The sequence below is a fragment of the Oncorhynchus kisutch genome, linkage group LG5 (genome assembly GCF_002021735.2).
Source record: "Oncorhynchus kisutch isolate 150728-3 linkage group LG5, Okis_V2, whole genome shotgun sequence".
Taxonomy (NCBI): domain Eukaryota; kingdom Metazoa; phylum Chordata; class Actinopteri; order Salmoniformes; family Salmonidae; genus Oncorhynchus; species Oncorhynchus kisutch.
In genome coordinates this window covers 62,983,449-63,107,083 of record NC_034178.2, presented here as the reverse complement: position 1 = coordinate 63,107,083, position 123,635 = coordinate 62,983,449, and the positions used below count along the sequence as shown (strand labels likewise).

General features: G+C 43.6%; 1 protein-coding gene across 4 annotated transcripts; it reads right to left on the bottom strand.

Annotated features, from left to right (window-relative positions):
- Positions 1 to 11,893: 11,893 nt before the first annotated feature.
- LOC116374233 (vitamin D3 receptor B-like) lies at positions 11,894 to 112,214 on the bottom strand. Of its 4 annotated transcripts, none has more exons than XM_031825633.1 (11): positions 111,628 to 112,214; positions 111,303 to 111,382; positions 58,953 to 59,100; positions 52,548 to 52,678; positions 49,980 to 50,176; positions 48,215 to 48,314; positions 34,447 to 34,630; positions 27,589 to 27,740; positions 24,540 to 24,656; positions 23,132 to 23,376; positions 11,894 to 13,779 (listed from the first exon to the last, which is right to left on the bottom strand). In XM_031825633.1, the coding sequence occupies exons 2-11, from the start codon at positions 111,364 to 111,366 to the stop codon at positions 13,756 to 13,758; spliced, it is 1,362 nt and encodes a 453-aa protein (XP_031681493.1). In that variant the 5' UTR covers positions 111,367 to 111,382; positions 111,628 to 112,214; the 3' UTR covers positions 11,894 to 13,755. The 4 variants fall into 4 exon arrangements, with proteins under 4 accessions (XP_031681493.1, XP_031681494.1, XP_031681496.1 ...); XM_031825634.1 differs by having other exon boundaries at positions 111,970 to 112,214; XM_031825636.1 differs by lacking the exons at positions 111,303 to 111,382; positions 111,628 to 112,214 and adding an exon at positions 80,796 to 80,836.
- Positions 112,215 to 123,635: the final 11,421 nt, after the last annotated feature.

Sequence of the window (123,635 nt, the reverse complement as noted above, 5' to 3'; positions counted from 1 at the left end):
GGACCACCCCTCATCACTGTCAAACGCTCCCTAAAACACTTCTGTGAGCAGGCCTTTCTAATCGACCTGGCCCGGGTATCCTGGAAGGACATCGACCTCATCCCGTCAGTTGAGGATGCCTGGTCATTCTTTAAAAGTAACTTCCTCACCATTTTAGATAAGCATGCTCCGTTCAAAAAATGCAGAACTAAGAACAGATACAGCCCTTGGTTCACCCCAGACCTGACTGCCCTCGACCAGCACAAAAACATCCTGTGGCGGACTGCAATAGCATCGAATAGTCCCCGTGATATGCAACTGTTCAGGGAAGTCCGGAACCAATACACGCAGTCAGTCAGGAAAGCTAAGGCCAGCTTCTTCAGGCAGAAGTTTGCATCCTGTAGCTCCAACTCCAAAAAGTTCTGGGACACCGTGAAGTCCATGGAGAACAAGAGCACCTCCTCCCAGCTGCCCACTGCACTGAGGCTAGGTAACACGGTCACCACTGATAAATCCATGATTATCGAAAACTTCAATAAGCATTTCTCAACGGCTGGCCATGCCTTCCGCCTGGCTACTTCAACCTCGGCCAACAGCTCCGCCCCCCCCGCAGCTCCTCGCCCAAGCCTCTCCAGGTTCTCCTTTAACCAAATCCAGATAGCAGATGTTCTGAAAGAGCTGCAAAACCTGGACCCGTACAAATCAGCTGGGCTTGACAATCTGGACCCTCTATTTCTGAAACTATCTGCCACCATTGTCGCAACCCCTATTACCAGCCTGTTCAACCTCTCTTTCATATCGTCTGAGATCCCCAAGGATTGGAAAGCTGCCGCAGTCATCCCCCTCTTCAAAGGGGGAGACACCCTGGACCCAAACTGTTACAGACCTATATCCATCCTGCCCTGCCTATCTAAGGTCTTCGAAAGCCAAGTCAACAAACAGGTCACTGACCATCTCGAATCCCACCGCACCTTCTCCGCTGTGCAATCTGGTTTCCGAGCCGGTCATGGGTGCACCTCAGCCACACTCAAGGTACTCAACGATATCATAACCGCCATCGATAAAAGACAGTACTGTGCAGCCGTCTTCATCGACCTTGCCAAGGCTTTCGACTCTGTCAATCACCATATTCTTATCGGCAGACTCAGGAGCCTCGGTTTTTCGGATGACTGCCTTGCCTGGTTCACCAATTACTTTGCAGACAGAGTTCAGTGCGTCAAATCGGAGGGCATGCTGTCTGGTCCTCTGGCAGTCTCTATGGGGGTGCCACAGGGTTCAATTCTCGGGCCGACTCTTTTCTCTGTGTATATCAATGATGTTGCTCTTGCTGCGGGCGATTCCCTGATCCACCTCTACGCAGACGACACCATTCTATATACCTTCGGCCCGTCTTTGGACACTGTGCTATCTAACCTCCAAACAAGCTTCAATGCCATACAACACTCCTTCCGTGGCCTCCAACTGCTCTTAAACGCTAGTAAAACCAAATGCATGCTTTTCAACCGGTCGCTGCCTGCACCCGCATGCCCGACTAGCATCACCACCCTGGATGGTTCCGACCTAGAATATGTGGACGTCTATAAGTACCTAGGTGTCTGGCTAGACTGCAAACTCTCCTTCCAGACTCATATCAAACATCTCCAATCGAAAATCAAATCAAGAGTCGGCTTTCTATTCCGCAACAAAGCCTCCTTCACTCACGCCGCCAAGCTTACCCTAGTAAAACTGACTATCCTACCGATCCTCGACTTCGGCGATGTCATCTACAAAATGGCTTCCAACACTCTACTCAGCAAACTGGATGCAGTCTATCACAGTGCCATCCGTTTCGTCACTAAAGCACCTTATACCACCCACCACTGCGACTTGTATGCTCTAGTCGGCTGGCCCTCGCTACATATTCGTCGCCAGACCCACTGGCTCCAGGTCATCTACAAGTCCATGCTAGGTAAAGCTCCGCCTTATCTCAGCTCACTGGTCACGATGGCAACACCCATCCGTAGCACGCGCTCCAGCAGGTGTATCTCACTGATCATCCCTAAAGCCAACACCTCATTTGGCCGCCTTTCGTTCCAGTACTCTGCTGCCTGTGACTGGAACGAATTGCAAAAATCGCTGAAGTTGGAGACTTTTATCTCCCTCACCAACTTCAAACATCAGCTATCTGAGCAGCTAACCGATCGCTGCAGCTGTACATAGTCTATTGGTATATAGCCCACCCTTTCTCACCTACCTCATCCCCATACTGTTTTTATTTATTTACTTTTCTGCTCTTTTGCACACCAATATCTCTATCTGTACATGACCATCTGATCATTCATCACTCCAGTGTTATTCTGCAAAATTGTAATTATTTGCCTACCTCCTCATGCCTTTTGCACACATTGTATATAGACTCCCCCTTTGGTTTCTACTGTGTTATTGACTTGTTAATTGTTTACTCCATGTGTAACTCTTTGTTGTCTGCTCACACTGCTATGCTTTATCTTGGCCAGGTCGCAGTTGCAAATAAGAACTTGTTCTCAACTAGCCTACCTGGTTAAATAAAGGTGTTCTCAACTGGCCTACCTGGTTAAATAAAGGTGTTCTCAACTGGCCTACCTGGTTAAATAAAGGTGTTCTCAACTGGCCTACCTGGTTAAATAAAGGTGTTCTCAACTAGCCTACCTGGTTAAATAAAGGTGTTCTCAACTAGCCTACCTGGTTAAATAAAGGTGTTCTCAACTAGCCTACCTGGTTAAATAAAGGTGTTCTCAACTGGCCTACCTGGTTAAATAAAGGTGAAATAAATAAAAAATAAATAAAAATACCTCTCACAAAGACAAGTAGTGATGAGGTCAATCTCTCCTCTACTTTGAGCCAGGAGAGATTGACATGCATGTTATTGATAGTTAGCCCCCCGTGGACATTTAAGGGCCAGTCTTGCTGCTCTGTTCTAGGCCAATGCCATTCTTTGTGGCACTTGACCATATAACTGGGCAATAGTCCATGTGTGATAAAGCTAAAGCCTGTAGGGCTTGTTTAGTTGATTGTGACGTCAAGATAGCAGAGCAGCACTTTATCACGGATAGACCTCTCCTCATTTTAGCTACCATTGCATCAATATCTCTTACTTTGTGCATAGACTGCGTACAGGGTAAGGAAACCAATATTAATATTCTTTATGTGGGTGAACTATCCCTTTACGGCGGTGGTCACCAAACTTTTCGCAGTCAAAAAGCAAGCCAAAATCTAAAACTCAGATTTGTTTTAAACATGACTTAAATGTTTTTTACATGAAACTAATAAAAGCAGTTGTGTAGGAATGAGGTTTGTGCTGTATGCCTAACACATTATCACAGCACATTGGCTATATGCCTGGCCTGACAATATTGTTCTTCTCTATTTCAAAATTCAAGCTTTGATAACAAAATAGATGTTGGTGTAGCACTTGCGAGGCAAAGTTGAGCATTAAATGAAATAATTTGCAAATATTTAACTTTGCCCCATGTTGCTTTCATGTTGCTTTCAAGACAACTGAGAACTCAGAGAAAACGAGGTTAAATCATCCACAGGGTGAGACATTGATGCAGCTTAAGCCCCACACTCTTCAACATATATATAAATGAATTGGCAGGGCACTAGAACAGTCTGCAGCACCCGGACTCACCCGACTAGAATCTGAAGTCAAATGTCTACTGTTTGCTGATGATCTGGTTCTTCTGTCCCCAACCAAGGAGGGCCTACAGCAGCACCTAGATATTCTGCACATATTCTGTCAAACCTGGGCCCTGACAGTTAATCTCAGTAAGACAAAAATGATGGTGTTCCAAAAAAGTCCAGGTGCCAGGAGAACGAATACAAATTGCATCTAGACACCGTTGCCCTGGAGCACACAGGCAGCTTGGCCCCAGTGATGTACTGGGCCGTTAGCACTACAGGAGGCCAAGCAGTATGTCAGTGGTGTATTGGAGGCAAAGTCAGGTGCAGGAGAGCAGACTATAATGAACAGACGCATTTTTATTAAAGTTCCAAAAACGAGAGCACTACATAAATCAAACGCGCTTAAAAAACGGAACATAAAAGTAAAGCGCGTAAACTAACACCACATAACATGAAACAATTACACACAAAATATGATGGGAAACAGAGGGTTAAATACAAGTAGATTGATTGGGGAAATGAAAACCAGGTGTGTATGGAAACAAGACAAGACAAATGGATATATGAAAAATGGAGCGGTAATGGCTAGAAAGCCGGTGACGTCGATCGCTGAACGCCGCCCGAACAAGGAGAGGAGCCCACTTCGGCGAAAGTCGTGACACAGTTGCCAGGCAGAGATGGAAGCAGAGGATGCTCTCGATGGTGCAGCTGTAGAACCTTTTGAGGATCTGAGGACCCACGCCAAATCTTTTCTGTCTTCTGAGGGGGAATACATTTTGTCGGGGAATACATTTTGTCCTCTTCACCCCTGTCTTGGTTGTTGTCTGTGTCACACTTCTTTTCTTTATCTTGGCCAGGCCGCAGTTGCAAATGAGAACTTGTTCTTAACTAGCCTACCTGGTTAAATAAAGGTGAAATTAAAAAAATAAGTGTTACAGTAATTTCAGTCTCTGCAGTAGCTGACATACATAGACAAGCCATGTCATTCGTAAAGATTTGACATAAGGGGCCTAGACAGCTGCCCTGGAGAATTCCTGATTCTACCTGGATTGTGTTGGAGAGGCTTCCATTAAAGAACACCCTCTGTGTTCTATTAGACAGGTAACTCTTTATCCACAATATAACAAGGGGTGTAAAGCCATAACACATATGTTTTTACAGCATCAGGCCATGATTGATAAAAAAAAAGGCAACACTGAAGTCTAACAAGACAGCCCCCACAATCTTTTTATCATCAATTTCTCTCAGCCAATCATAACTCATTTGTGTAAGTGCTGTGCTTGTTGAATGTCCTTCACTCTAAACATGCTGAAAGATTGTTGTTACTTTGTTTACTGTAAAATAGCATTGTATCTTGTCAAACACAATTTTTTTCCAAATGTTTACTAAGGTTTGGTAACAGGCTGATTGGTCGGCTATTTGAGCCAGTAAAGGAGGCTTTACTATTATTAGGTAGCGGACTGACACTTGCGTCCCCCCAAGCCTGGTGGCACACACTTTATAGGAGGCAGTAATTTTCCATCCAAGTTGTCAGACCCCGGTGGCTTGTCGTTGTTGATTTTTTCACTTCTTCCACACTCACTTCACGGAATCCAAACTTACAATGCTTGTCTTTCATAATTTGGTCAGATATACTTGGATGTGTAGGGTCAGCGTTTGTTGCTGGCATGTCATACCTAAGTTTGCTATTCTTGCCATTGAATTTTTTTTATTAAAGTTGTTGGCAATATCACTTGGTTTTGTGATGAATGAGCCAACTGATACAATAAATGATGTAGCGGAGTTTGCATTTTCGCCAAAATGTCATTTAAGGTGCTCCTTCTTTATGTAATTTATCTTTGTTTCATGGTGTTGTTTCTCCTTTTTTAAATTCAGTTTAGTCACATAATTTCTCAATTTCCAATATGTTTGCCAATCGGTTGTGCAGCCAGAGTCTATTTTCCCATTCCTTTTGCCTCATCCCTCTCAACCATACAATTTTTCAATTCCTCATCAATCCACAGGGATTTAACCGTTTTTACAGTAATTTTCTTAATGGGAATAAGACCGTTCATAAATGTGTCAAGTGCAGCATCTGGTTGTTCCTCATTACACACCACAGACCAGCAGCGTCTGATTGTTCCTCATTACACACCACAGACCAGCAGCGTCTGGTTGTTCCTCATTACACACCACAGACCAGCAGCGTCTGGTTGTTCCTCATTACACACCACAGACCAGCAGCGTCTGGTTGTTCCTCATTACACACCACAGACCAGCAGCGTCTGGTTGTTCCTCATTACACACCACAGACCAGCAAATATTATATACATCATCAACATATGAATCACTACAAAACTTCTTGTATGACCTCTTAAACACTATATGAGACCCAGCCTTTGGAACGTTGGTTTTCCTAGATATGGCTATTATATTGTGATCACTACATCCTATGGATTTAGATACTGCTTTAAAGCAAATATCTGCAGTGTTAGTAAAGATGTGATCAATACATGTTGATGATTTAATTCCTGTGCTGTAACTACCCTGGTAGGTTGACTGACAACCTGATCCAGGTTGCAGGCACTGGTTACAGTTTGACGTTTTTTACTGAGTGGGCAGCTTGATGAAAGACTGTCAATATTTGAATCACCCAGAAAATATACCTCTCTGTTGATATCACATACAATATCAAGTACTTCACATGTTATCCAGCTACTGACTGTTAACACTTGGTGGCGGTCTACAGCAACTTCCCACATGAATAGGCTTTAGGTGAAGCAGGTGAACCTGTAGCCATATTACTTCAACAGTATTTAACATGAGATCCTGTCTAATCTTTACAGAAATGTGGTTCTGAATATAAACAGCAAAACCTCCACAGCTGGCATTTCTATATTTTCTGTGAATGTTATAACCTTGTATTGCTACCACTGTATCATCAAATGTATTATCTAAGTGAGTTTCAGAGAGAGTCAGAATATGAATGTCATCTACATCTACAGGCTTCTACACCTGCATTGCTTGCTGTTTGGGGTTTTAGGCTGGGTTTCTGTACAGCACTTTGAGATATCAGCTGATGTACGAAGGGCTATATAAGCTTGTATTGCTACCACTGTATCATCAAATGTATTATCTAAGTGAGTTTCAGAGAGAGTCAGAATATGAATGTCATCTACATCTACAGGCTTCTACACCTGCATTGCTTGCTGTTTGGGGTTTTAGGCTGGGTTTCTGTACAGCACTTTGAGATATCAGCTGATGTACGAAGGGCTATATAAATAAATTTGATTTGATTTGATCTGTTACTACCAAATTATTGATTTTATGAACCTTGTGCTACAAGTGATAACGTGGGATATTTGGAGCACCTTTCCTCTGGGATGCTGACTTGTTTTCATTGCTTTATTTATTTCTGTTAGTGCAGGGCGAGCTGCACACAGTGGACTTCCTCCTAGGGCGGACCACCTCAGTGCTAACAGTATACAACTTTGTTTAAGCTGTAGGATCCAACAGCCGCAACTAATCTGTCCATGGTGCTGTAGCTATAGTCTTCTTTATTCATTTTCTCTTATGCTTCCAATTTGTTTTTTCCATGTTACCTTTTTGTAATCTGCAGAGATTGAATGTGTAATGCTAGTGAAGGTAACCAGCCAATGCTGTCTGGCTATGTGTGTCTTTGCTATAAAGGATCTCAGTTGCAATGTGTAAGGGACTCTCAGAGAATTCATTTATAGACACTGAATTGATCTGAGAGTCACAGGGTTGTGATGGAGCTCATATAATTAAAGATAGACTTTATGATAACTCTGACTTGTGTGTGGTTTGCTCTCATGATTTGGTAAATACAGGAAATTTCCACGACATTTGGCGACGAGGAGGGGATGTGAATCTTCACTCGGTGACAGTTCCTGGCGATCTAGGTAAAGGGATCCCCTAAACTTGTGATCTTAGGGAAACCACACTTCGGGAATGAAGCAGATGGACCAACCTTTGATCTGAGAGGAAGCGAGCCGAGTGGATACCACATCTCGAACTGAGTTTTTTTGAAAGAAAAATGTGAGCGAACCACACACAGATTTGAAGTCGAGTTTTTTTAATTATGCCTGTTACGTATACTCTGAGCGTGAATTCCTTTGTAAGGAAGGCACCTTGGCGGCTTAAGCAGGGCCTAGTCAGGGGAGAGTAATCTGAGGGTTTGTGGTCTCAAAAGATACTCTGCCACTGTCCGGTTGCGAGTGACCAAGAGCCGTCCTGACACTGAATTGATCACTGTGGGGATTTAAAGATGAGGTTTTAAGCACTATTAAAATAGTCTACAAAATCTGGGAAATTGAGCTCTAGAAACTGATTAGAGTTAGAGTGTGTCCACTTTTGGTTATCTTACCCTAACGATGTAACTATAAAACGCATATTGGATTATCTCCGTCTGGGTGAAACATTTGAAATTAAACTGCCCTTAAGGTCTGATCATATTATATTTTTTCTTCCCAGTATGAGAGAAGTTGTGGGATTTATTGAATAAACTGAATAAAGTTAGAGAGAATTAAGAGGGAATCTCGATGTAATTTATAATGTCGTACAAAGCCTAAGGTTTTCCATCAAACTAATTAATGTGATGTAGTAAAGTAATTGAAATACGTTGCATAAGTAAACATAATCTACTTTTATTAAAAGGCGCAATATCTGTTTCCTAGTCATTAACTGTCGATTTTATTCTTTGATTGCTAATCTATTAGCGTAGTGTAGGCCTAGATAGCTCATACTGTCTGTAGGCCTAGATAGCTTATACTGTCTGTAGGCCTATAGGTGTAGGCCTAGATAGCTCATACTCTCTGTAGGCCTATGCTCAGAAACACACTGTACAAAAGCACAGTGGGTATGAATGCTTCACTAGGAAAATACTGTTTTAAGATAATGCCTCACCTAGAAGATGGTCGCCTCATCCAACCCTTATAGAGGTATAACGGTTCACCCTCCACCAAACCGCACAAACAAGTGCCACCCCTTGATTAAAACACTGACAATTAACCTTATAGAGGTATAACGGTTCACCCTCCACCAAACCGCACAAACAAGTGCCACCCCTTGATTAAAACACTGACAATTAACCTTATAGAGGTATAACGGTTCACCCTCCACCAAACCGCACAAACAAGTGCCACCCCTTGATTAAAACACTGACAATTAACCGACACAACGCTGACTGGATGCTCAGACAAACTTGTATTTTTTCTCCTGCTGTACATGCAACCGCTCTCTCCATTCCTAGAGAAAGGTGGATGTTGTGTGTATGAAGGGAGGGCCAGTGACCTGAAATCTCTTCTCAACGTACTTGGAATATACTCGCTGAAATCACACAGCAGTGTGCAAGGCCTAACTGAAAACCCACAAGGGGCCTTATGTAGACTGAATGGAAGCACCTTAGAATCAGAACAAGTTTAACAGTAGGACTGCCCTCTGCTGGACAATAGATGAAATGATTCAGAGTGCAGACGGTGATAGATTCAGTGAAAACACCTCAGCAATGGAGGTAGTTTTGAACACAGAAATGTTTGCAAGTGACATTAACTCTCACCAAAGCTTTAAAGGGCCAATCTGCAGTTGAAAGAATAACAAAGTGTCACCCCACCTATTGTTTGGTAAAAAGCTGAGGGATGGGCCTGGATAAATGTAACCACTCTCAAATTCATTGGCAGAGCTGTGGATGTCAGGACTGACCATCCATGATATACAAATGATAGTTGAACCATGTTTTGAGGCTATACAGTGTTGGTTTGCATTTACTTGGTTTTCAAAGATTGGAGTAAGCTTATATTTTGTGTTTTGATTGGGCACAAGAGTTGAACTAAGCGTATGAAGAATTTACAGTGCCTTGCGAAAGTATTCGGCCCCCTTGAACTTTGCGACCTTTTGCCACATTTCAGGCTTCAAACATAAAGATATAAAACTGTATTTTTTTGTGAAGAATCAACAACAAGTGGGACACAATCATGAAGTGAAACAACATTTATTGGATATTTCAAACTTTTTTAACAAATCAAAAACTAAAAAATTGGGCGTGCAAAATTATTCAGCCCCCTTTACTTTCAGTGCAGCAAACTCTCTCCAGAAGTTCAGTGAGGATCTCTGAATGATCCAATGTTGACCTAAATGACTAATGATGATAAATACAATCCACCTGTGTGTAATCAAGTCTCCGTATAAATGCACCTGCACTGTGATAGTCTCAGAGGTCCGTTAAAAGCGCAGAGAGCATCATGAAGAACAAGGAACACACCAGGCAGGTCCGAGATACTGTTGTGAAGAAGTTTAAAGCCAGATTTGGATACAAAAAGATTTCCCAAGCTTTAAACATCCCAAGGAGCACTGTGCAAGAGATAATATTGAAATGGAAGGAGTATCAGACCACTGCAAATCTACCAAGACCTGGCCGTCCCTCTAAAGTTTCAGCTCATACAAGGAGAAGACTGATCAGAGATGCAGCCAAGAGGCCCATGATCACTCTGGATGAACTGCAGAGATCTACAGCTGAGGTGGGAGACTGTCCATAGGACAACAATCAGTCGTATATTGCACAAATCTGGCATTTATGGAAGAGTGGCAAGAAGAAAGCCATTTCTTAAAGATATCCATAAAAAGTGTTGTTTAAAGTTTGCCACAAGCCACCTGGGAGACACACCAAACATGTGGAAGAAGGTGCTCTGGTCAGATGAAACCAAAATTGAACTTTTTGGCAACAATGCAAAACGTTATGTTTGGCGTAAAAGCAACACAGCTCATCACCCTGAACACACCATCCTGTACATAGGAGTTTTTGTAATTATTTGCCTACCTCCTCATGCCTTTTGCACACATTGTATATAGACCCCCCCCTTTGTTTTCTACTGTGTTATTGACTTGTTAATTGTTTACTCCATGTGTAACTCTTTGTTGTATGCTCACACTGCTATGCTTTATCTTGGCCAGGTCGCAGTTGCAAATGAGAACTTGTTCTCAACTAACCTACCTGGTTAAATAAAGGTGAAGAAAAAAAAAAAAAAAAAAAAAAAAATCTCCACTGTCAAACATGGTGGTGGCAGCATCATGGTTTGGGCCTGCTTTTCTTCAGCAGGGACAGGGAAGATGGTTAAAATTGATGGGAAGATGGATGGAGCCAAATACAGGACCATTCTGGAAGAAAACCTGATGGAGTCTGCAAAAGACCTGAGACTTAGATTTGTCTTCCAACAAGACAATGATCCAAAACATAAAGCAAAATCTACAATGGTATGGTTCAAAAATAAACATATCCAGGTGTTAGAATGGCCAAGTCAAAGTCCAGACCTGAATCCAATCGAGAATCTGTGGAAAGAACTGAAAACTGCTCTCCATCCAACCTCACTGAGCTCGAGCTGTTTTGCAAGGAGGAATGGGAAAAAATGTCAGTCTCTCGATGTGCAAAACTGATAGAGACATACCCCAAGCGACTTACAGCTGTAATCGCAGAAAAAGGTGGCGCTACAAAGTATTAACTTAAGGGGGCTGAATAATTTTGCACGCCCAATTTTTCAGTTTTTGATTTGTTAAAAAAGTTTGAAATATCCAATAAATGTCGTTCCACTTCATGATTGTGTCCCACTTGTTGTTGATTCTTCACACAAAAAATACAGTTTTATATCTTTATGTTTGAAGCCTGAAATGTGGCAAAAGGTCGCAAAGTTCAAGGGGGCCGAATACTTTCGCAAGGCACTGTATAAGTAATATTCTTCAATAATCAATAACTAATTTAGAAGTCCAAAAATGGATGTAGCAATTAAAAAAATGTCAGTTGTCTTTTTTAAGTATTCAGATAAGTAGTCTGTACAGTAATTCTGCCACCTTGCAGTCTTCCCCATGAATCTTCGCTAAATCAAACACACATAGATGAACTATTCCAATAATACTTTACACTATGGTTCTCAACTGAAATGTGTATGAAGACTATTAAATAGGAGTTCCCCACATTGGTGTGATTTCACTAAAACACTGGATAAAGTTGCCACCACAATAGTTTGGTACACTGCTTGTATACTATTTCACCACATGAGATCTGTTTTTTCATACTATTTTATAGAACTTTTTAGTGTTTGATAAATCATGTTTCGATACCACCCATTCAGTTGATAGTCATCTCTGTGTTTCTACTGTAATTGTATTTTAGTTGTACTGACCAGACTATTCACTCATGTAGCACTGTGTGTTGAAACAATTGAACATGGGTGTTTAATTTATATTAAATCCATCCATGCATACAGTAAACATCAAACAGACACACAACACTACACAGTTGTTTATTATTTGATTTGCAAAACATCTGACAAAAAAAACATTACATAAACACCAACTTATAATATCTGTTGTAATAGAAAGAAAAACATATCTTAAATGAAATAAAAACTCAAATATACATTGCAAGAAATTAGATGAATTACTTTGATAATTGCAGCCATATAAATGCTGAAATGGACAGGCATTCATGTAGAGCATATTCATCCAAATGTATGCATTGTGTTACAAACAATGCTTCTGTTGTTTCTGGCTTTCCATGTGAAGTGGTGCAGTGTGTTAAAAACAGGAATTTTTCATTTAACAATCTAACATTTTAGTTTAACAATTCTTCTTCAACTAGATTTTCTTGCCCACAAAGATCGGTAAAGTAGAATCGCAGTTAGCTGCAAGAATAATAGGTAAGGAAGTACTATTGACCAATCTTTGAAATTAGCTGTCTCGAGAATCAAGAACAAATTTGAGTTGTTTTACGATACTTGGAAAAGATACTTGGAAAAGCTAGTTTGCTAACTTTCTAATTTTGCTTTGCGAAACACTCTCCAGTCGTTACAAGGTTCATATAGGCACTCAACTCAGGCTCCGAGGGACCACAGTGTCTGCTGGCTGTCAATATCTATAGCTAATACATAGGTAACACAAAGCTAGCTAATCTGAACTCCTTTCACTCCCTGCCCTGTAATCCAAAGTGTAGCGTGATGAGTACATGGGAGCCAATTCCCCCATTTTCATTGTGAAAAAGGAATTATTTGTGCATGCAGGTCACTTTGGTACTATTATTTGCATTAGTTTATATCGATTTGATGTCTAGTGAGGTCTACATACCTCCAATAGCTAGCACGACAACTGATTATCAATCTGACTGCTTTTGCTGGACACATTTTTATTTTTTAAAGTTCGGTTTGAATACAAACTGTCAAAATCGAGACAGTTAGTTGGAAAGATGGTAGGAAGCATTGTCAAAAACTATTCAAAAACTGTATTCACAGATATTAGTAGCATCTTAAAGTGGTACTTACTGAGCAATGTCAACCAAAAGGTGCACATCCAGTTCACCAGAGGGAGTATGCTCAAAGACTTAGAGTGTCTGGTCAAAAAAAAGAAGAAAAGTGCCTTTATGTTGGAAAGTGGAGTAGCTGGTGATTAATATTACACAATACTTGCCGCCTCATTGATAGATTAAAGTGGTTTAATCAAAGTCAATAAATGGACATCAACCTCCTCAAGTCTACATTGTTCAAATAGGAATTTGCTTTTCTAGAACCAGCTTCCTATAGCTTTATACCAACCTAAACTACTTGGCTTAAAAAATTACATAACACGACAGACACTGTGGCCTCACATGTCCTGGTTAGCATATATCTGCTGGGCGATACCCAACCTTGCCAATGTTAGTAAGAATAACAACACACTGATCGATCTGTGATGCTCTTGATAAAAGCAGCATTACATGGATACTGATCTTTGTCCTGTCAGAACTTCTGCCCTTTCCTGAAAATAAGATCTATACAGAAGAGTTTACTCTAAAAAGGTGGGTTGGGGGATATGAGAGTGGAGAAAACTTAGTAGCTGATAGAGGGAAAGAAGGAAAGAGAGATGGATAGGGGACAGAGTGAGAAACATCTAGTAAGGGCAAAGACCATGCCAACTGTACCAAGAGGAGCAGACGCATCAACTCTCCGACCGAAACCATACGACTCATGACCCCTCTATACAGAGGTCACAATTAAGTCTCTCGTAGCGTTTCATTCCAGGAAGTTGCTCCCTCCCTTCTGTCCTTGTTCACTGTAAGCTGAATATGGCGGAAACCAGGTGGAGGTATTCCTTACATACAACTACCCAGTTGTATCAGATGGGCGAAACGCGAGTGAACTAAGAGAAAAAGGGAGGAAACCACGTATTAGAATGAAACACAACCCCGGTCGACCAGAACCCAGCCTGGACCCCCATTGGTCAGAATGCAGGCACAATTAAAACACAACCTCTGGTGGGTGTTTGTTCGTTACTTTAAAAAAAGGCAATGTTTTTAGTAAAAAAATATTGTACAAAAAAAACTACCAATGACTTCATTAGCTGTATAGTCTCCCAGTCTGCATGGTGAGACATCTTTGAGGTAATCATTGATTCATTAGACAGCAATAAATACCAACACATATTACAAAAGTAAAAACAGAGGAAACTCCTTTAATGCTAAAGCATAATCTGTAGCTAAAAGAGGTAGATCATTGTTGTGTACATCCATTGTGGACACTCCTTTTAATGTTTGACGAAAAAAAACCTACACGTGAATATCAATGGTACTGTACAGTATATCGATCCCTTTCACATTCTGAAAATGTATTGAAAGGCAAATCTCACTCGATCAAAAAAATGTATATTATTTTTTTGTGAGTTACATTTCAATTCATTTCTCAAACTGGATTCGTAATTGCTTTGTACAACCTTTATAAAAGAACACACTCTAAAACAAAAAAAATTGACCGTTATGCTAGCTGATGCTAGTGTACCACACCCTGTATTCTAGGTATTCGCCCCGTTTGATATAGATAAATAAACAAGTAAGGAAAAGAGACTGTAAAAACTCTAAATGATCCAAGTTCTAGTTTAATTTCATTTCATTAATGGTTCCTACGTTCCAGTTTGGAGTTCGATCAAAATGTCACAAAAATGTAGACGTTCTAAACCGATGAATGAAAATAAAAAATGCTTAACCAAGACTAATGACATAAAATTGCTTTTTTTAAATTCTGATTTTGCTTTTGTTCTTCAACTCATAATTACTGCTATTGAACAGCTTTTGAAATGTCTGGAGTTGAAAAAAACTGACTGTAGGTCATGAAGACACATTAGGCCTTTTCTTCATAAAGTGTTTTGGAAAATCCACTACATTTGACTGAATATTGAGCAGCTATAACTGTACAAAACCAGACCTGAGAGAGAGAGAGAGACCTCTCCTTACCCTGTACTTCTCTAAAGGGAGATTTGTGACAACATCCTGCCCTGTGGCACTTACATGATAACCAAGTCTTATACTTACAGTGCCTTAGGGAAAGTATTCAGACCCCTTGAATTTGTCTACATTTGGTTACATTACAGCCTTATTCTAAAATGTATTAAATAAAAGAAAATCCTCAGCAATCTACACACAACACACCATAATGACAAAGTGAAAACAGGTTTTTAGAAATGTGTGCAAATGCATTAAAAATAACAAACAGACATACCTTATTCACATAAATATTCAGACCCTTTGCTATGAGGAACGAAATTGAGCTCAGGTGCATCCTGTTCCCATTGATCATACTTGAGATGTTTCTACAACTTGTTTGGAGTCCACCTTTGGTAAATTCAATTGATTGGACATGATTTGGAAAGGCACATAACCGTCTATATAAGGTCCCACAGTTTACAATGTATGTAAGAGCAAAAACCAAGCTGTGAGGTCGAAGAAGTTGTTGGTAGAGCTCTGAGACAGGATTGTGTTGAGGCACAGATCTGGGGAAGGGTACCAAAAAATGTCTGCAGCATTGAAGGTCCCTAAGAACACGGTGGCCTCCAACATTCTTAAATGGAAGAAGTTTGGAACCACAAAGATTCTTCTTAGAGCTGGCCACCCGGCCAAACTGAGCAATTGGGGGAGAAGGGCCTTGGTGAGGGAGGTGACCAAGAACCCGATGGTCACTCTGACAGAGCTCTAGAGTTCTTCTGTGGAGATGGGAGAACCTTCCAGAAGGACAAGCATCTCTGCAGCACTCCACCAATCAGGCCTTTATGGTAGTGTCCAGACGGAAGCCACTCCTCAGTAAAATGCATATGACAGCCAGCTTGGGAGTTTGGCAAAAGGCACCTAAAGACTCTCAGACCATGAGAAACAAGATTCTCTGGTCTGATGAAACCAAGATTGAACTCTTTGGACTGAATGCCAAGCGTAACGTCTGGAGGAAACCTGGCAACATCCCTACGATGAAGCATGGGGGTGGCAGCATCATGCTCTGGGGATGTTTTTCAGCGGCAAGGGAGACAAGTCAGGATCGAGGCAAAGATGAATGGAGCAAATTACAGAGAGATCCTTGATGAAAACCTGCTACAGAGCATTCAGAACCTCAGACTGGGTCAAAGGTTCACCTTCCAACAGGACAACGAACCTAAGCACACAGCCAAGACAAGGCAGGAGTGGCTTCGGGACAAGTCTCTGAATGTCCTTGAGAGGCCCAGCCAGAACCCAGAGTTGAACCCGATCGAACATCTCTGGAGAAACCTGAAAACAACGCTCCCTGTCCAACCTGACAGAGCTTGAGAGGATCTGCAGAGAAGAATGCGAGAAATTCCCCAAATACATGTGTGCCAAGTTTGTAGCGTCAGACAAAAGAAGACACAAGACTGTAATCGCTGCAAAAGGTGCTCCAACAAAGTACTGTGCTTCTACACCTGCATTGCTTGCTGTTTGGGGTTTTAGGCTGGGTTTCTGTACAGCACTTTGAGATATCAGCTGATGTACGAAGGGCTATATAAATAAATTTGATTTGATTTGATTTACTGAGTAAATGGTCTGAATACTTATGCAAATGTTATATTTTTAAGAAATTTGTTAACATTTCTAAAAACCTGTTTTTGCTTTGTCATTATGGGGTATTGTGTGTAAATTGATGAGGGGGAAAAAACGATGTAATCAATTCTATGTGGTAAATGGTACGTGTGTATATAGATTGTGTAAAGGCTTGTCTCCCATATGAATCTTCTATGTGGTAAATGGTACGTGTGTATATAGATTGTGTAAAGGCTTGTCTCCCACATGAATCTTCTATGTGGTAAATGGTGCGTGTGTATATAGATTGTGTAAAGGCTTGTCTCCCACATGAATCTTCTATGTGGTAAATGGTACATGTGTATATAGATTGTGTATAGCCTTGTCTCCCACAGGAATCTCCTCTTTGTGCCAGACTGGGTTCCAATGCATTCTGTTTACTTTTTTCTATATTCATTGATCTGTACACGTTATGTATGCTGTGTGTGTGTGTGTGTGTGTGTGTGTGTGTGTGTGTGTGTGTGTGTGTGTGTGTGTGTGTGTGTGTGTGTGTGTGTGTGTGTGTGTGTGTTTGCATGTATATACAGTATGTGTGTATGTACAGTTAAAGTCGGAAGTTTACATACACTTAGGTTGGAGTCATTAAAAGTCGGTTAGGACATCTACTTTGTGCATGACACAAGTAATTTCCCCAACAATTGTTTACAGACAGATTATTTCACTTACTCACTGTATCACTATTCCAGTGGGTCAGAAGTTTACATACACTAAGTTGACTGTGCCTTTAAACAGAATGGAAAATTATGTCATGGCTTTAGAAGCTTCTGATAGGCTAATTGACATCATTTGAGTCAATTGGAGGTGTACCTGTGGATGGATTTCAAGGCCTATCTTTAAACTCAGTGCTTATTTCCTTGACATCATTGGAAAATCAAAAGAAATCAGACAAGACCTTAAAAAAAAAATTGGCGACCTCCACAAGTCTGGTTTGTCCTTTGGAGCAATTTCCAAACACCTGAAGGTACCACGTTCATCTGTACAAACAATAGTACGCAAGTACAAACCCCATGGGACCACACAGCCGTCATACTGCTCAGGAAGGAGACGCGTTTTGTCTCCTATAGATGAATGTACTTTGGTGCGAAAAGTGCAAATCAATCCCAGAACAACAGCAAAGGACCTTGTGAAGACGCCGGAGGAAACGGGTACAAAAGTATCTATATCCACAGTAAAAAGAGTCCAATATCGACATAACCTGAAAGGCTGCTCAGCAAGGAAGAAGCCACTGCTCCAAAACCGCCATAAAAAAGCCAGACTACGGTTTGCAACTGCAAAGTTGAGGCAAAATGGCCTAAGGACAAAAAAGGCAAGCCATTGGAGGGACCATCACAAAGCCCTGACCTCAATCATATAGAACATTTGTGGGCAGAACTTAAAAAGTGTGTGTGAGCAAGGAGGCCTACAAACTTGACTCAGTTACACCAGCTCTGTCAGGAGGAATGGGCCAAAATTCACCCAATTTGGAAGCTTGTGGAAGGCTACCCAAAACGTTTGACCCAAGTTAAACAATTTAAAGGCAATGCTACCAAATACTAATTGAGTGTATGTAAACTTCTGACGCACTGGGAATGTGATGAAAGAAATAAAAGCTGAAATAAATCATTCTCTCTACTATTATTCTAACATTTCACATTCTTAAAATAAAGTGGTGACTGACCTAAAACAGGGAATTTTTACTAGGATTAAATGTCAGGAATTGTGAAAAACTGAGTTTAAATGTATTTGGCTAAGGTGTATGTAAACTTCCGACTTCAACTGTATGCATGTATGTGTCTTCTTTTACTGCTCTAGGGATATAATTATTGTTTGGACAACCATATTTACTATTATGTATTGATTTTTACCTTACATTTTTTCATTCTTTATGCGATGCGCAATGCAGAGAACACCGGAAGAAGAATTATAATTTAATTACGTTAGTGAATTATTGTAATGTTTGTTTATGTGTCAATTAATCTCATAAGGGATGGGTTGCCAATAGGCGATTTGACACAAAAAAATAGTTTTCATTCTTTAATTTAGAGTAAGGATGTAACCTAACAAAATGTTTCCGAAGGCACTGTACATAATGAAAATCAATACACAAAGAGCTACAGTGGGGAGAACAAGTATTTGATACACTGACGATTTTGCAGGTTTTCCTACTTACAAAGCATGCAGAGGTCTGTAATTGTTATCATAGGTACACTTCAACTGTGAGAGACGGAATCTAAAACAAAAATCCAGAAAATCACATTGTATGATTTTTAAGTAATTAATTTGCATTTTATTGCATGACATAAGTATTTGATCACCTACCAACCAGTAAGAATTCCGGCTCTCACAGACCTGTTAGTTTTTCTTTAAGAAGCCCTCCTGTTCTCCACTCGTTACCTGTATTAACTGCACCTGTTTGAACTCGTTACCTGTATAAAAGACACCTGTCCACACACTCAATCAAACAGACTCCAACCTCTCCACAATGGCCAAGACCAGAGAGCTGTGTAAGGACGGAGTAGGTTACATTTAGAAAGTAGCCCCATCAATACGAGGGACATTTCTTTAGAACAGGTGATAGGACATTCATTGTGGTCAACGGGTTCCCCCTAAAGACTATCGTATCCATGACGGCCTTTAAGTACTCTGTAGAGTAGACTAAATAGTTAATAATAATAGATTGGATTTAAGCGCAGCCAACATGTTGCACCCACTTCGGTGTCCTTATCACACAAGGCTCTTGTATGGACAAGGGAATGAGATGATTGAAAGCATAGGAGTCGGTTCTACTCTATACATGTCTAATAGAATATTTGAGCCATAGAAATACACATTCTAAATATATAAACTGTGTATGTCCATCCCCCCATCAATACGAGGGACATTTCTTTAAACTAGCTTTGTTTGTTTTTCTCTCCCTCCATATGGCTTATATTAGAGAGCAGCACTGTATATTTAGCTTGTAGAACATCCTCATTCTCCCAAATGATTAACCAAAGATGTCAAACGTCCATCAACGACACAACCTTAGTCAATAGGTTCATTAATTTGATTTGGAGATTAGGCCACTAGGCATTGCCAATCACTCACTCGTCCCCACCTAAACATATATAGATCCATCTTTATATACTTAACAAAAATATAAAAACAACGTGTTAAAGTGTTGGTCCCATGTTTTATGAGTAAAATAAATAATCCCAGAAATGTTCCATATGCAGAAAAAGCTTATTTCTCTCAAATTCTGTGCACAAATTTGTTTACATCCCCGTTAGTGAGCATTTCTCCCTTGCCAAGATAATCCATCCACCTGACCGGTGTGGCATATGAAGAAGCTAATTAAACAGCCTGATGAGGAGTATTTCTGTCTGTAATAAAGCCATTTTGTGGCTGGGCCTGGCTCCCTAGTGTGTGGGCTTGTCTTCCAGGTGGGCGGGCCTATGCCCTCCCAGGCCCACCCATGGCTGCACCAATGCCCAGTCAGTTGAAAAGCATATTTTAGGGCCTAATTTATTGATTTAAATTGTTATGAGTTCCTTATACGTAACTCAGTAAAATCTTTGAAATTGTTGCATGTTGCATGTTGCATGCGTTTATATTTTTGTTCAGTATATATACAAAGTTGAGAAAGCATAGTATTTCAGAGAGAGAAAGTGAAAATAAGTCGTAAAACACGGTCATCAATATCATGTTGTTTGCATATATAATCCAAGAATTTCCTTACTAAGAGTTAGTAGTATTAATATCTACACTCACCGGCTAATTTATTAGGTACACCACCTAGCTCCCACAGACAGTGGTCACATGGCCGTGGCTTGCTATATAAAGCTGGCAGACAGGCATCGAGGCATTCAGTTACTGTTCCATTGAATGTTAAAATGAGTGACCTAAGTGACTTTGAGTGTGGTATTGTTTAACTTGAAGTCAGTTAAGAACAAATTCTTATTTTCAATGACGGCCTAGGAACAATGGGTTAACTGCCTGTTCAGGGGCAGAACGACAGATTTGTACCTTGTCAGCTCGGGGGTTTGAACTTGCAACCTTTCGGTTACTAGTCCAATGCTCTAACCACTAGGCTACCCTGCCGTCGGCTACCCTGATCGTTGGAGCCAGGCACGCCGGATCCAGTATCTCAGAAATTGCCACCCTCCTGGGCTTTTCATGCACGACAGTGTCTAGGCTTTTACAGAGAATGGTGTGACAAACATAAAACATCCAGTCATCAGCAGTCCCGTTGGCAAAAACAACTCAGTCGAAAGAGAGGTTGAAAGAGAATGGCAAGAATCGTGCAAGCTAACAGGCGGGCCACAAACAGACAAATAACAGTGCAGTACAACAGTGGTGTGCAGAACGGCATCGCGGAAAGCACAACTCGTCAATCCTTGTCACAGATGAGCTATTGCAGCAGTCGACCACACCGGGTTCCACTCCTATCAGCTAAGAACAAGAAGAAGCGGCTCCAGTAGGCACGCGGTCACCAACGCTGGACAATTGAAGAGTGGAAAAAGATCGCTAGGAACATGACAGCGAGTTGGCCTGCACAGCCCCCAGACCTCAACCCAATAGAGCATCTTTGGAACGGGCTGCTCTTACAAATCTGCAGCAACAGCGTGATGCCATCTCGTCAGCATGGAACAACATCGCTGTGGAACGTTTCCGACAACTTGTAGCATGCCCCAAATAATTCAACTGTTCTGGAGGCAAAGAGGGGTACTAGATGGGTGTACCTAATAAACTGTGTATGTAGCCCTATGTACAGCTGCGGTTATTGTATTGATACATAGTATTTACAGGATGCAGCCACTGGAGGGCTGCGCAGCATACAACATCAAACCGGAGGACTCGGACATGTCAAAAAACAAAACAGAAAACAGTCCATCCGAGTCCTCAAGAAATTCTTTTCAAATAATTCCACATCGCAGTCGGAAATTAAAGGAGTGAAATATGTGGAGAGATTGAGAACAAGCAGCTTTGAAACACTCCACGTACTAAAAACTGTAGTCTACATATGAGGGAAAAAATGAACAATTCATGTAATTGTTTTAAGATGCTGTCCAGATTACTCACAGGGATTGTGGCTATAAGACGTAGCCAGTAGGGTAACCGGCCTAACTATGCATTTCCAATCACATTTTGGCATTGTAGCCCTTTGAAAACGGTGATAAAACTTAAACATAGACATACTTTAATAGATACACTTGAGTGCAGGTGGTCTAATAGTGTTTGGGATACATAGAATTTGCAGCTACATTTATTTGCAGCTATCATAATTCTTCCCCCGCCCCTTCTCCAAGAAACAAAGAAACTAACCAACCAGAGCTCTGGCTTGGTTTGATTGACAGCTTGCTTTAGTGGCTAAACAACCACAGCCCCCCACACACTACTCCACAACCAAACTAGTTCCGGGTTACAGAAAATATTCTGTATGCTGTATAGTGTATACGTTTCCTTCATCAATTCCTAGATGATAGCACAAATGGTGAAAAGTGTGCTCATAGAATGCGTCACAAGGCGACACTCGTAGCAGACCGGAAGCTTTGAGAACATAGACAATGGGCGCATTCGACATTGCAGCCGTCTTCAAATGAAGTCATGATTGACTGATCTACAAATCACCTTGCGTCATAAATAACTACTCAATATTATTTGTAGATCAGTCAGTCACAATTTACCCATGTTCACTCTTTTGATGCTCTCGAACACGGCCAATACGTTTGGCAGAGATGAATGGGAGCGTGTTTTGTGGCGTATACATACACACACACACTTGCCCTTGAGGAAAGCCATTGAGCAGAATAACAAGAGGAACAAATGGAGAAACAAATGGAAATGCTTTATGGTACTGTTCTTGCCCTTGTGACACTCTAGCATCAAATAGCTATCCTGGATTTAAATGTCCTCATGCATTTTTAAGGATCTATGCTGTGTATTTGTGAACAGAAAGGTATTTGTGAATACAAAAACAAAACAAAATCAGAGGTAGCTCCAACGTAATGATTGACTGTATTAGTGAGTGAGTAGGCTTGTGTGACTGTGTGCAATCATACACTGCCATGCATAAAGCAGCACTTGCATGACACGCACAAAAAGCACACAATGCACTGTATATACCGGTATACAAGATGCAATACTGTTTTTATGTCAAATATAAGCAGAATTTCCATGTATGTATGGTTCTGAAGTAAATTCTGCTGTTTGTATCATTCAATTGCCATCACGTTGCATGTGCCAGTCAACAGCTGGAACATGTACCCAGTCTCAGGTCGCTGAGTCTGACCTACCGAAGGCACACACACACACACACACACACACACACACACACACACACACACACACACACACACACACACACACACACACACACACACACACACACACACACACACACACACACGGCAGGGCAGGGAAATTACTAACACACACACTTCCGTATCCCCCCTTGCACCCAACCACCCACCCACCCACCGACCCCCCCCCCAGCCCCCACACCATCTCCCTCCCTCAATCTCTCCTCACAAACTAACACTCACACCATCCATAACACGTCTAACCACGTTCCTATAGCTCCCACCTCATACCCTCCTCCCACCCCTCCTATGACCTTTCGTCCACCTCTCCACCTCCATGAAAGGTCAAAGATCACCAAAATGTGTTAATTTAGGAGACCTCGCTGCCGAACACCTCCAGCACCAGCGGGGTGAGCTGCATGCTGTGCTCTGGCTGGAAGGACAGCGAGCGGTACTGCTTGGAGTGCTCCTCGTTCAGGCTGCGCAGGTCCGCCAGCTTCTGGATCATCCTAGCGTACACCAGGCGGCCGCCCGGGTGGTGCAGCCGGATGTAGGCCTGCAGCGTCTCCGACAGACGGTCCTGCAGTGCCTCGATGCGCCCGTGGTCCTGCACGCCAGGACGGTCTGCAGGGAGGGAGACACAGATGTTAAAACTTTATGTCTCATCTCCAGCACCACAGTGTCTATTATGTGAATGGAGGGAGGACATAGGCGGTAAGACTTCAAAGGGACACTTCATCCCTTTTGAACGTCATATTCATCATCTCCAGCACCATACAAGACAGTGTTTACATTTGAAGGAAGGGAGTAGACATGGCTGGTAAGACTTGACAAGACAGTGTTTACATTTGAAGGAAGGGAGTAGACATGTCTGGTAAGACTTGACAAGACAGTGTTTACATTTGAAGGAAGGGAGTAGGCATGGCTGGTAAGACTTGACAAGACAGTGTTTACATCTGAAGGAAGGGAGTAGACATGGCTGGTAAGACTTGACAAGACAGTGTTTACATTTGAAGGAAGGGAGTAGACATGGCTGGTAAGACTTGACAAGACAGTGTTTACATTTGAAGGAAGGGAGTAGGCATGGCTGGTAAGACTTGACAAGACAGTGTTTACATCTGAAGGAAGGGAGTAGACATGGCTGGTAAGACTTGACAAGACAGTGTTTACATTTGAAGGAAGGGAGTAGACATGGCTGGTAAGACTTGACAAGACAGTGTTTACATTTGAAGGAAGGGAGTAGACATGGCTGGTAAGACTTGACAAGACAGTGTTTACATTTGAAGGAAGGGAGTAGACATGGCTGGTAAGACTTTAAAGCCCATAGCCATGAGAAAAAGTGTGTGTTATCCTTATACCTAAAACTAAGCATATGTGTGGTTTCATGACAAAATACATCAATTAGGCTAATATTATGTCACGTACAAAAACAGGCATGCCATACTTGAATGTAGATTTTAGCCAACGGTAAATGGGAAATCTACATACACACAAATGTTCAAAATCGATTCATACCATGTCATGTACAAACACAGGCACGCCATGCATGTATACGCACACGTTATCATCAACCACACTGACGAAAATAAATGGACAAGATACACACTCACACACATATGCGTAAGCAGCCACTGAGACTGGAGTGTGTTGACTTCAGCACAGACACACAAAAACACTCACACACATTTTAACAGTCTACCACAAGAGAACTGATCCTCACATAAACAATTCATGACACACACACACACACACACACACACACACACACACACACACACAGTGTGTACCTGGGGAGAGGAGGCAGATGCCCATGAGTAGCACATGTTCCTCCTCGTGGAGGTTGAGTTTCTTAAGGCCCACCTGGAATTTAACCAGGGGCTCCAGCAGCTCCAGAGTGTGGCCCGCTGCAGGAGGCAACCCATACATACACACACACAAATACACATTGATCAGATCAGATAGCAATCACAATATATCTTTATATACTTGCTGAAACCTAAGGATGTGTGGTTTCACGAGATAAGACATGTATTCTTATTATACTATGTACTGTACAGTGCCTTCAGAAAGAATTCAGACCCCTTGACTTTTTCCACATTTTGTTATGTTACAGCCTTATTCTAAAATGGATTAAATAAATAAAAATACTCAGCATTTATACACAACAACCCATGATGGCAAAGCGGGAAAAAGGTTTATAGATATACCTTATTTACATAACTATTCAGACCCTTTGCTATGAGACTTGAAATTGAGCTCAGGTGCATCCTTGTTTCCATTGATCATCCTTGAAATGTTTCCACAACTTGATTGGAGTCCATCTCTGGTAAATTCAATTGATTGGACATGATTTGGAAAGGCACACACCTGTCTATATAAGGTCCCACAGTTGACAGTGCATGTCAGAGTACAAACCAAGCCATGAGGTCCAAGGAATTGTCAGTAGAGCTCCGAGACAGAAAAACATTTCTGCAGCATTGAAGGTCCCCAAGAACACAGTGGCCTCCCACATTCTTAAATGGAAAAAGTTTGGAACCACCAAGACTCTTCCTAGAGCTGGCCGCCCAGCCAAACTGAGCAATCGGGGGAGAAGGGCCTTGGTCAGGGAGGTGAACAAGAACCCGATGGTCACTCTAACAGAGCTCCAGAGTTCCTCTGTGGAGATGGGAGAACCTTCCAGATGAAAAACAATCTCTGCAGCACTCCACCAATCAGGCTTTTATGGTAGAGTGGTCAGACGGAAGCCACTCCTCAGTAAAAGGCTCAAGACAGCCCGCTTGGAATTTTCCAAAAGGCACCTCAGACCATGAGATACAAGATTCTCTGGCCTGAATGCCAAGCGTCACATCTGGAGGAAACTTGACACCATCCCTACTGTGAAACATGGTGGTGGCAGCATCATGCTGTGGGGATGTTTTTCAGTGGGAGGGACTGGGAGACTAGTCAGGATTGAGGCAAAGATTAATGGAGCAAAGTACAGAGAGATCCTGCTCCAGAGCGCTCAGGACCTCAGACTTGGGCGAAGGTTCACCTTCCAACAGGACAACGAACCTAAGCACACAGCCAAGACAAAGGAGGAGTGGCTTCGGGAAAAGCCTCTGAATGTCCTTGAGTGGGCCAGCCAGAGCCCGGACTTGAACCCGATCGAACATCTCTGGAGAGACCTCAAAATAGCTGTGCATCAACGCTCCCCATCCAACCTGACAGAGCTTGAGAGGATCTGCAGAGAAGAATGGGAGCAACTCCCCAAATAGAGGTGTCCAAACTTGTAGCGTCATACCCAAGAAGACTAGTCTGTAATCGCTGCCAAAGGTGCTTCAAGAAAGTACTGAGTAAAGGGTCTGAATACTTATGTAAATGTGATATTGCGGGGGGTTCATAAATTTGAACAAAAATTCAAAAAATCTGTTTTTGCTTTGTCATTATGGGTTATTGTGTGTAGATTGATGAGGGAAAAAACGATTTAATCCATTTTAGAATAAGGCTGTAACGTAACAACATGTGGAAGAAGTCAAGGGATCTGAATACTTTCTGAAGGCACTGTATATCATGTGTGTGATATATCATATGTCTATGTATACGAACAGTGATTGTTATCAGCTAACAGTGATTGTTATCAGCTAACAGTGATTGTTATCAGCTAACAGTGATTGTTATCAGCTAACAGTGATTGTTATCAGCTAACAGTGATTGTTATCAGCTAACAGTGATTATTTTAAGCTAACAGTGATTGTTATCAGCTAACAGTGATTGTTATCAGCTAACTATGATTATTTTAAGCTAACAGTGATTGTTATCAGCTAAGAGTGATTGTTATCAGCTAACTGTGATTATTTTAAGCTAACAGTGATTGTTATCAGCTGATATAACTGATCCTAAATCAGCACTCCTAGATGATGGCAGGTAGGCTAGTGGTTAAGAGATTGGGTCAGTAAACCCTAATTGCTCCTGTAAGTCTCTCTGGATAAGAGGGCCTGCTAAATGACTGTAATGCGAATGTGAATATAACAAGGGCCCAGCTAATTAATCACTGTTGATATATGGTTTCCCTAACTAAGCATTTGTGTGGTTTCATAAGATGAGAAATGTATTAACAGTAAATCATACATGATATAGCGTTATGGATGGAAACATATAGTTCACTTTAGTTAGGTGTTAATTGATAGATAAAGAAACAGGCCTCCTGTTTGTAATTTCTGGATCATAAACACCTTTTTACATTTGTTATGATCCAGAAACTAGAAAGGAGGCTGCTAACTTCACAACCAAAAGGTATGCTTATGTGTTATCAATTGTTTAATTGGTAACTATTGATCATCTCTATTTGAAGAGTTTATTTCCAAAACCCTATATATACATTTTCTGAAATGTTTGTGATTTAGCTGTTATTGTTTAAAGAACTTATGAAAGAGATTGGAGTGTTTTTGCATCACATAATGCAAAACGCAGTGGCTGTATTTCTTTATTCTGAATGTTATATATCATGAAAACTTGATTGCTGACATACAAAACATTTAGGGAATAAATGGGTCCCCAGGACTGAGATTGGGGAACGCTTTGTGAGAGAGTCTAGGTCAGGAGTGATATTCTTTGGTTGATCTGTAAAAATACCCTGGGCTTGTTTGAAAAGCAAATGAAAGCCTTGGGGGTCTGTGGACGGGTCCGACTGGCTCTGCTGCTCAAGTGTCTTAGCGTTTTAGAGTACGTACTCCTAGTTGGAAAAGGTGTATCTGTGTGTGTTGTGTGTATGCACCTGTATGTGCTATCCTTTTCCACTCACCTTCAGCAACATCAATGGTTAGAAAGGGTGTGTGTGTTAGCCTGCCTCAGTCTTACCTTTAGTGACGTCGGTGACGCAGTACTTGAAGTCGGGCCCACCACAGCTCCAGGACATATCCTCCAGGTTGAAGGACTGGTTTGAGCGCAGCATGATCACCTCGATGGCGCTTGACTTGAGCAGGGCGATCTGGTCCTCAGGCGTCAGCTCCCTGGAAGGATTACAACCAGGGGTGTATTCATTAGTGTACACCGTAGCAAACAAAGCTAAACAAATGTTTCTCATTGGACAAGTTCAGGTAGTCCCCCTCCCTGTTTCAGTCCGTTTCTTCTGTTTGGTACTTAATGAACGTGGCCCAGAAAGATGGCCCCTATGAAAAGAAAGAAATCCCGTTTGACAGTGGCCATAAACAGTGGGTTTACGGTCCGGTTATGATCAGACAAAGGTTTAAAGGATGGGGTTGTAGATTTTTTCATTTAGACTGTTCAGTTACTGTTTGATTGAATGTTAGAATGGGCAAAACTAGTGACCTAAGCAACTTTGAGTGTGGTCTGATCGTAGGTGCCAAGCGCCCCTGTTCCAGTATCTTAGAAATGTCGAGCCTGCTGGGATTTTCACGCACAACGGTGTCTAGGTTTTAGCGATAATGGTGCGACAAACAAAAAACATCCAGTCAGCGGCAGTCCTAGGGGCGAAAACAGTTAGTTGATGAAAGAGGTCGAAGGATAATGGCAAGAATCGTGCAAGCTAACAGGTGGGCCACAAAATACAGGAGCAGTACAAAAATGGTGTGCAGAATTGCATCTCGGAACACACAACTCGTCGGTCATTGTCAGGGATGGGATATTGCAGCAGACGACCACACCCAGTTCAATTCCTATCAGCTAAAAACAAGAAGAAGCGGCTCCAGTGGGCACATTGAGGAGGGGAAACACATTGCCTAGCACGACGAATCCCGGTACCTGTTGCGTCATGCTGATGGCAGAGTCAGGATTTGGGGCAAGCAGCATGAGTCCATGACGCTATCCTGCCTGGTGTCAACATTACAAGCTGGTGGTGGTGTAATGGTGTGGGGAGTGTGTTCCTGGCACAAGTTAGGTCCCTTGATCCCAAATGAGCAATGTTTGAATGCCACACCTTGTAGAATCCATGCCCCGAAGAATTCAGGCTGTTCTGAAGGCAAAGGGGGGTCCGACCTGCTACTAGATGGTTGTACCTTATAAACTGGATACTGAGTGCATGTCGATTGGTTTGAGGATATTGCTGCCAGTAAGATTGTACCTAAATCAACCCTTTATCGGATCATCAAGAACTTCAAGGAGAGCGGTTCAATTGTTGTGAAGAAGGCTTCACAACGTCTCCTAAACTTGATTCAGCTGCGGGATCGGGGCACCACCTGTACAGAGCATGCTCAGGAATGGTAGTAGGCAGGTGTGAGTGCATCTGCACGCACTGTGAGGCGAAGACTTTTGGAGGATGGCCTGGTGTCAAGAAGGGCAGCAAAGACGCCACTTATCTCCAGGAAAAACATCAGGGACAGACTGATATTCTGCAAAAGTTACAGGGATTGGACTGCTGAGGACTGGGGTAAAGTCATTTTCTCTGATGAATCCCCTTTCCGATTGTTTGGGGCATCTGGAAAAAAGCTTGTCCGGAGAAGACAAGGTGAGCGCTACCATCAGTCCTGTGTCATGGCAACAGTAAAGCATCCTGAGACCATTCATGTGTGGGGTTGCTTCTCAGCCAAGGGAGTGGGCTCACTCACAATTTTGCCTAAGAACACAGCCATGAATAAAGAATGGTACCAACACATCCTCCGAAAGCAACTTCTCCCAACCATCCAGGAACAGTTTGGTGATGAACAATGCCTTTTCCAGCATGATGGAGCACCTTGCCATAAGGCAAAAGTGATAACTAAGTGGCTCGGGGAACAAAACATCGATATTTTGGGTCCATGGTCAGGAAACTCCCCAAACCTTAATCCCATTGAGAACTTGTGGTCAATCCTCAAGAGGTGGGTAGACAAACAAAACCCCACAAATTCTGACAAACTCCAAGCATTGATTATGACACTTATGAAATGCTTGTAATTATACTTCAGTATTCCATAGTAACATCTGACAAAAATATCTAAAGACACTGAAGCAGCAGACTTTGTGAAAATGTATATTTGTGTCAATCTCAAAACTGCTGGCCACGACTGTACACCCTCACACACACATACAATATTATGCACACACACAAGCACACCACACACACACTTTGGGTGGTTTCAAAGCTTCGATATCAGATCATACATGTGTAAACACTCCAGAGTTAATCCGGTAGCATCCATCATCATCATCCCAAGAGAGAGGGGAGAAGGGAATGGTGATGGTCTGGAAAGACAAGCCATAGCTAGTCTGGACGTGCCCTATCCCTGGCCTCTGTGACACTGAGTGATGGCCCGTCGACAAACTCCACAAGAGTAAACACTGTACAACAACGGAGCCCTTACGTCCTGGGGCAAAAGAAAGCAATCAAAAAAGTTTCCCAAGAAACCTATCGCAAAAGTTCTGAGTTTCCAAGAAACTCTGTCATATCCCCACAGCAGGATTTACATGTCATACTGGTTACGGCTGATGTGGTGTGTTCAGTGGCCTCCCCTTCAGTGGCCTTCTCTTCAGTGGCCTTCCCTTCTGTGGCCTTCCCTTCAGTGGCCTTCCCTTCTGTGGCCTTCCCTTCAGTGGCCTTCCCTTCTGTGGCCTTCCCTTCAGTGGCCTTCCCTTCAGTGGCCTTCCCTTCAGTGGCCTTCCCTTCTGTGGCCTTCCCTTCAGTGGCCTTCCCTTCAGTGGCCTTCCCTTCAGTGGCCTTCCCTTCTGTGGCCTTCCCTTCAGTGGCCTTCCCTTCAGTGGCCTCCCCTTTTGTGGCTTTCCCTTCAGTGGCCTTCCCTTCAGTGGCCTTCCCTTCAGTGGCCTTCCCTTCAGGGGCCTTCCCTTCAGTGGCCTTCCCTTCAGTGGCCTTCCCTTCTGAAGAGATATTATAGCCCCTCAAGGGATAAAATACAGTTGTTTTGACTACATTGAATTGAAACATTTTATTGTATTACTTCAGGGTAAACATATTTCTTTAATGACATACGATGATAACCTTTGACCTCGTCAACCAATCACATATTCGGTGTGATGTTAAAGGCACAAGCTTTAATTGCAACAGACTGCCTCTGCCACTTGGTACTGGAGAAACATAACCACTCTCAAATGCATAAACGTAGCTATGGATGCAAGGACTAGTTTTAAACATATTTTGAAGCACGACAAAGACAGCAAAAACATAAACAATACAACTGAAGAATCAGTTGTAGTAAGACATTCAATATGTATATTTATTCTGAGAGAAGCAATTACTATATAATGGCTATATAATTGTGCAGCACTGACAAGCCTCAATGCTCTTCTCCGATCAGAAGACCTACATGAACATTACTAACAATGCCTGACCGTATCCTCGACCTTACTTAGCCACTTTACTCTGTCAAACATCAATCTTTATGACATATCATCTGATGATAATAAAAGATAACAGAAATAATTGCATGTGTAGGCACACTTGTCCTTCTGTGAAGGAACACTCAGACTCTTAACACTTAAACTGCTGGGCCTCGCTACCGCCCTGTACTCCATTAATGAGCAGCCATTCAGACTCTTAACACTTAAACTGCTGGGCCTCGCTACCGCCCTGTACTCCATTAATGAGCAGCCATTCAGACTCTTAACACTTAAACTGCTAGGCCTCGCTACCGCCCTGTACTCCATTAATGAGCAGCCATTCAGACTCTTAACACTTAAACTGCTGGGCCTCGCTACCGCCCTGTACTCCATTAATGAGCAGCCATTCAGACTCTTAACACTTAAACTGCTGGGCCTCGCTACCGCCCTGTACTCCATTAATGAGCAGCCATTCAGACTCTTAACACTTAAACTGCTGGGCCTCACTACCGCCCTGTACTCCATTAATGAGCAGCCATTTTGACTGTAACATAAATGTATTTCAAAGAACACAATAGCATTTTCATTAGTGTATGTTACTGTAATCCATCTGCTGCCGTGTGCTCAGGTTATTCTGCCGTGTGCAAAGGTTATTCTTGGAAAAAGTGTACTTTGAAAGTTATTTGGTAAAGGAAAGAGTTTTGGAGACCTCAGAATCTGCTCTTTCTGAAACTATATAGAAATCAAAACATCGTACCTGCATGTGATTATTTGAAAAGGTCACTTTTTGGAGCACTGAGAAAGAAATGACACATCCTCCTAAATCTGCATATACAGTTGAAGTCGGAAGTTTAGTCAAATACATTTAAACTCAGTTTTTCACAATTCCTGACACTTAATCCTCTTACAAATGTCCTATCTTAGGTCAGTTAGGATCACCACTTTATTTTAAGAATGTGAAATGTCAGAATAGTAGAGAGAATGACTTATTTCAGCTTGTATTTCTTTCATCACATTCCCAGTGGGTCAGAAGTTTACATACACTTACATACATACACAAATTAGTATTTGGTAGCATAGCCTTTAAATGTTTTAACTTGGGTCAAATGTTTAGGGTAGCCTTCCACAAGCTTCCCACAATAAGTTGGGTGAATTTTGGCCCATTCCTCCTGTCAGAGCTGGTGTAACTGAGTCAGGTTTGTAGGCCTCCTAGCTCGCACACGCTTTTTCAGATCTAACCACAGAATTTCTATAGAATTGAGGTCAGGGCTTTGTGATGGCCGCTCCAATACCTTGACTTTGACATCCTTAAACCAATTTGGGCCCAAACTTTGGAAGTATGCTTTAGGTCAGTGTCCATTTGGAAGACCCATTTGCAACCAAGATTTAACTTCCTGACTGATGTCTTGAGAAGTTGCTTCAATATATCCACATAATTTTCCTCCCTCATGATGCCATCTATTTTGTGAAGTGCACCAGTCCCTCCTACAGCAAAGCACCCCCACAACATGATGCTGCCACCCACGTGGTTCACGGTTGGGATGGTGTTCTTCGGCTTGCAAGTCTCCCCCTTCTTCCTTCAAACATAATGATCGTCATTATTGTCAAACAGTTCTTTTTTTGTTTCATCAGACCAGAGGACTTTTCTCCAAAAAGTAGGATCTTTGTCACCATGTGCAGTTGCAAACAGTAGTCTGACTTTTTTATGGCGGTTTTGGAGCAGTGGCTTCTTCCTTGCTGAGCGGCCTTTCAGTTTATGTCAATATAGGACTCGTTTTACTGTGGATATAGATACTTTTCCTCCAGCATCTTCACAAGGTCCTTTGCTGTTGTTCTGGGATTGAGTTGCACTTTTCACGCCAAAATATGTTCATCTCTAGGAGACAGAACACGTCTCCTTCCTGAGCGGTATGATGGCTGCGTGGTCCCATGGTGTTTATACTTGCGTACTATTGTGTGTACAGATGAATGTGGTGCCTTCAGGCGTTTGGAAATTGCTCCCAAGGATGAACCAGACTTGTGGAGGTCTACAATTTTTTTTTTCTGGGGTCTTGACTGATTTCTTTTGATTTCCCCATGATCAAGCAAAGAGGCACTGAGTTTGAAGGTAGGCCTTGAAATACATCCACAGGTACACCTCCAATTGACTCAAATGATGTCAATTAGCCTATCAGAAGCTTCTAAAGCCATGACATCATTTTCTGGAATTTTCCAAGCTGTTTAAAGGCACAGTCAACTTAGTGTATGTACACTTCTGACCCACTGGAATTGTGATACAGTGAATTATAAGTGAAATAATCTGTCTGTAAACAGTTGTTGGAAAAATTACTTGTGTCATGTACAAAGTAGATGTCCTAACCGACTTGCCAAAACTATAGTTTGTTAACAAGAAATTGGTGGAGTGGTTGAAAAACAAGTTTTAATGACTCCAACCTAAGTGCATGTAAACTTCCGACTTCAACTGTAACACAAATTCTATTTGTGATACAGAATTTCTAACAGCATACCTCTGTTAAATAGACTTATTCAGGAAAAGTCAAGAACGGAGGGGGCATGACTTAAACAATTGCTGAGATATTTCAATTTGAACCTGCAAATGCAGTCAAAATGTCTGCCTCGGCACTTCTAGTGTTAAACGAGTAAACCCACAAATAAGGCCTTGTTTATATTCGTGACAAATAGACTTCATGAATCCATTATTGGAAATCCTGTACTTCAGGGAAACTTCATACGTGCACTAACACAGACACACACACACACACACACACACACACACACACACACACACACACACACGCACACACACACACACACACACACACACACACACACACACACACACACACACACACACACACACACACACACACACACACACCAGCAGGCACATACAAACACACACACAGGCCCGCACAAACACACACACACACACACACACACACACACACACACACACACACATATGCAGGCACACACAATCACACACACAAACACACACACGCAGGCACGCACAAACACACACACATACACACATGCTGGCACGCACACACACATACACACATGCAGGCACGCACAAACACACACATGCAGGCCCGCATAAACACACACACGCAGGCCCGCACAAAACAAACACACACACACACACACACATGCAGGCCCACACAAACACACACACATGCAGGCCCACACAAACACATACACACATGCAGGCCCGCACAAACACACACACACACATGCAGGCCCGCACAAACACACATACCTACATGCAGGCCCACAAAAACACACAAACATACACACACACATGCACACATTTTTGGCATTTAAATGTGCTGTAAATTCAGTTCAACACATTTAAAAAATCACATACTTTAACTAAACACACACATACACCCTTTACCCTCCTCACCCCACCCATCCACACAAACCACCCATTAACCCACACACACTCACCTGAAACCGGGGATCATCTTAGCGAAACCAATGACCTTCTGGATGCTGTAGCTGACCAGGTCGGCCAGGTGGGGCAACATGGAGAGCTTGGAGCCGTCATCGTCGTTAGAGTCCGGGCTGCCACCGTGGTCCTTGTACATCATCAGCAGGTTACTGAAGTTCATCAGCTTAGTGTCCACAGACTCTATATGGAGGGAGGGAGGGAGGGAGGGGGCAGGAGAGAGGGAGAGAGTTAGAAACTCATAGGAGAAAAACAACATTCCCGTCAGATTAGTATCCATTGATTCTTCTGAAAAAGGGGAAAGGGAATGGAACATGGACAGAGAAGGCTAGGGAGTGAAAACATGGTGAGAGAGAGAAGGCTAGGGAGTGAAAACATGGTGAGAGAGAGAAGGCTAGGGAGTGAAAACATGGAGAGACAGAGAAGGCTAGGGAGTGAAAACATGGAGAGAGAGAGAAGGCTAGGGAGTGAAAACATGGAGAGACAGAGAAGGCTAGGGAGTGAAAACATGGAGAGAGAGAGAAGGCTAGGGAGTGAAAACATGGAGAGACAGAGAAGGCTAGGGAGTGAAAACATGGTGAGAGAGAGAAGGCTAGGGAGTGAAAACATGGAGAGACAGAGAAGGCTAGGGAGTGAAAACATGGAGAGAGAGAGAAGGCTAGGGAGTGAAAACATGGAGAGACAGAGAAGGCTAGGGAGTGAAAACATGGAGAGAGAGAGAGAGAAGGCTAGGGAGTGAAAACATGGAGCGAGAGAGAGAGAGAGAAGGCTAGGGAGTGAAAACATGGAGAGAGAGAGAGAGAGAGAGAGAGAAGGCTAGGGAGTGAAAACATGGAGAGAGAGAGAAGGCTAGGGAGTGAAAACATGGAGAGACAGAGAAGGCTAGGGAGTGAAAACATGGAGAGACAGAGAAGGCTAGGGAGTGAAAACATGGAGAGACAGAGAAGGCTAGGGAGTGAAAACATGGTGAGAGAGAGAAGGCTAGGGAGTGAAAACATGGAGAGACAGAGAAGGCTAGGGAGTGAAAACATGGAGAGAGAGAGAAGGCTAGGGAGTGAAAACATGGAGAGACAGAGAAGGCTAGGGAGTGAAAACATGGAGAGACAGAGAAGGCTAGGGAGTGAAAACATGGAGAGACAGAGAAGGCTAGGGAGTGAAAACATGGAGAGACAGAGAAGGCTAGGGAGTGAAACATGGAGAGACAGAGAAGGCTAGGGAGTGAAAACATGAAGAGACAGAGAAGGCTAGGGAGTGAAAACATGGAGAGAGAGAGAGGGCTAGGGAGTGAAAACATGGAGAGAGAGAGAGAGAAGGCTAGGGAGTGAAAACATGGTGAGACAGAGAAAAGGCTAGGGAGTGAAAACATGGAGAGACAGAGAAGGCTAGGGAGTGAAAACATGGAGAGAGAGAGAGAGAAGGCTAGGGAGTGAAAACATGGAGAGACAGAGAAGGCTAGGGAGTGAAAACATGGTGAGAGAGAGAAGGCTAGGGAGTGAAAACATGGAGAGACAGAGAAGGCTAGGGAGTGAAAACATGGAGAGAGAGAGAAGGCTAGGGAGTGAAAACATGGAGAGACAGAGAAGGCTAGGGAGTGAAAACATGGAGAGAGAGAGAGAGAAGGCTAGGGAGTGAAAACATGGAGAGAGAGAGAGAGAGAGAAGGCTAGGGAGTGAAAACATGGAGAGAGAGAGAGAGAGAGAGAGAGAAGGCTAGGGAGTGAAAACATGGAGAGAGAGAGAAGGCTAGGGAGTGAAAACATGGAGAGACAGAGAAGGCTAGGGAGTGAAAACATGGAGAGACAGAGAAGGCTAGGGAGTGAAAACATGGAGAGACAGAGAAGGCTAGGGAGTGAAAACATGGTGAGAGAGAGAAGGCTAGGGAGTGAAAACATGGAGAGACAGAGAAGGCTAGGGAGTGAAAACATGGAGAGAGAGAGAAGGCTAGGGAGTGAAAACATGGAGAGACAGAGAAGGCTAGGGAGTGAAAACATGGAGAGACAGAGAAGGCTAGGGAGTGAAAACATGGAGAGACAGAGAAGGCTAGGGAGTGAAAACATGGAGAGACAGAGAAGGCTAGGGAGTGAAAACATGGAGAGACAGAGAAGGCTAGGGAGTGAAAACATGAAGAGACAGAGAAGGCTAGGGAGTGAAAACATGGAGAGAGAGAGAGGGCTAGGGAGTGAAAACATGGAGAGAGAGAGAGAGAAGGCTAGGGAGTGAAAACATGGTGAGACAGAGAAAAGGCTAGGGAGTGAAAACATGGAGAGACAGAGAAGGCTAGGGAGTGAAAACATGGAGAGAGAGAGAGAGAAGGCTAGGGAGTGAAAACATGGAGAGAGAGAGAGAGAAGGCTAGGGAGTGAAAACATGGAGAGAGAGAGAGAGAAGGCTAGGGAGTGAAAACATGGAGAGACAGAGAAGGCTAGGGAGTGAAAACATGGAGAGACAGAGAAGGCTAGGGAGTGAAAACATGGAGAGAGAGAGAGAAAAGGCTAGGGAGTGAAAACATGGAGAGAGAGAGAGAAGGCTAGGGAGTGAAAACATAGAGAGACAGAGAAGGCTAGGGAGTGAAAACATGGAGAGAGAGAGAGAGAAGGCTAGGGAGTGAAAACATGGAGAGACAGAGAAGGCTAGGGAGTGAAAACATAGAGAGACAGAGAAGGCTAGGGAGTGAAAACATGGAGAGACAGAGAAGGCTAGGGAGTGAAAACATGGAGAGACAGAGCAGGCTAGGGAGTGAAAACATGGAGAGACAGAGAAGGCTAGGGAGTGAAAACATGGAGAGACAGAGAAGGCTAGGGAGTGAAAACATGGAGAGACAGAGAAGGCTAGGGTGTGAAAACATGGAGAGACAGAGAAGGCTAGGGAGTGAAAACATGGAGAGAGAGAGAGAGAAGGCTAGAGAGTGAAAACATGGAGAGACAGAGAAGGCTAGTGAGTGAAAACATGGAGAGAGAGAGAGAAGGCTAGGGAGTGAAAACATGGAGAGAGAGAGAGAAGGCTAGGGAGTGAAAACATGGAGAGACAGAGAAGGCTAGGGAGTGAAAACATGGAGAGACAGAGAAGGCTAGGGAGTGAAAACATGGAGAGACAGAGAAGGCTAGGGAGTGAAAACATGGAGAGAGAGAGAGAAAAGGCTAGGGAGTGAAAACATAGAGAGACAGAGAAGGCTAGGGAGTGAAAACATGGAGAGACAGAGAAGGCTAGGGAGTGAAAACATAGAGAGACAGAGAAGGCTAGGGAGTGAAAACATGGGGAGACAGAGAAGGCTAGGGAGTGAAAACATGGAGAGACAGAGAAGGCTAGGGAGTGAAAACATGGAGAGACAGAGAAGGCTAGGGAGTGAAAACATGGAGAGACAGAGAAGGCTAGGGAGTGAAAACATGGAGAGACAGAGAAGGCTAGGGAGTGAAAACATGGAGAGACAGAGAAGGCTAGGGAGTGAAAACATGGAGAGAGAGAGAGAAAAGGCTAGGGAGTGAAAACATGGAGAGAGAGAGAAGGCTAGGGAGTGAAAACATAGAGAGACAGAGAAGGCTAGGGAGTGAAAACACGGAGAGAGAGAGAAGGCTAGGGAGTGAAAACATGGAGAGACAGAGAAGGCTAGGGAGTGAAAACATGGAGAGACAGAGAAGGCTAGGGAGTGAAAACATAGAGAGACAGAGAAGGCTAGGGAGTGAAAACATGGAGAGACAGAGAAGGCTAGGGGGTGAAAACATGGAGAGACAGAGAAGGCTAGGGAGTGAAAACATGGAGAGACAGAGAAGGCTAGGGAGTGAAAACATGGAGAGACAGAGAAGGCTAGGGAGTGAAAATATGGAGAGACAGAGAAGGCTAGGGAGTGAAAACATAGAGAGACAGAGAAGGCTAGGGAGTGAAAACATAGAGAGACAGAGAAGGCTAGGGAGTGAAAACATGCAGAGAGAGAAAAGGCTAGGGAGTGAAAACATGCAGAGACAGAGAAGGCTAGGGAGTGAAAACATGGAGAGAGAGAGAGAAGGCTAGGGAGTGAAAACATAGAGAGACAGAGAAGGCTAGGGAGTGAAAACATGGAGAGAGAGAGAGAAAAGGCTAGGGAGTGAAAACATAGAGAGACAGAGAAGGCTAGGGAGTGAAAACATGGAGAGAGAGAAAAGGCTAGGGAGTGAAAACATAGAGAGACAGAGAAGGCTAGGGAGTGAAAACATGGAGAGAGAGAAAAGGCTAGGGAGTGAAAACATGGAGAGACAGAGAAGGTTAGGGAGTGAAAACATAGAGAGACAGAGAAGGCTAGGGAGTGAAAACATAGAGAGACAGAGAAGGCTAGGGAGTGAAAACATGGAGAGAGAGAAAAGGCTAGGGAGTGAAAACATAGAGAGACAGAGAAGGCTAGGGAGTGAAAACATGGAGAGAGAGAAAAGGCTAGGGAGTGAAAACATAGAGAGACAGAGAAGGCTAGGGAGTGAAAACATGGAGAGAGAGAAAAGGCTAGGGAGTGAAAACATGGAGAGAGAGAGAAGGCTAGGGAGTGAAAACATAGAGAGACAGAGAAGGCTAGGGAGTGAAAACATGGAGAGAGAGAGAGAGAAAAGGCTAGGGAGTGAAAACATGGAGAGACAGAGAAGGCTAGGGAGTGAAAACATAGAGAGACAGAGAAGGCTAGGGAGTGAAAACATAGAGAGACAGAGAAGGCTAGGGAGTGAAAACATGGAGAGAGAGAAAAGGCTAGGGAGTGAAAACATAGAGAGACAGAGAAGGCTAGGGAGTGAAAACATGGAGAGAGAGAAAAGGCTAGGGAGTGAAAACATAGAGAGACAGAGAAGGCTAGGGAGTGAAAACATGGAGAGAGAGAAAAGGCTAGGGAGTGAAAACATGGAGAGAGAGAGAAGGCTAGGGAGTGAAAACATAGAGAGACAGAGAAGGCTAGGGAGTGAAAACATGGAGAGAGAGAGAGAGAAAAGGCTAGGGAGTGAAAACATGGAGAGACAGAGAAGGCTAGGGAGTGAAAACATAGAGAGACAGAGAAGGCTAGGGAGTGAAAACATAGAGACAGAGAAGGCTAGGGAGTGAAAACATAGAGAGAGAGAGAAGGCTAGGGAGTGAAAACATGGAGAGACAGAGAAGGCTAGGGAGTGAAAATATGGAGAGACAGAGAAGGCTAGGGAGTGAAAACATAGAGAGACAGAGAAGGCTAGGGAGTGAAAACATAGAGAGACAGAGAAGGCTAGGGAGTGAAAACATGCAGAGAGAGAAAAGGCTAGGGAGTGAAAACATGCAGAGACAGAGAAGGCTAGGGAGTGAAAACATGGAGAGAGAGAGAGAAGGCTAGGGAGTGAAAACATAGAGAGACAGAGAAGGCTAGGGAGTGAAAACATGGAGAGAGAGAGAGAAAAGGCTAGGGAGTGAAAACATAGAGAGACAGAGAAGGCTAGGGAGTGAAAACATGGAGAGAGAGAAAAGGCTAGGGAGTGAAAACATAGAGAGACAGAGAAGGCTAGGGAGTGAAAACATGGAGAGAGAGAAAAGGCTAGGGAGTGAAAACATGGAGAGACAGAGAAGGTTAGGGAGTGAAAACATAGAGAGACAGAGAAGGCTAGGGAGTGAAAACATAGAGAGACAGAGAAGGCTAGGGAGTGAAAACATGGAGAGAGAGAAAAGGCTAGGGAGTGAAAACATAGAGAGACAGAGAAGGCTAGGGAGTGAAAACATGGAGAGAGAGAAAAGGCTAGGGAGTGAAAACATAGAGAGACAGAGAAGGCTAGGGAGTGAAAACATGGAGAGAGAGAAAAGGCTAGGGAGTGAAAACATGGAGAGAGAGAGAAGGCTAGGGAGTGAAAACATAGAGAGACAGAGAAGGCTAGGGAGTGAAAACATGGAGAGAGAGAGAGAGAAAAGGCTAGGGAGTGAAAACATGGAGAGACAGAGAAGGCTAGGGAGTGAAAACATAGAGAGACAGAGAAGGCTAGGGAGTGAAAACATAGAGAGACAGAGAAGGCTAGGGAGTGAAAACATGGAGAGAGAGAAAAGGCTAGGGAGTGAAAACATAGAGAGACAGAGAAGGCTAGGGAGTGAAAACATGGAGAGAGAGAAAAGGCTAGGGAGTGAAAACATAGAGAGACAGAGAAGGCTAGGGAGTGAAAACATGGAGAGAGAGAAAAGGCTAGGGAGTGAAAACATGGAGAGAGAGAGAAGGCTAGGGAGTGAAAACATAGAGAGACAGAGAAGGCTAGGGAGTGAAAACATGGAGAGAGAGAGAGAGAAAAGGCTAGGGAGTGAAAACATGGAGAGACAGAGAAGGCTAGGGAGTGAAAACATAGAGAGACAGAGAAGGCTAGGGAGTGAAAACATAGAGACAGAGAAGGCTAGGGAGTGAAAACATAGAGAGAGAGAGAGAGAAAAGGCTAGGGAGTGAAAACATGGAGAGAGAGAGAAGGCTAGGGAGTGAAAACATGGAGAGAGAGAGAGAAAAGGCTAGGGAGTGAAAACATGGAGAGAGTGAGAAGGCTAGGGAGTGAAACCATAGAGAGACAGAGAAGGCTAGGGAGTGAAAACATGGAGAGACAGAGAAGGCTAGGGAGTGAAAACATGGAGAGACAGAGAAGGCTAGGGAGGGAAAACATGGAGAGACAGAGAAGGCTAGGGAGTGAAAACATGGAGAGACAGAGAAGGCTAGGGAGTGAAAACATGGAGAGACAGAGAAGGCTAGGGAGTGAAGACATGGAGAGACAGAGAAGGCTAGGGAGTGAAAACATAGAGAGACAGAGAAGGCTAGGGAGTGAAAACATGGAGAGACAGAGAAGGCTAGGGAGTGAAAACATGAAAACACACGAAAGACATCTCTTTCGGTCAGAGACAAACTTACATGTGGTAAACCACACACACACACACACACACACACACACACACACACACACACACACACACACACACACACACACACACACACACACACACACACACACACACACACACACACACACACACACACACACACTTAAATCTAATGAATGAGCAAGGTTTGTTCATGGAGGAAGAGATCACGATGACCGTCAAAAACAACTTAGATGAGAGAGAGAAAGAGAGGGAGAGAAAGAAAGAATGAATGATAGAGAGACATGACGCAGGCTGGGAGGGCCGTGCCTCTCTGTGTGTTGGCTCCATTATGACTGGTTGTCTTAATGATCTCTTATTAACTCCTGGCAGACAGTGGTCTGAAAGGTCTGCAGGGGGTCCAGAGAAACCTCTGGGAATTCTGAGTAAAACAGCATGAAGGATTGATACACACACACAATCACACATACGAGTACAAAGGAAGCAGTCACTGATGGCAAATAACACCAATAAGTGTGAGATCTCTGTCATCCCCTCTCCTCTCTATGAGATCTCCTTCATCCCCTCTCTGAGAGATCTCCTTCATCCCCTCTCTATGGGATCTCCTTCATCCCCCCCTCTGTGAGATCTCCTTCATCCCCTCTGCGAGATCTCCTTCATCCCCCTCTGTGAGATCTCCTTCATCCCTCCTCTGTGAGATCTCCTTCATTCCCTCTCCTCTCCATGAGATCTCTTTCATCGCCTCTCTGTGAGTTCTCCTTCATCCCCTCTCTGTGTGAGCTCCTTAATCCCTTCTCTGTGAGATCTCCTTCATTCCGTCTCTGTGAGATTTCCTTCATCCCCTCTCTGTGAGATCTCCTTCATTCCCTCTCATCTCTGTGAGATTTCCTTCATCCCCTCTCTGTGAGATCTCCTTCATTCCCTCTCTGTGTGAGCTCCTTCATCCCGTCTCTGTGAGAACACCTTCAACCCTCTGGTGAGATCTCCTTCATCCCCTCTCTGTGAGATCTCCTCCATCCCCCCTCTGTGAGATCTCATGCATCCCCCCTATGTGAGATCTCATGCATCCCCCCTCTGTGAGATCTCCTTCATCCCCCCTCTGTGAGATATCCTTCATCCTCTCTCCTCTCTATGAGATCTCCTTCATCCCCTCTCTATGGGATCTTCTTCATCCCACCTCTGTGAGATCTCCTTCACCCCCTCTCCTCTCTATGAGATCTCCTTCATCCCCCTCTGTGAGATCTCCTTCATTCCCTCTCCTCTCTATGAGATCCTCTTCATCCCCTCTCTGTGAGATCTCCTTCATCCCCTCTCTGTGTGAGCTACTTCATCCTGCCTCTGCGAGATCTCCTTCATTCCCTCTCTGTGTGAGCTCCCTCATCCCCTCTCTGTGAGATCTACTTCATCCCATCTCTGTGAGATCTCCTTCATCCCCTCTCTGTGTGAGCTACTTCATCCCTTCTCTGTGAGATTTCCTTCATTCCGTCTCTGTGAGATCTCCTTCATTCCCTCTCATCTCTGTGAGATTTCCTTCATCCCCTCTCTGTGAGATCTCCTTCATTCCCTCTCTATGTGAGCTCCTTCATCCCGTCTCTGTGAGATCTCCTTCATCCACCCTCATGAGATCTCCTTCATCCCCCCTCTGTGAGTTCTCCTTCACCCCCCCCCTCCGTGAGATCTCCTTCATCCCCCCTCGTGAGATCTCCTTCATCCCCTCTCTGTGACATCTCCTCCATCCCCCCTCTGTGAGATCTCATGCATCCCCCCTAAGTGAGATTTCATGCATCCCCCCTCTGTGAGATCTCCTTCATCCCCCCTCTGTGAGATCATCTTCATCCCCCCTCTGTGAGATCTCCTTCATCCCCCCTCTGTGAGTTCTCCTTCATCCCCCCCTCCGTGAGATCTCCTTCATCCCCCCCTCCGTGAGATCTCCTTCATCCACCCTCGTGAGATCTCCTTCATCCCCCCTCTGTGAGTTCTCCTTCATCCCCCCCTCCGTGAGATCTCCTTCATCCCCCCTCGTGAGATCTCCTTCATCCCCTCTCTGTGAGATCTCCTCCATCCCCCCTCTGTGAGATCTCATGCATCCCCCCTAAGTGAGATCTCATGCATCCCCCCCTGTGAGATCTCCTTCATCCCCCCTTTGTGAGATCACCTTCATCCCCCCTCTGTGAGATCTCCTTCATCCCCCCCTCCGTGAGATCTCCTTCATCCCCCCTCCGTGAGATCTCCTTCATCCCCCCTCTGTGAGATCTACTTCATCCCCCCTCTGTGAGATCTCCTTCATCCCCCCTCTGTGAGATCTCCTTCATCCCCTCTCTGTGAGATTTCCTTCATCCCCGCTCTGAGAGATCTCCTTCATCCCCCCTCTGTGAGATCTACTTCATCCCCCTCTGTGAGATCTTCTTCATTCCCTCTCTATGTGAGCTCCTTCATCCCGTCTCTGTGAGATCTCCTTCATCCCCCCTCGTGAGATCTCCTTCATCCCCTCTCTGTGAGATCTCCTCCATCCCCCCTCTGTGAGCTCTCATGTATCCCCCCTATGTGAGAGCTCCTTCATCCCCCCTCTGTGAGATCTCCTTCATCCCCCCTCTGTGAGTTCTCCTTCTTCCCCCTCTCAGTGAGATCTACGTCCACCCCCCTCCGTGATATCTATTTCATCTGCCCTCTGTGAGATCTCCTCCATCCCCCCTCTGTGAGCTCTCATGTATCCCCCCTATGTGAGTTCTCCTTCATCCACCTCTCAGTGAGATCTACGTCATCCCCCCCTCCGTGATATCTACTTCATCTGCCCTCTGTGAGATCTCCTTCATCCCCCTCTGTGAGATCTCCTTCATCCCCCCTCTGTGAGATCTCCTTCATCCCCCCTCTGTGAGATCTCCTTCATCCCCTCTCTGTGAGATCTCCTTCATCCCCTCTCTGTGAGATCTCCTTCATCCCCTCTCTGTGAGATCTACTTCATCCCCTCTCTGTGAGATCTCCTTCATCCCCCCTCTGTGAGATCTTCTTCATCCCCCCTCTGTGAGATCTCCTTCATCCCCCCTCTGTGAGATATCCTTCATACCCTCTCTACGAGATCTCCTTCATCCCCCCTCTGTGAGATCTCCTTCATCCCCTTTCTGTGAGAGGTCCTTCATCCCCTCTCTGTGAGATCTCCTTCATTCCCTCTCCTCTCTATGAGATCTCCTTCATCCCCTCTCTGTGAGATCTCCTTCATCCCCTCTCTGTGTGAGCTCCTTCGTCCCCTCTCTGTGAGATCTCCTTCATCCCATCTCTGTGTGAGCTCCTTCATCCCGTCTCTGTGAGATCTCCTTCATCCCCCTCTGTGAGATCTCCTTCATCCCCCCTCTGTGAGATCTCCTTCATCCCCCTCTGTGAGATCTTCTTCATTCCCTCTCTATGTGAGCTCCTTCATCCCGTCTCTGTGAGATCTCCTTCATCCCCCCTCGTGAGATCTCCTTCATCCCCTCTCTGTGAGATCTCCTCCATCCCCCCTCTGTGAGCTCTCATGTATCCCCCCTATGTGAGATCTCATGCATCACCCCTCTGTGAGAGCTCCTTCATCCCCCCTCTGTGAGTTCTCCTTCATCCCCCTCTCAGTGAGAGCTACGTCATCCCCCCTCCGTGATATCTACTTCATCCGCCCTCTGTGAGATCTCCTTCATCCCCCCTCTGTGAGATCTCCTTCATCCCCTCTCTGTGAGATCTCCTTCATCCCCCTCTGTGAGATCTCCTTCATCCCCCCTCTGTGAGATCTCCTTCATCCCCCCTCTGTGAGATCTCCTTCATCCCCCCTCTGTGAGATCTCCTTCATCCCCTCTCTGTGAGATCTCCTTCATCCCCTCTCTGTGAGATCTACTTCATCCCCTCTCTGTGAGAACTCCTTCATCCCCCCTCTGTGAGATCCTCTTCATCCCCCCTCTGTGAGATCTCCTTCATCCCTACTCTGTGAGATATCCTTCATACACTCTCTACGAGATCTCCTTCATCCCCCCTCTGTGAGATCTCCTTCATCCCCTTTCTGTGAGAGGTCCTTCATCCCCTCTCTGTGAGATCTCCTTCATCCCCCTTCTGTGAGATCTCCTTCATTCCCTCTCCTCTCTATGAGATCTCCTTCATCCCCTCTCTGTGAGATCTCCTTCATCCCCTCTCTGTGTGAGCTACTTCATCCCGCCTCTGTGAGATCTCCTTCATCCCCTCTCTGTGTGAGCTCCTTCATCCCCTCTCTGTGAGATCTCCTTCATCCCATCTCTGTGTGAGCTCCTTCATCCCGTCTCTGTGAGATCTCCTTCATCCCCCTCTGTGAGATCTCCTCCATCCCCCCTCTGTGAGATCTCCTTCATCCTCCCTCTGTGAGATCTCCTTCATACCCTCTCTGTGAGATCTCCTTCATCCCCCTCTGTGAGATCTCCTTCATCCCCTTTCTGTGAGATCTCCTTCATCCCCTCTCTGTGAGATCTCCTTCATCCCCCCTCTGTGAGATCTCCTTCATCCCCCCTCTGTGAGATCTCCTTCAACCCCCCTCTGCGAGAGCTCCTTCATCCCCCCTCTGTGAGATCTCCTTCATCCCCTCTCTGTGAGATCTCCTTCATCCCCCCTCTGTGAGATCTCCTTCAACCCCCCTCTGCGAGAGCTCCTTCATCCCCCCTCTGTGAGATCTTCTTCATCCCCCCTCTGTGAGATCTCCATCCCCCCTCTGTGGGAGCTCCTTCATCCCCCCTCTGTAAGAACTCCTTCATCCCCTCTCTGTGAGATCTCCTTCATCCCCCCTCTGTGAGATCTCCTTCAACCCCCCTCTGCGAGAGCTCCTTCATCCCCCCTCTGTGAGATCTCCTTCATCCCCTCTCTGTGAGATCTCCTTCATCCCCCCTCTGTGAGATCTCCTTCAACCCCCCTCTGCGAGAGCTCCTTCATCCCCCCTCTGTGAGATCTCCTTCATCCCCCCTCTGTGAGATCTCCTTCATCCCCCCTCTGTGAGATCTCCATCCCCCCTCTGTGGGAGCTCCTTCATCCCCCCTCTGTGAGATCTCCTTCATCCCCCCCTCTGTGAGATCTCCTTCATCCCCTCTCCTCTCTATGAGATCTCCTTCATGCCCTCTCTGTGAGATCTCCTTCATCCCCCCTCTGTGAGATCTCCTTCATCCCCCCTCTGTGAGATCTCCTTCATCCCCACTCTGTGAGATCTCCTTCATTCCCTCTCCTCTATGAGATCTCCTTCATCCCCTCTCTGTGTGAGCTACTTTATCCCGCCTCTGTGAGATCTCCTTCATCCCCTCTCTGTGTGAGCTCCCTCATCCCCTCTCTGTGAGAACCCTTTCATCCCATCTCTGTGTGAGATCCTTCGTCCTGTCTCTGTGAGATCTCCTTCATCCCCCCTCGTGAGATCTCCTTCATCCCCTCTCTGTGAGATCTCCTCCATCCCCCCTCTGTGAGTTCTCATGCATCCCCCCCCCTGTGAGATCTCATGCATCCCCCCTCTGTGAGATCTCCTTCATCCCCTCTCTGTGAGATCTCCTTCATGCCCTCTCTGTGAGATCACCTTCATCCCCTCTCCTCTCTATGAGAACTCCTTCATCCCCTCTCTGTGAGATCTCCTTCATCCCCTCTCTATGAGATCTCCTTCATCCCCTCTCTGTGAGATCTCCTTCATCCCCTCTCCTCTCTGTGAGATCTCCTTCATCCCCTCTCCTCTCTATGATATCTCCTTCATCCCCCTCTGTGAGATCTCCTTCATCCCCTCTCTGTGTGATCTCCTTCATCCCCTCTGTGAGATCTCCTTCATCCCCTCTCCTCTCTATGAGATCTCCTTCATCCCCCTCTGTGAGATCTCCTTCATCCCCCTCTGTGAGATCTCCTTCATCCCCTCTCTGTGTGATCTCCTTCATCCCCTCTCTGTGAGAGGTCCTTCATCCCCTCTATGTGAGATCTCCTTCATCCCCTCTCTGTGAGATCTCCTTCATCCCCTCTCTGTGAGATCTCCTTCATCCCCTCTCCTCTCTATGAGATCTCCTTCATCCCCTCTCTGTGAGATCTCCTTCATCCCCTCTCTATGAGATCTCCTTCATCCCCTCTCTGTGAGATCTCCTTCATCCCCTCTCTGTGAGATCTCCTTCATCCCCTCTCTGTGAGATCTCCTTCATCCCCTCTCTGTGTGACCTCCTTCATCCCCTCTCTGTGAGATCTCCTTCATCCCCTCTCCTCTCTGTGAGATCTCCTTCATCCCCTCTCCTCTCTGTGAGATCTCCTTCATCCCCTCTCCTCTCTATGAGATCTCCTTCATCCCCCTCTGTGAGATCTCCTTCATCCCCCTCGTGAGATCTCCTTCATCCCCTCTCTGTGAGATCTCCTCCATCCCCCCTCTGTGAGTTCTCATGCATCCCCCCCTCTGTGAGATCTCATGCATCCCCCCTCTGTGAGATCTCCTTCATCCCCTCTCTGTGAGATCTCCTTCATCCCCTCTCCTCTCTGTGAGATCTCCTTCATCCCCTCTCCTCTCTATGAGATCTCCTTCATCCCCCTCTGTGAGATCTCCTTCATCCCCCTCTGTGAGATCTCCTTCATCCCCTCTCTGTGTGATCTCCTTCATCCCCTCTCTGTGAGATCTCCTTCATCCCCTCTCTGTGAGATCTCCTTCATCCCCTCTATGTGTGTCAGCTTTTACCCGTCGATTCTTAATTTCTCACATTTTGCACATTTTTCTATCTGTCTGTCTGTGTGTGCGTGTGTAACAGAGGTAAGAATGTGCCATAGAACTCACTCCATAGCTAGCTTGAAATGGCGCTATCGAATTGGATCCTTTCCTATAAAACAACTATCGGTATGTTGTCAAGGAGGGCGGTCACCTGTGTTTGCGATCAGAGGACCACCGGTTTCGAGCCTAGTAAGGGGACAGGGACATTGGAGGAAGAGGAGCTGTTAGCAGCACACTGAAGTCGGTTTCACTTGTGAATGTGGTTTACCTGGAGAGTGGCTGAAGGAGTCAGATGAGGCATCAGACAGAGAGTGGAGAGAAGCAGCTCTGCTTGCACTGCGTGTCACTGGGCCTTCACGGACCGGAGGCTAAAGGAAAACACACATGTAATATAATATATATAGTAATATATGCCATTTACAGATGTGGGATCTTAATTTGTTTGTTGGTAAGAATTGTCCTGCACAGCGGAAATGCAAACTTATAGTGTATTTGAGTACTAAAAAGGCTTCTGAAGCTTGAAATGTCAGACTTGATTTGCCCTAATGAAAATTGTATCAACCCCTACAAAAAGAATCCTGGTGTTGCAAGTGCCATGCTATATCTACTGAGCCAGACAGGACAAAGTGAACTCAATATAGTCTACATCATTACCATCGGACAATTAAATCCAGTGCTTCACACTTTGGGAGGAGTGTCACATCAGGGCCTATCACCATGAGGAACAACTGTCCTCCTTTAGGTGTCGGTGTGGGGAACTATTCATGTCTGACTCTTACTACTGTTTGTTTACTGCTGTGTTTGCCTTGTGGTTTGTGTGTGTAATGTAAGAGGTGTGCTAAGATGTTCCTGTTCTAGGACAATAAACTTAAATCTAACTTTATGTACAGTACATACTTTAACTTCAAGTTCAGATATCCCATTGGACAAAGTGCACACGCGTTAGGTGACAACGCAATCTGCAAGCCTGTGCCCAGTTGGATTGAGTGGAGTATGTTACGGGCTTGGCACTGGTGTTACAGGGTGGAGACTGGTGTTACACAGTGAATAGTGGTGTAACGGAGTAGAGACTGGTGTTACACAGTGAATACTGGTGTAACGGAGTGGAGGCTGGTGTTACAGGGTAGAGACTGGTGTTACACGGTGAATACTGGTGTAATGGAGTAGAGACTGGTGTTACACAGTGAATACTGGTGTAACGGCGTGGAGGCTGGTGTTACAGGGTGGAGACTGGTGTTACACAGTGAATACTGGTGTAACGGAGTGGAGACTGGTGTTACACAGTGAATACTGGTGTAACGGAGTGGAGGCTGGTGTTACGGAGTGGAGGCTGGTGTTACAGGGTGGAGACTGGTGTTACACAGTGAATACTGGTGTAACGGAGTAGAGTCTGGTGTTACACAGTGAATACTGGTGTAACGGAGTGGAGACTGGTGTTACACAGTGAATACTGGTGTAACGGAGTGGAGGCTGGTGTTACGGAGTAGAGGCTGGTGTTATAGGGTGGAGACTGGTGTTACACAGTGAATACTGGTGTAACGGAGTGGAGACTGGTGTTACACAGTGAATACTGGTGTAACGGAGTGGAGGCTGGTGTTACAGGGTGGAGACTGGTGTTACACAGTGAATACTGGTGTAATGGAGTGGAGGCTGGTGTTACAGGGTGGAGACTGGTGTTACACAGTGAATACTGGTGTAACGGAGTGGAGGCTGGTGTTACAGGCTGGAGACTGGTGTTACACAGTGAATACTGGTGTAACGGAGTAGAGACTGGTGTCACAGTGAATACTGGTGTAACGGAGTAGAGACTGGTGTTAGAAATTAGAGGTTGGTGTTACGGAGTGAATACTGGTGTATCGGAGTGGAGACTGGTGTTACACAGTGAATACTGGTGTATCGGAGTGGAGACTGGTGTTACAAATTGGAGGTTGGTGTTATGGAGTGAACACTGGTATTATAGAGTTGAATCTGGTGTAACGGAGTGGAGACCGGTGTTACTGAGTGGAAACTTGTGTAACGGAGTGGACACGGACCCTGAAGCGGTTGAAGTCGGAGTAGGAGTCGTCGTAGGTCTTGTGGTGTGCCTCCACCAGTGTGGCGATGACCTGGCTCTGGTCCTCGCTCAGCCGGGGTCGCTGCGCCTCCCTCTGCGCCTCCCGCTGCGCCTCCTCATCCTTCCTCCGTTGGATCAGATCTTTCTTCCGCTGCACCTCCTCATCTGTCAGAATGACTGGGAGGGAGCGAGAGACAGAGACAGAGACATAGAGAGAGAGAGAGAGAGAGAGAGAGAGAGAGAGAGAGAGAGACGGAGAGAGACAGAGACAAAGACAGAGACATAGAGAGAGAGAGAGAGAGAGAGAGAGAGAGAGAGACAGAGACAGAGAGAGACGGAGAGAGACGGAGAGAGACGGAGAGATACGGAGACAAAGAAAGAAAGAAAGAAAGAAAGAAAGAAAGAAAGAAAGAAAGAAAGAAAGATGGAGAGAGAGAGGTTTAGAAAGAGAGTGATGAAGAGGGGGATTGAGCGGGAAGAGATCAGAGGTCAGAGAAAGAGATAAGGAAAGACAAATATCAGGGTTAGAAAAAGGAGTAGAACGAGAGCAAGAGCAAGAGAGAGGGTTAAAGAAAGAGAAAATGTTTTATTGAATGAGCAGAAAGAAGGCTTCAGAGGAGGGAGAAACGCTAAAGAAAGAAGTGGTGCGACAGAGAGAAATGCAGATACCACACCCTGACTATTTCAGAATGAAATGATTGGAACATAGACAAAATAGAGATGTTAATGCTGATGCTGTGTGTGTGTGTGTGTTTGAACTAGCATATGTAAGTGTGTGTGGGTGTTTAAGAAAATTAGCATATTTAAGTTGTGTGTGTGTGTTTGAGAAAGTGAGGGTATTTAAGTTGTGTGTGTGTGTGTTTGAGAAAGTGAGCATATTTAAGTTGTGTGTGTGTGTGTGTGTGTTTGAGAAAGTGAGCGTATTTAAATGTGTGTGTGTCAGTGTGTGTACACAAGCGCGAGCCAGCGTGTGTTCTACAACGTGACTAGGTTGCGCAGCGCATGCATCGTCCTGTCGTCAACACACAAAGCATTATCTCCACTCCGTTCCCCCTGTTGTTGTTCCAGCCACTGAATTAGCTCACACTCTGTTCCACACTAAAACAGATTGTTGTCATAGCAGCAGCAGCATAAGTGCACTGGCTCCTATTCATGTACGGTGTTGGGAGCACTGTGAATTCACTCTCTGGGAATTCACTGCTACAAATACACATTTCATGGGGAAAACAAAAGAACAACCAAACCTTCTATTAACAGACTGAAAACAGAGTCCATTTGAAGTGTGGCGAAAACATCCGCAGGTCTCTAAAGTTCAAAAGGGAGCATAATGTACAGGCCCTCCCAGAATGCTCTAGTACTCCTGGTGGATGTTATAAACATTCTTATGAGGGAAATGACCTAGAAGGTCTTGACCGGGTCCAAATGCTTCTATAGGTAAATATGGTGTGTGCCTTGCTCTCTATGGGTACAAAATAAGGGGGCAGGGTTAGATCAGGGGTGTCAAACTCATTTTGCCCCAGATGCCCCATTCGGTCTTCAATGAAATCCGTGGGGCCGCACAAATAATTGGTTAGGTTTCCTCTGCGTTTAGTTTTTAACTCAAACTACCCGGGGGGCAGGATTAGACCCCCCAGCAGTCCGGATTGGACCCTCCCGCGGGCCGGATGTTTGACTCCTGGGTTAGACAGTGTTGTGATTCGAGTCCTGTTTGTTCAAAGGTCCGTGGGTTTTTTCTGTGTGTGTGTGTGTGTGTGTGTGTGTGTGTGTGTTTGTTTGTCATTGCTATTGGCAGGCTAATTTGTGTTTTAAAACTGACGTCTAATAACAAAGGAGTTATTTTGACTGAAATTCCATTTTCCTTCATGAGATGAATTATCTCCTGTTCTTATCAGTGTGCCATTACACCCCATTAACAGTTACCTAACAGCAGACTGATAGAAGATCATTTCTCTCTCTACTCTCTTCAACACACACATCTTCCATGGTTCAAAACATCATTCAAAATTCAAGAGATCATTCCGACACTCATGGGAGAGAAATTAGTGTATTTCTTATTAAGAAGAGTTGCCTAACAATGGGATGAAAATACATTTCTCCCTGTAGTGAGTCAAATGATATTTTCCTTTGTGTGTGCGTGATCATATTATCATATTATTATCATATTACACCTCTAATCATGTGTTTCTTAATCCTGGTCCTAGAACCAAGGGGTCTACACACCAGATTAGTACTAAACACCTGATTCTACTAGTCAAAGGTTTAATGATGAGTTGATTGTTTAAATTAGGGGTGTAGTACTATGGCAAAAAATGAAATGTGCACCCCTTCGAGTGCCCTGGACCAGGATTAAAGTAACACTGATCTAGCCTGCAAGGCTATCCTCTGACAGTCAAAATGTAAAAGTATTTTTGACAGAAGAGTTGAGTGGGACGACGTTGCCTCTAGCTACTGATCTAAGGCCAGTTTTGCATTGTTCCCCCTTAGTTGCTGACATTCGGATTTGGGGAAGGGGAACCTGATCCTACATCTGTGCAGAACGGACACTCACACTCCTTCATCATTCCGATGTCCACGCAGCGTTTGAGCCGGCAGGCCTGGCAGTGGCGGCGGTTGTCCTTGGTGATGGTGCAACTGCCGTTGAAGGGGCATGTGAAGCTAGCCTTACGCTTCATACTGCGTCTGTAGAGGGGGAGAGGAAAGAGAGAGAGTGGCGGCGGGGGGAGAGGAGTAGAAAGAGAGAGAGTGGCGGTGGGGGGAGAGAAGTAGAAAGAGAGAGTGTGGCGGCGGGGGGAGAGAAGTAGAAAGAGAGAGAGTGGCGGCGGGGGGAGAGAAGTAGAAAGAGAGAGAGTGGCGGCGGGGGGAGAGAAGTAGAAAGAGAGAGATGGAGGAATGTGATGAATGTCCTTAAATATGGTGCTGAAAGCAGCGTGACCCTTTTGCCACATGTTATACTAGATGACCTATGACCTTCCTTGTGACTATCTGAGCTGAATTATTACAATAATGACAAATAGAACAATACGTTTATAACATTCATGTGCATCACAGTTACTTAAAACTCCAACTACTACTTCAAGTGTTATACCTATCAATTGACAGTAAGCACATACAGTGCCTTGTAAAAGTATGCACCATGCAGACCAAGGAGCTCTCCAAACAGGTCAGAGACAAAGCTGTGGAGAAGTACAGATCAGGGTTGGGTTATAAAAAAAGATCAGAAACTTTGAACATCCCATGGAGCACCATTAAATACATTATAAAAAATGGAAAGAATATGGCACTGCAACAAACCTGTCAAGAGAGGGTGGCCCACCTAAAATCACGGACCAGGCAAGGAGGGCATTAATCAGAGAGGCAACAAAGAGACCAAAGGTAACCCTGAAGGAGATGCAAAGCTCCATAGCGGAGATTGGAGTGTCTGTCCATAGGACCACTTTAAGCTGGACACTCCACAGAGCTGGGCTTTACAGAAGAGTGGCCAGAAAAAAGCCATTGCTTAAAGAAAAAATAAGCAAACATGTTTGGTGTTTGCCAAAAGGCATGTGGGAGACTCCCCAAACATATGGAAGAAGGTACTCTAGTCAGATGAGACTAAAATGTAGCTTTTTGGCCATCAATGAATATAGCTATGTCTGGAGCAAACCCAACACCAACAACATCCCTAGAGTGTAGCATGATGGGGGCAGCATCATGCTGTGGGGATGTTTTTCCATCGGCAGGGACTGGGAAACTGGTCAGAATTGAAGGAATGATGGATAGAGCTAAATACAGGGAAATTCTTGAGGGAAACCTGTTTCAGTCTTCCAGAGATTTGAGACTGGGATGGAGGTTCACCTTCCAGCAGGACAAATGACCCTAAGCATACTGCTAAAGCAAAACTTGTGTGGTTTAAGGGGATTTGGCCTAGTCAAAGCCCAGACCTCAATCCAATTGAGAATCTGCGGTATCACTTAAAGATTGCTGTACACCAGCGGAACCCATACGACTTAAAGGAGACGGATCAGTTTTGCCTTGAAGAATGGGCAAAAATCCCAGTGGCTAGATGTGCCAGGGTTATAGAGACATACCCCAAGAGACTTGCAGCTGTAATTGCTGCAAAAGGAGGCTCTACAAAGTCTTGACTTTGGGTGTGAATAGTTATGGAGACTTAAGTTGTCTGTTTTTTTGTCTTATTTCTTGTTTCACAATAAAAAAAAATATTTTCATCTTCAAAGTGGTAGGCATGTTGTGTAAATCAAATGATACAAACCCCCAAAAATCTATTTTAATTCCAGGTTGTAAGGCAACAACATAGGAGCCAAAGGGGGTGAATACTTTCATTAGCCCCTGTACTAGCAGACACATTTCATTTCAAACTTCACATTTCTCTAGTATAGCCTACTTATATTTAACAATATCAGCATAAGGTGCTTGATAAGTGGTCTGTTCGGTTGGTGTCGGTTTTTTACGGTTTATCGTCCCGGTACTACTATCAATCAGTTAGTAGTGACCGAAATGTGTAATCACAGTGTCATTCCATAAATATTGATGTCCTTCACCTCTTCTCTGGTTCCTACTCAAAGAAGCACACACATGCACACATGCCAGTAGAGGGAAAGAGAGAGAGAGAGGGTCATGCTACAAAGATATTCAGTGCAACACACACATATTAAGGTAAATATGTTAGGACATACAGTGCCGTCAGACAGTATTCATAACCCTTGACTTATTCTACATTTTGTGGTGTTACAGCCTGAAAACAATTAAAAACACTTTCCCTCCCATCTACACACAATAACCCTTAACGACAAAGTGAATTGATTTATTTTTACATTTTTGCACATTTATTGAATGTTCAATGTTTTAATTATCTTCATTGGCAACAAACTGACACTACACATCCAAGTATATCTGACCAAATTATGAAAGACAAGCATTGTACTTTTGAATTCTGTAAAGTCCGTGTGGAAGAGACAACCATTTTTTCACCTATCAACAATGACAAGCCACCGGGGTCTGACAACTTGAATGGAAAATTACTGAGGATAATAGCGGACGATATTGCCACTCCTATTTGCCATATCTTCAATTTAAGCCTACTAGAAAGTGTGTCCCCTCAGGGCTGGAGGGAAGCAAAAGTCATTCCGCTACCCAAGAATAGTAAAGCCCCCTTTTACTGGCTCAAATAGCCGACCAATCAGCCTGTTATCAACCCTTAGTAAACTTTTGGAAAAAATTGTGTTTGACCTGATACAATGTTATTTTACAGTAAACAAAGTGACAGACATTCAGAATGCTTATAGGGAAGGATATTCAATAAGCACAGCACTTACACAATTGTCTAATGATAGGCCGGGAGGTTGATAAAACGATTGTGGGGGCTGATTTGTTAGACTTCATTGCGGCTTTTGACATTATCGATCATAGTCTAGTGCTGGAAAAAACAGATTTTGGCTTTACACCCCCTGCTATATTGTGGATAAAGAGTTACCTGTCTAACAGAACACAGAGGATGTTCTTCGATGGAAGCCTCTCCAACATAATCCAGTTAGTATCAGGAATTCCCCAGGGCAGCTGTCTAGTCTATTGTAATATGGTGGTATTTTACATTTTGTATTGTAGATACAGTTGAACTTCGGAAGTTTACATACACCTTAGCCAAATACATTTAAACTCAGTTTTTCACAATTCCTGACATGTAATCCTAGTAAAAATTCCCTGTTTTAGGTCAGTTAGGATCACCACTTTATTTTAAGAATGTGAAATGTCAGAATAATAGTAGAGAATTATTTATTTCAGTTTGTATTTCTTTCATCACATTCCAACTGGGTCAGAAGTTTACATACACTCAATTAGTATTTGGTAGCATTGCCTTTAAATTGTTTAACTTGGGTCAAACGCTTCGGGTAGCCTTCCACAAGCTTCCCACAATAAGTTGGGTGAATTTTGGCTCATTCCTCCTGACAGAGCTGGTGTAACTGAGTCAGGTTTGTAGGCCTCCTTGCTCACACACACTTTTTCAGTTCTGCCCACAAATGTTCTATAGGATTGAGGTCAGGGCTTTGTGATGGCCGCTCCAATACCTTGACTTTGTTGTCCTTAAGCCATTTTGCCACAACTTTGAAAGTATGCTTGGGGTCATTGTCCATTTGGAAGAACCATTTGCAACCAAGCTTTACCTTCCTGACTGATGTCTTGAAATGTTGCTTCAAGATATCCACATAATTTTCCTGCCTCATGATGCCATCTATTTTGTGAAGTGCACCAGTCCCTCCTGCAGCAAAGCACACCCACAACATGATGCTGCCACCTCGTGCTTCACGGTTGGGATGGTGTTCTACGCCTTGCTAGCCTCCCCCTTTTTCCTCCAAACATAACGATGGTCATTATGGCCAAACAGTTCTAATTTTGTTTCATCAGACCAGAGGACATTTCTCCAAAAAGTACGACCTTTGTCCCCATGTGCAGATGCAAACCGTGGTCTGTCTTTTTTATGTCGGTTTTGGAGCAGTGGCTTCTTCCTTGCTGAGTGGCCTTTCAGGTTATGTTGATATATGACTCGTTTTACTGTGGATATAGATACTTTTGTACCTGTTTCCTCCAGCATCTTCACAAGGTCCTTTGCTGTTGTTCTGGGATTGATTTGCACTTTTCGCACCAAAGTACGTTAATCTCTAGGAGACAGAACGCGTCTCCTTCCTGAGCGGTATGATGGCTGCGTGGTCCCATGGTGTTTATACTTGCATACTATTGTTTGTACAGATGAATGTGGTACCTTCAGGCGTTTGGAAATTGCTCCCAAGGATGAACCAGACTTGTGGAGGTCAACTATTTTTTTTCTGAGGTCTTGGCTGATTTCTTCTGATTTTCCCATGATATCAAGCAAAGAAGCACTGAGTTTGAAGTTAGGCCTTGAAATACATCCACAGGTACACCTCCAATTGACTCAAATTATGTCAATTAGCCTATCAGAAGCTTCTAAAGACTGTTTAAAGGCACTGTCAACTAAGTGTATGTAAACTTCTGACCCACTGGAATTGTGATACAGTGAATTATAAGTGAAATAATCTGTTTGTAAACAATTGTTGGAAAAATTACTTGTGTCATGTACAAAGTAGATGTTCTAACCGAATTGCTAAAACTATAGTTTGTTAACAAGAAATTTGTGGAGTGGTTGAAAAACTAGTTTTAATGACTCCAACCTAAGTGTATGTAAACTTCCTAACTGTATGTAGATGTGTAATACTGTTATATGATACTGTTTATTTTGTATTTATTTATATGTAGTGTAAGTGACTTAATGTGCTTGGATCCCAGGAAGAGTAGCTGCTGCCTTGGCAACAGCTAATGGGAATCCTTAATACATACAAATACCCAAAACATGATGCAGCCACCAATATGCTGACAAATATGGAGAGTGGTACTCAGTAATGTGTTTTATTGGATTTGTCCCAAACATAAGGAAGGAAACCTGTATCTATGTAGTGACTGGGTGTATTGATACACCATCCAAAGTGTAATGAATAACTTCACCATGCTCAAAGGGATATTCAATGTTTTACCCATGTACCAATAAGTGCCCTTTTTTGCGAGGCATTGGAAAATCTCCCTGGTCTTTGTGGTTGAATCTGAGTTTGAAATTCACTGCTTGACTGAGGGACCTTACATATAATTATATTTGTGGGGTACAGAGATGAGGTAGTCATTCAAAAATCATGTTAAATACTATTATTGCACACAGTGATGCCATGCAACTCATTATGTAACTTAAGCACATTTTTACTCCTGAACTTATCTAGGCTTGCCATAATAAAGGGGTGGAATATTTATTGACTGAAGACTTTTCAGCTTTACATTTTTTATTAATTTGTAAAAAAAAAAAATATATAATAATTCCACTGTGGCATTATAGAGTATGGTGTTGAGGCCAGCGACCAAAAAATCTAAATGTTATACATTTTCAATTCAGGCTGTAACACCACGTGGAAAAATTCAAACGCGTGCACTCACAAACACACGGACGTGCACACGCACCCCCCCGCATATATCCCACACACACACACAAACACCCACACGTGTAATTACTGTAAATATGTTAAGAAATATCTTCTTCCTCCTTCTCTGACACACATACAGATGTAGAATCTTAATTTGAGCCAGTTTGCTACAGCAGGAAAATAATCCTGCAGCATGAGGAAATGTGAATTATTATGTGGATTATAATTAATGGACATTTTTCTAGAGGTTGATACATTTTTCATAAGGGAAAATCAAGTCTGAAATGTCAAAGTGGAAATAGAAAAGTTCAGAAGCCTTTTCATATCTCAAATACAACACACGTTTTACATTTCCTGCATTGTAGGAACATTCTCCTGCAATAGGATGATCAAATTAATATCCTACATCTGTAAACACGCGCACACACACACCTGCCTGAAAACAAAGTGTAAGCCAAGGGCTGCTGGGACATAAGTATGGAAAGAATACACATTTTTCGGTCTTTGTCTTTATACATGAACTGTGTTGACACAGGCTTGTCTGAAGGAAGAACAGTACTGGCTCTCCAGCAGCATGTTTACAAGCTGTGTCTGTGTGGAGTCTGGAGTCGCTAGGGCAATGGGCCTGCCTGCTCTACTCTGAGAAGAGGTGTTACACATGAGCTGTGGAAAAATGGACCCATGCAGGAAAACAGACATGCACACATTCACACACATAGAGGAGAGGTCATTTGGTGCATCTTACTTTAAATAGTTGAGTGTACAGTACGTGTGTGTGCTTCAGCGTGTGATGACCTGTAAATGTATGCATGTCTGGGCGCTTGAACAAGCATGCATAGTATGACACAGTATGTTTGTGCGTGCTCTTATGTAAGCGTGGACGACTGGGCGTAAAGTAGCTTTCTGTGTGTGTGTGTATACCCACAACAAAAGGGCTTGTTGTTGCCAGGAGTGTGTGTGTGTGTGTGTGTCCGTACCTGAAGAAACCCTTGCAGCCCTCGCAGGTCATGGCATTGAAGTGGAAACCGGTGGCCTTGTCCCCACACACACCGCAGATCCGCGGTACGTTTCTGTCAAACTCCTCATTGGCCAGAGTGGAGGTACTCACAGCCGTATTTTCCATCACTACAGAGAAAGAGAGAGAGAGAGAGAGAAAAATGAACTTTTGTGACCATTGACCTGAAAAGCACACAGCGGGATTAGTCAGTATGTGATCTGTCCTATGACCTCTGGTGGATTAGTCAGTATGTGACCTGTTTTATGAACTCAGATGGATTAGTCAGTATGTGATCTGTCCTATGACCTCTGGTAGATTAGTCAGTATGTGACCTGTCCAATGACCTCTGGTGGATTAGTCAGTATGTGATCTGTCCTATGACCTCTGGTGGATTAGTCAGTATGTGACCTGTTTTATGAACTCAGATGGATTAGTCAGTATGTGATCTGTCCTATGACCTCTGGTAGATTAGTCAGTATGTGATCTGTCCTATGACCTCTGGTGCATTAGTCAGTATGTGACCTGTTTTATGACCTCTGGTGGATTAGTCAGTATGTGATCTGTCCTATGACCTCTGGTGGATTAGTCAGTATGTGATCTGTCCTATGAACTCAGATGGATTAGTCAGTATCTGACCTGTCTTATGACCTCCGATGGCTGCATTGTGGCTCCTGTATATACAGTGCCTTCGGAAAGTATTCAGACCACTTTACTTTTTCCACATTTTGTTACGTTACAGCCTTATTCTAAAATATATTAAATAAATAAAAAATAATGAGAGAAACGCCCCAAATCAGGTGTGCCAAGCTAGTAGCACAAACAGACAAGAGTATCAAAGGATGTGTGTGTGTGTCAGGGGTGTAGGCATGGGAGCTATATTTTTTTATGCTTCTCATTTGTCTGTGTTCCAAAGAGGACATTACTTGTATTTTTAACTAAACATGCAAACACTATAGGATGGAATGCATACCAAGCAGTGCACTGGGTTTTTCATATTTTATTAAATATATCAGAACAGGTGAACTGGAATAACATTCAATCTCACGAGATGGCTTGCCAAAAATAACTAACTGAAAGCCACACCTCCAATAAGTCACGAATATGACTACATTGAGGCATATGTCACTGTGCTTCTATGGCTATATGCACCATGCCACTGCATATTTCATTTGTTAATTTAGCAAACAAGATAGCTCATAATCCAGAGCTTTATTCAGTCAACAGACGTATATTTATAGCTTCAATTAGCTTTAAAACAGCTAAATGTTCTATCAGCCTAATAGCAGAATGTGTAGAATAGCATGAGATTAGCTATAAAACTACAACTTTTTTGTCATTGCCCCATGGTAAAATGTGTCAAATTGCAGCAATTCGCTGCTTTACCTATAGTTCTGGCTATGCCACTGGTGTTTGTGTGTTTATTTTATTTATTTTTATTTATTTCACCTTTATTTAACCAGGTAGGTTAGTTGAGAACAAGTTCTCATTTGCAACTGCGACCTGGCCAAGATAAAGCATAGCAGTGTGAACAGACAACACAGAGTTACACATGGAGTAAACAATTAACAAGTCAATAACACAGTAGAAAAAAAGAGAGTCTATATACATTGTGTGCAAAAGGCATGAGGAGGTAGGCGAATAATTACAATTTTGCAGATTAACACTGGAGTGATACATGATCAGATGGTCATGTACAGGTAGAGATATTGGTGTGCAAAAGAGCAGAAAAGTAAATAAATAAAAACAGTATGGGGATGAGGTAGGTAAAATGGGTGGGCTATTTACCGATAGACTATGTACAGCTGCAGCGATCGGTTAGCTGCTCAGATAGCAGATGTTTGAAGTTGGTGAGGGAGATAAAAGTCTCCAACTTCAGCGATTTTTGCAATTCGTTCCAGTCACAGGCAGCAGAGAACTGGAACGAAAGGCGGCCAAATGAGGTGTTGGCTTTAGGGATGATCAGTGAGATACACCTCCTGGGGCGCGTGCTACGGGTGGGTGTTGCCATCGTGACCAGTGAACTGAGATAAGGCGGAGCTTTACCTAGCATGGAATTGTAGATGACCTGGAGCCAGTGGGTCTGGCGACGAATATGTAGCGAGGGCCAGCCGACTAGAGCATACAGGTCGCAGTGGTGGGTGGTATAAGGTGCTTTAGTGACAAAACGGATGGCACTGTGATAAACTGCATCCAGTTTGCTGAGTAGAGAGTTGGAAGCTATTTTGTAGATGACATCGCCGAAGTCGAGGATCGGTAGGATAGTCAGTTTTACTAGGGTAAGTTTGGCGGCGTGAGTGAAGGAGGCTTTGTTGCGGAATAGAAAGCCGACTCTAGATTTGATTTTCGATTGGAGATGTTTGATATGAGTCTGGAAGGAGAGTTTACAGTCTAGCCAGACACCTAGGTACTTATAGATGTCCTCATTTTCAAGGTCGGAACCATCCAGGGTGGTGATGCTAGTCAGGCGTGCGGGTGCAGGCAGCGAACGGTTGAAAAGCATGCATTTGGTTTTACTAGCGTTTAAGAGCAGTTGGAGGCCACGGAAGGAGTGTTGTATGGCATTGAAGCTCGTTTGGAGGTTAGATAGCACAGTGTCCAAGGACGGGCCGGAAGTATATAGAATGATGTCGTCTGCGTAGAGGTGGATCAGGGAATCGCCCGCAGCAAGAGCTACATCATTGATATATACAGAGAAAAGAGTCGGCCCGAGAATTGAACCCTGTGGCACCCACATAGAGACTGCCAGAGGACCGGACAGCATGCCCTCCGATTTGACACACTGAACTCTGTCTGCAAAGTAGTTGGTGAACCAGGCACGGCAGTCATCAGAAAAAACGAGGCTGCTGAGTCTGCCGATAAGAATATGGTGATTAACAGAGTCGAAAGCCTTGGCAAGGTCGATGAAGACGGCTGCACAGTACTGTCTTTTGTCGATGGCGGTTATGATATCGTTTAGTACCTTGAGCGTGGCTGAGGTGCACCCGTGACCAGCTCGGAAACCAGATTGCACAGCGGAGAAGGTACGGTGGGATTCGAGATGGTCAGTGACCTGTTTGTTGACTTGGCTTTCAAAGACCTTAGATAGGCAGGGCAGGATGGATATACAGTGCCTTGCGAAAGTATTTGGCCCCCTTGAACTTTGCGACCTTTTGCCACATTTCAGGCTTCAAACATAAAGATATAAAACTGTATTTTTTGTGAAGAATCAACAACAAGTGGGACACAATCATGAAGTGGAACGACATTTATTGGATATTTCAAACTTTTTTAACAAATCAAAAACGGAAAAATTGGGCGTGCAAAATTATTCGGCCCCCTTAAGTTAATACTTTGTATCGCCACCTTTTGCTGCGATTACAGCTGTAAGTCGCTTGGGGTATGTCTCTATCAGTTTTGCACATCGAGAGACTGACATTTTTTCCCATTCCTCCTTGCAAAACAGCTCGAGCTCAGTGAGGTTGGATGGAGAGCATTTGTGAACAGCAGTTTTCAGTTCTTTCCACAGATTCTCGATTGGATTCAGGTCTGGACTTTGACTTGGCCATTCTAACACCTGGATATGTTTATTTTTGAACCATTCCATTGTACATTTTGCTTTATGTTTTGGATCATTGTCTTGTTGGAAGACAAATCTCCGTCCCAGTCTCAGGTCTTTTGCAGACTCCATCAGGTTTTCTTGCAGAATGGTCCTGTATTTGGCTCCATCCATCTTCCCATCAATTTTAACCATCTTCCCTGTCCCTGCTGAAGAAAAGCAGGCCCAAACCATGATGCTGCCACCACCATGTTTGACAGTGGGGATGGTGTATTCAGGGTGATGAGCTGTGTTGCTTTTACGCCAAACATAACGTTTTGCATTGTTGCCAAAAAGTTCAATTTTGGTTTAATCTGACCAGAGCACCTTCTTCCACATGTTTGGTGTGTCTCCCAGGTGGCTTGTGGCAAACTTTAAACAACACTTTTTATGGATATCTTTAAGAAATGGCTTTCTTCTTGCCACTCTTCCATAAAGGCCAGATTTGTGCAATATACGACTGATTGTTGTCCTATGGACAGAGTCTCCCACCTCAGCTGTAGATCTCTGCAGTTCATCCAGAGTGATCATGGGCCTCTTGGCTGCATCTCTGATCAGTCTTCTCCTTGTATGAGCTGAAAGTTTAGAGGGACGGCCAGGTCTTGGTAGATTTGCAGTGGTCTGATACTCCTTCCATTTCAATATTATCGCTTGCACAGTGCTCCTTGGGATGTTTAAAGCTTGGGAAATCTTTTTGTATCCAAATCTGGCTTTAAACTTCTTCACAACAGTATCTCGGACCTGCCTGGTGTGTTCCTTGTTCTTCATGATGCTCTCTGCGCTTTTAACGGACCTCTGAGACTATCACAGTGCAGGTGCATTTATACGGAGACTTGATTACACACAGGTGGATTGTATTTATAATCATTAGTCATTTAGGTCAACATTGGATCATTCAGAGATCCTCACTGAACTTCTGGAGAGAGTTTGCTGCACTGAAAGTAAAGGGGCTGAATAATTTTGCACGCCCAATTTTTCAGTTTTTGATTTGTTAAAAAAGTTTGAAATATCCAATAAATGTCGTTCCACTTCATGATTGTGTCCCACTTGTTGTTGATTCTTCACAAAAAAATACAGATTTATATCTTTATGTTTGAAGCCTCAAATGTGGCAAAAGGTCGCAAAGTTCAAGGGGGCCGAATACTTTCGCAAGGCACTGTAGGTCTGTAACAGTTTGGGTCCAGGGTGTCTCCCCCTTTGAAGAGGGGGATGACTGCGGCAGCTTTCCAATCCTTGGGGATCTCAGACGATATGAAAGAGATGTTGAACAGGCTGGTAATAGGGCGGTAATGGCGGCGGATAGTTTCAGAAATAGAGGGTCCAGATTGTCAAGCCCAGCTGATTTGTACGGGTCCAGGTTTTGCAGCTCTTTCAGAACATCTGCTTTCTGGATTTGGGTAAAGGAGAACCTGGAGAGGCTTGGGCGAGTAGCTGCGGGGGGGGGAGGAGCTGTTGGCCGAGGTTGGAGTAGCCAGGCGGAAGGCATCGCCAGCCGTTGAGAAATGCTTGTTGTAGTTTTCGATAATCATGGATTTATCGGTGGTGACCGTGTTACCTAGCCTCAGTGCAGTGGACAGCTGGGAGGAGGTGCTCTTGTTCTCCATGGACTTCACAGTGTCCCAGAACTTTTTGGAGTTGGAGCTACAGGATACAAATTTCTGCCTGAAGAAGCTGGCCTTAGCTTCTTATTATACTTCTTAATATACTTCTTAATATACTGCGTGTATTGGTTCCTGACTTCCCTGAACAGTTGCATATCGCGGGGACTATTCAATGCTATTGCAGTCCGCCACAGGATGTTTTTGTGCTGGTCGAGGGCAGTCAGGTCTGGGGTTAACCAAGGGCTATATCTGTTCTTAGTTCTGCATTTTTTGAACGGAGCATGCTTATCTAAAATGGTGAGGAAGTTACTTTTAAAGAATGACCAGGCATCCTCAACTGACGGGATGAGGTCAATGTCCTTCCAGGATACCCGGGCCAGGTCAATTAGAAAGGCCTGCTCACAGAAGTGTTTTAGGGAGCGTTTGACAGTGATGAGGGGTGGTCGTTTGACTGCGGCTCCGTAGCGGATACAGGCAATGAGGCAGTGATCGCTGAGATCCTGGTTGAAGACAGCGGAGGTGTATTTGGAGGGCCAGTTGGTCAGGATGACATCTATGAGGGTGCCCTTGTTTACAGATTTAGGGTTGTACCTGGTGGGTTCCTTGATGATTTGTGTGAGATTGAGGGCATCTAGCTTAGATTGTAGGACTGCCGGGGTGTTAAGCATATCCCAGTTTAGGTCACCTAACAGAACAAACTCTGAAGCTAGATGGGGGGCGATCAATTCACAAATGGTGTCCAGGGCACAGCTGGGAGCTGAGGGGGGTCGGTAGCAGGCGGCAACAGTGAGAGACTTATTTCTGGAGAGAGTAATTTTTTTAATTAGTAGTTCGAACTGTTTGGGTATGGACCTGGAAAGTATGACATTACTTTGCAGGCTATCTCTGCAGTAGACTGCAACTCCTCCCCCTTTGGCAGTTCTATCTTGAATTTTTGGTGGCCTTCCTGAGCCAGGATTCAGACATGGCAAGGACATCAGGGTTAGCAGAGTGTGCTAAAGCAGTGAGTAAAACAAACTTAGGGAGGAGGCTTCTGATGTTGACATGCATGAAACCAAGGCTTTTTTGATCACAGAAGTCAACAAATGAGGGTGCCTGGGGACATGCAGGGCCTGTGTTTACCTCCACATCACCCGCGGAACAGAGGAGGAGTAGTATGAGGGTGCGGCTAAAGGCTATCAAAACTGGTCGCCTAGAGCGTTGGGGACAGAGAATAAAAGGAGCAGATTTCTGGGCATGGTAGAATATATTCAGGGCATAATGCGCAGACAGGGGTATGGTGGGGTGCGGGTACAGCGGAGGTAAGCCCAGGCACTGGGTGATGATGAGAGAGGTTGTATCTCTGGACATGCTGGTTGTAATGGGTGAGGTCACCGCATGTGTGGGAGGTGGGACAAAGGAGGTATCAGGGGTATGAAGAGTGGAACTAGGGGCTCCATTGTAAACTAAAACAATGATAACTAACCTGAACAACAGTATATTGTTGGCATATTGACATTTGAGAGAGACATACAGCGAGGCATACAGTAATCACAGGTGTTGAATTGGGAGAGCTAGCTAAAACAGTAGATGAGACAACAACAGCTAATCAGCTAGCACAACAACAGCAGGTAAAATGGGGTTGACTAGGCAGGGAGGGTCGGATTAACTACACACAGAGCCTGAGTGCGGCTGGGGCCGACAGATAAAACATAAACAAGCAGAATGGAGTACCGTGATTAATGGGCAGTCCAGCATGCATCAGCTATGTAGCCAAGTGATCAGTGTCCAGGGGGCAGCGGTGGATGGGGCAGGGAAGCTAGACTGGTGAGTATTATCCAGGTAAAAAAAACTGTCTGGCTGTGCAGAAGGTAAAAGCCGCTAGCAGCGGCTAACAATGACTAAATAGCTTGTAGCTAGTTAGCTGGTTAGCTTCTGGAGGTTCTTGAATGTGTTCTAAAAATTTACAATAATAGCGATTCCGTATCACATTGGGTGAGGCAGGTTACCGGAAGGTATAATCAAATTAAAAATCGAAAAGAGATTGAAAGTAAATATGGGTCTAGTGAGTGGTTGGGCTGGCTGGGGACGCGGCGATTCAGACAGTTATCAGGCCTGTGCTAACAAGCTAACAGTTAGTAGGCCGGGGCTAAACAAGCTAGCAGTTATCGGACCGGGGCTAAACAAGCTAGCAGTTAGCAGGCTGAATTAGCAAGCAAGCAGATAGCAAGGGCTAGAAAGTTAGCCTTTGGGGGACATCGCGATGGGGTGAGTCTGTTTATGCCTCTTCATGCGGTGACATCGATAGACCGGTCGTGGGTCCGGATATTGTAGCCCAGGAGTATGCTTCGGTGGTAGCACAGGAGCTCTGGCCGGGCTAGCTTCAAGCTAAGTGGATGGAAACGCTAGCCAGGAGTAATCATCCGGGGTTGCGGTTAGCTAGTGAGCTAGTTGTGAAGATCCAGCTGAAAATGTGCCGTTTGCATTGGGAATCCGGGGATAAAAATAATAGGTCCGTTATGCTCTGGTTAGAGTCGCGTTGTTCGAACTGGCAAGAGCTTTCCGAGCTAAAGGTTAGCTGATGACCGGTTAGCTGATGACTGCTAGCAATGGTTTGCTGACTGATAGCTGGTAGTTAGCTGGCTAGCTTCAGTTGAGGGGTTCCGGATCCGAAGTAAATATAAATACTTTAGAAAAAAAAAGCTGATCCACACTACATTGGGTGAGGCGGGTTGCAGGAGAGTATTTAGATGTTGAGGTTTAGCAAAATGTTTTAAAAGATATGCAAAGAAAAATATGTTTTAAAAAAACTATATATACAAGGGACACGACACGACAAGATGTCTGACTGCTACGCCATCTTGTGTGTGTGTGTGTGTGTGTGTGTCAGAGAAGAAGGTAGTACATTTCCAGGTGAAAATTGTTTGACGTAACGAGTCTTATTTCTTGCCCAAAATGTTATAGTCAACACAGAACAGTGTCACAGGCCACCAGTTGCCAAAATCCCACAGGCAAGTCACCTTTGCTAGAAACCTTTTCAGCAACAGTGTGAGAGTTGTCTTTCTCCTGATAAAATCAAAGACTTCAGGTGATTCGATACCTTCAGAACGCAGTAATTGACGTGTTAGGCTGAGGTGACTCAAAACCCAGATCCAAATTTTGTAAACATGTTTCTGATGGCCTAACCCTCAATACCATGGACATCCACTCACATGAAGCAAACATTCAAAGGCTAAATCTTCATCCTCCAAATAAAGACAAAAAGCAGGGTAAGAAGGTAAGAGGCCACTTTATGTAGGCTGTGTTGACATTTTGTCAGGAAAACGGCCTGTATCTATACTGCCATTATCATGGAGTCTTCGGTTGACACAGTGGAGAGGTGAACTCCAGTGTCTTCGTCTGCCTGGGGGCTTAGAAAATGACCCAACGGATTACACGACAAATAGTTACATTTGATTACATAGTGCACAGAGTATCTACTTCACTTAAGCATGTCACTGAAAGAGTAGCATCCTCCACTGCACGAGTAGCATTTCTACCACAAGAGTAGCATCCTCCACCGCACAAGTAGCATTTCTACCACAAGAGTAGCATCCTCCACCGCAAGAGTAGCATTTCTACCACAAGAGTAGCATCCCCCACCTCAAGAGTAGCATCCCCCACCTCAAGAGTAGCAACTCCACCGCAAGAGTAGCATCCTCCACCGCACGAGTAGCATTTCTACCACAAGAGTAGCATCCTCCACCGCAAGAGTAGCATTTCTACCACAAGAGTAGCATCTCAACCCCAAGAGTAGCACCTCCACCGCAAGACTAGCATCCTCCACCTCAAGATTAGCATCTCCACCTCAAGAGTAGCATCCTCCACCTCAAGATTAGCATCTCCACCGCATGAGTAGCATCCTCCACCGCAAGAGTAGCATTTCCACCTCAAGAGTAGCATCTTTACCTCAAGAGTAGCATCCTCCACCGCAAGAGTAGCATCTCCACCTCAAGAGTAGCATCTCCACCTCAAGAGTAGCATCCTCACCTCAAGAGTAGAATCCCCACCGCACAAGTAGAATCCTCCACCGCACGAGTAGCATCCTCCACCGCACGAGTAGCATCCTCCACCGCAAGAGTAGCATCCTCCACCGCAAGAGTAGCATCCTCCACCACAAGAGTAGCATCCTCACCTCAAGAGTAGCATCCCCACCGCACGAGTAGCATCCTCCACCGCACGAGTAGCATCCTCCACCGCAAGAGTAGCATCCTCCACCTCAAGATTAGCATCTCCACCGCAAGAGTAGCATCCTCCACCTCAAGAGTAGCATCTCCACCTCAAGAGTAGCATCCCCCACCGCACGAGTAGCATCCTTCACAGCAAGAGTAGCATCCTCCACCACAAGAGTAGCATCCTCAACCACAAGAGTAGCATCCTCACCTCAAGAGTAGCATCCCCACCGCACGAGTAGCATCCTCCACCGCACGAGTAGCATCCTCCACCGCAAGAGTAGCATCCTCCACCTCAAGATTAGCATCTCCACCGCAAGAGTAGCATCCTCCACCGCACGAGTAGCATTTCTACCACAAGAGTAGCATCCTCCACCGCAAGAGTAGTATTTCTACCACAAGAGTAGCATCTCAACCCCAAGAGTAGCACCTCCACCGCAAGACTAGCATCCTCCACCTCAAGATTAGCATCTCCACCTCAAGAGTAGCATCCTCCACCTCAAGATTAGCATCTCCACCGCATGAGTAGCATCCTCCACCGCAAGAGTAGCATTTCCACCTCAAGAGTAGCATCTTTACCTCAAGAGTAGCATCCTCCACCGCAAGAGTAGCATCTCCACCTCAAGAGTAGCATCCTCACCTCAAGAGTAGCATCCCCACCGCACAAGTAGCATCCTCCACCGCACGAGTAGCATCCTCCACCGCAAGAGTATCATCCTCCACCTCAAGAGTAGCATCCTCACCTCAAGAGTAGCATCCCCACCTCAAGGGTAGCATCCTCCACCGCACGAGTAGCATCCTCCACCGCAAGAGTAGCATCCTCCACCGCAGGAGTAGCATCCTCCACCACAAGAGTAGCATCCTCACCTCAAGAGTAGCATCCCCACCGCACGAGTAGCATCCTCCACCGCACGAGTAGCATCCTCCACCGCAAGAGTAGCATCCTCCACCTCAAGATTAGCATCTCCACCGCAAGAGTAGCATCCTCCACCTCAAGAGTAGCATCTCCACCTCAAGAGTAGCATCCTCCACCTCAAGAGTAGCATCCCCCACCTCAAGGGTAGCATCTCCACCTCAAGAGTAGCATCCCCCACCGCACGAGTAGCATCCTCCACAGCAAGAGTAGCATCCTCCACCACAAGAGTAGCATCCTCAACCACAAGAGTAGCATCCTCACCTCAAGAGTAGCATCCCCACCTCAAGAGTAGCATCATCACCGCAAGAGTAGCATCCTCCACCGCAAGAGTAGCATCTCCACCTCAAGAGTAGCATCTCCACCTCAAGAGTAGCATCTCCACCTCCAGAGTAGCATCTCCACCTCAAGAGTAGCATCTGCACCTCAAGAGTAGCATCTCCACCTCAAGAGTAGAATCTCCACCTCAAGAGTAGAATCTCCACCGCAAGAGTAGCATCTCCACTGCAAGAGTAGCATCCCCCACCTCAAGAGTAGCATCCCCCACATCAAGAGTAGCATCTCCACTGCAAGAGTAGCATCCCCCACCTCAAGAGTAGAACCCCCCACCTCAAGAGTAGAATCCCCCACCTCAAGAGTAGAATCCCCCACCTCAAGAGTAGAATCCCCCACCTCAAGAGTAGAATCCCCCACCTCAAGAGTAGAATCCCCCACCTCAAGAGTAGCATCTCCACCGCAAGAGTAGCATCCCCCATCTCAAGAGTAGAATCCCCCACCTCAAGAGTAGAATCCCCCACCTCAAGAGTAGCATCCCCCACCTCAAGAGTAGAATCCCCCACCTCAAGAGTAGCATCTCCACCGCAAGAGTAGCATCCCCCACCTCAAGAGTAGCATCCCCCACCTCAAGAGTAGCATCTCCACCGCAAGAGTAGCATCCCCCACCTCAAGAGTAGAATCTCCACCGCAAGAGTAGCATCCCATACCTCAAGAGTAGCATCCCCCACCTCAAGAGTAGCATCTCCACCGCAAGAGTAGAATCCCATACCTCAAGAGTAGCATCCCCCACCTCAAGAGTAGCATCCCCCACCTCAAGAGTAGCATCTCCACCGCAAGGGTAGCATCCCCCATCTCAAGAGTAGAATCCCCCACCTCAAGAGTAGCATCCCCCACCTCAAGAGTAGCATCCCCCACCTCAAGAGTAGCATCCCCCACCTCAAGAGTAGCATCTCCACCGCAAGAGTAGCATCCCATACCTCAAGAGTAGCATCCCCCATCTCAAGAGTAGAATCCCCCACCTCAAGAGTAGATTTCCCCCACCTCAAGAGTAGCATCCCCCACCTCAAGAGTAGAATCCCCCACCTCAAGAGTAGAATCCCCCACCTCAAGAGTAGCATCTCCACCGCAAGAGTAGCATCCCCCACCTCAAGAGTAGCATCCCCCACCTCAAGAGTAGCATCTCCACCGCAAGAGTAGCATCCCCCACCTCAAGAGTAGCATCCCCCACCTCAAGAGTAGAATCTCCACCGCAAGAGTAGCATCCCATACCTCAAGAGTAGCATCCCCCACCTCAAGAGTAGCATCCCCCACCTCAAGAGTAGCATCTCCACCGCAAGGGTAGCATCCCCCATCTCAAGAGTAGAATCCCCCACCTCAAGAGTAGAATCCCCCACCTCAAGAGTAGCATCCCCCACCTCAAGAGTAGAATCCCCCACCTCAAGAGTAGAATCCCCCACCTCAAGAGTAGCATCTCCACCGCAAGAGTAGCATCCCCCACCTCAAGAGTAGCATCCCCCACCTCAAGAGTAGCATCTCCACCGCAAGAGTAGCATCCCCCACCTCAAGAGTAGAATCTCCACCGCAAGAGTAGCATCCCATACCTCAAGGGTAGCATCCCCCACCTCAAGAGTAGCATCCCCCACCTCAAGAGTAGCATCTCCACCGCAAGGGTAGCATCCCCCATCTCAAGAGTAGAATCCCCCACCTCAAGAGTAGAATCCCCCACCTCAAGAGTAGCATCCCCCACCTCAAGAGTAGAATCCCCCACCTCAAGAGTAGCATCTCCACCGCAAGAGTAGCATCCCCCACCTCAAGAGTAGCATCCCCCACCTCAAGAGTAGCATCCCCCACCTCAAGAGTAGAATCTCCACTGCAAGAGTAGCATCCCATACCTCAAGAGTAGCATCCCCCACCTCAAGAGTAGCATCTCCACCTCAAGAGTAGCATCTCCACCTCAAGAGTAGCATATACACTGCAAGAGTAGCATCTTCACCGCAGGGGTAGAATCCCCAATGCAAGGGTAGCATCCTCAACGCAAGGGTAGCATCCCCACCGCAAGGGTAGCGTTTCCTCCACCACCACCTCAGAGTGAAAATAAAGCCGAGGCAGAGATGGAGGGATGGAGGAAGGAGGGATAGAGGGGAGACAAAGAAGGGTAACAATCTCAATACTGTACTGATGTGAATATAAACACACTTACAAATCATGAGCAATGAGGTAAGGAGGCAAGCTGAATAATGTAAGCTGTTTTGACAGAGCTCTCCATCACCACTTGCAGCAAAGTGAATACGCCAGAGGTGTCAGAAAGACTGGGTGCTAAACTCCTCCAAAACACATATGGGGCTGTATGTATCAAACATGACAGAGTAGGATCAGTTTTGCCTTTTAGCTCAAATAAGATTACATGGATGCTCTATAGATACAAATGTAAAACGTGATAATATGTGTTTGATAAAAATATTTGAGAAACATCCATTGAAGCTTAGATTTATTAGGATCCCCATTAGCCAACGCCAATGGCAACAGCTAGTCTTACTGGGGACTGTGAATAGACCCCTGGTGGTATGTTTAGTGGCGTATGTGTTAGACTTGGGCGCTATCCCATATATACTGTATACCGGGGAATTTGGAAAAAGCCACAGGATAGAGTTTTTCAATACCATCAATACCGTTGAAAGTATTTATTTAAAGTTTTTAAATACATTTTAATATTTGTAGCAACTCTTTAAGTAAATACCTGGAGTCAACTTGTGCAATGTGTTAGAAGATGAAGCAGATTGCGATCTTCATTTGACCTGTCTCATTATGTTACATTATGAAGCTTACCGTAGTTCCCAAGAACCGTTTAGTCCAAAATCACATTCGGTAGCTCCTACCTATATACAGTTGAAGTCGTAAGTTTACATACACACATATATATATTATATAGAGTATGGGGAACATAATCACTATAATGAAATATGTGGACCAATAGGCAATAAGACACTCAAAAACCACAGCCACAGCATGTCATAGCAAACGTAACATACACATAGGCTATGCTAATACATTGTACGCCTCAGGTATATACAGTGGGGCAAAAAAGTATTTAGTCAGCCACCAATTGTGCAAGTTCTCCCACTTAAAAAGATGTGAGAGGCCTGTAATTTTCATCACAGCTACACTTCAACTATGACAGACAAATTGAGAAGAAAAAAAATCCTGAAAATCACATTGTAGGATTTTTTATGAATTTATTTGCAAATTATGGTGGAAAATAAGTATTTGGTCAATAACAAAAGTTTATCTCAATACTTTGTTATATACCCTTTGTTGGCAATGACAGAGGTGAAAGGTTTTCTGTAAGTCTTCACAAGGTTTTCACATACTGTTGCTGGTATTTTGGCCCATTCCTCCATGCAGATCTCCTCTAGAGCAGTAATGTTTTGGGGCTGTTGCTTGGCAACACGGACTTTCAACTCCCTCCAAAGATTTTCTTTGGGGTTGAGATCTGGAGACTGGCTAGGCCACTCCAGGACCTTGAAATGCTTCTTACGAAGCCACTCCTTCGTTGCCCGGGTGGTGTGTTTGGGATCATTGTCATGCTGAAAGACCCAGCCACGTTTCATCTTCAATGCCCTTGCTGATGGAAGGAGGTTTTCACTCAAAATCTCACGATACATGGCCCCATTCATTCTTTCCTTTACACGGATCAGTCATCCTGGTCCCTTTGCAGAAAAACAGCCCCAACGCATGATGTTTCCAGAAATCTTGCTCGTTTGTAGGTGACCAAATACTTATTTTCCACCATAATTTGCAAATAAATTCATAAAAAATCCTGCAATGTGATTTTCTAGATTTTTCTCTCTCATTTTGTCTGTCATAGTTGAAGTGTACCTATGATGAAAATTACAGGCCTCTCTCATCTTTTTAAGTGGGAGAACTTGCACAATTGGTGGCTGACTAAATACTTTTTTGCCCCACTGTATATACAGTTGAAGTCAGAAGTTTACATACACTTAGATTGGAGTCATTAAAACTCCACAAATTTCTTGTTAACAAACTATAGTTTTGGCAAGTTGGTTAGGACATCGACTTTGTGCATGACACAAGTAACTTTTCCAAAAACAAAGACAGATTATTTCACTTTTTCCACACAATTTCAGTGGGTCAGAAGTTTACATACACTAAGTTGACTGTGCCTTTAAACAGCTTGGAAAATTCCCCAAAATTATGTCATGGCTTTAGAAGCTTCTGATAGGCTAATTGACATCATTTCAGTGAATTGGAGGTGTACCTGTGGATGTATTTCCAGGCCTACCTTCAAATTCAGTGCCTCTTTGCTTGACATCATGGGAAAATCAAAAGAAATTAGCCAAGACCTCAGGAAAAAAAAGTTGACCTCCACAAGTCTGGTTCATCCTTGGGAGCAAATTCCAAGCGCCTGAAGGTACCACGTTCATCTGTACAAACAATAGTACGCAAGTATAAACACCATGGGACCACGCAGCCGTCATACCGCTCAGGAAGAGATGCGTTCTGAATCCTAGAGATGAACGTACTATGGTGCAAAAAGTGTAAATCAATCCCAGAACAACAGCAAAGGACCTTGTGAAGATACTGGAGGAAACAGGTACAAAAGTATCTATATCCACCATAAAACGAGTCCTATATCAACGTAACCTGAAAGGCCGTTCAGCAAGGAAGAAGCCACCGCTCCAAAACTGCCATAAAAAAGCCAGACCATCAACGTGTTCAACAGCCAAACCATTTATTACTAGATTCAGCTGAAGTGTAGAACTTCTGGAAGGATTTCTACCAAATACAATGACTTTTAAAAAGATGATCCAGCCTAGGTTTACAGAATTTGACCACTAAGCCAGTGGAACTGCATAATTAGTGTTACTGCATAAAAACATCCTCAGATGAAAAGGGAATCACGCTGATAAATACAGACTGGGTGTGGGCTGTATGAGGGAAAGATGCATCCTCAGAAAAATGAACACATATTTGTGGGAATATGGCTAAAAGATGGCCTGAGCTAGCCTTTGCTATGCAAACCTTGGCAAAGAAAGACCCAATGTCAACGAGTAACCACTTTACAGAACCACAACTATGAGGCAGATTGTTTTTACAACGATGAACGGCAGAAGAGCTAGAAGCTTGACTCAACACCGTAATGCAGAATGCAGCTCTACTCAACCCTATAACACCGATTGGAAGAGCCAGTCAATATCACGGCCCAGATAGTGAGCAATAATCAATACCATGACACAGCATGAGACTTCTAATACGATGAGACTTCTACTCCCATGACACAGCATGGGACTTCTACCCCATGACACAGCATGAGACTTCTACTACCATGACACAGCATGAGACTTCTAATACCATGAGACTCCTACTACCATGACACAGCACAAGACTTTTACAACCATGACACAGCATGAGACTTCTACTACCATGACACAGCACGAGACTTTTACAACCATGACACAGCATGAGACTTCTACTACCATGACTCAGCACGAGACTTTTACAACCATGACACAGCATGAGACTTTTACTACCATGATACAGCATGAGACTTCTACTACCATGACACAACATTATACTTCTACTACCATGACACTTCTACTACCATGATACAGCATGAGACTTCTACTACCATGACACAGCATGAGACTTCTACTACCATGAGACTTCTACTCCCATGACACAGCATGAGACTTCTACTACCATGACACAGCATGAGACTTCTACTCCCATGACACAGCATGAGACTTCTACTCCCATGACACAGCATGAGATTTCTACTACCATGACACAGCATGAGACTTCTACTCCCATGACACAGCATGAGACTTCTACTCCCATGACACAGCATGAGACTTCTACTCCCATGACACAGCATGAGACTTCTAATACCATGAGACTTCTACTACCATGACACAGCATGAGACTTCTACTCCCATGACACAGCATGATACTTCTAATACCATGAGACTTCTACTACCATGACACAGCATGAGACTTCTACTCCCATGACACAGCATGAGACTTCTACTACCATGACACAGCATGAGATTTCTACTACCATGACACAGCATGAGACTTCTACTACCATGACACAGCACGAGACTTTTACAACCATGACACAGCATGAGACTTCTACTACCATGAGACTTCTACTCCCATGACACAGCATGAGACTTCTACTACCATGACACAGCATGAGACTTCTACTCCCATGAAACAGCATGAGATTTCTACTACCATGACACAGCATGAGACTTCTACTCATCAACACCACCAGGGCCAGAAACTATCTTTGGCCAGAAACTACCAGCCACTCAGATTATTTACCAAACAAAAGAGTTTTTTTGCCATAATTACAACAAAAACAGATGAGCACGCTTAGAAATGCTTCTACAACAAGAAATGTATTACTAGTAAGAAGTAATCTGATATATTACTCAATTTAATATTCTGTGACCTTTGTCTATTCACCAAAATATCACAGATGAGAAAAACAAATTCAGCTGCACCTTTAAGGGGTAATGAGGCCTCTCTAATCCTCATTTGTGCCTGTGACAATCTCACTAGTAGAGGCCAATGATGTATCTTTGCTAGCAGTGGAAGCAAACTCAAACTTTGAAAATCAACCTACCGTGTCAACAAAACAATGTAAATAGCCAAGAAACACGAAGACAAAGTTTTACTTTAGAAGACTTTGGAGTACATTTGACCAACTTTCATATCTGTGCGCATTTCTTCTAAAAACAAATCTTTCAGCACTCCACTCACAGTGTGCAGCTCCCCAGACAGGTGGTGTTGCTGCGCAAGGTTGTGTTACAGTGGTGACAGGACTGGGCCTTATGGTGGAAAAGTCAAAGTTATATCTTCTATTTTCCCAAGATTATTTTACCGTACAGATATTGTGTTGCTCGCCCCCCACCCCAGCTCAACTCCCACGTAACCCTCACCTTCCACAAGTGCAGAGGTAAAAGTACACACAAAGGGTTAATGGTCACAGAGAACGACAACACGCTGGGTGCACCAAGCCACCGGGGGGCCATTTTAGGGCAGGTGACTAATTGGCAAAGAGTGGGACCAAAGCCTATCAATCATACATTAAACATTAATATGTTTAAAGAGCACTAGGTCTATATGGTAACTTCATAATATGGTTTATATGTGGCCAAATATAGATAAGGACAGTATTTAGCCTACAATATGATCGAAACGATGGATGTTACGAAAGAACAACAATCAAACCATATCATGGAAAAGTACACAGTAATATAGTCAAGTGTAGCCCAGTGTTTAGACCTATAACAAAATAGTTTAAAGACTTAGGCCTTTCTAGTTACAAAACTGATATTACCGATGCATTATGTGTAGTCCACATGAAGGCTCTGTTTAACATGCATTTAACCTCCAAAACAGGACATTCCCAATGCAAACAGGATTACAGAATGAAAATACAGTGTCAACTTTCCAGGTCAGAAGTTCCTTAATAACACTGATTTCATGGGGAAAATGGCTTCTTTTAGTGACAATAAACAGTTGACATCAGAGACTGTCTCACGTACAGTGCAAAGCGGGAGGTCATCCGGACTCCTGCGGAGTTTTCGAATGGTTCGCCATTTGAACATATCCCATATACTTATAATACCACAACCCAACTAACATTAGGTTAGCAACACGTAAGCAACAACCACACATACACACAGCACATACTTAGGTCTAACTTTCTGACTGACCCCCAAATCAGTGAACACCTATTATGAAAATATTATTAATTACTTCCTAAATATCATTCTACTCAGAGAAATTCGATCAATTGCGATTCCATTTGTCATTGACAATCTATTACACTAAACTCACAATAGAAAACAGAGGAGCTCTAAATAATGAATGAGTGCACAATTAGAGCGAATCCACTGCCATTCGAGTGGACACACAGAACACAGTGAATAATATTAAGAAATTCCGGTGCCCCCATCGTAACTTTCCCAGTATAGATGAATTAATATGCATATGATGTATGGTCTGGCCAGACATTGGAGCAGTACCAATCAAAGTTCCTAATATACACTGACTATACCAAACATTAGGAACACCTTCCTACTAGTTAAACCCCCTTTTGCCCTCTGGACAGCCTCAATTTGTTGAGGAATGGACTCTACAAGGAGTCGAAAACTTTCCACAGGGATGCTGGCCCACGTTGACTCCAATCCCAGTGTTGTGTCAAGTTGGCTGGATTTCCTTTTGGTGGTGGACCATTCTTGATCGACACAGGAGACTGTTGAGTGTGGAAAAACCCAGCAGCGTTACAGTGCTTGACACAAACCAGTGAGCCTGGAACCTACACTGAACAAAAATATAAATGGAACATGCAACAACCTCAAAGATTTTACTGAGTTACAGTAATCAGTTGAAATATATTCATTAGGCCCTAATCTATGGATTTCCCATGAATGGGAATACAGATATGCATCTGTTGGTCACAGATATCTTAAAAGGTAGGGGTGTGGATCAGAAGATCAGACTGTATCTGGTGTGACCACCATTTGCCTCATGCAGAACAACACATCTCCTTGCTGTCCCCAGTCCACCTGGCCGTGCTGCTGCTCCAGTGTCAAATGTTCTGCCTGCGGCTATGGAATCCTGACCTGTTCACCGGACGTGCTACCTGTCCCAGACCTATTATTTGACCATGCTGGTCATTTATGAACATTTGAACATCTTGGCCATGTTCTGTTATAATCTCCACCCGGCACAGCCAGAAGAGGACTGGCCACCCCTCATAGCCTGGTTCCTCTTTAGGTTTCTTCCTAGGTTTTGGCCTTTCATGGGAGTTTTTCCTAGCCACCGTGCTTCTACACCTGCATTGCTTGCTGTTTGGGGTTTTAGGCTGGGTTTCTGTACAGCACTTTGAGATATCAGCTGATGTACGACAGGCTATATAAATACATTTGATTTGATTTTGATCCTTCACATATAATTGGCTGTTGATTGTGGCCTGTGGAATACTCCTCTTTAATGGCTGTGTGAAGTTGCTGGATATTGGCAGGAACTGGTACACACTGTCGTACACATTGATCCAGAGCATCCCAAACGTGCTCAATGGGGGACCTGTCTGGTGAGTATGCAGGTGATGGCGGCGGATAAATGGCATGACAATGGACCATCAGCAAACAGCTCGCCCACACAACACCATACACGGTACAGTTGACACTGGGATTCATCCGAGAAGAGCACACTTCTCCAGCGTGCCAGTGGACATCAAAGGTGAGCATTTGACCACTGAAGTTACGAAGTTGAACTGCAGTCAGGTCAAGACGATGAGCACGCAGACGAGCATCCCTGAGACGGTTTCTGACATTTTGTGCAGAAATTCTCCGATTTGTGCAAACCCACAGTTTCATCAGCTGTATGGGTGGCTGATCTCAGATGATCCAGCAGGTGAAGAAGCCGGATGTGGAGGTCCTGGGCTGGCGTGATTACACGTGGTCTGTGGTTCTGAGGCGGGTTGGACGCACTACCAAATTCTCTAAAACGATGTTGCTAGAGAAATTAACTTTCAGCAATGTGGCAACAGCTCTGGTGGACATTCCTGTAGTTAGCATTCCAATTGAATTATGGCATAGTGTTGTGTGACAAAATTGCACATTTTAAAGTAGGATATTTTAGAATAAACCGGTATTGATGCACGGACCGGTTTGGGTTTTTACTTTACCTTCTATACCGGTATTTGAATGTTTGGTTTGTTAAATGTGATATGTCGTGTGTAACGTACATTTTTATAGTTCACTTTACTACTTGAGTCATCTCTCTCCGCTCTCTCTCCATGCCGCTTTCCACACAGACCTAGCTCTGCCTCCTGTGACTCAAGGAGCGCATTTATTGCTACTCAACCACGAGACAGTTCCTTTCAGTCTGCATGGTCAATGCAGCACATGCAACAATGTTGATTACAACGATGCTGTTTTCACTTTGCTTCTTAACCTCTCTAGGCTAAGAGAGGCACTTGCTTGCAGTTCCTATCGCTTCCACTGGATGTCAACAGTCTTTAGAAATTGGTTGATGTTTTTCCTATGTGTAATGAAGATGTAGGGCTGTTCAGAATGAGGGTCGAGTCTAGTGTACTGTTTGTTAGGGGCACACGACCTGAAAGCTCCACTTTGTTTTTATCTGTTATTGAACGCAGTTTATCCCGTCTTAAATTTGATCAATTATTTACGTAAAAAATACCTAAAGTTGTATTAGGAAATCTGTTTGAAATGTTTGGACAAAGATTACAGGTAACTTATTAGATATTTTGTAGTCATGTTGCGCGAGTTGGAACCAGTTTTTTTCCTGGATCAAACGCGCCAAATAAATGGACATTTTGGATATATATCGACGGAAATTAATCGAACAAAAGGACCATTTGTGATGTTTAAGGGACATATTGGAGTGCCAACAAAAGAAGCTTGTCAAAGGTAAGGCATGAATTATATCGTTATTTCTGAGTTTTGTGTCACGCCTGGCGGATGAAATATGATTGTCTGTGTTTGTTTGATGGGGTACTGTCCTCAGATAACAGCATGGTTTGCCGTAAAGTATTTTTGAAATCTGACACGGTGGCTGGATTAAGAAGAAGTAAAGCTTTAATTTGGTGTATTACACTTGTGATTGTATGAAAGTTAAATATTTCTAATAATTTAATATGAATTTGGCGCTCTGCCATTTCACCGGATGTTGTCAAATCGATCCCGTTATCGGGATTTGATCCCTAAGAAGTTTTAATATAAATGTTCTATAATTACACTATTAGTTTGTCTTTCTTACATCGGCAAACAGCTAGTTTGTCTTTTCTTAGCAAGTTGGGCCTAAATTTGGTTAGCCGCTAATGCTAATCGCTAACTAGCTAATAAATATATTGAGTCAGAGCAAGCTGTACAGCCTGATAATACCAGTGATGGTGTAGACCTGAATCAGCATGTTGTTTGTGTAACAGTATCTTCTAAATCAAAGAGCTAAGAGAAACATTCAATGTAGTAGTGATGGGTCGTTTACAAACAAGTCGGCTCTAAGTAGGTGAACGTTGGGAGCCGGCTGGCATATCAGAAGAACCAAATCTATTTATAAAAATATAAAATTATTCAGATTTGAATAATCAAAAGATTTAAATGAATACAGTTAACTAATTCAAAGAACGAAAGGTAAATAAAATAATATAGGCCTAAATGATCAAGCGCACACATTTGTTCTGACTGTCTGCTCACACTAACAGCCTCACCTGTTGTTCCTGTCAATCAGACAAGCAGTGTCAACCAATGAACCAAAGATGCATGAGGGAGGGCTCACTCACAGTCACACACTTAGCAGCCCAGGAGAGAGAGGAAGGACAGCTGTGGAAACAACAGCTGGAAAATGAGTCGGAAGCACAGCAGCATTTGAATGCATTTTAATCATGTAGGCAATGTTAGAGCACAGTGTAGAATTTGCCAAAACAAAATCTCATTCTACGCACAACCTACACCGGCATATGCAAACTGTACACCCAACTGTGAAGCTAGCTGTAGCAGAGCTTCGAGAAACTAGCAGGCCTGCTAGTGATAGTGGTGGAGCCAGAACCTCCACACGTGGAGATGTATCCACTCAGTCAAGTAGGCCTACTCCGCGACCCACAACAATGCAGTCTTCTATGGACCAGTTTATGCCAATGTCTGTAGCAAAACAAGGCCAAATTGATATTGCATTGGCTAAAATGATTGCCACCGACTTCCAGCCATTTTCGATCGTGGAGGACAGAGGTTTTAGAAATTAGAGCAATGGTCTAAATCCAATGTAGACCAAGCAGGAAAACCCTTTCAAATCACCTATTCCACAACTGTACGAGAGCACACAGGCTTCAGTGTGGGAAAGAGTCCAAAAAGTTACTGCAGTTTGCCTTACCACTGACTGCTGGACATCAAGGGTAACCACTTCTTACATGTCGGTTACATGTCACTTCATTGAAGATTTTTCGATGTCTATCTGTCTACTGGACTGCTTTAAGTTCATCGACAGACACACCTCAGAGAACTTGGCAGAGGCCAGAGTGGCCAGAGAATGGCAAGTAAATGGAAAAGTGGTCTGTTGTGTTAGCGACAATGCAGCTAACATAACCAAAACCATGAACATTTTAAAATGGACCCATCATCCATGTCTTGCCCACACAATCAACCTAATTTTAAGAGATGCTCTGAAGGTGATGAAGCCCACTGTGGACAAAGTGAAAGTAGCTGTAGAATACTTCCACAGGAGCAAAGTAGGTACTGAAAAACTAAAGTCTACACAATGCCAGATGGGGATGCCTGAGCTGAGGTCTAAACAAGACTGCACTACAAGGTGGAATTCAATATTTTATATGTTGAAGTGGTTTCTTGAGTCAAAGGATGCCATCATCTCTACCCTGGCAATGTCATTGCACCTGTTGATGCTCTGACCCAAGAGGAATGGGAGGTGGTGGAGGAGGTGTGCAGAGTCCAGATCAGTGGAGAGAGGTACAGTAAGCAGTTATTACTACATCATTATTTAATCCAGTATTATATTTATTTTTTATTTTTATTTTACCTTTATTTAACCAGGCAAGTCAGTTAAGAACACATTCTTATTTTCAATGACGGCCTGGGAACAGTGGGTTAACTGCCTGTTCAGGGGCAGAACGACAGATTTGTACATGAGCAGTAGATGAGACATGAACCTGAACTAATAAGTTACTGTTCTCTCTTTTCAGCTATGTGACAGCCTATAAAATGATACTCCTATGTGAGGGTCTGCAGCGAATCACAGCCAGCCGCCAGAGAGAAGCAAATGTAACCACAGGACATGTGACAGAGTTGATGGACACCCTATGCTCATCAATGGACAGAAAGTTCCACAGAATGGAATATAATCACGTGCTATCAGAAACTGCTGCACTTGACCCCAGGTTTAAGAAGTTAGCCTTCAATGATGCCAGAGCGATTGATCAGGCTCTTCAAGGAATAACCTCAGCAGCAGGGAGGGACAGCCTGGCTCAGGCACCAGGGCAACAGGAAGTAGAGGGATCAGATGGAGCAGAAGCACCAGCAGTAGTGCCACAAACATCTGCTGTTTGACGAGAGAGCAACTGGGGATGCGGCACGAAGGAATCCCTCAGCAGATGCCATAATGGAGGTCCGATCCTATTTGGAGGTCTGCAGATCCTCTGAGCTGATGGAAGAACAAGGCCTCTGTCTACCCACGGATTACTAAAGTCATGACAGGGAGACTCTGCATAGTGGCCACATCCGTTCCCTCTGAGAGGGTCTTCTCGAAAACGGGACAAATAATTACTGAGAGAAGAAACCGCATCAGCCCCTTGAAAGTGAGGCAGCTTGTATTTCTGAATGCAAATCTCTCATAAAAGCTAAATCTGGTCAGCATTGCTGTGTGCTGCTGGTAATAACATGGCAATAAAGAAGAGAGAGAAAAGAGGGACCAGTTTAATGTTTTCACTGGGATGCTGCAGTTTTGCACATTGTTATTTATTTTTCTTTGATGTGGTGCAATATTCTAGTATTATGTTCAGATTGTATTAGTTTTGAATTGTTACATTTATATGCACTTTGTTTTATACATTAAAAAAGTTATACTTTAATAAATGCAAATGTTTAATAGCATTATTTTTCATAAAACCAATGCATTTTTCAATACATTGTGGTTAAGGTAGAGTATGATTTAATTTAATAATTTAATTAGAATTGTTTTAACACCAGTCATAGTCAAACGATCGCAAACTGTTTGAAAAACTACAAAAAAAAATGTTTTTAAAAAGAGCCGTTTGGGAGCCAAATGAGCCGGCTCACAGAAAAGAGCCGGAATGACCATCACTACATTGTAGCCAAAGATTATAGTGTCCCCTAGGGAACACTTCACAACACTTTCGTTCCTACCCTGTCACAATAACTCCTCCCTTGCATTTCCATTAGTTGTCATGTCAAACAACACTGTATTCAAAGTGCCGACTATTCTAACTATTAGAATAAACAATCTATTTCCATGATTCTGAAAGTTCTCCCAAGTGTTTTGCTCTAAAGCGCAAGTCAAATCGCAACTGCAACATTTGGTGAAAAATAAGGTCAAGATGTCTAAAAATCATTTTGGGTTGAGGTTGAATTAAACAGTATAAAACAATCAGAATGGAGAAAGACTCATTCAAATCACTTAGAAAGTGTGTGTTGCCACCCTGGGATCACTAACTACTCATAAAGCACCCTGGGATCACTCACTACTCATAAAGCACCCTGGGATCACTCACTACTCATAAAGCCCCCTGGGATCACTCACTACTCATAAAGCCCCCTGGGATCACTCACTACTCATAAAGCCCCCTGGGATCACTCACTACTCATAAAGCCCCCTGGGATCACTCACTACTCATAAAGCACCCTGGGATCACTCACTACTCATAAAGCCCCCTGGGATCACTCACTACTCATAAAGCACCCTGGGATCACTCACTACTCATAAAGCCCCCTGGGATCACTCACTACTCATAAAGCACCCTGGGATCACTCACTACTCATAAACTACCCTGGGATCACTCACTACTCATAAAGCACCCTGGGATCACTCACTACTCATAAAGCCCCCTGGGATCACTCACTACTCATAAAGCACCCTGGGATCACTCACTACTCATAAAGCCCCCTGGGATCACTCACTACTCATAAAGCACCCTGGGATCACTCACTACTCATAAAGCACCCTGGGATCACTCACTACTCATAAAGCCCCCTGGGATCACTCACTACTCATAAAGCACCCTGGGATCACTCACTACTCATAAAGCCCCCTGGGATCACTCACTACTCATAAAGCACCCTGGGATCACTCACTACTCATAAAGCACCCTGGGATCACTCACTACTCATAAAGCCCCCTGGGATCACTCACTACTCATAAAGCCCCCTGGGATCACTCACTACTCATAAAGCACCCTGGGATCACTCACTACTCATAAAGCAAATGTACAACTTTTATTATTATTTATTTTTTATATATATATATATATTTATTCAATACCGTGAAATAATATTTTGTCCATTTCGCCCAGCACTATTTAAGAGTGGCCTTTTATTGTCCCCAGCACAATGTGCACCTGTGTAATGATCATGCTGTTTAATCAGCTTCTTGATATGCCACACCTGTCAGGTGGATGAATTATGTTAGCAAAGGAAAAATGCTCACTAACATAAATGTAAACAAATCTGTGCATAACATTTCAGAGAAATATGCGCATATGGACATTTTCTGAATGGCACACATACACAATCCATGTCTCTATTGTCTCAAGGCTTCTTCAACCGGTCTTCTCCTCTACATCTACACTGATTGAAGTGGATTTAACAAGTGACATCTAGAAGTGATAATAGCTTTCACCTGGATTCACCTGGTCAGTCTATGTCATGGAAAGTGCTTTGTGAACTCAGTGTCCTTAATGTTTTGTGAACTCAGTGTCCCTAATGTTTCGTGAACTCAGTGTCCTTAATGTTTCGTGAACTCAGTGTTCTTAATGTTTCGTGTACTCAGTGTATGTTTATGCAGGGGCTTTGCTTAATCAACTACTGCCAACTCACAAACAGGTTGTAGTACTACTGTATGCCATGTAGTCTAACTGTAATAGGAGTCTACCTGCTCTGTTTACAATACAAAGCCTTCTGGGATTTCCCTTGGAAGAAGAACGGGTATGTTTATGCCAATGAAACAGCAAATCTCACTGGATCTGATTCTGGACAGATAAGGGAATGGAGCCTATGGCTTTAACTCTGTTATGCTCCCAGTCCCAACTGGTTTATAAATGAGGCGCATAAGATGTGGACAATTGTGAACTGAAATACTGCGTGTTGTTCCTGCATATCCGTGGACATCCTGCAATATTTGACTGTTGAGACTGTTCTGTTTTTATTTATTCATGGGAATTCACTACAAATCTGTTGGAATCTTGGTCAGGATGTTGATGTGCTACTGTCTGCATAAATATTGATATGTAGTGATGTATCATGGAATAGAGTCCTGAGGCTACTTAGTGCTGCCTGGAAAGTCCCTACTGGTTTCTACTGCGTTATCACATGTAATTGTGTGATACCTACAGCTAATTGACCATCAATGGCCATCATAAGCAGAGCTAATCCAGCTCGGTTATAGGTCAGGGATAGCAATGTAAATACACAACTACAAGTCATGGGGGTCCACCGTCCAAGGATGGAGACGAGAGTGTGTCTTTGGTTTGAGTTAGCGAAGCATTGCGTAATTGTGCTCTTGAACATTACATTGCAGAGATGCACAGAAAGTGACACACTTAGAGTGACTGCCTGGGATCTTGGCTTGAAACTAGGCCAAAGAGCTACGAAAGATAATGCAGCCTTACGGTCATCTATATAAAGTGTGTCACGGTCACTTAGTGTCACACATTTTCTGTTTGATTGGCGAGCTACTCTGGGTCAGCTCAGGTATCTCTACAGCTCTACAATAGGTGGATACTTGGTCTGTTGGAGACTGGACTGACACAGTGTGATAACAGTAGGATTTGGGCCAGAGTCCACCAACATAAACAATGGAACAATATTCCAAGATGCATTGGTAATAACAAAAACATCTGTATCATTTCTGCCTGAGACTTGCAGTAGGTGGTTGGTTGGATCTCTGAACGTACTAGAAGAACCCGATTTGAAAAACAGCTGTGATAGTTTTATGTTAAGCAACAAACGTAGACCACATTGTGGAATCAATCACTTCCGTTGCTGTGAATATTCCCTCTCGTGAGTACCTCTGCATCTCACTGGTGTGGTCAACGTAGAGCAGTGAATGTGGCCTCCATCATTTCACAGCCTAGTGGAGAATCCAAGATAGCATAGTTGTGTCCCAAATGACATCACATTCCCTTTATAGTGCACTACTTTTGATCACGGACCATAGGGTTCTGTTCAAAGGTAGTGCACTATATGGGGAACAAAGTGCCATTTAGGACGTATTCCATCTCTTGCACCCCCTTGAGTTTGACACTAGGAATTCCTCCCACACATAAACTGCATTGATTCAAACATTAATTCATACCGCATTTCTCTTCATCACATTATAAATGAACTGCGAATGAGACACAGGGACACAGTGCTCTTCCTAACAACTCTACTATTGCTTCAATGAGATACGAGTCAGGACTTCAGGGTCTCCGTCCCAAATGGCACCCTTTTTCCTGTATAGTGTACTACTTTTGACAAGCCAGGGACCGTTCCCTCTCTACAGGGACTATTGGCCTTAGCCCTCCACCTAAGCTGCTGCCCTCTAAATGACCTCTCACTGTTGACAGCCAGGAAGAGGAAGTGGCGGCCCACGGACTGCAGCAAGGGCAGAGCTGGCATAGGAAGGAGAGAGTGAGAGTAGAAGAAAGAGAGAGGGGGGAAAGAGAGAGACCGAGAGAGCTGAAGAGGGAGAGACAGAGAAAGAGAGAGACCGAGAGAGCTGAAGAGGGAGAGACAGAGAAAGAGAGAGACCGAGAGAGCTGAAGAGGGAGAGACAGAGAAAGAGAGAGACCGAGAGAGCTGAAGAGGGAGAGACAGAGAAAGAGAGACTCACAAAGAATTTGAAAACAAATCACATTTTATATCTATTAGGTCAAATACCACAGTGTGTCATCACAGCATCAAGATGTGTGACCTGTTGCCACAAGCAAAGGGCAACCAGTGAAGCACAAACAAAACTAATCTTTATCTATGTATTTATTTTCTGTTTTGTACTTCAACTATTTAGATTAGATTAGAGATTATTAGTCACATGCACAGGGTCTGAGATGTAATAGCATGGTACAATGACATTCAAATAAATGTCCATTGGGGTGTGGGGGGGTAAATAAATGTCCATTGGGGGGTGGGGGGGTGGCAGGGTAAATAAATGTCCATTGGCGGGTGGCAGGGTAAATAAATGTCCATTGGTGGGTGGCGGGGTAAATAAATGTCCATTGGGGGGTGGGGGGGTGGCAGGGTAAATAAATGTCCATTGGGGGGTGGGGGGGTGGCAGGGTAAATAAATGTCCATGGGGGGGGGGGGTAAATAAATGTCCATTGGGGGGTGGGGGGGTGGCAGGGTAAATAAATGTCCATTGGGGGGTGGGTAAATAAATGTCCATTGGGGGTGGGGGGGTGGCAGGGTAAATAAATGTCCATGGGGGGGGGGTAAATAAATGTCCATTGGTGGGTGGCAGGGTAAATAAATGTCCATTGGGGGGTGGCGGGGTAAATAAATGTCCATTGGGGGGTGGGGCGGGGTAAATAAATGTCCATTGGTGGGTGGCAGGGTAAATAAATGTCCATTGGGGGGTGGGGGGGCAGGGTAAATAAATGTCCATTGGTGGGTGGCGGGGTAAATAAATGTCCATTGGTGGGTGGCGGGGTAAATAAATGTCCATTGGTGGGTGGCAGGGTAAATAAATGTCCATTGGGGGGTGGGGGGTGGGGGGGTGGCAGGGTAAATACATGTCCATGGGGGGGTGGGGGGGGTAAATAAATGTCCATTGGTGGGTGGGGGGGGGTAAATAAATGTCCATTGGTGGGTGGGGGGGGGTAAATAAATGTCCATTGGGGGGTGGGGGGGTAAATACATGTCCATTGGGGGGTGGGGTAGGTGGCAGGGTAAATAAATGTCCATTGGTGGGTGGCGGGGTAAATAAATGTCCATTGGGGGGTGGGAGGGGGTAAATAAATGTCCATTGGTGGGTGGCAGGGTAAATAAATGTCCAATGGGGGGTGGCAGGGTAAATAAATGTCCATTTGGGGGGGGGGTAAATAAATGTCCATGGGGGGGGTAAATAAATGTCCATTGGGGGGGTGGGGGGGGGGGGTGGCAGGGTAAATAAATGTCCATTGGGGGGGGGGGGCGGGGTAAATAAATGTCCATGGGGAGGGGGGTGGTGGCAGGGTAAATAAATGTCCATTGGGGGGGGGGACTTTTTGACCGTCTCCATGGTGGCCCGTTGATGAGGATGGGGGTGTGCCCAGCCTGGATCCTCCTGAAGTCCACATTCAGCTCCTTTGGTTTCCTGACGTTGAGGGATAGATTGTTTACTTGGCACCACGCCGTCAGAGTGCTAACCCCCTCTTTGTAGGCCGTCTCGTCGTTGTTGGTAATCAGGCCTATGTGTAAGGCCTGTGTAAGGCCACGCAGTTGTGGGTATACAGGGAGCACAGGAGGGGGCTGAGGATGCACCCTTGTGGTGCCCCCGTGTTGATGACCAGTGTGGAGGAAGTGATGTCACTTACCTTCACCAACTGGGGACGGCCCATCAGGAGGTCCAGGACCCAGTTGCATAGGGAGGAGTTCAGTCCCAGGGTTGTGAGCTTTGTGGTGAGCTTAGGGCACTATTGTATTGAAGGACGAGCTGTAGGCGATGAACAGCATCCTCTCATATGCATTCCTCTTGTCCAGGTGGGTGAGGACAGTGTGTAGGTCAGTGTCGATTGTGTCATCCCTGGATCTGTCGGGGCGGTGAGCAAATTGGAAAGGGTCGAGTGTGTCGGGGAGGGAGGAGGTGATGTGGTCTTTGACTAGCCTCTCAAAGCACTTTATGATGACGGAAGTGAGTGCTACAGGTCGATCATTTTATTTTACCTTTATTTAACTAGGCAAGTCAGTTAAGAACAAATTCTTATTTTCAATGATGGCCAAGGAACAGTGGGTTCAGGGGAAGAACCTTGTCAGCTTGGGGATTCGATCTTGCAACCTTTCAGTTACTAGTCCAAACTGCCGCCCAGGTAGCCTAGTCATTCAGTTCAGTTACATTCCCTATCTTTGGCACCGGAACGTTCCTCTTGATTCTTTATTTGCAGGAGGAACAAAATATTCGTGGTCTGATTTTCCAACAGAATGACGGGAGAGGGCCTTATACCAATGTTGAAAAAAAGGCCTGTAGAATTGCTCATGGGTAGAATTTCCAAAAGTTGAACAGTCAATGTGTTGATAGATCCAATTAAGATCCATGAGAGCATTTTTGGTGTCAGCTTGGGGCAGGATATTTATTTATTTATTTATATTTATTTTTTTCACCTTTATTTAACCAGGTAGGCAAGTTGTGAACAAGTTCTCATTTACATACACAACCGTGGCGAAAATCTCGGAGATTTCGGAGAACTCTGTCGGAAGGTAAAAAAGGGTGACATCTGATGACCAAGTATTCCAAGTCAGAAGAGCATAAATCAAGTTCCTGTTAGTTTCCCCCATCACACCACCTATTGGTCATAAAGCAAAGCCCTACGCCGTTGTCCTTGCCAGAGTGCCTGCTTCCTATCCACTCGATGAACTATAAAACCCATTGGTTGAATATCATCTGTTTGGATGTCGGAGGAAAGCCAAGTCTCAGAAAAACAGAGTACGTTGCGGAATCTGATGTCCCTCTGGAAGGAGATCCTTGCTCTGAGTTTGTCAAGTTTATTCACTAATGATTGAACATTGGCAAAAAGCATGCTCAGTGTCGGCGACTTCGTTTCCTTCTCTCAGGTAAGACTCCCAGGCCACACGGTGCCTCACCGAAGAGGCTAGACCATTGTTCCACAGAATTCGGGAAGGTCGGGTGGAAGGTGAGTACACAGAGATTCATATACCAATAGTTCTACCCGGATGTATGAAGTAATGCACAAAAACAAACTGAGTAAGACAATTAGAGAAAAACACTGGGAAAAAAACTATAAAAAGAAGCCTATAACGTTTTGTATGAGTTTGAGGCGAGGCTACCATATTCGTCAGGCGCCATCTTGCCATTGGTAAAATACTGTACATAGCCATAATATAACATGTCTCTATTCTTTTGAAACTTTTGTGAGTGTAATGTGTACTGTTCATTATTAATTGTTTATTTCACTTTTGTTTATAATCTATTTCACTTGCTTTGGCAATGTTAACATGCCAATAAAGACCATTGAAATGATGAGAGAGAGAGAAAGAAGGAGAGAGAGAGAAAGAAGGAGAGAGAGAGAAAGAAGGAGAGAGAGAGAGAAAGAAGGAGAGAGAGAGAGAGAGAGAGAAAGAAGGAGAGAGAGAGAGAGAGAAAGAAGGAGAGAGAGAGAGAGAGAGAGAGAGAAAGAAGAAGAGAGAGAGAGAGAGAGAGATAGGAGAGCATGCCAGCAACAGATTAAGACAGAGGGAACTAGATATAGTTCAGATACAGAGGGAACAAGAGAGAGGTCAAATACAGAGGGAACTAGAGAGAGGTCAGACACAGAGGGAACTAGAGAGAGATCAGATACAGAGGGAACTAGAGTTCAGATACAGAGGGAACTAGAGAGAGATCAGATACAGAGGGAACTAGAGAGAGATCAGATACAGAGGGAACTAGAGTTCAGATACAGAGGGAACTAGAGTTCAGATACAGAGGGAACTAGAGTTCAGATACAGAGGGAACTAGAGAGTTCAGATACAGAGGGAACTAGAGAGAGATCAGATACAGAGGGAACTAGAGAGAGATCAGATACAGAGGGAACTAGAGTTCAGATACAGAGGGAACTAGAGAGAGGTCAGATACAGAGGGAACTAGAGAGAGGTCAGATACAGAGATAACTAGAAAAAGGTCAGATACAGAGGGAACTAGAGAGAGGTCAGATACAGAGGGAACTAGAGAGAGGTCAGATACAGAGGGAACTAGAGAGAGGTCAGATACAGAGGGAACTAGAGAGAGGTCAGATACAGAGATAACTAGAAAAAGGTCAGATACAGAGATAACTAGAAAAAGGTCATAAAGGGAGTAAGAACAAGGGATGGAACAAAAGATAGTCAGAATCACAGAGTGAAAGAGAGTGAAGGGCATAAAACAAATCAAATGTAGAAACAAAAACTAACAGAGAAAGACAGGTGTTGGAGGCAAACAGAGTGAAACAGAGATGTAGTATAGATAGAGAGGGAAAACAAGATAGAGAGAAAATCCAAATCAAAGAGAGAAACGGAGAGGGTGAGGGAGCGGTGGTGACCTCCTTGTCTCAGTGACATTGTGTGTCACAAAGCCCCAGTGTGCCCAAAGCAGATACAGAGCAGAAGCTACAGGCAGCCCAGGAAAAGGACCTGTGGGCCAACAGCATAAGGGAATAGAGTAGTGAAGAGGACAAACAGTGTGTGATGGTGTGTGTGATGTGATGGGACTTGTCTTGCAGTGTGTGTGATGGTGTGTGTGATGTGATTTGTCTTACGGTGTATGTGATGTGTGTGTGATGTGATGGGACTTGCTTGCGGTGTGTGTGATGTGATGGGACTGGTCTTGCGGTGTGTGTGATGTGATGGGACTTGTCTTGCTGTGTGTGTAATGTGTGTGTGATGTGTGTGTGATGTGATGGGACTTGTCTTGCGGTGTGTGATGTGTGTGTGATGTGATGGGACTTGACTTGCGGTTTGTGTGATGTGTGTGTGATGTGATGGGACTGGTCTTGTGGTGTGTGTGATGTGTGAGTTTGCACACATTTTATTACGTTTGCAATCGCAACAAATAATCTGCTCAGACCCCAACCAAGGAGCATCAAAAGTTGTGCTATAAGTTCTCAGACAACCCAAAGGTTCCTAGATGCCCTTCCAGACTCCCTCTGCCTACCCAAGGACGTCAAAGGACAAAAATCAGTTAACCACCTAACTGAGGAACTCAATTTAACCTTGTGTAATACCCTAGATGCCGTTGCACCCCTAAAAACTAAAAACATTTGTCATAAGAAACTAGCTCCCTGGTATACAGAAAATACCGTAATGAAGAAACCGCACTGAAGAAAGCTCCCAGATAATTTGAAAGGAAATGGCTCTGCACCAGTCTTCCGACTAGCTTGGGAAGACAGTACGGTGCAGCCCTCACTGCTGCTCGATCATCCTATTTTTCCAACTTAATTGAGGAAAATAAGAACAATCCCAAATGTATATTTGATACTGTCGCAAAGCTAACTAGGAAGCAGCATTCCCCAAGAGAGGATGGCTTTCACTTCAGCAGTGATACATTCATGAACTTCTTTGAGGAAAAGATCATGATCATTAGAAAGCAAATTACGGACTCCTCTTTAAATCTGTTGTCCTGAGTCTGCACAACTCTGCCAGGACCTATGATCAAGAGAGACACTCAAGTGTTTTAGTACTATATCTCTTGACACAATGATGAAAATAATTATGGCCTCAACCTTCAAGCTGCATACTGGACCCTATTCCAACTAAACTACTGAAAGAGCTGCGTCCTGTGCTTGGCCCTCCTATGTTGAACATAATAAACGGCTCTCTATCCACCGGATGTGTACCAAACTCACTAAAAGTGGCAGTAATAAAGCCTCTCTTGAAAAAGCCAAACCTTGACCCAGAAAATATAAAAAACTATCGGCCTATATCGAATCTTCCATTCCTCTCAAAAATATTTGAAAAAGCTGTTGCACAGCAACTCACTGCCTCACGTATAGACAAACAATCTATACGAAACGCTTCAGTCTGGTTTTAGACCCCATCATAGCACTGAGACTGCACTTGTGAAGGTGGTAAATTACCTTTTAATGGCATCAGACCGAGGCTCTGCATCTGTCCTCGTGCTCCTAGACCTTAGTGCGGCTTTTGATACCATCAATCACCACAGTCTTTTGGAGAGATTGGTAACCCAAATTGGTCAACACGGACAAGTTCTGGCCTGGTTTAGATCTTATCTGTCAGAAAGATATCAGTGAATGGTTTGTCCTCTGACAAATCAACTGTAAATTTCGGTGTTCCGCAAGGTTCCGTTTTAGGACCACTATTGTTTTCACTATATATTCAAAAACATAATTAACTTTCACTGCTATGCGGATGACACACAGCTGTACATTTCAATGAAACATGGTGAAGCCCCAAAATTGCCCTCGCTAGAAGCCTGTGTTTCAGACATAAGGAAGTGGATGGCTGCAAACTTTCTACTTTTAAACTCAGACAAAACAGAGATGCTTGTTCTAGGTCCCAAGAAACAAAGAGATCTTAGGTTGAATCTGACAATTAATCTTGATGGCTGTACAGTCGTCTCAAATAAAACTGTGAAGGACCTCGTCATTACTCTGGACCCTGATCTCTCTTTTGACGAGCATATCAAGACTGTTTCAAGGACAGCTTTTTTCCATCTACGTAACATTGCAAAAATCTGAAACTTTCTGTCCAAAAATGATGCAGAAAAATTAATCCATGCTTTTGTTACTTCTAGGTTAGACTACTGCAATGCTCTACTTTCCGGCTACCAGGTTAAAGCACTAAATAAACTTCAGTTAGTGCTAAATACGGCTGCTAGAATCCTGACTAGAACCAAAAAAATGGATCATATTACTCCAGTGCTAGCCTCCCTACACCGGCTTCCTGTTAAGGCAAGGGCTGATTTCAAGGTTTTACTGCTAACCTACAAAGCATTACATGGGTTTGCTCCTACCCATCTTTCGATTTGGTCCTGCCGTACATACCTACATGTATGCTACGGTCACAAGACGCAGGCCTCCTAATTGTACGTATAATTTCTAAGCAAACAGCTGGAGGCAGGGCTTTCTCCTATAGAGCTCCATTTTTATGGAATGGTCTGCCTACCCATGTGAGAGACACAGACTTGGTCTCAACCTTTAATTTGAATTCTTTAATGAAGACTACTCAATCATATGACCTACCTATCATATGATCAGCTGATGTAAGAAGGGCTATATGAATAAATTTGCTTTGATCTGTGTGATGTGATGGGACTGGTCTTGCGGTGTGTGTGTGATGTGATGGGACTGGTCTTGCGGTGTGTGTGTGTCATGTGATGGGACTGGTCTTGTGGTGTGTGTGTGATGTGATGGGACTGGTCTTGTGGTGTGTGTGTGATGTGATGGGACTGGTCTTGCGGTGTGTGTGTGTGATGTGATGGGACTGGTCTTGCGGTGTGTGTGTGATGTGATGGGACTGGTCTTGCGGTGTGTGTGTGTGTGATGTGATGGGACTGGTCTTGTGGTGTGTGTGTGATGTGATGGGACTGGTCTTGTGGTGTGTGTGTGTGATGTGATGGGACTGGTCTTGTGGTGTGTCTAATGTGTGTGATGTGAGTTGATGGAATGCGATGCAGACAGAGGCCTCTTTTTCCACACCCTGGCCAATCCGGCCATAGTGTACCCTGACTGTACAGGAAGTGTATGTATTGTAGTCAGGTCTAAGAAACATTATGATATGAAGAAAAAGTATTTCAGAAGAACAGAATATGAGTTGGTCTACTGTATGTTGTCTGGCTGTGCTCCTGCCATAGGCTGTAGGCTTGTTTATTTAGTGCCATTATTTTATATTATATAGTAAGAAGATTAGAATTGAACTTAGCTGAATAAAATAGAAAGGATATTTTTCCCATTCCGGAGTGAGTACCCATATGAGTGGCTATGTTGAGCATACGTGATCATTTGAAACAGGTCCAATATGCTAGATTTTAGAGTTATTTGGAAACTTTAGTTGTGAATGATACAAACCTTAGAATGTCTTCAAAACATATATGAGTTGCATGATGTGACTATAGGCTATTGATGATTTGAGAAAAAAAGCTTGGGTATGTTCCTTGCCTCTTCTTCCACCCTGTTCTCTCATCAAGTGATCATATTTTCACCCATCAGACTTTTTTTCAATTTAATCTTGTCTTTACTAATATGCCAAATTAGTTTTGATTTAGAATGGTCCATTATTAAATGGGAAGGAATATATGCAGGGGTAAGGACATGGTGCTGTGCGCTTTCCAACCAAGCTACTTGGGTTTTATAGCGGAACATTTGTTTAACATGATTAGCTGAGAAATAAATCTGACACTTATTTTACTCCACACATCAACCACTGTTTGAGGAGCATGCTCTCACTGCGCAACAGGTGATATTATGCCCACATGTTGTATGCCATGGGTTCTCCAACCCTGGTCCTGCAAAACATTCCTTGTGAAATCCGTTCGGGAACATCGATAGTAACATGCTTTCAAAAAGAAACCTATTTCACTAAACTGTTGACAGCCCCTCTGCCTGCTCCAGAAAGGAATTAAGGAGAGTGGAGGAGATTGAAAGGCACAGTGGTGAGATATTCTGTATAGCTAAAGTTAATGGTTTAGCCAATGAATTATGAAAACATTTTAAAAAATGCTCTATTACTACACTATTCAAAATCAAATACAAATTCACTATCATTGTAGGCTAACTGTATGCTGCCCTGCACATTAAATTAACCAAGAGCATTGCCTAGGGCTATACAGTGCCTTCGGGAAAGTATTCAGACCTCTTCACTTTTTCCACATTTTGTTACGTTACAGCCTTATTCTAAAATCGGTTAAATAAATAAAAATATTTTGCAATCTACACACAAGCAAAACAGTTTTGACATTTTTGCTAATTTATTAAAAATAAAAAAACATAAATACCTTATTTACATAAGTATTCAGACACTTTGCTATGAGACTCGAAATTGAGCTCAGATGCATTTCCACTGATCATGTTTCTACAACTTGATTGGAGTCCACCTATAGTAAATTCAATTTATTGGACATGATTTGGAAAGGCACACTCCTATCTATATCAGGTCCCACAGTTGACAGTGCATGTCAGAGCAAAAACCAAGCCATGAGGTTGAAGGAATTGTCCGTAGAGCTCCGAGACAGGATTGTGTCGAGGCACAGATCTGAGGAAAGGTAAAAATAACATTTCTGTAGCATTGAAGGTCCCCACAGTGGCCTCCATCATTCTTAAATGGAAGAAGTTTGGAACCACCAAGACTCTTCCTAGAGCTGGCCCCCCGGCCAAACTGAGCAATCGCAATCGGGGGAGAAGGGCTTTGGTCAGGGAGGTGACCAAGAACCTGAAGGTCACTCTGTCAAAGCTCTAGATTTCCTCTGTGGAGATGGGAGAACATTCCAGAAGGACAACCATCTCTGCAGCACTTCCCCAAGCATGCCTTTATGGTAGTGTCCAGACGGAAGCCATTCCTCAGTAAAAGGCACATGACAGCCCGCTTGGAGTTTGCTCACTATAACTATGTGCTAGACAGCAAAATCGCATACAACATGAGATTTCAAGTGGGTGGTGAAAGTTACAAAATGAAGGACATCTGAAAAAACAGGGGTCTGTTCATAGAAATATGTTTTGTAGAACAGAAGTGATGTTCCGTCGTGTAGAATTAGCCATAACATCAGGTCTACTCTTTCTATTTCTATGTGCAACATTCTGAGCAGGGAAGGTGGAAAAATATTCCATTCTTCCCATGAGCAAGGCATTTAACCCCAGTGTTGTGAAGTACTTAAGTTAAAATACTTTAAAGTACTACTTAAGTAGTTTTTTGGGGTATGTGTACTTAACTTTACTATTTATATTTTTGACAACTTTTACTTCTACTTCACTATATTCAGAAAGAAAATCATGTTCTTTTTATTTCATACATTTTCCCTGACACCCCCTAAAGTACTCGTTGCATTTTGAATGCTTAACAGGACAGGGACATTATACATTTCACGCACTTATCAAGAGAACTTCCCTGTTCATCTCTACTGCCTCTGATCTGCTTTGTTTGTAAATTGTTGGAGCGTGCCCCGGCTATCCGTCAATCTTTATTTTTTAACTTAAAAAAATTAATAAAAGTTGCCATCTAGTTTGATTAATATAAGGAATTTTAAATTATTTCTACTTTTACTTTTGATATTTAAGTATAGTTTAGCAATTACATTTACTTTTGATACTTAAGTATAGTTTAAACCAAATACCTTTAGACTTTTACTCAAGTAGCATTTTAATGGGTGACTTTCACTTTTACTTGAGTCATTGTCTATTATGGTATCTTTACTATTACTCAAGTATGACCAGTGGGTACCTTTTCCACCACTATTTAACACCAAACATCAACCTTTTCCACCACTATTTAACACCAAACAACAACTTTTTCCACCACTATTTAACACCAAACAACAACTGCTCCTAGGGCGCCGATGACGTGGACATAAATTAAGGCAGCACCTGGAAGACACATTTCAGTTGAATGCATTGTTGTGCAACTGACTAGGTATTCCCTTTCCCTTCCGTAAACCTGACCACAATGTTCCATTTGGAGTGGGTGGTAAAAGCAACATTGTGAACCATTGAACTCCGTTGAATACACCCCAGGCCCAGGTAGTCAATCTAGCAGCACCGACTAACTAGTCGACAGGAAAGAGGAGCTTGCGAGTGACTCATCCTCTCCGCTTCTGATTTCTTCATTCAAATGACTGAAATAACATGCATGAGTCACAACCATAATGATGAATAATTATCTATGGCCAAGACTAAGGAATGGTATCCGGAAGCATATTAGGAACTGTATCCGGATCAGTTGGATGTTTTCAAAGATGATCTGTGCTGGTACTGAAAAACAGTGACAGAGTAGAAGTGCTGATCTAGGATCAGGTCCTCCCTGTCCCTATAGCCTAATTTAATGAATTATGTTCTAAAAGACTGATCCTAGATAAGCACTCTGCTGTGATACTTTGAGCTCTGGAGGACATGGAACTCACGGGACATCTGAACCTAGACCAGCACTTAAACGCTGTTCATTACCAGCAACTGGGACTGTGAGAACCAATAATTTATTACATTATGTAAGCCATATTACTATAGAGCCTAACTATCGTACTGAATTATTGAACAACACCAGGCAGTGGTGGTGTTTGTAGGCGAGAATTCTACTCTTGGAGGAAGTAAAGGGTTTGTTCATCCAGAAATGTGACATCTTTGATGTTTTCATACCTCAAGAAAAGGTCCAGGAAAGGATGCTGTTGCACCATCAGTATTGTAGGTCCTGCGACATGCATGTCTCATTACAAAATTAATGAGGAAGTTTGACACCATCTATATAGATGAAATTAGATGACATTAGATATAATTAGGCCAACCTTTATCATTTCTTTAGTTTCCATGTCTCCTAATACAAATAGCAGGATCATATAGGCCTACACAACAGATGGCAATAACAGGTTAAGCGTTACACCTAGGACCACTTTTGTAAACATCTGACAAACATTTGACTAACGGATGAACTATCCCTTTAAAACTCATGCAATCCCTTTAAAATGGTCAACTAATAGACTTTAGTCTAGGTGCTGTATTTATGCTAAAACTGAAAAGTAGTATATCAAACACCTGAAGACATTCAATGAAAACGGTAGATGCACTCCCACAATTTCAACCAATTTAACACGGTCAATAAATCAGGGGTGCATGGTGGTTTGAATCTTGTACGGAGGTGTGTACATTTCCAAACATTGTTGCTGTTCGCTGTATCTTCTAGCCATTGGCACTGTTGCAAGCTCCTATTGCAAAGAGTAGAGCAGTATAGTTGTGGGCAAGGTCAAAACTGACCATGGCAGTGTTCCAACCCTCACAAAATACCTCATTTCCTTGTCTCTTTATTGTTACTGAGCATATAAAGGACAGGTAAAGGGAAACTAGCCATTGGTTTCACCTATCCAGTCACCCAGGAGGCAAGGAAGGGGCACTCTGAATGACCGTATCCTGGGATTTCTTTATTCTGTATCTGCTAAAAATATTTGTATAACTTATACAGTGCACAGGCTTTTAGTTTGGCAACCTTTTACACCCCTGCTGGCTTACCCCTATAAGCCTTGAAACACATCACTTATTAGCAGTTCAGCACATCAGCATTTCTCCTAAACCTTTACCATCAAAGTAGACATTGAACGCTTATGACCAAACTGGCTAAAACTCTGTTGTTAGCTGATGGTAGCTATTGCTACCCACATGCTAACCTGAGTGCTAACGTTACTAGCAGCAGTAATAGTAAATCCAGGTATAGTGGATAACACAAACATTGGCTACCATGATATCCTACAAGTTATATTGGCCACTGATGATCAGGCAGTTCAACTAAAATAAAGACATACCTTGAAATAAACAATTACATGAATCAGATTTTGTATTTGAACATTCATTTCTGCAAAACGTGCAATGTTGATGGAGTTGTAGCTTGCTAGCTTATTGCATGCTAGACCCGAGTGGGACAGTTCATTTTGCATGGACAGGTGCACTTAGATAGCTGGCTATCTTTGATTGTTATCATCTACTAGCAAAATAACATGACAAAACTTTTTGGGTACTTTAGTACCTACTTATCCGATTCACTCCATCACAGAAGCCACCAACAGGCTGTTTCTTTCTTCATCTCAAAGCCACAATGTATTGTTGGTACTGTATATGAGTTTTTGATAAATGTACTTCAAAATCCGAAAATAGAAATGTATAATTATTTTTTTAAATTTAAACTTTTGACATTTTTTAGATGGAATATAATTTGTGAAATATATATTTGTAGAAATATATATTGTGCAGGATGCAGAGAGGATTTTCTAAAAGTGATAATTTTCCCTAACTTAATGAGAAGGGGAAGGGGGAGAAGGATGCAAACAGGAATTTCTAAAAGTGATCATTTGCCTTAACTGCTCACAGACAAGCAGGAAAGAGAAGGAATAAAAACTTCACAGCATCATGTCTCAAGAATGTCAGCAATGAGCTTACGGACCACATCCCGACACACAAAAGTCGGAGACGGAATCACATCCAGACCTATAACAGAGCTGGAAAAACTAGAGGGTGGAATGCTGGTGGAGTGAGAGAGAAGGGGGCCTTCTCCGAAACGACGGAGCCCAATGAGCGGCTGGCTCCCTATCACATCACATGACGCAATACCAAAAATGGCTCAGAAATGGCTCCCGACTGCCAAGAAATTCCGAAAAGGAACGAGAGAGAGCGAGAGACAGAGCAAGAGAAAACACAAGCGATGTGTTTTACTGCATCTCTGGCTGGGTCACTACAAGTACAAAACAGACATAAAACAAATCAGACCTGGAATGACCCTCTCCATGGAAAGAGAGAGGGATAGAGAGAGAGGGATAGAGAGAGAGACAGAGAGCGCGTGAGAGAGAGGGAGAGAAATAAGCAACTTTACAAGGCGAAGAGATGTGGGGGAGGGGGAGAAACGTTGAGAAAGAAAGAGTCGGAAACAGAAGCAAACAGAGAGAAAATAAGAAAGGAATACATAAAAACAGGGATAGACGTGTCAGAAAGAGGGATAGGGGATGCAGGAAAGAAACCCTAAAAAGACAGTGATCAACTGATGGAGGAAAAGAGAGAAACTGGAACAACAGAATAGGCCTGGATAGACACCAGTGATTCAGAAAACTTGAATGTCCTCAAATGTCCACAATTCATCTTGCAGCAGTAATAAAACATATAACATAGAAAAATGTCTAATAAATAGCAAAGGATATTTACAAAAAAATAGGCAGGGTAAGTGCAATTTCATAGTACAAGTGCTAAGGGGCGGCAGGGTAGCCTAGTGGTTAGAGCGTTGGACAAGTTCAAATCCCCGAGCTGACAAGGTACAAATCAGTCGTTCTGCCCCTGAACAGGCAGTTAACCCACTGTTCCTAGGCCGTCATTGAAAATAAGAATTTGTTCTTAACTGACTTGCCCGGTTAAATAAAGGTAAAAAAAAATTTTTTTAAGTGCAATTAGTCCAACATTTGTTAAGTTGCAGAATTGCATTTGGAATAAAAGAGTACTTGGTGAGTGAGTAACTGGCAGGGCACACTAGTCCAGTCCTGTCCTCTGATTTCACTCTCAATTCCCCTCTCCTTAATTTCCCTCTGTCATAAACCTCCATTGTCATATTTTGCCGTTTTAGAAGCTAATTTCCTGCAATTCTACACATTATTCCAACGAACAAGAAGAAAATTTGCTGCTACAGCCATTGTTCACGCTCATGCTCCTCGCTCACCCAATTATTTACTACTAGCTAGTGATAGTGATGCACAAGCAAGGCCTACTTGAAACATCACTATCTACTGGCAGCATTTACTCGCCAGAAGATCAAAAACCCCATAATAAAAAAATGCTAGAAAACCCTACTAGATTTCTGCACAACTAAACAGAATTTATTATGTTTTATTTTATTTCGTTTTTGAAGATAAGCTATTTTCTTCATTATTTTATTTTAATAAACTGTTTTTCGCCCCCCAAAATTATTTGTTTCAGTTCACATTTACTATAATAACCTTGGTCTCCACACACACACCCCTCTCCAGGCCTCACCGCAAAGCGAGAGAGGCAGGGGCGGCCTGCCCTTTTGCTGGGTCCCTTGCTGGGCTCTGGAGAGGGGAAAGACGAAGAGGCAAGGAGAGGCCCGCTTGGACGCACACACACAACCCCCCCCACACACACACACACACAGCCCTGTCTCTCCAGAGCTCGGGAGTGATTAAGTGCTATCGCTCTCTCGCAAACACACACACACTAGCACACACACACTCTGAACTAGCAAGGACAGGACCTGACAGACAACAGACATGTGGGTGACGTGAGTGTGTAAGCACTTAGCTCTGGTCCCAGTTACATAACCAAAACCCAAAAGTACAAACCTTGGCAACGTGTACTATGCCTCAATCACCTGCAGGTAATGATGTTGTAACACCTTCTTTGTATCATCATTATCGCTGGATACAAAAGCATTCTATTTCCACTAACTCATACTTACTCACTCATACTATTTACAATGTAACTAACTCATACTTACTCACTCATACTATTTACAATGTAACTAACTCATACTATTTACAATGTAACTAACTCATACTTACTCACTCATACTATTTACAATGTAACTAACTCATACTTACTCACTCATACTATTTACAATGTAACTAACTCATACTATTTACAATGTAACTAACTCATACTTACTCACTCATACTATTTACAATGTAACTAACTCATACTTACTCACTCATACTATTTACAATATAACTAACTCATACTTACTCACTCATACTATTTACAATGTAACTAACTCATACTAACTCACTCATTCTAACTCATACAGGGACCAAACCAAGCCAGGTGGGTTTCTCCTTTTTCTCAACCCACTGGTGGGCCCTGCATGCAACGCGTTTCCAAGAAGTCACATTATTCTACATGACTAGCCCGGCTATACTTACACACAGTATGCTTTACCTGTGACGTGTCGAGTGTTCGAACCATCAATCACTGGACATTTCAACGTGTGCCCAACACTAATAGGTGGACCTTAACGCGTCATTACGTGCACTATATACAGCATATGGCAAACACCCACACAAAAGCCCAGCTTTCTGTGTCAAATAAAGGGTAGCTCTATAGGAGGCCTAAACTGTTACATATGGGAGAGGAGGAAGTAACCAGTTACAGTGGTCATGGAGGGGGTGGGTTGGATCACTGTACTGCTGTCGCAGGGTGGACAGAAAGCTAATAGACTGTACCAACACGACTGCTCGACCCTCGTACACAACCTGCCATTGTTGTGGCTGTGAATGGCTGGAACGTGAGCCTGCATTACAATGCCCTCGGCTACTGTTCTGGGTTCAGCTCTGGTTGTCCAGCTTTTTGGCCTATGACCCTATTTTGAAAATTCTTGCGACCCCAACCATGTGAAAAGTATTACACAATTAACAACCAATGTTGACTTGTTTATTTGGGGCTGGGGCAGTCAATAGAAAAACATTCTAACAGTATTTCTGATTGTCTTCTCAACTCACCATCACACATATTTTAATGTGGGACTACGACAGTCAATTACAAATGAGTCTGACATAATGTATCTTATCTCACCACCACTAATGAGATGGGTGTGCTTGATGCATGTTACGTCGGAGCTTCTAAAAGTCAGGGGTCAACAGTGCACACCTCATCTCTGCAGTCACATCCAACCTGGTTCGATGTTTGGTTTTAATGCAGACGAGAGCACTGATGGTGCTTTCAAAACAACAGAGAAAAATACGAGATCAAATCATGACATCAGTGGTCTTCAGGTCAGAAAGTCAAGGCTCCAGAAAGAATTCAGTTGGATCAAAAAATGATTTTTCCAAGTCTTAGCATGTTTTTTTCCAGAGTTCCCAGTTGTCTTGAACGTGGCATTAATGCTCAGAGGGAGACGCCAGGGTATATTCCCTTTGAGTCAGGAACCAAAACTCCGTAGTGACACGCGAATGCGTTCGGTCACCTGACAGCTCGACCAGCTGTTTGATTTCACTTGCCGGCATGTTCAATTGACCCAGGATCACAGTCAAATGGATTGGGAAGTAGGTCCCAAAAGTAGGGTTGGGTGGTAACCAGACGTTCATATCCTCATACCATCCTTCTCTCACGCCGGGATTTACGGTATTACCAGCTTAGTACACAAGGGGCTCCAAAACCCCCCGTAAAAAAATCCCATTGGCAGTCTACTGCAAGAATGCTAACAAATTGTGCACAAATAATGGGGAATTTCCACGGAGGCTGCTAGCTAAATATGTTAACGAGCATAAACGAAAATTAACAAATTGCAAAGACAGGCAATCCAGCTATATATTATAGGTAGATTATACATATATAGGTAGGAGCTACCAAATGTCATTTTTGGTGAGTGTGAATGAGATACATTGTGAAAATTAACAAAGTTTTGAGGCAAGCTTGTCTGACAGAGGAACAGTACTGGGTACACACTGTTTCTGTTTGGAGTCTGGGAGTCGCTAGGACAAAGGGCCTGCCTGCTCTGCTCGGAGAAGATAGGGGAGGAGCATATGGGCCCAGAACTGAGAGGAGAAAAAAACACAAGGAAATCAAGCTGCAGTGGCAGCTGTACAGATAACTCATGCAAAGGTTTTTGACCTCTCAAACACTGCAGAAAGCTAAAACAATATGATGCGCCGTGACCTTATTCATTCAGCAACTTACTTACAGTACCAGTCAAAAGTTTGGACACACCTGCTCATTCAAGGGTTTCTCTTTATTTTGACTATGAAACTATGAAATAACACATATGGAATCATGTAGTAACCAAAAAACTGTTAAACGTGGTAGTCACCTGGAATGCTTTTCCGATTACCAGGTATGCCTTGTTAAAAGTTAATTTGTGGAATTTATTTCCCTCTTAATGTGTTTGAGCCAATCAGTTGTGTTGTGACAAGGTAGAAGGTGACAGAAGATAGCCCTATTTGGTAAAAGTCCATATTGTGGCAAGAACAGCTCAAAAATGCAAAGAAGAACGACAGTCCATCATTACTTTGTCAGTTTCTTCAAGTGCAGTCGCAAAAACCATCAAGCGCTATGATGAAACCGGATCACATGAGGACCGCCACAGGAAAGGAAGACCCAGAGTTACCTCTGCTGTAGAGGATAAGTTCATTAGTTACCAGCCTCAGATATTGCAGCTCAAATAAATGCTTCACAGAGCTCAAGTAACAGACACATCTCAAAATTAACTGTTCAGAGTTGTATTCGGTATATACAGTATAGCGCCCAAACCTAGTACAATGTTACCACTGTGCCAGCTCCCCCTAAATGCTTTCTAATAAATGGCCATTGGTTTTATTCATCCTGCTTTCTTTCTTTCGATCATATCATTTTTATACAAGATCTCCCATTCTCTAGGCTAGAGCTGCATGTACCATACATTGATTCTACAGGCCTCCAAACATGTCTGCTAGGCGACTTGACATCTCTACTTCCCTCATCATCACCTCTTTGGCAGAGGAAATGTGATTGAGAGAGGTAGTGTTGTGGGGAGAAATTTGGCATCCCGACTAGGTTCAGATAATCTTATTACACGGTCTTATACATAGCAACAAGGAACTGCACGTTCTAGCACGTTCTAGCAACAAGGAACTGCACGCATGTTGCTGCGTGCCACCGACTTAATTAGGGGCGTGCCGCTGTGTATCTTGTCAGTACGTTATCATGCGCTTATAAATGCTCTCGAGTGCATTATGAGGTGATAGTGATGGCAGAGAAGTAGGCATTGGTCGAAAAAGAACGGAAATTCACGAGCACCACAATAACTACTCCACCCATGCTCTACCAAGGTTTTCCAACACACAGCTTTGACCTGCTACAGTAGTTATGTTTGTCTATTGTACTTGTGTAGGCAGGCTGCTTAGGATACAAACTCTGGGTGTGCCGACATGGCCATACTCGTGTTCGGAATCGTATCCGTAAGTTGACAGTTGATAGTCGGATCGGATGATACATAAGTGTTTTAATATGCCTAATTAGATGTTGGCAAAATAACTCACTGCACATTCTCACTGCAAAAAAACCTGCAGATTTGGAGCAGCGTGCAGAGGGGTGGGTCTGTGTGCCTTCAACTTGCAGCAGGCAGCCAAGTTTGCTGTCACTCGGTCAGAATGTGCATCACCGGTTAAAATTTTCCCTACACTTGCCCCGCTTGTTAGATATTATGCACATTGATAGTTTAATAGCAAACGTCCTTGCCATGTGATTTATCATAGTAGCAGGCAGCAGCAATCTAAATTATCAGACCACATACGAGGAAAAGTGATCGGGTGAAATTATGAAGTGAGTGGATGGAGAAACAACTTCAATCGATCCAATCAAAGCAGCAGGATCAATGTACAGACCGCCCTTCTCTTTACACACAAACAAGCCAGTTAAGGTATTTCGACCACGTAGAACCTCACACATGAATCTAATCTAATTTTATTTGTTACATACACATGGTTAGCAGATGTTAATGTGAGTGTAGTGAAATGCTTCTGCTTCTAGTTCCGACAATGCAGTAATAACCAACGAGTAATCGAACCTAACAATTTCACAACAGCTACCTTATACACACAAGTGTAAAGGGATGAAGAATATGTACATAATGATATATGAGTGATGGTACAGAACGGCATAGGCAAGATGCAGTAGATGGTATCGAGTACAGTAGATACATGAGATGAGTAATGTAGGGTATGTAAACATTATATTAAGTGGCATTGTTTAAAGTGGCTAGTGATACATGTATTACATAAAGATGGCAAGATGCAGTAGGTGGTATAGAGTACAGTATATACATATGAGATGAGTTATGTAGGGTATGTAAACATTAAATTAAGTGCCATTGTTTAAAGTGGCTAGTGATACATTTTTTACATGTATGGCAGCAGCCACTCAATGTTAGTGGTGGCTGTTTAACAGTCTGATGGCCTTGAGATAGAAGCTGTTTTTCAGTCTCTCGGTCCCTGCTTTGATGCACCTGTACTGACCTCGCCTTCTGGATGATAGCGGGGTGAACAGTCACTGGCTCGGGTGGTTGTTGTCCTTGATAATCTTTATGGCCTTCCTGTGACATCAGGTGGTGTAGGTGTCCTGGAGGGCAGGTAGTTTGCCCCTGGTGATGCGCTGTGCAGACCTCAATACCCTCTGGAGATCCTTACGGTTGTGGGCGGAGCAGTTGCCGTACCAGGCGGTGATACAGCCCGACAGGATGCTCTCGATTGTGCATCTGTAAACATTTGTGAGTGCTTTTGGTGACAAGCTGAATTTCTAAGCCTCCTGAGGTTGAAGAGGCGCTGCTGTGCCTTCTTCACCATGCTGTCTGTGTGGGTGGACCATTTACACAGGTGTCCCGTCAATGAGGATAGGAGGGTGCTCCCTCTGCTGTTTCCTGAAGTCCACAATCATCTCCTTTGTTTTGTTTACGTTGAGTGTGAGGTTATTTTCCTGACACCACACTCCGAGGGCCCTCACCTCCTCCCTGTAGGCCGTCTTGTCATTGTTGGTAATCAAGCCTACCACTGTAGTGTCGTCTGCAAACTTGATGATTGAGTTGGAGGCGTGCAAGGCCACTCAGTCGTGGGTGAACAGGGAGTACAGGAGAGGGCTCAGAACGCACCCTTGTGGGGCCCCAGTGTTGAGGATTAGCGGGGTGGAGATGTTGTTACCTACCCTCACCACCTGGGGGCGGCCCGTCAGGAAGTCCAGTACCCAGTTGCACAGGGCGGGTACTATGTTGTTAAATGCTGAGCTGTAGTCGATGTCAGGTAGGGTGGTGATATGGTCCTTGACTAGTCTCTCAAAGCACTTCATGATGACGGAAGTGAATGCTACGGGGCGGTAGTCATTTAGCTCAGCTACCTTAGATTTCTTGGGAACAGGAACAATGGTGTCCATCTTGAAGCGTGTGGGAACAGCAGACTGGGATAAGTATTGATTGAATATGTCCGTAAACACACCAGCCAGCTGGTCTGCGCGTGCTCTGAGAACGCGGCTGGGGATGCCGTCTGGGCCTGCAGTCTTGTGAGGGTTAACACGTTTAAATGTTTTACTCACTTCGGCTGCAGTGAAGGAGAGTTTGCAGGTTTTGGTAGCTGGCCGTGTCAGTGGCACTGTATTGTCCTCAAAGCGAGTAAAGAAGTTGTTTAGTCTGTCTGGGAGCAAGACATCCTGGTCTGCGACAGGGCTGGTTTTCATTTTGTAATCCGGGATTGACTGTAGTCCCTGCCACATACCTCTTGTGTCTGAGCCGTTGAATTGCAACTCTACTTTGTCTCTATACTGACGCTTAGCTTGTTTGATTGCCTTGCGGAGGGAATAGCTACACTGTTTGTATTCGGTCATGTTTCCGGTCACCTTGCCCTGGTTAAAAGCAGTGGTCCGCGCTTTCAGTTTCGCGCGAATGCTGCCATCAATCCACAGTTTCTAGTTGGGGAATGTTTTAATAGTTGCTGTGGGTACGACATCGCCAATGCACTTGCTCACCGAATCGTCAATGTTGTTGTTTGACACAATGCGGAACATATCCCAATCCACGTGATCGAAGCAATCTTGAAGCGTGGAATCAGATTGGTCGGACAAACGTTGAACAGACCTGAGAGCGGGAGCTTCCTGTCTTAGTTTCTGTCTATAGGCTTGACGCAAAGACAGTACAGTATGGTTTAGAAACTCTGTGACTGACTGACATGAGAAAGATGCTTGCTGGCACCCGAATACAAACAATACTCGGCTCACAAACGGATCCAGAAAATTGCCCATATCCGTTACTTGTTTTGTCCGACTAATCAGCACACCCCTCATTCAAACCTTTTCAAACAGCCTAATTCATTCAAAGTGTCTATAACATGCCACTCTGTACATCCTACATCCTACATCCTACATATACATAATACAAGCCTATATTGCATGTTACACCCTGACTAGACCAGCCACATCGCGTGCGCGATCATTGCAAAATAATTGTACACATACAGTATATGTTATTCCATCATTTCATCCAAACTGCTCACAGGCGTCTGCATAGCCAGGCGCTAAAATAAAACATTTATTATATTTGAGACGCTAGAGAGTACTGCCTCTCCCATCTACTCATTGGTTTTCAGGAGAATACTAACCCACGTGGGTGAGAGCTTATTCATAGAAAATTAACTAGAAATGAACTTAGTAGGTTTCCCCTTTAACTGTGGATTAATTGTCAGAGACTCGAGGTCAAAATTATACAAAGATCCAACAACAAAAAGGCCCATTCCTGACACACAGGTTAAGGTAAAATAACAACCCAATGTTCACCTCCCAGGACAAATTAGTTAGCAACAGCAAGCTAGCCAAATGTCCATGAATGTTTAATGTGTGTTTCAACCTGTCCCCAAAAGAATATGGTTGGTTCACAGTTGCTTTTGCTATTTTAACCTACGTGTCATGAACGCGTCTGGTGGGGACTGACAAAATCAACATGCACACGATACCGCACGCGCAGGCCCGGTTTGGTCAGGGTGTTACCTGTCATACACATCATAGAGATCTATCTCTAGGGGGTAACATATAACTTTAGTCAGCAGTAGGCCTACCCCTACCCCATCATCAAGAAAACAAGGGGGTCATACTTTACATTACAGTGCTCTTAGGACTCGCTGTAATTACTAACAGTAAGTGTACACAGAGTACAGGGTAAATGCTATTGTCATGACTTATTGTTACAATGTACTCGCACTGTAAGTAGGATTATGGTATGGGTTTGGGGTAGGGCTAAGGTTTACATTAGGTATACTGTTGTAATACAGTAAAACAATGAGTAGGCCTGATGCTCTTTACTATACTGTACATACAGAAATATTTACACAGGAATAAGAACATGGTTATGTAAAGTGTTAATACATGAGGATATTCTAATCTGGTTGAAGAGGTTTATTGGTCTAAACCTTTTCAATCATCTAGGCCTGAGTAAAGATCTATCAGAGTCAACATGAGAGAAATAACATGTCAAAATCACAGAGAGATCAAGCACAAATAAGGTACCCTGATATCGTTCCACTAATCTTAATAACTCGGGGGAAATATCAAATTCACATTTTCGTTGGATTCATTAGTGCCAACGAAAGTGTGCTACCTACAATAACATGACCTGTTGGGCCAGTTGACTCAATTCCCTTAGAGAGAGGCAGTATTTTGAATTCTCGTCATTTCTGATAGTGAACACTTATACGACATCACTCGTCAACACTTTTGGCTACAAAGGCTGCGTAGAAGGAAAACAAAGGACATTACCCACTTCTAAATGGAAACCGGAGCCATGTTCAGTAGGAGCAAATGGGACAAAACGTTTTGAAACAGAAAAGGTGCTGCATGTGAACGTGTCCAATAAGAGCAATGATTTGTTTTCAGTTTGAAATCGTTTTCCGACCTTGTGTCCTACTGTGACTAAAGACACAACTGTGACAGAAAAAAAAGAATGTGAGGTAAGGCTACTTACACGTCATCTATTTCCAGGATAGTTTTAGACATATGGTGATACATTTGACAAGAAAAACAAATATAAGCCCTATTTAAACATCAGTGGCAGTCAGTGCTGTTTAATATTTGGGAGGAAAACATTTTTGATTTATCAGCATGGCCTTATTTCTATTAAAGCATATTGAATGACTGTCATTCATGTTCCATTCACCCAGCTCAATGTAGCATCAATAGGTTTAGTCTACTACATGATACTCAAATTTTCCCTATACCCATCATGAGGTTGCTACAACCTAGCCTACGAATTAAAAGTTTATAAGGTAGAGACAAATTGGATTAATCAATGTGACAGACAGTGACACATTCAATATTTCCTTGAACACTCTTGCCTGCATCTAGCTGATCTAGGATGTCCAAACAGTTGCAAATGAGAGTTTCTATTGGACAAATTCAGGTAGGTTTACCCGTTTCATTCCATTTTGCAATTGTCATCTCAGTCTCCAGACTTGAACCCCATTGAAAACCTGCGGTTTGAATTGAAGAAGGCAGTCCATAAGGGCAAACAAATGATATCAAGGATCTGGAAATATTCTGTATGGAGGAATGGTCTAAGATCCCTCCCAAAGTGTTCTCCAATTTCATAAAACATTTTAGAAAAAGGCTCAATGTTGTTATCCTCGCAAGCGGACAAGGGAAACAGGGGATCCAATCATTTTCACCCCTACCTTCTTAGGGTTTTTAAAAATTAATTGTTAAACAACACCTATTTTTCAGCACAATTGTATTAGTATAACATAATATAATTGTTTTCTCTTTTGGACCATACAATACAGCTCAGTATTTGTATTATTTATTTGATACAGTATTTTTTGATCATCTCCATGGAGGGACCCAGTGGATTTGATTTAACCTACGTATTGAACCCATTAAGAACATGGTAGACGTTAAATCAGAGGGAAAAGTTGCCAGTGTGAGAACCGGGAGGCCCATTTTGAAGGTCTAGTAACAGAAGCCTAAAATGTAACTCATGTTATGTCAAATAGTAGTAGTCTGGCATATTTGGGGCAAGGGTGTCTGCAATACACTCCAGCTTTTAAAGTGCTTATCTAGCTACATTTTTTCAAAGCTATGACAGATAATAAATATTTTGGGAATCTGGAGCTGAGCTTAATTGCAAGAATGGATAGATGTATTGCATGAATGTATATGAATGCATGGATTTAAATCAGATCAAAGTACCTTACCTGAGATTTTGGCATGCCGTTGTTTGTAGATGGAGGATAAAGACTTGACAACTCTCTTAACCATTTATGTATCTCTAATCCTGAAAAAGTAGAAATTGGCTTAATCAATTCAGACTTTGTTTCCGACAGTTTGGTTGCTTGAATAATAACATTTGTATCTCTGTAAAGAAAATGTAAGACAATAATTTGAGCAACATGCGTGCAATGGTTGGATTGGAAAGATTATTTTGGTACACTGACATCCTTTAACACTGCGTTCATTTTGAGCTCGAGCAGCAGAATAGTTGTAGCTTTCACATTCCTTCTCTGCATGCGAGTTTCATACCTGTGTACAACTTTTCCCAAGACCAAGTTGCCCTTAGTCCGTTTTTCGTCGTCAATATCTATAGAAAAAAAATCCTCTCCATGTTGAATTGCAGTAAATATGTTCGATACTGTGTAATAACTGCGTATTACAAAGACCCGTACGTGATCGACTCGAAATGTCAAAACTATCACGCCCAAACGAAGGCTCTAAATGCTGGCTCTAGAGCTGATACTGATCGTTAGCGTGTAGGGCTGGTTAACCCTAATTGCGCAATCAGTTTAGGCGATGTATCAATTGTATTCAGACAGAACGCGACTGCTATGAACGAAAACGCCTAGTAATAATGGTTACGGTATTTACCTTTTTGTCATGCTCTACAAACGGAGAATTCTATAGAATAACTGTGAAATCCAGTCTTGCCAAACCCTAAATAAATGGCCATTACTTTTTGTTATGCCCCGCCCATGGACGTCCACAGTATATAATATGTTCCGTAAACCTCTCCAATAGCCAATCAAAGGTGCAATCTGCGTTAATCCCGTGTTTTGGTTGGTGGCATTTTACACCAACCCTGCCATGCTTGGTCAAGCCAAATGCTCGTAACGTGTGCGAGCTAGTCCCCTTCCCCCAAACACAGGGGTGTGTCATGACGTCAGAGGTAACGAAGAGGTAAACAACTTTGACCGCGTGAGCTTTAAAGCAACATTGTTTCACCGCAAGCACTGATCTGCTACAGCGCTACCTACTATAACGTTGTAACAATATGATAATATATGCACTGAAAATGAAACGATATGATTATCTGCCACAAATATGTGCTATGCACTACTCTTTGTTATGTGGCCACATGTTTTGTGAGGTGGCAGCATTGTAATAAAGTATTGCGTTACAGGCTAGGAATTGAGCGTAGTAGTGTCAGGATGGATACATGACACCGATCATTTCATTGTCTCTGTGTTTGTATTATTATTTTCATCTTACTCAGCATTGTGCGTATGCAGAAGCGTGTGCGCATGAGAGCAAGAGGGGTGTGTCTGCAGTGTGCTGCGGATGTCGTGTCAGCTGCCTAAAGTAGCAGAAACATGCTTTGATGACAAGATTGTTATGTAAATGATTGAAACTATAGTTTACCTTGATATTCTCTCCCTCTCATTTCGGACAAACCAGGATACCCACGGAAGGAGGGTAAGGACTCAAATCCGACGTTACATCCTGCAATTTATATTTTTAGGTGGTTTCAGTTCGGTTCACTTGCATCGTCATGATTGATTGTAGAGTTTATTGATTTATTGTGTCAGTGACATACACGTTGTGTGTGTGACAGGATTGGGGGAGGCGGTTCGGTTGAAGGTCTGGGGTGTGTCGACTGTGTATACACAGCAAATGCGACATAAAAGAAACGAGAGAGGGGCCCCATTGGCCCATACATACCCTTCGAATCTAAACTCCCTAATCCCTACAAAGTCAACGGAATTAAAGGCAGGGCACGGAATAGGTGCTACTAGAAGGTATGATTTGTTAAGGAATAACCTACATAATCAAGGAATGTTGGGAATAGTGTCTTTCAATGAAATGTTATTACATTTAAATGCCAGGTCAATGTAACAATACAGTAATACATTGAAGCGTTCATGGCCTACTCAAACTGGTTCATATTTTTATTCTGGGGTCTATTTTGATGACATATTCACCTAATCAAATAAGATAGTGTCTTCATATTGTGTGTTTATTAATGCACCATGTACTCCAAAGAGGACCAAATGCAGCGGTATCTTCTTTCAAATCTACTTGTGCCATATTGTGTTTCTCCAACACCCATCAAGTATATTGCAGCCTCATCACCTTCCCAATTATCTCAGGAACGATCCAGCCATCAGCACAAGGTTCGTGCTATCCTAGGGACATTACTACTCAATTCAAGTTGAAATGTAAAACTATTATGGTAAGGGTTAAGGTTAGGGTTAGGTATGTTTTTTTTTGGTTAAGGTAAAGGGTTAAGGTTTGAGTAAGGGTTTAAGGGCAGGCACGTCCCAAGCACCCCAGATAGCATTGATCATCAGCACAATGCGGGGGGCTCTATTTCCCCCCTGCTGCTTCGGCACCACTGACTGAAGGTTTCACTTGCATCTGGAACGTGGGCCATTTTCTGCAACATAACAAATTCCATTAGATTCCACAATCTCAGCCCGACATCTGTGTGGTTTAAAGTGAAGGGACATCATGTCAATTCAAATGATAAAATGGAATCACTTCATCCATAGATATAATTGACCGTATGCGACGTGCTAGGCCTACAGGTAGGCAACATGTTTAGAATGATCTATTCATTCATTATTTTTAATCTCATCCTAAACTTTAGAAATACTGGATCTGACATTGAGTGAGTGTGTTAATACATTAGGGTTTATCTCATAACTATGAGTGTTGAAGTTTAGAAGCCTTGGAAAGTGTGGAGTGGAGAGTTGATCCTTGTCCTGAGGCTTGTGTCGCCTTCAAACTGGCACCAGCTCAGGATCAAGCTTTTCTGTTAATGGGGATTTATTTGGCTCCATGACACCTCAGTCAGACATATTTTCTGGCACAGCCATTTTGTGTCCTCAAATACCCAGTAGCCAGGTTGGCAGTTAAGCAGGTTGGCAGGGAGTAACCTAACGTGGCATGGAGTGACGAAATAAGCTCTAGTGGGCCAGAGTTGAGTGGGTGGGGCTAATGCTGGGACACATGTGAATGGAAATATAAATTGTGTCTGTTTCTGGAAATCACTTCCAGATCACTTCAAACTTCTACGAGAGTTAGATACATTTTTCACAGAAAGTGGGGAAAAAAACTGGCTTTAAAGAATGGTAAGCATATGTGCCACTGTGAACCATTTAAAATCATGCTGTTTTGTTTTCTTTTGCCCCAAAATTGTGTAATAATCTGAAAAATTCACTGCAATTAGATGTGCTGGTGCCACTTAGGCAGTTTAAATTATTGATTGTGTATGTAGTTGAATGTGATTGCTTTTATTAAATGTTTTTTAATTTTTTATTGTGCTCAATTTGATTGTTTTATACACGTGTATGTTTTAATATTATGTTTTTATTGTCATGTGTACAGTGCTCTCTTGAAAAAAAACATTTTCATTTCAATGTGACGCCCTGTTTAAATTAAGGTTAAATAAAAAATATTTTAAATCCCATCTAGGGTACCATCAATTTATTTTCAAAGTCATTTTAATCTAGGGTCTGACTCTGGGAATTACTACAAAAGCATTATGGTGTTATGCATCTTATGTTTCCATGTGTCCACGTTTTAATTGTATCTGTCCCTATTCAAATAAATTAGCATGAAAATATATAGCTCTGTATGTTGAGTCTTATCTCTTGGTTTATCAATCATACAAATTGGGATGCTACAGTACAATCTCTGTCTTGTATTGGACATTATCAAAACCTCAGGAGAGGGGAATGATATTACATTAATGAACTGTATGAATCAAAGATCTGTATACCCCTATAAGCACCAATATGTAGAGATGCATTGTTCTGCGAAAACATGACCACATGACACATTTACTAAGGTTCGGTATCTCTCTAAGGTAATATCATTATGATATATGGATATATCTGTCTTTTCAGGGAAAACACCCTTAAAGAGATTATCCGGGTACTTTTGCATACATTTTAGCCAGTAGTTCAGAAAATAGCGGCTCACAAGCCAAAATTGGTACTTCGTCACATATGTGTCGATATGTGCACCACATCATTGCTCTCGCTCTCGTTCTGCTGTTTGTGCATCTTGCTAGCTGTCAGTCAGATAGCTCATTATATAGAACTCGAATTGCTAGGGGGCTGGCCCACGTGGGGAAAAATGCAAGGAAAATGGCACAGCTTCCAGAAAAACAGTCGCTTTCAAACTAGGGATTATGTGGTTAATTGGGGTAAAACAGTAATTCTGCTAATATATTATGCATGTATGAACTACACATTGATTATGAATGGACATTTTAAATAACTTCACTATTCAAATGGTATCATACATTTTTGTTGGATATCTGGATATATATTTTTTAAACGTACGTTTAAGGACTGCTGCACACCGGAGAGAGGCTGGCGCTCTATTGCTGCAGTTGTGGAGGGGCCTGTGTGTGATCAGATGGGAGCGATCGGAGGTAGAGAGAGAGAAACTTGGCTAGAGCCAAGACTAGGTAACCTGTAGCAGCCACAATGTTATTTATAATCCCATATAACAGTGCCTGTTTTGACTGGAGTAGCCTAGAGAAGCTAGCTAGGCTACTTGAGGCAACATGCTGCGCTTTCTCCCCAACCCCATTTAGATAAAACATCAGCCTACCTGTTGGTTGCATGTTGTAGCCTACTCCTTCTCATTTCGCTAACTTTTAATTCTGTAACTTTATTCCATCTTGTATTGCATTAGTGATCTCTCACTCCACTTGCTAGACATTGAGCCTGTTTGCCGCTTTGTTTGGCCAACATAAACAACAAGCTACACACATAAGAGCTACCAGTCAGCTACCGGCCTTTTTATGAGAAGCACGTTATAAAAACTACATAGAAAAGTTTGTTGTTTTATAAAATTAATACTTTGTAATGTCATGGTAAATCCTTGTATGTAAAAATGTCACATTTTCATTTAATTTAGAAAAAAGCCATTAGTGTTCAAATATATTTTTTAATTCTCACTTAATTTAGATACTAACGTCTGTTGGGATATTGAATATTCAAATACCGTGCACATCACTAACATTGACACATCCAGCCCAAAGCAGGTTTAAAAATAACTAAATAGTCTCCAAAGTTCCAAAGCATGTCTTTAAAACGTGACATTGTATCATCACATGTTTTCTATGTTCAAAACAGAATGGTAAACACATATAGACTTTGGAGAAAAGGCATAATCGTCCCTATAAACATCAAACTCCTTAACACAGCCACAATATAATGCCGCCTTTATTGTGTTGCATATCTTTAGTGAATTTAAGAGTGAAGACACTTCAATCGCAGATGGAGATAGGAAAGATTTATCTATAGCCTAAGAATATTTTCTTCAAATCCTTACAATGTACTTGAACTTGAGTTTCTAGTGAAACAAAAGATACCTATATTTTCTCATGACCTGCCACCTTCTTTTCCTCACTGTGGTAATATGTGCATTTTTGCTGAAATGTAGCTGTTGAATTAATAATGATTATAATTATGATACGATCAGTAGACCTATCCATTTGCATATTAGCAAAATGGACCAGAGGGGTATCCTACATACCTGGTTTGAGGAGTTAGCGAGGTAACTTTGGTCAACTCTGAGTTCAGCTCAGGATAACCAGCACCATGAATGTGGCTCACCTTTTAGCCTGGTAAATTTCTGTCAACGAATGCTTAAGAAGTAATCCACTGTGCACAGACGTCAGTTCAACTTCTAGTTTCGATTTATATTTTGTTGAGTTGTCAACCAACTTGAATTCAATGTGAAATCGTTGGATTAATGTTAAAAGTTGGATAAAAAAAAGACGAAAGGGATAAGTTGATGACTTTTTGCAAATCCAATCAGTTGCCTACGTTGACTCAACGTTAGCTTTTGCCCAGTGGGAACCTGCTCCGGGACAGGCTAACTCGTTGCTAACTCCATTTATCCTGAATGAAGAGTCTGAGCCATGAGTTGAGGACCAATTCTTAACAGATTCCCTCCCTCTAGCAAAGATTGCATTATCATCCCCTTCATTTGAGGAAGATGACCGATTAAATATTTTATTAATCTTTTTTTGTTGTTGTGTGTAACAAAAACAGTCATTTTTAAATACCTATCACATACATTTAGTAATAACATGATGCATTTGAAAGCGCATGCACAGTAAAAAAAATTGTAAGACATTATCATAGGAGTGTGGAAAAAGTGCTGTGTATATTGATAAGCCCACACCAAAACACATCAAAGACGGCCTTAACGATAGGGCGTAATGTGCGGCACATCAACAAGCCTATTTCACGTCATAGTCTGCTGAATTTGCAAGATAACTTTTATTTCATGTTTATTTTGACAAAAATGAAAATGTGGCACTGACTTGCCAATGGATTGATGTTTCAACATTGCCTCAATGAAGAGTTCGGCCTTCGACTAGCCACATGCCACATGCACGTGCAGTTGCAAACCTGCTAGATTTAGCAGCATGTGGACAAGCAATATCAACCATGGTAGTACGAATGAAGTCTGAGCTGGAATGTGAAGCTGGCTAATTTCAGAAAAGCCTGGGTACATCTAGCTATGTACTATCCCTCAGTATTTGCAGACTGTACGTCGGATTCAGTCTTTTACGACGATAACGTCATACTGTGCGAAGTTACCAAATTAAAATCTTGATATCAACCTGGACAGATTGTACGATTTTTCTTCAGTTCTATCGTCACATTCTGCGATTGAGTTGAGAAGCTACGTCAACTACAAGCAGTGTATTTGATCTGCGCATGTGCCCGCAGCTCAGGCCTCTCTTTATACTCATGCACGAGTGAAGTGAGTTCGAAAAAACTGAAAGTATGCAAAGTTTTCACATACACACTTTTTATGTCTGAACTCACAATCAAATAGGCTACCCCAAAATAACATGGTCTCTGTGGTAGAATGTTTATTTTGATTGGCAATGTTGTACATATATCAAAATCCCATCAGGTAACCAGATTTCAGATGTCAGGGAAATCATTGTTCTTGCAAGGCATGTAGACATTTAAATCAAACTCATGTTATTCTGACTACTAAACAATAACCATTTTTTAACAAAATGGTGACTGTCTTAACAATTGAACACTCGTAGGTGCTTTGGTGTCACATGCAATTATGTCAGTCTTATTAAGAATGCAGAACTGGAAGTGTACAAGCTTGACATTTACAACAGAATATATGAACTAACATGACACTTTCACCCACGGTTTTCACAACAGAGCTAACCTAAGGCCATGCCTCCAACAAGCCACACCTCCAGATCCTCTAATAGGCTGCTGCCGCTACATAGCCCCCTCCTGAGGGGTCAGTTGTCACCGACAACCCCGAAATCCTTCACAAATTCCTGAAACCTGGACGGGGGTAATCGGCAGCTTGATTGCTGTGAAGGGGTGCAATCCTGACCTCGAGATGTGAGCCTGCATCAGTGGTGCCCTGGTGGCATTGTCCGATGGTCCAGGGCTGTGAGGAGGAGTAACCACCACATCATCCTTGCTCTCCACCTCACAAGGTATACGAGGTTGTTAAGGCGCCAGCTGATCTTGATGGAGGACCAAAACTCGTCCACTAATCCGAAGCTGGATGCGGTACATCACGTCAGCAAGTCGTTCAATAACCATTCATGGGCCTTCCCAGTGACTCGTTAACTTCGGCCTCAGACCATGCTTGCCCTGGGCGCTGTACACCCACACTTCTTGGCCAGGCTGGAAAGGCTGACCTTGACAGCGGGTGCCCTCTTCGTTACCCCTGCTTCCATCAAGCGATGCCGTGCAAAGTCGTGGGCTGTGTCCAGGTGTTGCTGAAAGTGGTGGAGGTACTCCAAGCCTGCGGCTCCAGGAACCTCGGGCTCTGGAGGTCTTCCAAAGGACAAGTCCACTGGAGTGCATAGTTCTCTGCCAAATATCAGTGCTGCTGGGGTGCAGACTGTGAACTCCTGCACTGCTGACCGATAGGCCCACAAGCCCAATGGCAGATGTCAGTCCCAGTCCTTCTGGTGGTTAGAGGTGAGAGTGGCCAGCTGTATCATCAAAGTCTGACTAAACCGTTCGATGAGCCATTGCTTTGGGGGATGCAGGGGGGTGGTCCTTTTATTGCACGCACCCAGCTTCTCACAGACTTTGTTGAACACCTTAGCATCAACATTTCTCCCCTGATCACTCTGGAGTTCTTCCACCAGCTTGTTGGCATTGGCTGTGGTACCCTGGTGGTCTGCCCCCACCAACCCATGGACAGCTCGTTCCATGGGCACACATGGAACGAGGCACCAGCCGCTGCCACCGAGTTTTGTGTTGGTTCCCTCCATCTTCAAAACAGCACCCCATTGTGAATGGAAAGGTTGTCCCACTGGGAGTAGTAGGCCTTGGCTTTGGGGCACAGGGGTGAGACTCTGTTCCAGGCAGGTTGCTGGCCAGTCTCCAACCAGTACCGAACAGTTTCCAACGTCGGGTCACCTCCTGCTACCTCTTCAGGTCTTTATCATTCCGGTGCTGAGATCCTGTCTGCCGCCTGAATTGCCGCCACTGTGGACAGGAGACTCTCCTTTTGTTCCAAGCGTGGGCAGTGCTTGCAGTCTTCCTCTTCTCATGGCCGGCTACACAACGCATCAGCATTTGTGTGGAGACGACAAGCCAGGGTCAGGAATTCTGGAGTGCATCGACCACAGCCAACAACTCTCGCCAGGTGATACAGTAGTTGTGCTCGGCACGGTTGTGGCTCTGACTGTAGCAGGCCACCACCCGTAATAAGAAACTAGGCCAACGAGTAGAACCTTCTCTACTTAGAGAGGTCCTTGGGGGTTGGCCAGTGCCCCGACAACATAGTCTTGGAACTTGACCGCCCACTGCAGTAGGTGACACTTCTTGAGGTGGAGCTTGATTCCTGCCTGCCAAATAGCAAGTAGAACCTTCACCAGAGATCCATGGAAGTCTACTGCATGAACAAGGAGGTTGTCCAGGTAGACCACACACTTGTTGCGGGGGATTGTAGCCAGCAGTGTCTCCATAAGACTCTCTAAGGTTGGCAGAGCGTTGCAGAGCCCGAAGGGCATCATGGTGAACTGCCACAGTCCTTGTCCAATCGAAAAGGTGGTGTTCGGCCTGGCTTCAGGGGCAAGCTCCAATTGCCAATAACTACTGCGGAGGTCGAGGGAACTGAATCACCTTGCCCCACATAGGTCAGCTGTCTGTAGTCCACCAAGAAGCGCCATGAGCTGTCCTTCTTCTTGACAATGACTACTAAGGGCTGTTGGATGGCTCGATTAACCCTGTCTTCGCCACCTTAACCCTGTCTTCACCACCTTAACCCTGTCTTCGCCACTCTGTCAATTAGATTAGAATTGTGAAGTAAGTACAATGTTGTTGATCCATCCTCAGTTTTCTCCTATCACAGCCATTAAACTCGGTAACTGTTTTAAAGTCACCATTGGCCTCATTGTGAATCCCTGAGCAATTTCCTTTCTCTCCGGCAACCGAGTTAGGAAGGACGCCTGTATCTTTGTATTGATACACCATCCAAAGTGCAATTCATAACTTCACAAATGTTTGCTTTTCATATTTTTCCTTTCTACGTATAAGTGACCTTCCTGCATTGGAAAACCTCCCTAATCTTTGTGATTGAATCTGTGTCTCCTTGGTCGACTGAGGGACCTTAAAGATAATTGTATGTGTGGGGTACAGAGATGAGGTGTCATTCAAAAATCATATTAGACACTATTATTGCACACAGAGTGAGTCCATACAACTTATCATGTGACTTGTTAAACACATTTTTACTCCTGAACTTATTTAGGCTTGAGATAATAAAGGGGTTGATTACTTATTGACTCATTTCAGCTTTTCATTTTTAATGCTGGACTCAGGACTCTGACTGGGCCAATCCAGAAGGCGTATTGTTTTCTGTTGAAGCCATTCTATTGTTGATTTACTTCAGTGTTTTGGGTCGTTGTCCTGTTGCATCACCCAATGTCTGTTGAGCTTCAATTTGCAGACAGATAGCCTTACATTCTCCTGCAAAATGTCTTGATAAACTTGGGAATTCATTTTTACATCAATGATGTCAAGCTGTTCAGGCCCTGAGGCAGCAAAGCAGCCCCAAACCATGACGCTCCATCCACCATACTTTACAGTTGGGATGAAGTTTTGATGTTGGTGTGCCTTTTTTTCTCCACACATAGTGTTGTGTGTTCCTTCCAAACAACTCAACTATAGTTCCATTATTTTACCAGTAGCACTGTGGAACATCCAGGTGCACTTTTGCAAACTTCAGACATGTAGCAATGTTTTTTTGGACAGCAGTGGCATTGGGATATTTTTTTAGACCTGAGGAAAGAGTGCCTCCTTCTGGCCCTCCAACACCACTTCCAGCAGCATCTGGTCTCCCATCTAGGGACCGACCAGGATCAACCCTGCTTAGCCTCAGAAGCAAGCTAGCAGTGGTATGAAGGGTGGTATGCTGCTTGCTTAATCAGCAAACATTTAACCAATTTCCTGCATCTTCCCACAAAATATGTGCAGGTTGTCAAGGTGCTTGGCCACATGGATCAGTGCTCCTGAAACCTTCTGGATCCGACAGTGTGCGCTGGAAGAATATTCAGGAGTCAGTTCTACTGTGGGGTTGGGTTAAGAATAATCTTAGCACCCTAGGTTAAGAACCAGCAAGAAGAAAGGGAGACCAGACGCTTACCTTTTCACTGTGGCCTTTTCACTGAAGACTAATAATAAATCACATGAGGTGAAATCAGTTCATCAGTAAATGTATCTCAAATAATGTCTTGTTGTCACAGAGCTGTTGGTTCTTACCTGTAGTAATGAGATATATTGTGGTTTCAGCTCCTCCTCTATGATGTAATAATGAGATATATTGTGGTTTCAGCTCCTCCTCTATGATGTTATAATGTGGTATATTGTGGTTTCAGCTCCTCTATGATGTAATAATGAGATATATTCTGGTTTCAGCTCCTCCTCTATGATGTAAAAATGAGATATATTGTGGTTTCAGCTCCTCCTCTATGATGTTATAATGTGGTATATTGTGGTTTCAGCTCCTCCTCTATGATGTAATAAAGAGATATATTGTGGTTTCAGCTCCTCCTCTATGATGTTATAATGTGGTATATTGTGGTTTCAGCTCCTCCTCTATGATGTAATAATGAGATATATTGTGGTTTCAGCTCCTCCTCTATGATGTTATAATGTGGTATATTGGGGTTTCAGCTCCTCTATGATGTAATAATGAGATATATTCTGGTTTCAGCTCCTCCTCTATGATGTAATGAGATATATTGTGGTTTCAGCTCCTCTATGATGTAATAATGAGATATATTGTGGTTTCAGCTCCTCCTCTATGATGTAATGAGATATATTGTGGTTTCAGCTCCTCCTCTATGATGTAATAATGTGGTATATTGTGGTTTCAGCTCCTCTATGATGTAATAATGAGATATATTCTGGTTTCAGCTCCTCCTCTATGATGTAATAATGTGGTATATTGTGGTTTCAGCTCCTCTATGATGTAATAATGAGATATATTCTGGTTTCAACTCCTCCTCTATGATGTAATAATGTGGTATATTGTGGTTTCAGCTCCTCTATGATGTAATAATGAGATATATTCTGGTTTCAGCTCCTCCTCTATGATGTAATAATGAGATATATAATGCTGATTGTCTGAAAGGAGCAGTGTACTTGTCTTGTCTTGTTTAGTCATATGTGCTTTCAAGTCTCAGTATTGATGCAGTTTTCTCCTGCTCTTCAGAGTTGCTATCTTGTAATGGTAGAAAAAGTTAGATTAACTTTGAGTCCTATATCGTATCCAATGTCAGGACCCGGTTTCCCAAAGTCATCTTAAAGGCTAAGTTCATCATTACAACCACAGGATCCTAAAATCATCTCAATCACTGTAATATGATTTTGGGAAACCGGGCCCTGCTAAACTACACCTATAACTGATGCAAGCTGAATGCTACAGTGTGAGGGACTTTACCCAGGACAGCTGGCATGAATTCACTGTCATAAAAAGTAAGTCACATGTAAAGTATTTTGATGACCTATCACCAGTCACACAAACAAACATGAACACACACTATGTTTGGAAATAGAAAATCCTCCAGTGGAAAGTCCTTGAATTCAATGCAGTTAGGTTCAGCCAAATATGCTTTATTTCCTGAATATCCCTCGCTGGTTAAGCGTTATTGGTGACCATTGCCTGACCCTGGGCTGTGACTCTAACCCCCTCTACAGGCTATAACTACATAAAATGGACATTCTATGGGCATTTCTGAAGAAACTTTCTGTGCTTGCTCCAGCTGTCAAAAAGTA

What these genes read in the sequence shown, in the direction of transcription:
- LOC116374233 (XM_031825633.1), bottom strand. Translation starts at nt 111,366, where the DNA reads ATGGTTAAGAGAGTTGTCAAGTCTTTATCCTCCATCTACAAACAACGG. An exon ending in GGCTGCAAGGGTTTCTTCAG is followed by an intron (nt 52,679 to 58,952) that starts GTACGGACACAC and finishes CCCCCTCTACAG; the next exon opens with ACGCAGTATGAAGCGTAAGG. An exon ending in TGGAGGTGTTCGGCAGCGAG is followed by an intron (nt 13,780 to 23,131) that starts GTCTCCTAAATT and finishes TTTTTCTCTTAG; the next exon opens with TTCACTCGCGTTTCGCCCAT.